Genomic DNA, 111,130 nt, shown 5'->3' on the forward strand with positions numbered 1-111,130 from the left:
ATATTCTTCAGACCTTGATTATAAGATATTTATCACCAGATGAGAAATATATGAGTTATTACTGGGTCACGGGACCTTATGGAGCGAACACATCAGACCCGACTTCTTCCCCTCATTTCCCTAGCATAGGGTAAGTAATCTGCCTGCTTGCCTTTACATGTTGCACAGCCACTGAATGGTGAGGAAAGGAAGGCTATCCATGCAAACCTGCTCAGTAGTTTGGTGGGAGCGTGATGCCTGTCCCTTTAATTCAAATGTCAGTTTCCATTTGAAGAAGGCCTAAAAAGGCTGGCATGGTGAGGCTCCTAGGCACCGTTTCTTTGGAAACTCTTGGCAGTATCCATGGATACCCAATCTGCCGGAAGCAAGGTGCGTGATCTCTTTAGGAGCAACACAAGCGTGTACACAGAGCTGATCTGCACTGAAAAGAGCAGTGCTGCTCTGCACTGAAATGCTGCTGCATCACAGCAACAGTATGTAAAAGGCAGTAAATAGTTGAAAGTCAGCGAAGTCTGGTTATTCATTGGAGATACGGTTTAGAAAAAAACAACTATATCTATCAGTGTTTTGGAGTTTTTTTCTCCTGGCATGAAAACGTGCACACAAAATAACCCTTGATAAAGTTCAAATATTTGTAACTGGAAGATTTTCTGTGGCCCTGGAGTTTTATTTGGGTCGTTTGCCTGTTGTAATTTTCATAAATCCACACAGAGACTCTCGAAGTCTTTACTGGGGTCAGACTTAATACTGGTCACAGTCATTATCTCAGTTTTCCATTTACCTACCAAATGAGGGTTCACACTTAGTCCTAAACCTTCCTTATTGGGCTAATATATTTAAAAACAGAAAATGTAATGGTGTTATAAATAAAATATCCTTTAATAAGGACAAAATGAAGATCAGTAAAAGAAGATAGCTATTGCATTCACCAGCCGATGTCTACAAATAGTTAAGCATTATCTAATGTTTTTTTCTTCTTAGGTACCTGTGCTACTTGTCTGGAATTGGTCTTCTGAATAACAAACCCTAGAACTATGTTGCCGAGTAAATAATTATTCTTGGGTTGAACTGTTGGTTGGCAGACCGGCTCCCCTACGCGGAGGGCAAGGAGAGACTGCAGAAGAGGCAGCCACTCCAGCTTAGTAGGTGGCCAGTTCATAAGCAAGGCAACTTACGTATGCAGCTTGTCTGGGGCGGCCTCAAGACAAGACCTCTGCACTCGCCTGTCAGAATCTTGAATTTATATAGAAGCTTTAACTGGCTTCAGTCAGTCATGTGTACCGTCCAGATGGTCTCAACCATTACCGTCACAAGGCAGCTTCCTGAAACAGCTCCTAGTGTGGGAATGGTAGGTGGAACACACATTACACGCACAGGGATGGGGGTGAGTAGCCTCCGATTGCCTGGGCCCAGCTCTCTGGTCAGCTGGTGGTCACATCCTCCTGATGACTTCCAACATGAACTCAACAAAAACAATTCCTTGTTACCTCTTGGTAATGAGGAAGAGACTACCCCGCACTCAAAAAGAGGAGCAGCTGGAAGGGTTGGTCTGCAGGGGGCACCTCAGGCTAGTTCTCCCTGCCTGGTCCCTGGGGCTGATCCGGGTCGGGTGGAGGTGGGGGTGGTTCTATCTCCAAAACAGTTCCTTGTTTTCCCATTGTCTGTGGGCTACCATTTCCCAAATTACAACAGACACGAGCAGCTCCTGAGTAAGTAAGCAGTGAGAAGATGAGACCTACCAACCAAAAACTGATTTAATTATTCTACTCACACATCTCATGTCAAAATGAAAAAAGAGATGTCATGGCCATTATATCGCTCCCAGATGAGAGGGAATAATTTTAATTAAAAACAAACTTTTCAATTAATAGAGGTGATGGGAATATAGTTTTTAAAAAACTGATGAAATTAGAATTTTTGAAGAATGGTTTAAAATAAACAGCTAGGGACTTTCCTGGTGGTCTAGTGGTTAAGACTCCATGCTCCCAATGCAGGGGACCTGGGTTCGATCCCTGGTCAGGGAACTAGATTCTGCATGCTGCAACTAAGACCTGGTGCAGCCAAAAAAATTAAAATAAATAAAATAAACAGATAAAATATATTTTATTTTATTTTAGCTTTGAGGCATTAACACTAATTTTCTTGATTATTTTTCTACCTAATTTTAATACTGTGTTTTCAGATTGTAGGGTTGAGACTACTGTGTGCAGAAATGGGTTGGTGAATGAAAATACGTTTATAGCAACATAACTGCATTTTCTAATACAATGCAGGGTGCTGAATGCAATCAAAACAACGGCAGTGAGTTTACAAAAGGTGACCAGGCAACTGCAGATTGGTCACAGAGAGACCGAGGACACGCTGTAGCAGGGGGTGAGCAACACAGTCACAAGCCAGTTTGGCTTCAACCAGCAGGCTGGAAGGATAAATTAGGGAGAATGCCAACGCTCCTACTGGCAGGGCTCCTTTGTCCACTCTGCTTCAAGTTTATAGCCCCACACCTATTGCTCCTGAGATTTCAGGCCTCAGAGATTATGTGGCCCTGAACCAGTTCGATTTTCAGTTAGGTGTATGGATTGTCCTGCTGCATTAACTTCAATGGAAGTTTTTAGGTTGGTCTTACTTCACTATTTACATATATCCACTTCTGTTTAATAATAAGTTAAAAAATGAACAATGGGGCTTCCCTGCTGGTGCAGTGGTTGAGAGTCCGCCTGCCGATGCAGGGGACGCGGGTTCGTGCCCCGGTCCGGGAAGATCCCACATGCAGCGGAGCGGCTGGGCCCGTGAGCCACGGCCGCTGAGCCTGCGCGTCCGGAGCCTGTGCTCCACAACGGGAGAGGCCACAGCAGTGAGAGGCCCGCACAACGCAAAAAAAACCAAACCAAACCAAAACACAATGAACATACTATCTCTCTATATTATGTATATTATATGTATTATATATTATTTATATATAATATAGTTATATATATTGCTATCTATATTATGTATATTATATGTATTATATATCATTTATATATAATATATAGTTATATATATTGCTTATTTAAATTGTGAATTTTTAGTTGGTAGGTCTATTCTACACTCTACAGTGTACATTTAAAAAACGTAGCTATAGGATGCTACTAACAACAAATGCTACCTTCTACCTAATAACAAATGTATGTTCCCATTTAGAAGAAAAAAGAAGCATATGATGTGGAAGGTAAACAGTACTGCAGAAATCTGATTGTACTGATTGATGCTTTTTTCATTCTTGTGAGCAATTTGCAAACTGGAAACCGTTGCAGAGCCCTGCTTCTCCCATTTTCTAGCAATTCCCTTTTCAGCTATCTCTTGCCTACTTAACTCAGTAGTTACCAAGTTAACTACTACTCTAGGTAGATTAGAGAGAATTTTATAATTGTAGATTGTTTCAGCATCCTAAGATAGTTGAGGTTATAATTACTTACATATCCTCTCTCATATTTTCCAAATTAGCAGAAGTTGATTTAAAATAGCATCTGCAGAATTATACCTACCACCTTTCAAGGTCATCAGCAGAACTGAAACGTACAGAAATTAAGAATTCAAAGTCGTCATTAAAATCAATTATTTTAATTGCTTAAATAAACATAAAGAATTAAAGTAGGCGAGGGAGATTGGAAGCAGTTTGATGAAATTCTCAGCGTCATCCCAATCACTGCTAGAGACGGTCAGAAAGAGCCCCATCCTGTGGACAGAACTGAAAGGCGGCACTGAGCCTTCAAAGACATGCACTTTGTACAGGAGTCCAAGCAAAAATCAAAGCAAATAATTAATAGCTACATGTTTGAAAAATATGTTGAATTACACAAAAAACAAGGGTCGTGACCAACTGTGTACCTGCTGCAGCCGACATTTTAAAAGATGACAATCTATGAATACTAAAGTGTGATGGTCACGTGGTCCATCATCAACACAAATTCAAGTGGAAATCATTTAATTAAACTTTCAGGAGAAGCCATTTGAAGAACAAGGTCAAGGCCTGGGTCTTCCAGTGGGATTCTGGTCTTCATATCCGGTTGCGCGCGGGCAGGGCAGGGTCCCTGGAGGCGGCTGCGGGCGCGGGCGGGGCCCTAGCACTGCAGCTCCTCCTCCTCGGCCCGCCGGGGGCCGCCGGCCGAGCTCTGCGCGCTGGCTTGGGCCGTGGAGCTCAGCACCTCCTCAAAGCTGCCTCCGCCGTGGTTCGTCCCGCCTACTTTCGTCTGAAACGGGTTGAGACGCGCACATGCAGTTATTTCGTTATTTCTGTAATTTTAAAAATAAGATCGATTGCTTTCAAGTTCATAAATATACTTGTCTTCTTGAAAGGGGATGCAAAGGATGTAGAGAAGTTAGTTTCCTTTAGCAGGGGGCTAGGGTATCATTCATATTTGGGTCCTGCGACTGGACTCGAAACTGTAATTTGTACAGATTTAGCGACTCTCTCTTTGTCTCTTCTACATCTAAAATTCTCAGTCCCTTCAGGGGCATATGCAGATCTGTGGATTTGCACCATCTACTCACTCACCCAGAGAACCGAGTTAATCAAATGGAATGGGATATTAGATAAATTCCCCCAATTTCACAAATGTGTGAATGCCTTTTAGTGACTCCAGCTTGAGTTTTCCATTTGGGATTTAGCAAGGCAATCTGGATTTCCGAAAAATGTCTCTTGAAAAGCAGAGTGGCTCAATGGAACATGATTTCTGGTTTCTAATACTTTGAGAGTTGGAGATGAATCATGGCTTAAGCACTGCTCCTCTCATATCTTTCCAGGCAGTTGTCTTTATAGGAGGAATATACCTTAAAATGCAAAGTTATGATGCTTTACGAAGCTCTCTTTTTGTGTACTTGTTATTGGCTAATAAGAATATAGTCAGGGGCTTCCCTGGTGGCGCAGTGGTTGAGAATCTGCCTGCCAATGCAGGGAACACGGGTTCGAGCCCTGGTCTGGGAAGATCCCACATACCGCAGAGCAACTGGGCCTGTGAGCCGCAATTACTGAGCCTGAGGTCTGGAGCCTGTGCTCCGCAGAGAACAAGAGAGGCAGCGATAGTGAGAGGCCCGCGCACCGCGATGAAGAGTGGCCCCTGCTTGCCACAACTAGAGAAAGCCCTCGCACAGAAATGAAGACCCAACACAGCCATAAATAAATAAATAAATATTTTTAAAAATTAAAAAAAAAAAAAGAATATAGTCAGGAAGAAATCAATTTATAATAAAGAAATATGGTTAAGTATTTTGAAAAATTCCTTATTATAAGGTCTCTCAAAAGAATATTTAATGGTCCAAAATGCTTAATGCAAGTCTTGTTAATGGCCACATTGGCCTTCCTTTAACCATTAACAATATGGAAAAATACTTTAAGGAAAAGAAAGGTATAGAAGATGCTGCTCTTCCCAAAATGCTGTCTACACCTCACTGTCACGTATGATCACTCACAAGGACATAAACCACACTGGGAAATGTACCTGCCAATTGCCTGGCCTGCCCTTTTAAAACCTTAACCAGGATTTAAAAGCAGTTCAGTCATCGCAAATCACACACGAACTTTTCTCCCATTGTCACTAAAATCCCTCTGCCTCTGTAAATTCAGTTACTAAGTTGAATTTTTCCACTCTGCTTGGGATTGGAAAACTCATTCTGGAAAGTGACAGATTGTAAATATTTTAGGCTTAGGAACCACATCGTCTCTGTCACAAATACTCAAATCAGCCATTGTAGAAAGCAGCCAAGATAATACATAAGTGAATGAGCATGGCTGTGTTCCATACAGGCTGTATGAATGGACACTGAAATGAGAATTCCGTGTAATTTAATTTTCAAATCACAAAATATTGTTCTTCCTTTGATTTTTTTTAACCATTAAAAAAAAAGTGAAAACCATTCTTAGCATACAGACGGCTCAAAAATAGGCAACCAGCTGAATCTGGCCCATAAACCTTAGTTTGCAGACCTCAGGGACAGAGCACTGATTCCTCCTCCACTCTGTGTTACCTTAGCACTGGAAAGAAGCAGGGGGTTGGTTTCAACTATCTGATTGTTCACTATGGTTATTTCTTTTCCGAGAGAGGCAAGGTTAATTCAATGTAATTAACTCTACTAATAGTTCCCGTCTTCCGTCTTCCTCTTTAGTCGCATTCTCTTTAGCAAGAGAAGTCACACACAGTGTTGAAATCAGGTGAATACCAATTACTGATGTTTTCTTCTGGGCTTTGTTTTGTTCTTCCCTTCTAGTTCTTGATTTCTCAAATCAAAATAGAAAAATAAAGAGGGAGGAAACCACTTGGAAATAAAGCACTTTGGCCAAGAAAGGAGTGGACTAAAGGGGTTTCCTAACCATGCGGGTTTTAACTACACACTACAATACTTGAGCCAAGGACCTCCTTAAGCAGAGATGTGAACAATAAGCTTCTCCCGGACCCTTCCCTTCAAAATGTTTTTTCATCCAAGAAGTTGTCACTGTGTCCCCAACACTATAACTGCTCTTTGCAAAAAAATTTTATTTGAATTACTGAACTGGGCTTCCTGATCTTTCTTAATAAAAGTATCCGGTTGAAAGGACACAAAGAAACAGTAAGTATATCTTACCTTTTTTTATGGTTTTAATTCAGGCCATACAATGTGCTCACCAAAAAGTAGGGGCACTAAAAATATGTTCTGCTTGACATGGGTGCAGAACGGTCAGAGGGGATGTAGTTGCCCATGATTCACTGGAACATAGTAGAACATTCCAAATATGGTTTCATAGGAGCTGATTCTGGGTCTGTTTTCTGTTTGCTTGTTTTAGGTGAAATAGAAATTGTGCTTATTGAGTGTACAGGTGACACCAGCCAAGATGTCAAGTAATACATTGATGTATTACAAGGATGTAGGCAGAAAGGACTAAATTTTATATGATTTTGATGAACTGGCAAGTTTTTCATGGGAAATCAAACTATCTACACAATTGGGTATAAAATAAGAACGATCCATTGCGTGCAAATGCCAGATGGTGTGACAGATTGTGTGCAAAGATGGCAGGAACGGACGTCGCTTCACAGCAGAACATTACTCCTAATAGAACACAAATATGAACACGATTCCCTCTAAGTGGTGTTTGAAAAATCAGGCTTAAAGCAGGATGTGTGAGTGGAAATACAGCATATAGACCTGCAAGGAATTTCACTCATCTGTACTGATTCATGAGTCATTCCCTCAGCAGGAAATAACCTCAGGATTGAAAAGTTACAGAAGTTTTGGAGAAGATTCAGAACACAAAAGAAAACTATGCAGAAAATAAACTATACACAGAAGGGTTAAATATCTATTGTTTAGTCTGGAGGGAAAAAAAGGAATGAGAAGTTTGTAATTATTGAGGAAGTGGGAGGTCTGACACACAGCATGACTATTAGCTATTCTCTTGTTGCCTGTGTGGGCAGAGAAAGAGAAACTAGGTGGTGGGTGGGCCGTGAGTCTTGTTAGACCCATGGACAATCATGCAGACATAGAATCTGCTTTCAGGAGGTCTTGACACAGGCTAGTATCCAGTTGGCTGAGTTAGTTTTGTGCATGTCTGAGGAAGGCGGCAGGCTCTGTACCTTCCATCCAGATGCGGTGAGAAAAGTGAGAGGCTGACAGTGTGGATCAGACACTTATCTCATATATGAACTGTGAGCTAACCAGAGTTTCCTGAAAGCAAATGAAAACAGGTTGTTCTTTATTCTTCTTTTGCTTCTTCATACCTCCTTCTTCTAAAGAAAACCTAAAAAGCACAACTTCTCCTATGTCAGAACCTGACAACAGAATCCATCCTTCTTGGATTGTCTTAAGGCTGAGAACCAAATGTTGAGAAATTAACTCCTGGGGTTTTTGGAATCTTTTGTTTTGAAACTAGATATTCTGGCATGAGAAACGTCTGTGACACTGCAGGTCTCTACCCATAAAAAGTTTTTCCTACAAACAGCGGCAATTTAATGGCTCCCCTGGGTCCCTAAATAAATGATAATGTTGACAGGCAGAGCAGTAAAACTGCACAACTAGAGACTGCTGGTAAATGAAATCAATGAAAGCATGGTAAATGTTGAGTAATAATTTCATTCTTGAGCCTTAAACACCTAATCACAGATCTGGAAAAGAGAAGACTATGTGAAAGCCTCTTCTAAGGGGAAAGACCCTCCAGGTCAAAATCAATAAGAGCATCTAAGACCTCGACTAAGGAATAACTTACACCCTCACAGACTCTCATCTGGCAGCACATGTGAGCGTCGTATGATTCAGAAGCAGCTGGGTAATCAGCACGAGCCTATATGTGCTTTTGATCTGATTAAAGATCACACGTATTCTTAATTTTCCTAGTAATAGGGAAATATAGAAATGGATTGTATGTAAAATAGTGATAATGGTATCAAGATGTAATTAAGTTTAGGTGGTATCTTTAAAAAATCTTAGTAGTATCAATGACTTTTCGTGTTTTAAACGTTCTATACAGTTAGGACTAGACTGATTTTACTTTTGCTCTTTTATCCTCTGTACGTTAACTTATCTATGCTCAAACAATAAATTCAATGATTTTTTTTTTTAGCACCTACTATAGAACAGGTATACTTTCAGTTTATACCCAGGGAACAAATGCACTATTACAAAATAATGCATTTTGTGATTCAGCTTTATTTTCCCTCCATGATAACCACACTGTGCTGTGCTCAGTACGTGAGTGGAGCAGGCAAGTGGTGTTGAGGGGCGGTGGATGGCAGGATAGCGCAAGGAACCAAGTTCATTTCTACTGGTCCGTGTCCAAACCAGAGGAGCTCTGAGCTGTTACTGAACTTTCACTTACACTCTAATTTCAGAGTTCACAGATCCTTTGTCCTATCCACAGTCATCTATCACATATCTGCTTCCTGGGGGATAGCATTAAGAGTTCTAACCAGTGAACAGATCAACACAAATCCCAGTTCGCTTTCATGAACAGTTCACTTCTGAATGATTTATTTATATAAACAACTTGGTATGGCTACAGTAACACTATTCAATATTGGTTTTCTTTATAGATTTATATGTGAAGAAAAGTGACTCTGTGCACTGCTGCCTTCAAATGCTGGTAGCCCCGCCTTTGGAGCCAATGGCAGCAATGCCTAAGCTGTCCTGATTCAACGAACCCAGCGACACAAAATTCACTTCATCTGTACCTTAAGGCTTGTGACAGTTGTCTCAACCCTCTCCTCAAATGATTTGAAAGTAGGAGAATTCCTAAAATAACAAAAAAAGAGAGGTCAGCTCCGAAGACCTAGCTGTCTTAGCAATCGTGCTGCGCTGCCTGTTTTCTGCTCTTACTTGCAAACATCACCTCTGCACCAGAGTCAGTTGCTGATTTGCCACCTACACCAACCATGTTTTCAAATTTATTTCACTTCTGCTAGGTTAGATCCAGAAACCATAACCCGACATGGAATTTTTCTAAGTAAAATAGATAACTATAGAATAAATAATATAGCATTTGGCAAGGATACAACTGTAATAATTCCATGGTGCACCGTACATCATTTCCAACGAGTCAAAGGAGTGATAGCTTAATTTTTCATTTACTAATTAATTGTTTCTATCGTAACACTCCTTTTCCCAGCTCAGTTATTTTATAACCAATAGAAAGTCTATCTGAAGAACGTCACATTCGAGTTTTCCCACTTGGAATTTTAAAAGTCATTTATTTTAGTGAATGTGACACAAGACAGAAATAGCTAAAGGGAAAAAAAGGTTCAGATGTTTTCAAACTTTAAAGTTTTAAAACTAAGCATTTTCTCAACATCCAGGAAGCAGTGTTTCTGAAAGTCAGTGCGCCCATTATTTTAGGCTGAAATATACTCACTACTTGTTTAATGCTTGATCAAAATGGTGCTATTGGCACGTGTTATATTTCCTCCCAAAGAAGATACACTTACTTGTTCTTACCAGACAGAACCTTTGCTGTCTATCGACAATTTATTTGTGACTCATTCACTGTGTTAAATTATCTACATACCATCTTGTAACTTTAAGATTTAGATCTTTATTTGGTGCTTTTTGGTTTCCTATACTGGATTTGGCCACATGACATTATGACTTAATGACATCATTACCATTAAAAATGATATCACCAAGTCCAACTAAGGAAACAGGAACTGAATTAAAAATGTGTCTTAAATCTTGTGTTCATGTTGGCTTTCAGCAACAACAACTGCCATCATTTTCAGGTAAAAAATTCAACTGAACGTTACTATACTTGATAAGCCACTTGCCATTCTCTCTTGAGTGCAGAAGAAATAAAATAAGAGGAATGGCCTAAAGAAACTTCATAAGGGCGGATGGTTATAAAATACGGGCTTCATTGTATGGTGTGGGCTGCAGCATGGCTCTAATACTATCAAGAGGAAACTAATGTAGAGGATATGTTTTCGAATGAATTTGGCTTCATTAGGGATTGTCTCCCAAGACTCTGATGCTCTGGATGGTCACAAATGCATTTGCATCCAGGCTGTATGAAGTAACAGTGGTGAGTTCAGAGGACCCAAGCATGGCATCACACCTTGTATATGACTCAAACATGAGTTGAATTCCTGTGAGGAATCCTCCACCGTACCTGTCTCACGATGAAATATTAGTGAAATTACATAAGAAGGATTCAGAAGTGTACACTTATTAGCACTTTACTTCCAATGCATGTTTTATTTGGCCAAGCTGGTCACATGACTAACTACCTGTCATCCATCAGTCGCACAGGACCACAGTGGGCAGACAGTTCAGCCTAATGGTTCATGGTTTATGTTAGTTGAGCAAAACCTTTTTTTTTTTTTTTTTTTAAGTTAATTTCAGGCAAGCTCACAAGGAATACATTTGACCCATAAGTCACTAGATGGATTCCTGGTTTCATATTTTTATGAATTCCTGATTCATATTTTTTTTTCAAGGCTTTTTTGGACACCCAGACTTAAAATTTAACAAGTAAAGAAGCTCAGAGCTGCAGGCTGCACTGCTCAATTCTGGTGCTCTTATTCTACGGGCAGCAAGTCATTCAAATATGAACTAAGCCATCTTGAATCTATGCTCTCTACTTACCACCAAATTAGGGAAATCAAATGCTGTGGTTAAACTTCCAAAGTAACCACATAACCCCAGTGTAGAAGAGACATCATCAGATATATAAAACAGACATTCCTCTAATCAAATTACACTAGAGTGCATGCTGGGGAATACGGAGAAACTATTTATTCAGATTTAATCATGTCATATACAACTACAAACTTGTAGCACTGCAAATGACCCTGGAAAGAATTTGGCTTCAGTGGGCTCAAACTATTTAGAGTAACTGAACTCCCTCTAGAATGTATTCACACCACAGTATATAATATAAAGCAGGAAGAAGAGGCACAGTTCTGACTGAAGTGAGCGAGGGTCCCAGAGACTAGATCCCCTCCCATGGAGCCCCAACCAGGGCAGCGCAAGGAAGCACTAGGGCTCCTGGAAGCACCAAGGGAAGAGCAGTAAAGCTGGTTCTAGCCTCTTATTTTTAAACATGATGAAAATGCTGTCACTGAGGTGACCTTCCCAAGGCTGCCAAGTTCACCCCTCAGGTCACACAAATCAAGAGTGTCTGGACTTAACCCAGTGTGTCTGGTCAATAGCCCAAGCCCATGACACCTACAATACTTGTACAGGATTGTCAGCCTTTTTTCCTGAGGACTCTCAGAAAAGAGCATAAGATAGGTCATGGCATTTCCCTTTATATAAAGAAGGAAAAAACCCACAATGTATCAATAAAGTTAACACTTCATGCACATTATACACTGATATTATGTAAAATAATTTACACAGATTACCTCATAGCAGGCATACTTATGGAATGGCGAATGGAGTAGCTTCAGGGCAAAAGCAGATTAAAGGGAAAAAAAAAAGAAAGAAAAAAAGATAGCACAATATAAGTACATGAGAAACTCCCTATTCACAGTTTCAAAACAGCAATTTCAACTATCTGAAGTGTTCCCTGCACACCCCACCAAGATGAGATTTGTTTTTGTTGGGTAGGATGGGCCACAGTCACTTCCAAAGGAATAAGGAGACCAGGTGGTCCATGGCTGTATATTATTTCACTTCCTGTAGGTTCCCTGTAGGCCAGGGAGGAGAGGAGGAGACTGTCTGGTTTGCCCTAGGTCAGCCCAACAGCTGGTGGACATGCTCACCTGGTCCAGCTCCCTTCTCCTGTTCAGGAAGACAGTAAGGGGCAAGGGGCAGTGCCTACCTAGCACATAGAGCCAGGCAGCTAAAAGCTAATCATTCCATTGTAGAGAAGCACTCCAGAGGACTGTGTGTAGTTAACATGAGTCAATCAAGGAAGCACATGCCAGGTAAACGCAATTCACACAGTCCAACATGGTGGCAGGGCTTCTGCATCCATCCCAGGACATCTGGTACAAAGATCAACTTTTCTGAGAACTCTTAAGATCATCAACCTTCTCACCCTGTTGATCCTACAGCGGCTAACTCGTCTTCCCTCTGATCGACTGCCTGTTATTTCTATGTGAGTTCCACTCGGAAATCAGGCTGCAGGAAGGGAGCAAGCAAAATGGGGTCCATTTTCCTAGGCTAGCATGCCCTCATCCAATTTCCACCACAGTCCCGGCCTTCTCTTCTCCCAGGAAGCTAACAGGTAGGGGATCAGACTCATCACCTTCCCCAACAATATCCACTGAGGTCATCAGTAGGGGCGGCACTTTACTAGAACTCAGAAAGAAAAGGACAAAGAAGTGCAGGGGATACTTACAGTCTTACCCTAGACCCTCCATTTAGAAATCATAGGCAAATATTTCCTCATAAGTTACATTAAAAAAAGAATTACTAAAAGAACTTCATCAGCGTTATAAATTATTCATCTCTTTAAATACAGGTAGTTTTCTTAATAAAAAAAATTTTTTTAAGGCATGTAATAAGATTCTACCTAAAAGGAGGCTTAATTCAGAGACGTGGGACTGACAGTTGCACACTTGCTAACATTTGAGCTCTTCCGGTGGCCTTTCTCCTCTTCACCTTCAGAAGGTACAGAGAGTTGAAGGTAAATCATCTGCCTAAGTAACAGTTACTAGGAATTCAGAAAAAGACAACAATCTAGAGGAAAAAACTCCTGTTTCTCGACCTCACTTTCTGAAAGTTTCGTAAACATACGCAACTCGCAATTGCCACTTTCCTCTTCTTTGAATCTAAGGACCTCTGCCAGTGTAAGAAGGCATGATGCAGAAGGAGATTCCTGAGGGATGTCTCAGCAAGTGAAAGTCGTGTAAATGATTCAGAAGTGAGATACACAGGGGCTGAAATAGATTCAAATGCATTAGGCGCCCTATACTCTGTAACTCTCCCTGGTTGTGAACACTCTCAGCAACAGAGACCTGGTCTTTGGCTGAAGCGCACCCACAGTGGGGCTCCGGGGAGGAAGGGAACTGCTAGGGAGCCGGCAGGGCCCTGGGGGCAGCGCTTACCCGATGGAGTGAGACCTGCAGCCGGAGCAGCACAGGAGAGAAGAGCGGGAGCAGGGTTAGCACATCAGAATGCAAGGAGCCGGCCTCACTGCCCACTGTCCCCTCTTTGAAGAGCCCCAAGGAAAAGACGAGGGGACCCCATTTGTTACTCTTTTAGAGTACACTGACTTTTTAATGTCTTCACAATTACTTTACCAACCTACCGTATGTGTGCTTCTCACTATTTTTCTCATGGACATATAGAGGTGGCTGGATTCTCTAATAAAGTCACACGCCTCCTCCAAAGATTTCCACTCCACTAGATCACACGCAGTTTGAACAAATTCACCAAGAAGTCCCAAGAAGATGGCAACATTATTAATATAAAAGTGATTCTAATAGCTTGCATTTCTTCAGAGTACTTTCATAAATGTGACCTTATTTTAACTTCAGAGAAAACAGTCTAGTTAGGTAGCTATTAACCACGTTACCTGACAGGTGGAGAAGAAGCCAGAGCAATTCCGTGACCAGGCTCAGGGGCCTTCACTTAGTGGCCGTCAGGAGAAAATGAGAACCTTAGCTCAGGAAATCTTATTTATTTTTATAAAACATCTAAATTAAATCCTAACATAGCGCTTTTCATCCAGTTATTAAAAGGCCCAAATTCTAGGTTTTCAAAACCTGTAAGCATTAACTTTTAATTATTTTAAAGAAAAACTGAGAGGGGATTCCCTGGAGGTCCAGTGGTTAGGACTCTGAGCTCTTACTGCCAAGGGCCCGAGTTCGACCCCTGTTCGGGGAACTAGGATCCCGTAAGCCTCGCGGTGCAGCCAACAACAACAACAACAACCAAAAAAACCCCACAAAACTGAGAGGTACTGTTTTTCTTCTCAGGTATCTGAATTTTTCTGTCAATCTTTTTGAAGAAGTTCAGAAATTTGTTCCCAGAATTCACAAAAGAATTTTATGGTATAACCAACAAAATATAAAATAATATGATACTTTCAAACTGAAAAGGGGTTCAAAGTAAAATGCCTGTGATAAAATTTTAAAATTTCCCCACTATCATTTTATAAATTGGCAAATTAATTTGAACGAAAAATTTAAAACTTACTAATTGTTCTCTTTTGAGAATCGTTATATTAAACTTAAATACTTTTCAAATATGACTTTTACATATATTACTTGTTCTAGTATAAAAGTAACAATTCTTTGTAAAACTTTTTGCTTTCACAGAGAGTTATCCTCATTTATTTCAAATGTTAGATATTATAGTTTGAGAAAAATATAGGCCTGAAAATATAGGTCTACAAAATATTACAGGCCCATATCTGAATGTGGACTACATTTCCCAATATTTTTAGCCACAGTTTGTAATGGAAGTTTTGTATCCTCTACACAGAGCAATAATTAATGAAAAGTTTGGAACTCCTGGGAAACAGGTTATCCATTATGCTAAAACAAAGCCACATTGAAACAGGAGGAAAGGCAGTCAACACAACCTTGATATTATGCCCAGTTCTTGTAGGAACATGAGTATGTCAACATGCTGCACGTGTGAAACACAGTCCTCGTTCTCTACAACTTATGAAACACACTGCACTCCTGTTCATGGACTCTCCCAATTTCAATCCTGTGGGGTCACCTTGTAACTGAGAGAGTCACTTAGTAAAGGTAAAAACTGGCATTTATTGAGTGCTTAATACATGGCAGGCTCTCTTTTGCTACTTGTATAATAAACTGAAGATGTTGTTACTTATATCCCCATTTATAACTGGGAACAGCCACAGATTCCTAGACGCCACCCAAGACCTACTGAGGTGCAACCTTGGAGAGAGAGGTGGAATCTGGGAATATGCATTTGTCAAGCTTCAGAGGTGTCCCTAAGGTCTGCTACCGTTAGAGAAACACTATTCTAGTCGGCAGTATTATGCCACTGAATCCCAGTGTTCAAGTGAAAGGTTTCAACTAAGTATGTGGAGAACAAACTTTATAAACATGACAAAATATATTTTCTTGGATATAACTGGTGATAAGGTCTTTCCTGTTTTAAGGAGTTATTTAATTAGTTTAGATAAATGTTTTAATGCCACTGAAATGACTGCAAATTTTTATATAATAAAGTTAGGGTTAATTCATAATCCAGAGTATTTACCGTTCATCACACACTGCCTCTGAAGAATTTTAACTGCTTTTTGTTATTGCTTTATTAGCAAAAATGAAGATAAAGCAATGTACTCAGATTCATGCACATGTACTTACTTAACTCTAGCCTCAGAATGCCAAGTTGTTAAGATGATGCATGAATTTTGGGCACAATCCAGTAATTTTTGACGTCAAAAAATAACTTAAACACAAAGATATAAATATTTGCCTCTAGGTATCAAAGCTGCAGGGTAACAAAGAAAGCAATAGTTTAAGAATCCAGTAAAATAATACACACATATTTTTTAAAAAGAAGAAATATAAAATGTACTTGAGAAGTTTTTAAAAAGTGAATTTGATTTCTAGAGAGAAAAGTGACATTGATTTATACAGAAAAATCTCCTAAGCATATCAGCCAAATTCAAAATAAACTATGATAGGTATTTAAACAAGCAAAAAAAAATGAGAGTAACAACTCTGTGTAAGATAACTTCCTAGTACATAGTATGAAAAATAAAAATGGTCAATACTACATTGTTTTCCTGGTGCCTATAGTGAGGTCACTTGGTTCTCGGTTCAAAATCTCGATATTCACCCTAATTTTATATAACAAATACTGAAAATAACCAAAATGAGCAAAGGGACTGGTTTAAAAATTTTGCTACAGCTATGCACTGGAAGATAATACAGCCATTAAAAATGAAGATGTAAGGACTTCCCTGGCGGTGCACTGGTTTGGAGTCCACCTGCCAATGCAGGAGACATGGGTTTGATCCCTGCTCCGGGAGGATCCCATGTGCCGTGGAGCAACTGGGCCCATGAGCCACAACTACTGAGCCTTTGAGCCTCGGGCCCGTGCTCTGCAGCGGGAGAGGCCACCGCAATGAGAAGCCTGCACACCGCAACGAGAAGTGGCCCTTGCTCTCCGCAACTAGAGAATGCCTGTGTGCAGTAACAAAGACCCGATGCAGACAAAAATAAATAAATAATTTTTTAAAAAATGAAGATGCAATAAACATTTATTAACATATTCACAATATATTGCTAAAGTAAAGAAAGAATACTACCAGGAGCATACACTATATGGTACCTTTTTAGAATAAAAGAATAAATATCTATGCATTTAGCATAGAAAAAATACATGTACTAGTTGGATATATACAAAAATGTAACCAAGAATAGTTTATCAGAGAATATTCCACTGAAGGCATATTTTAACTTATTGTTTAAATTACAGTGATTAAAATTCAGTGTGTGCTGCATTCTTTTGAAATCTCTCCTTATTACTGGTGATTAAAGGCACCCCCCTCTATCTTCTATTTCTACTAGGTCGGGTCCTAGTGGAAAGGGCATCTCTGGGACCAGGCCCACTAACCTGACCTTCAGGCAGAAAATGTCCCAATATAAAAATGTATCTCAGTCACCAATACTATCAGCCACATAAAATTTTAATCCAACTTAAAAAAAAAGAATGTGTTAGGAAGACCAGTTGATATATATATATATATATATATATATATATATATATATATATATATATATATATATATATATAATGCTCCCCTTCTCTCAGAAAGCCAAAGGCTTAGCCCCATTCCCGTGGTTCTTTCCCACAGTACCTCATGTCTCCAAACTTCTTGCTGATGGCCGTCCCAACGTTGCTGAAAGCTGCAGTTGCCTTCTGCCCTGCGTGACTCAGAGTTTCATGTGTTTTCTTGTAGCTAGAAATAAAACAGAGAAAGATAATATCATGATTTCCCATAAAACATTCATCATACTTCTCTCTCCTGACTTTGAAAATTCTCTTTCCAAGCCAGATTTAGGAAGATGATCCACAGAAGTAATTGTTTCTATTCATTGTTTGGGGAGGATGGGTTGGTGGCCGCTCATCAGAGGGAAACTCAGACCATTAAATCTGAATTCAGGAAAAATATACATATATAAGTCCAGATCTGAATGTGCAGATCTTTAATCACAAATAGTGGAACTGCTCTGAGAGTAGAGAATTATTCTTAAAGAGATGTATTAACTCTATGAAGTGACAATGAAAGCTCTAGCCATCAATGGTAACATGAATTAGAAAATGTATATTTCAAAGGGAAATTTAAGCTTTTACTGCTTATGTGGGTAAAAGTAACCATAAAATGGCAAAATAGAACTAGTTACTTAATTTTCAAATACTCAGAGCTGGGAATAAGAAGGGTGCATAATCTTAATATAGTTACTTTTTTTAAAACAGTTTTAGGACTATAGTACTGCAATTATCTGTTCACAAACCTATGTCCCCACAAGGCTGACTCCCTGAGGGCAAGGAAGCCATTCATCTTTGTGTCCCCAGTATGTGGCAGAGGGATACAGGGGAAACTTAATAAATATTAGAGGAATGAATCAATGATCAAAGAGGAAGCTCCTCTGTAGCTCTGAACTAGGAGTCACGACAGTAAGAACAATGCAGTGTGATGGATTATAGAGAGAGAATGGACGGACCTGACAGGAGGTTATAAGTGACAAATGGAACAAGACGAATAAATTGGTTTAAGGTTTTGAGCATGGTGACAGGAAAGGCGGTGGTGTATCCACTGGGCTAGGAAATTTCTAAGTGTTAACTAATAAAGTAGAAAACAAAAGGCACCTAACCTGAGGGAATAAAAAGAAATCAGCCGAAAGTTTTGTACACCATTTCACAGTATATGTAAGTCAAGTCATTATGCTATACAGCTTAAACTTATACAGTGTTGTATGTATTATATTTAATTTAATATATCTCAATAAAACTGAAACAAACCAAACCAAAAAGTGTTCAACTGACTTTTAAAAAATAAACAAGTTCTTTTTTTTTTAACATCTTTATTGGAGTATAATTGCTTTACAATGGTGTGTTAGTTTCTGCTTTATAACAAAGAGAATCAGCTCTACATATACATATATCCCCATATCTCCTCCCTCTTGTGTCTCCTTCCCACCCTCCCTATCCCACCCCTCTAGGTGGTCACAAAGCACCGAGCTGATCTCCCTGTGCTATGCGGCTGCTATGTGGCTGCTTCCCACTAAACTATAAACTAATTCTTATAATGCACATACCATCTTCTTCCCATATATATTGCTCCCAGGTAAGTTCCCCCAAAGCTCCTTGCTTAGCCTAGAACACTTGCATGCATATGGTACATCTAAGAAGACTATGTCCTGTGACATTCATTGTGTAGGAACTTCCGTTATCCCTCCCACCCTTCCACTTCCCACAAATCATCCGGCCCTAAATATACTATCAGACTCTACACAAATGCTTTAAAACATGCTCCTTGGTCTTCCTTGGGACTGAAATCACTTTATTAACATGGTATTCTATTATTCTTTTTTTGTTAGCAGGAAGGAATGAGTCTGATATTATCAGCACCGTATGTTATTTATTTACACAATGCCTGCTTTTCAGGAAGTGTAAAAATCAAGTATTATCTAGATGATATAACCAAACCAAATATTCATTTACTAAACAGACATTTTCTAGGGAATAGGGAAAGACTGACAGGAAAAAGGGTCAAAGCAGAATTTGGTGAACGGGAGGTAATTTGTCTCTGGGGAGAGGTATGTGATTAGGGGAGGTGGACCCCAGACGGCTCTGGGTCAAGCAGCAAATGAGAAGTGGGAAAATGAAAGAAAGGAACAGCTTTTAGAACGTTTGCTTAATTTTGTTCGCTGCCAAGTTACAAAAATATCAGTTATTCAAATTACAACTTTCTTTTTACATTTTACTATAGGATGTTAGGTTTTAATTATGGCGGGAGAATATTTTTGATCATGTGAAATCATGGAATTGCAGGCAGATTACACATAAAATAAAATATTAATCTCTAACTTCTTATTAGTGATAAGGCAGTTAATATAGCACTAAATGTGGACCAGAAATAAAAACCTCAATCATTATTACAAGAATTCAGGAGATGTGATCTTGAAATGGCACATGCTGAGAATTCTTCAGAAGAAACATGCTACTAAACAGGTTCCCAAAGCAGTGTCCTGATGGTTGGATTAACTAGGCGTAGAGATAGACTTTAAAACAAAGATTTAAAGGTAGTAGTTTTAGCCTTAAAAACAAAAGGATTTATTTACAAATAAACAAAGAAAAATGTGGAATTGCTATTCCAGTTATATTTTTAGGATGCTGACAAAGTTTTCACAAAGTAGTAACCCGGCCATGAAATCAGATCTGTAGAGGGAACTCCCTGACGGTCCAGTGGCTACGATTCTGTGCTTTCACTGCCGAGGGCGTGGGTTCGATCCCTGGTTGGGGAACTAAGATCCCACAAGCTGCACAGCATGGCCCAAAAAACCCCCAAAAATCAGATCTATGGAAAATGGGCTGTAAAACATGAAATCCATACATGATGGAAGTGAGGAAGACACTATATTATACACAGATGAAACACGGTCTTGCACCATGGACTGGAATTTAGAATTAGGCTCAGTTCTAATTAGCAAGGAAAATGTTTCCCTATGCAAAAGTTTCTCAGGCATATTGGTGAGGAAATAATCCATTAAATAACCCAAAGAGGAGACTTTGTATCTTCTCTTCCCTTCTATTCCTTTCACACTCCATAGTCAACCCATCAAGAGGCCCTGCTAGTTCAGCCCTCCAAATAGATCTCGAATCTGTCTACTGTCTCACCACCTCTACTCGTCTCTGCCTTAGTTCAATTCACCATCATCACTCACCTAGGGTCTTGGCCAAGTGAGTGTCAGAGGAACAGAGTTGGGTTCTGGGGGGAAATGGGCACAGAAGAGGGAATCAAGGAAGGCCAAGGGAAGACAGTCAATCAGGTATCCACTCAGTACTGCATCTGTAAGGCCTGAAAGGTGACTCAAGGGAAAAGTAAAAAAGTACTCTGTCACACTGTGGTCTTTGCATGAGGTTGGGACTGGGTACCAGTTAGAGAATTCCTTCTTGTGTTGGTCCTGCATTTCTTTCAGGAATTTCTTGCAATTAAAGCAAATATTTAATTTACTTGTAAACTTTCCACGTAGTTTAACTTTTATATATTTGAGAATGCTTTGAATTTTGAGGTAAGAAGTGACTTTTGAACACTTTGTGTGTGTGTGTGTGTGAGACATTCTAAATTTAATGGCTTCATTTAAAAATAGCTGGTCAGGGAGAAGTACAGTTAGCCCGCCGTGTCTGTGGGTTCTGCATCTGCGCCTTCAACCAACCACAGACGGAAAACGTTCAGGAAAAAAATTCCAGGAAGTTCTAAAAAGCAAAACTTGAATTTGCCATCAGTAGGTAACTATTTCCATAGCATTTACACTGTATTTACAACTATTTACACTGCATTAGGTAGCATAAGTAATCTAGAGATGATTTCATGTGTATGGGAGGATGCATATAGGTCATGCAAATACTACACCATTTTATATAAGGGACTCGAGCATGCATGGATTTTGGTATCTTCATGGGTCCTGGGACAAAACCCCCGCAGATACCTAGGGGTGACTCTACATATAGTAAGCAATAAGTGTTAGCACATTATGTTTTAAAAACGCTTCTGTATCAAAATGTGAGAGGTGTTTACAGGCATCTGACTACTTTAGTGAGGTATTAGGGGCATTTAAGTCCTCACCATGAAAAATGCATCTCTATATCTATGTGAAATTTCAAAGTTAAAATTCAAACATATGGATAGCTCAATGGAGTGTTAAAAGATTTTAGGGACTGTTAACTCTATTTCTGGGAATTATAAAATGTTAAATCTGAAAGGCACTAGAGCCCGATCCCTTAAGACTACTTGATGAAACTAGATGAAGACTAGATGATGAAACTGAGGCCCAGAAGAACTGAGTGACTCTTTAATGACAGAGGTAGGGTTAGAGTAGGCAGTGTGCCTGCCTTCCATCAGAGTGTCTTGTTGCCTAGGAGATGACAAGGGTGAATTAGATCAACTCCAGTGTTTGTGGAGAGAAATAATAATACTATATTTCGAGAAATTTTAAAATGCACATTTTCTACCCACACTTTTAGGCCTCTTCCCCTAGGCTAACCACTACATTTCTTGAAAACAATTAGTAGTCCTTATATACATTACTTAGAGACCAATAATTGAGGACAAGAGATTTCTAGGGGTTAGGCAATGAGAGAGGGTTATACATGGGGAAGTGAGCTCCAGGAACAAAATAACTAGGGAATCCATGAGAAATAGGTCAGCAGGCTCAGAGCATTTAAAAGCTCCAAGGAGTACCACACACATTACAGCCTAAGTGAAGGGTCCCTCTGGAGTTGTGCACTGCACAGACCCTGTACCTTATGGTGCATCCCAACTGGGCTTGATCTTAAAACTGAATAAGTAATATACATCCTCATCCACAGGCTAGGAGCCTGTGTCTTGAAACAATGCTCTTCTGTCAGGCCACAGATAACCCCCAAGGAAGTCGGTGTATTTGCATTTTACTCCCTTTACTGTGCCATGAAATTCTGTACATAGTTTGTACTACTAATACTGAAAACTGTTTTTTCAACTCTATCACATAAAATTATGTTCAACAGTATTCAAATAATGAAAAACAATTTAAATACTAACATTCTGATTGACTTGACAACCTTATAATTTAAATGGAAGTGGTATTTAGCAGTTTACATTACTAGCATCTCTTATTTTAAGCTAAAGATAAATTATACCATTGCTGAGTTCCATAATTGATAGAGCGGACAACTAACACATTTTCCTTAAATAAAAATCAAGTGTTAAGATATCCTCAGGGACTTCCCTGGTGGCACAGTGGTTAAGAATCCGCCTGACAATGCAGGGGACACGGGCTCGAGCCCTGGTCTGGGAAGATCCCACATGCCACAGAGCAACTAAGCACATGTGCCACAACTACTGGGCCTGCGCCCTAGAGCCTGCAAGCCACAACTACTGAGCCTGTGTGCCACAACTACTGAAGCCCGTGCTCCTAGAGCCCGTGCTCCGCAGCAAGAGAAGTCACTGCAATGAGAAGCCCGTGCACCGCAACGAAGAGTAGACCCCACTCGCCACAACTATAGAAAGCCTGCGCGCAACGACGGAGACCCAACGCAGCCATAAATAAACAAACAAACAAATAAATAAATAAATAAATTTACTGAAAAGAAAAAAGATATCCTCAGGTTGCTGTCAATTGTGCACTGGGAGGCAAGAAAATTGGGAGTATTTGCTTCAAGAAGTCTGTGTTGGGTGCCTCTCCTCAGGGTTCCCATAATCCCCTCTGCACAGCTCTTTGCAAACATCCTCCCAATGTGCTGCAGTCACGGTTTTTAAACCTCTCTCTGGGACTCGCCTGAACTTCCTGAGGGCAGAACCACGTCTTTTTCATCATCACTGTATCCCCAGTGCCTGAATCAAGTACAGCAAGAGTCACGTGAGTCTCCTCTGGATTCTGGAGGCTGGGATGCCCCAGCCTCAGCTACAGGTGCAGAGTCAGGACTTGGCAGTGCGAAGTTTCTAACTCTGGAGAAGAGCCACAGCGACCTTAAGGTGAGTGAGGGCAATTCTGCCTTGCGTGCTCTAAAGCAATCCAGCTAACAGTAGCTTTGGAGGAACCTGCACTTCCCAACAAGGCTCGAATATGGTCCAGTGTTGAACCTTTCTTTGGCACAAGTTTAACTGTGATACGCAAATGGCAGCTCACATTTATTAAGCACTTTGTATGCGTTAACCTATTGAAGATGCATTTTGTTTGCTTGTTTGGAGTACAAGTAATCTTCCTCTTTTCTAATGAAAGTCAACAGAAAAATAGGCTTTACTTTTCAGAGATTCAGTTTGGCTGGAATGGATAGCTTCCCCCTTCCCAGCTTTACTGAGGTATAACTGACGAAACAAAATTGTGAGATATTGGATTTGATATACATATACACTGTGAAAGGACTCTTTTCCTTCTAGTAAATTAACATACCCATCACCTCACATACGTGTGTGTGTGTGTGTGTGTGTGTGTGTGTGTGTGTGTAGATGAGAACATTTAAGTTCTACTGTCTTAGCAATTTCAATTATACAATACAGTGTTACCAACTATAGTCATGATATTATACATTAGATCCTCAGACCTTATTCATCTTATAACTGAAAGTATGTATTCTTACCAACCTCTCCCTATTTCACCCATACGCCCACCTCTAGCAACCATCCTTGAACTCTGTTTCCAAGAGTTTGACGTTTATTTAGATTCCACATATAAGTAATACCATGCAGTATCTGTCCTTCTCTGACTTACTTCACTTAGGATAATGCCCTCAAGGTCCATCCATGTTGTTGCAAACAGCAGGATTTCTTTCTTTCTCATGGCTGAATAATATTCCATTGCATTCGTGTGTGTGTGTGAGTGTGTGTGTGTGTGTGTGTGTGAGTGTGTGTGTGTGCGCACGCACGCACACCTTTAAGGAATGGGTAGCATTTAACTGCTAGAACAGGTGAGCTGTTTGGCCAGCACACCAACAAGGGGCTCTTCAGTAGTGTGGGGTAAGGTTCTCTGCAAGCCAAATAAAAGGCATTCTGTTGACTTTCCACGCAGATTCCTCTTCATGTCTTACAGATTTGAAAGTCAGTGTTAATAATCAAAAGGAGAAAGCGTGTCATCTTCTAACATGTTCTGACTTAAAGCATTTTTCTACACACGGATCGAAGAAAAAAATTTTAATTCAATAGTCTTCTTACAAGAAGATATCTTATAGCCCAAATCTGTTTTCTATTATGGAATTTAAAAGAGAGCATTACTTGAACAGTTGCATATGCGGCATTTCACCAAAGACACAAAAACTAGGCTTCGTTTCTTCCAAAGCTTCCCTAAACACACTATCAAAACATAGATTTGCCACTTGAATCTAGAAAAGCAGAACCTACTTCCTGCCTTGTGTGATACGATGAAAGCCAAAAGGTAAGAAGAATGAACGACCATGTGAGAGATGCGCTACGTGGTCTTTTAAAATTAGGTCTTTAATCTTCACTGGCGCTTCTGAACCCAATGGTGCCACAACAGGCTCCTCATAAAAAGAGATGATAATCTTTACTGACCATAATAAGCTGGAAGTCTTAGAAGCACAAAGCAAAGAGTAAATAAATCATAAATTGAGCTTCAATTTTCAAGCACTGTGCTTTTTTTTTTTTTTAATGCTGAATGTTAGTTTTACTCCTCTGTATATAGGATGAAGTTATTAAGTTTTCTGAAAAGATGGAATGGTTTAAATTCCATTCCACAACCTTATCCCCTTTGTAGACCTGCCATTTGTTCTATGATACAACTCAGTGTTTATTGGTGGGCAATTTCACAGGTTAGCAAAGGCTGAACACTCACTAAAATGCAGCATATCAGTTTTAACAGCCCACCACGACATCAAGCTTACAAATTCCTTTTCCTTCTGTTTCCAGAAGAGATTCAATTTCTCCTCCAGTGGTCTCCCCACCTCTTCACCCCAAAGCCGCCCACCTCCCCCATGCTTCCTTGAAGCCTAAAAACATTAAAAAGCTTCAAAGGATGAGGGTGGGGGGAATTTTTTGTGAGTGTTCTTAGATTCTCCAAAATCAGGGCAAATAAAAAACTATGACAAAAACAGCAGCAAAGACAAACCCAGGGACACAGATAGCCTCTTGACCTACTACTGTATGGTTATCTTTCTATAAAGGAGATAATTTCAGTCTGCGGTGTAGTTATTCCTACTCATCTGGTCCTATTCTAATTTGAATCCTACCACAGACTAAAATATGCCAAGATCTTTCATTAACATATCACAGATTTTCTTTTCATTATAAATCAAACTAAATAGGTCATGATTGCTTAATCAGTATGCAAAGTATTGCCTCTGGGATACCTGCAATACTCTGACAGCTGAGATTCTTTTTGGTGCTTTGAAATCTAATTCTATCCAATCTAACCTTACCCCAGTTCATCATTCCCCCACATCAAAATTTCATTGTATGAGGTACAGATATTGTTCTAGAATGGGTATCATGGACACTAATAGCAGGGATTTAAATATTCAAGGGAAAAATAGATTCTGCTTTTCTGTCTGCCCCCCCTCCCCCCAACATATGATTAAGACTTTTCCCTTTCCCTCAGCAGCCAAGATGCTCTCCTGAAATTATGCTGCTGATAGACTCATGCCTCCCTCTTAAGAAAGAGATTTATTCTTCTTTACAAAGGAAAGTTCACATCATTCCTAAAGGTTAGTGAGTCCACGATCATCTGTATTTATTAACTAATCTCTGAGGAAATCTCATCTAGGTCTGCAGCTTTCAATGCATCAATATGTAGATGACTCTCAAATGTCCATTTCCATCCCTGACTTTTCCTCCGAGTTGCCCTCTCAATATATCAACTTATTTATCTACTGGACATCTCAGACTGCGCACAGCCAAAGCAGAATTCTTGGGTGTCCTCACCAGACCTGTTTCCTAGAAGAGCAAACAGGCCTACAAAGTATCAGACACTGTTCTGCGCTCATTGAATCCTCACTACCTATGATAGGTACTAATACGATCTCATTTCGTGGAGGCAGGGGACCTAGATTTCAAACCAGGCAATTGGTTGGAGTCCGCAGCCCACCAGCTTAACCACAATGCTAAATCCCCACTGTTGTAACCAGTCTCGGTATTCACCCAGTAGCCCAAGTCAGAGACCTAATGTCACATTTGATCCCTCTATTTCCCTCAACCCCCCACATCCAAACCACTGGGAAGTCCCATTGGGTCGACCTCCAGATCCTGTCCCCTCTCTGCTCATGACTCTCCATCACGACAACCTGGGCCACTGCAACAGACTTATAAATGATTTTCTGGTTTCCATTCCTGCCTCTTCACAATCAATATTACACAAACCAACCAGAACGTTCTTTTTAAAAGGTGAATTAGAACAAGTCACTTCCTGCTGCAAATTCTCCAACGGCATCCAAAGCTCTTGGAATAAAATCCTCACTCCTCGCCTTGGCCTGGGAGGCCCCAGAGGCTCTGACCTCAAGCTCCTCTCACTACACTCCAGACACAGCCCTTTCCTCTGCTTCCTGAAACCTGTAAAGCTAGGTCTTGCCTCAGTGTCCTTGTGGCAATTTTTTCCTCAGCCTAAAAGCTCTTCCCCAGATCCTCACAAGGTCATATCTTTCTGTCATTCAGGTCTCAGCTCAAAGAAACCTCCCAGGACAGGATTTCCCTGTCAGGGACCCATCAAAGCAGCTTCCACCCTCTCCGGCAAGTCACTCTCTAGTACCTCAACCTATGCTGTCTTCATCATAGCGTCCCGACAGATCCTCATTTGTTTGCTGCTTGTTTCATGCCCTTTTCCCTTTCAACATTCATAGATTAGGAACTTTGTCCATCTTGTTGAATCCTGTATCCTGAGGGCTTAGATTAGCCCCTGGGTAATAATGCCTAATAGCAGACACTCACTAACACTTGTTGGGTAAACAAACTGTCAGGACCCCCCTAACAGCTTTCTATTGCCTGTGGATAAAGAATAACTCTGTTATAAACAGATGCCACAAGCCCCGGCCCCTTCTCCCCACCATCTCAACAAGCCTAAGTAATTGGATGGATTTTCCTTAGGAGAAGGAGTCTTCTCTGCCAGCCTCAACCAGGCTGTGCCTGTGCGTCCCCCAGGACGTCCCTCCTGCCCGCCATGGCCGGATTAAACTCCAAATCATCCTCCAGAGTTCTGCTTAGACATCTTACTCAAAAAAGCTTCCCTGAGACCCCAGGCAAGGTTCCATCCCCTGCTTTACGTCCCCTACAATACCCTGGATTTGCCGTTACAACCCTGTCACACTTAGCTTTTAACCGGTTACTTGTAAAAACTTGTAAAATAAACAAAAACAAAACTGTTTTCCTGACCACGACTTTAAACTCGATAACCCCAGGGAATAACTCTGTTCTACTCATTCAACAAAAAGCTTGATACTAAGTGTACTGCCTGACTATAAAACCAATTGGTTTTTTCAAACGTGGGAAAACAAGAAACTATACATTCTCCAGTGTGCAAAGAGGCTACGAGCCTTCCTTGAACTTGCCTGCTCTAATTCCATGTCTCAGGAAACCATGACCCATTCCCCTCACTCCCCCCGCCGCCTGCCCTGGCAGACCCAGAACAAACTGGCCACATCCTCTGCTCAGATATTCGCTGCTCCCTCCCTCCTCTCAGCAACAGAAGAGCCAGAATTGCCCTCCCTCCATTGGGTTCTCTTATCCTTGCAGTATGGTCAGGGAGCCCAAGCAGAAAGATCCTGCCTGGTTCTGACACCCCAGAAGGAAGTTCAGATCAAGTGACAAGAAAGCCCAGACCTGGATTAAATACAGAGGCCACCAGACCCAGGGAATTAGAGATGGCTCGGCCTCACCCTATCAGGGCCATTAATTGGTATAGGCCACCAAAGTGCAAAGACAAAAAGCAAAACTACTGACAGATAAGCTCATTTAGTTTAGTGCCTAAAATCCAGCTATCCTGAATTTTCAAGAGATTGTTCATATGGTGTTGGCGAGATATATATATATATATATTTTTTTTTCTTTTGTGGTACGCGGGCCTCTCACTTCTGTGGTCTCTCCCGTTGCGGAGCACAGGCTCCGGACGCGCAGGCCCAGCGGCCACGGCTCACGGGCCCAGCCGCTCCGCGGCATGTGGGATCTTCCCAGACCGGGGCACGAACCCGTGTCCCCTGCATCGGCAGGCGGACTCTCAACCACTGCGCCACCAGGGAAGCCCGATATATATTTTTTAAATTGATAAACATCAGTGTGTAGTTTCTTATCTTCTTCCAAATCATCAGGTTGGGGAAGGTTGGTTAACCTCTGGAGAGACACTGATGGGCTCCCTGGCTCCATCCTGCCCTACTCTGGACTGTGTCCTTACCCTTTCTGGATGAGCCCACGGGGTGCACATGCACAGATGCAGATAGAATTGCTAGGCTTTTAGAGCTGGAGAGAACATTCCCCTTTACATGGACACTAAGGGAACCACAGTGTGGAGACGTCAGGCTCCTCTTAGATCTAACTCCTCATGCAAAGGGTATCTTCGCTAAGGTCTTAGATCTTAGTTCTCAGTAACCAGCAGGCAAAGTTGGCCCCCAGCCAAACTGAAATAATTGCTCTCTATCATGGCTACCTTTTCTTACTACCAGGCCCCTCTACACCTGGGAGAAAAGTACCAGCAAAGAGAAAAATTGTTTCCCACTTAGATACTAGCAATGTAATATCTTTACCTTCCAAGGAGGAATACTAGGGAAGAAAATGCATAACACAAAGACAAAAATTTCTTGATGGTGGAATCTGGGGTCAAGGGATAGGAAGCTTCTGTGGTTTCTCCATCGGCCCCCAGCTCCCAACACACAAAAGGAAGCACAATCGCATTATGATGCGGGCACCTTCTTCGCTTTGGCACAAGACCCCCTGGCAAGCAAAATATTTTAAATCATTAGAGAAGTACCACAATAGTTAAATATTTCACATAGTTTAAAAAGTAACGCCATGAAAGCATGATTGTAGAATACCCAAACCTATTCTGTACCTTGCCTAACATCAGACAGGAAGATAACGGCAAAGCTGAAAAACATTTCTGTTGGTCTAAGTAAGAAAAACTTGCTTCTCCTGTGTTTCTCCTTTACTCTCACATTACTATCAGACTCACAATACTTCTGACATCAGCTATGGGGGCGTTTTCACACACAAAGCAATTCTGTGACACCAGCTGGGCGTCCTACAATTTAACTCAATTCTGACACTATCTACCTGGAGATCGAGTCAGATCCCACAGGTTAAGGGCTCAGCCCCACAAGACTGCCCCCCACTCACCTCACTCCAGATGCCAATCGCAAGTCCAGATTATCACCAGTGCTTCTGACCAGTGGGCTATAAATCAGAGGTTCCCACAACCTCCTCCTTGAGTTCAATTAATTTGCTAGAGTGCCTCACAGAACTCAGGAAAACAGGTTTCTTACTGGGTTACCGATTTATTGTAAAAATGATATGATAAAAGATACAGATGTACAACCAGATGGAAGAGGCATGTGGGGATGGGTACCGAGCTTCCATTCTCTCTCCTGGCACGCCACCCTCCCGGCACCTCCATGTGTTCAGCAACCCTAAAGCTCTCCAAACCCCATATTTTTGAGATTTCTATGGAAGTTTCATCATGTAGGCATGATAGATCACTTCCAGCTCCTTTTCCCTCTCTAGAGAACGGGGGTGTGGGACTGACAGTTCCAAGCTTCTAATAATGGCTTGGTCTTTCTGGTGACCAGCCCTCATCCAGGAGTCCACCAAAAGTCACCTCATTAGAACCAAGGATACTGCTATCACCCAGGAAATTCCAAGGGATCTAGGAACTCTGTGTCAGGAACAAGGGTCAAAATGCAAATGTTAGAACAAAAGATGCTCCTGGTGTAGGAAATTATAAGGGTTTTGGGAGCTCTGTGCCAGAAACCAGGGGCAGAAACCAATATATTCTATCATTTCATGAGGCCTTAACCCAGTTCTAACATTCCCTAGAGTAGTGGGGATAAAAGCACACCCCCAAACATGAGAGGTACAAACTTTTCTTTTCATGTAAATGGACCAAAAGTCTGTACAGTTTTTAAAGCTGTCAACCATTTTTGATAGTAACTCAAAATATGCACTGAATGCCAAGTATTCTGAGGATTTAGAATTTTATGAAAAAACATAAGGAAAAAGTATATATTTAACAAATGTTAAAAAATATATATATATATAATGAAGAGAAAGAACTTTAAACTGTACAACTCCATAAAAGTAGTCTAAGTGAAAACAGAGTGTTGGTGAACAAAGTTTTATTTCATGAAGCTACTTTATAGAGTCTGCATCATGCAACATATTAATGATTGTTCATATTTCCTTATTTTACTTCTGGAGGAAATATTTTTCCCTAGCCACCAGTATGAAATCAGCCTCATGGGGAAAAAAACTGAAGAGGCAAGAGAGCAGGCTGAGTGAATTTTTTTTAAGAAAAACATATACTTACGCCGTAGTGGTCTGCACGTCATGCCAGCTTCTGCTGAAGTTCTGTTTTAATTCATTCATCAAGTTCAGGCCGAGTTTTTGTTTTATCTCAACCAGACGCCTTTCTTTCGCTGATAAAACTTGTCGTAATGTTGTAATTTCGTCTTCTAGCTACAGGTAGGAGGGGAAATGGTGGGGAAAGAGGTCAGACCAGCTGAAACACACACGGGTGCCCTCGGTGCTCCAAAGCAGCCTCTGCGCCCTCTTGTTTACATAGCCCGGTGCGTGGCCTTAGCAAACACGTCCTGTAGAGAAGACCGTCTAATATTTAAAAATGAAAGTAGATTTTTTTAGCTTTAATAATTCTAAAAGAAATCACTACTCCTTGTAAAAAATTCACTCATACAGGGGCTTCCCTGGTGGCGCAGTGGACACGGGTTCGTGCCCTGGTCCGGGAAGATCCCACGTGCCACAGAGCGCCTGGGCCCGTGAGCCGTGGCCACTGGGCCTGCGCGTCCAGAGCCTGTGCTCCGCAACGGGAGAGGCCACAACAGTGAGAAGCCCACGTACTGCAAAAAAAAAAAAAAAAAAATTCACTCATACAGCAAAATGTAAAGAAAATAAAAATCATGTGTAATCTACTAGGAAACAGCCACTGCTTAATTTTTTTGGTTTCTCATCATCCAAACGTTTTTCTAAAATTATACATAGATATAATTTTTGAAAAGACTGTTTTTGTAGTCTATGCCTAACAAGTTCTTTTAAAGTGTTATTAGTCAGTGTTGTTTATTTTTTGCCAACCATACCTAGCATATGTTGTGGTTTGCCAAGGTGGTGCCTCAGGAGAGAATGAACAAGGGAGGAGAGGATGTATGCAAGGGAGTGATTTGTATTGATTTTTCTTTTTAACAATCTTAATTGACATGTAGTTAACATACAATAAACTGTACACACATAAAGCGTCCAATCTGTAAGTTTTGATATATGTATACTCCTTTGAAGTCATCGCCTTAATCAACATAGTAAAGAAATCATCACCTCCAAAAGTTTTCTGGTTCTTCTTTGTTAATTCCTCCCTCCCTTTTCTCTTCCCTCACCCAGGCAGTCACTGATCTTTCACTGGAGTTTAGTTTGTATTTTCTGGAATTTAATATAAATTGAACTATACAGTATGAACTCATTCTTGCCTGACTTTGTTCACTCAATATAATAATTTGAAATCATTTGATTCATCCATGTTGCTGCATCATCAATGGCTTTTCCTTTTTTTCTGCAGAGTAGTACTCCATTGTATGGATCTACCACAGTTTGTTTTCTATTCAACTACTGAAGGATATTTGGGTTTGGCTAATGCAACTAAAGCTACTATTAACATTCATGTAGAAGTCTTTGTACTGATGTATCTCCTGTTTCCCCTGTGTTAGCAGAACAGTAAATCTCTCCAGCATCATAAAACTGCTCTTGGACACTATGGAAAAGAGTATGGAGATTCTTTTAAAAATTACAAATAGAACTCTCATATGATCCAGGAATTCCACTTCTGAGGATTTATCCAAAGAAAATAAAAACACTAGCTCAGAAAAGATACATGTACCCCCCACATGTTCATTGCAGCATTATTAACAATAGCTAAGATATGGAAATAACCTAAATGTCCATTGATAGATAAATGGATAAAGAAGATATTTTACATACACACACATACACACACACACACACATACAGAAATATTATTCAGCCATTTTAAAACGAAGGAAATCTTGCCATTTAAAACATGAATGGACCTTGAAGGCAATATGCTAAGTAAAAGAAGTCAGACAGAGAAAGACAAATACCATATGACTGTATGATCTCATTTATATGTGGAATCTTAAAAAAACCACCAACCCCACAGATAAAGAGAATAGACTGGTGGTTGCCAGAGGCAAGGGAGGGGGGTGGGTGAAATGGGTGAAGGGGATCAAAAGGTATAAACTTCCTGTTATAAAATAAATAAGTCATGAAAAACTTGCTCTTGCAAATCTAATTTCTAACAAAGGAGTTCTGTAAAATACCCAGATTTTAGAGAGCATTGCTATATTTTGTGAAAATAATTTTGAACCTCCTCAAAGTCTTTGATTCCAGTTATCATACTTTATTCTATTGTCACACTCTGTAACATATTGCCCTGGTAATATTGCTTAAATTTACATCTTGGTTTTCTGAAAAGTATAAATATTTGTGACTTTCTTTGTGAAGCCAGAAGAGAATCAATAGTACTCCCTTAGTATCCCACATGCACAGAGGTAAAAAAAAAAAAAAAGTGCCTGACACTTTACGAGATTATTATTTTTTTTAATGGAGATCTGTGTCTCATTTACATTCTAAGTGTCACTCTACTTCTGACCACAAGGAGCATCACTAACCCTGTCAGTCATCTTGCAAATGTGTTCCTTGGGTCACCAGAGACGTAGCTGCTAAAAAACACATCTCAACAATGACAGTTACCTTTGCAAAAATTAGTCCTTTTTATTAGAGCAAGGAAGATTTTACCGCAATGGTGAACAGACAAAAATAGCATTGTAAACCTTCATATTCACAAAAAATCACTTAAGCAAAACAGGTAGAAATACTGAATCAAGCATCTTAAATAATCTAGTAGAAAAGAACAATATCTTGGAGCTTTTAATATCAGCAAAATGTCCTAGTAATCTAACATTATCCATTTTTTTTATGGTTATGGAACATTTCTTGTATGTTCATGGAAATCTTTCTGAAATGAATTTCACCTTCCATAAACATGTTATAATCAATAGCACCCTGTCTTTTCTTGATGAGCAAGAGTCTTCAGTATGCAGACATATACTCATTACTGCAAAAGGAGTGTACGTAGGGACCACCAAAGGGGATTATGTTTTTAGTCTTTCCATTAAATGAGAACATACTGTCATTTATTTATTTTTTTTTTTTGGCGGTACGCAGGGCTCTCACTGTTGTGGCCTCTCCCGTTGCGGAGCACAGGCTCCGGACGCGCAGGTCCAGCGGCCATGGCTCATGGGCCCAGCCGCTCCGTGGCATGTGGGATCTTCCCAGACCGGGGCACGAACCCGTGTCCCCTGCATCGGCAGGCGGACTCTGAACCACTGCGCCACCAGGGAAGCCCAGACACTGTCATTTTAAAGTCAAACCCTTCTATCGTTTTGTTCTCATGTTATATTCCACTTTTTCATCTTTGTCAATGTGTTCTTCTGCATTTAGTTTGCTGCCTAAGATTTCTCAAGGTTGTATCTCTATCTCTTTTACCATAGAAAATATGTGGGCTTCATTTCAGCCTTTTATTCTGTATTAGAAAGACCTTTTTGGCTTTCTTTCAGTTTGGGTGACTGAAATGACTAGGAATCTGGTTTTGTACATATATCAGGTATTACTGTAGTTTCCAACTTGTAACAAAATTAATGGGAAGTTTTTTAACTTGCAAAAAGAAATTAAAGATGTAGAGAAGAAGAAAGAGGTTTAAACAACTTGGTATTCTCAATCTTATATCTATGGAACCCCAGAAATTTATTCAAAACTATGGGGGACAGTAAGATATTTTTAGTTATTTGGGGGTGGGAGGAGTGGGTAAAGTATTCACAATTTCCTAATGAAATCCACAATCCCAAAAAGTGATAGAAACATTGAAGTGACCAATTTACCAAACAACATCCTAAAGAAAGATAAAATTCCACACCTAATAATTTAAAAATCGAAGCATACATTAAAAGGCATTTGTAGAGAAAAAACTTCTAATGATGGAAACATGAACTCAGTTACTCTGTTGGGTCTATTATCAGGTTCTGTAATGAAAGTCTCACCATTTCAATAAAATGTAAGGCTCACACTTCTTAAAGCTTTCATTTATTTATCAGTGATCTAAATATATGCCAAAATATCTATGAAGCAAAACCCAGAGGGTGAAAAAACAGATAATCTTAAATTACATTAACATGCCAGACTGAAAATGGCCAATCTCATCTCTCTCAGCAGAGCAGAGAGTCCTGACACAGCAGAAAGGCCTTTAATCACAAATGGTTTAAATGACAATCCTGGTGAGATTCATTCACTTATTTGACTAATGAGAATTTTTGGCCTAGTTACACCAGTGGTTCTCAATTTCAGTTTATATAAAAGTCACTCAGAGAGCACATTTAAAATACAGATTCCAGAAGTAGGCCACTTTTAATGCCCTAAGATTCTGATATCTCAAATTTGGTGAGGCCAGCCTACATATATTTTTTAACAAGCACCCCCAGTTATTCTGATGCAGGTAGTATGCAAATTCTACATTGTAAGTACCTCTGTAGCCATATCAAATTCGTTTTGGAATGAGCTGGAGTGCAGGTAAACCATCAATTAAAGTATTTAAGATATCCTTTCCCCTTTAATTTTAAATTAATCATATCTTCACTAGAAACTGATAGTCTGGTTCTTTGGTTTCTTGACCCCTTAGAAGATATATTTTTTTTTTTTTTTGTGGTACGCGGGCCTCTCACCGTTGTGGCCTCTCCCATTGCGGAGCACAGGCTCTGGACCCGCAGGCTCAGCGGCCATGGCTCACGGGCCCAGCCACTCCGCAGCATGTGGGATCTTCCCGGACCGGGGCACGAACCCGCGTCCCCTGCATCGGCAGGCGGACTCCCAACCACTGCGCCACCAGGGAAGCCCAGAAGATCTTCTTATAGGATAAATATTTATGCACAAGATTAGATATTTCAACTTGATTACTCAGATATGAATGAATAGGAATGAAAGTGTTGGTGAGGATGTGGAGAAATTGAAACCCTTGTTCATTGCTGGTGGGAATGAAAAATGGTTCAGCCACTGCGGAAAACAGTCTCTCAGTTTCTCAAAAAGTTAAACATGGAATTACCATATGACACAGCACTCCTGCTCCTAGGCATATTCTCCAAAGAATTGAGAACAGGTACTCAAATAAATACATGTATATGCATGCTCAAAACAGCACTACTCACAATAGCCAAAAGGTGAAAACAACCCAAATATTCATCAAAGGACGAATGGATAAACAAATTGCCGTATATACATAAAATGGAATATTATTCAGTGGTAAAAATGAATGAAGTACTGATATAAGCTACAACACAGGTGAACCTCAAAAACACTAGGCTAAGTGAAATAAAGCCAGCCACTAAAGGTCACATACTGTATGATTCCATTTACATGAAATATCTAATCCATAGAGACAGAATGCAGGCTGATGGCTGCAGAGAAGAAAGAGAAATGGGAAGCAACTGCTTAGCGGGTATGGGGTTCCCTTTTGGGACAATTAAAATGTTTTGGGGCTGGACAGAGGTGGTAGTTACACAACACTGTAAATTTCTAAATGCCATTGAATGGTTCAATTTAAAATAATTTCATGTTATGCCAATTTATTTCAATAAAAAAATGAAAAAAATTATAAATTAAGTAATGAGTTAGCTTCAATATGAAATTTATACTAGAAGATTGAAAACTTACTTTTCTATTTAATCTGCTATATTACATAAAATATCTAACTTAAATCCAGAAAAAGAAATACTTTTATAAACTATTAAGTATCAGTATGATGTTTAGGAGTAAGAGCATTTGGTCTCTTGTACACACTGCTTCAAGTCCTGCCACTTCTCCTGGTTTACTCCTGCCTTGGCTAAGAATATGGAAGAATTCAAATTCAAATTCAAATAATATCTGGGAGGGTGTGACAGGCCATCGGGTGCCCAGACATTTGGTCAAACATTATTCTGGGTGTGTCTGTGAGGGTTAGTCTGCATGAGATTAACATTTGAATTGGCAGACTGAGTAAAGCAGGTTGCTCTCCCCAAGTGGGTGGGCCTCATCTAATCAGTTGAAGACCTATATAGAACAAAAAGGCTGACCCTCCCTTGAGTAAAAGGGAACTCTATCTGCCTGTCTGCTTTTGAGATGGGCCACTGTTTTGTCTTGTTGTTGTTTGTTTTTTTGTTTTTTCCTGCCTTCAGATTCAAACTGTAACATTGGCTCTTCCTAGGCCTTCAGACTGGAGCTACACAATCAGCTAAGTCCTTATAATAAATCTCTTTCTATATACATATATATATATCCTATTGGTTCTGCTTCTCTGCAGAACCCTGATTAACACAGAGGGGTGTTACAATAAGACAGTATTGGTTGTGAAGACTTTAGTTGTTCACTAGCTCAGTCCAGAAAAAATGAAAGTCTTGAAGGAAAAAAAACTGAGAGAGGAAGGAAGAGCTTAGGGCACTTCTTTGGAAAGGCTAAGAGACGGGTGGCTTGAGGGCACTGTGTGCTTTTCTTGGGGAACGACACACTGAGCAACAGCCACTGTCTATTTGATGATGCTGTCTGGTATTTTTCCTACTCCTATTAATGCCCATTTTTCTTGAGTCATTTTATCTAGGGGACATTGGCAGTACCTGATTGTTATATAATCATAAATTTATGGTTCTAATGCTAACACTTCATCCTTTTCAAAAGGCAAGCCACATTACAGAATACTGAGCATCAAATGCAGCTTAGCGAAATGAAAGTGGGAGTGGGGGGGGGACCTTGAAGATGGCGGAAGAGTAAGACGCGGAGATCGCCTTCCTCCCCACGGATACACCAGAAATACATCCACACGTGGAACAACTCCTACAGAACTCCTACTGAAGGCTGGCAGAAGACCTCAGACCTCCCAAAAGGCAAGAAACTCCCCACGTAACTGGGTAGGGCAAAAGAAAAAACAGAGACAAAAGAATAAGGACGGCACCTGCACCAGTGGGAGGGAGCTGTGAAGGAGGAAAAGTTTCCACACACTAGGAAGCCCCTCCGCGGGCGGAGACTGCGGGAGGCAGAGGGGGGAGTATCGGGACCGCGGAGTAGTGCACAGCGACGGGTGCGGAGGGCAAAGCGGGGAGATTCCTGCACAGACGATCGGTGCTGACCGGCACTCACCAGCCCGAGTGGCTTGTCTGCTCACCCGCCGGGGCAGGCGGGGCTGCGAGCTGAGGCTCGGGTTTTGGTTTTGGACGGAGCTCAGGGAGAGGACTGGGGTTGGCGGCTTGAACATAGCCTGAAGGGGTTAGTGCACCACGACTAGCCGGGAGGGAGTTCGGGGAAAAGCCTGCACCGGCCGAAGAGGCAAGAGACTTTTTCTTCCCTCTTTGTTTCCTGGTGCGCGAGGAGAGGGGTTTAAGAGCGCTGCTTAAAGGAACTCCAGAGACGGGCGCGAGCCGCGGCTAAAAGCGCGAACCCCAGAGACGGGCGCGAGCCGCGGCTGAGGGCGCGAGCCCCCCGAGACGGGCGCGAGCCGCGGCTGAAAGCGCAAACCCCAGAGACGGGCGCGAGCCGCGGCTAAAACCGCGGACCCCAGAGACGGGCGGGAGACGCTAAGGCTGCTGCTGCCGCCACTAAGGGGCCTGTGTGCGAGCACAGGTCACTCTCCACACCCCTCTTCCGCGGAGCCTGTGCAGCCCGCCACTGCCAGGTTCCCGGGATCCAGGGACAACTTCCCCGGGAGTACGCACGACGGGTCTCGGGCTGGTGCAACATCACGCCGGCCTCTGCCGCAACGTCACGCTGCCTCTGCAGCCGCAGGCCCGCCCCGCACGTAGTGCCCCTCCTACCCCCATCCCCCAACCCCCGGCCTGAGTGAGCCGGAGGCCCCGAATCAGCGGCTCCTTTAACCCCGTCCTGTCTGAGCGAAAAAACAGACGCCCTCCAGCGACCTACACGCAGAGGCAGGGCCAAATCCAAAGCTGAGCTCCTGTGAGCTGTGAGAACAAAGAAGAGAAAGGGAAATCTCTCCCAGCAGCCACAGAAGCAGCGGATTAAAGCTCCACAATCAACTTGATATACCCTGCATCTGTGGAATACCTGAATAGACAAGGAATGATCCCAAATTGAAGAGGTGGAATTTAGGAGCGAGATCTATGATTTTTTTCCCTTTTCCTCTTTTTGTGAATGTGTACGTGTATGCTTCTGTGTGAGATCCTGTCTGTATACTCTTGCTTCCACCATTTGTCCTAGGGCTCTATCCGTCCATGACTTTTTTTTAAAAATTCTTTTTCTTAATAATTAAGTTTAATTGTAATAACTTTATTATACTTTACCTTCGTTCTTTCTTTCTTTCCTTCCTTCCTTCCCTCCTTTAGACAACGAATCACCCCAAATTGAGGAGGTGGTCTCAGGGAGCAGGATTTATGATTTTTCCCCCTTTACCTCTTTTTGTGAAGGTGTATGTGTATGCTTCTGTGTAAGATTTTTTCTGTATAGCTTTGCTTCCAACATTTGTCCTAAGGTTCTATCCGTCCCTTTTTTTTTTTTTTTTCTAAATATTTTTTAATTCAATAACTATATTATACTTTATTTTATTTTTACTGTATCATCTTTCTTTCTGTCTTTTTTCCTTCTTTCCCTCCTTCCTTCCTTCCTCCCTCCCTCCCTCCCTCCCTCCTTTCTTTCCTTCTTTGCTTCTTTCTTCCTTCCTTCCTTTCCTCCTTTCCTTCTTTCTTTACTCATACTTCTACTAATTCTCCCTACTTTTTCTCCCTTTTATTCTGAGCTGTGTGGATGAAAGGCTCTTGGTGCTCCAGCCAGGAGTCAGGGCTCTGCCTCTGAGGTAGGAGAGCCAACTTCAGGACACTGGTCAACAAGAGACCTCCCAGCTCCACATAATATTAAACGGTGGAAATATCCCAGAGACCTCCATCTTAACACCAGCACCCAGCTTCACTCAACGACCAGCAAGCCACAGTGCTGGACAACCTATGCCAAACAACTAGCAAAACAGGAACACAACCCCACCCATTAGCAGAGAGGCTGCCTAAAATCATAATAAGGCCACAGACACCCCAAAACACACCACCAGACGTGAACCTGCCCACTAGAGAGACAAGATCCAGCCTCATCCAGCACAACACAGGCACTAGTCCCCTCCACCAGGAAGCCTACACAACCCACTGAAACAACCTTAGCCACTGGAGACAGACATCAAAAACAACGGGAACTACGAACCTGCAGCCTGCAAAAAGGAGACCCCAAACACAGTAAGATAAGCAAAATGAGAAGACAGAAAAACACACAGCAGATGAAGGAGCAAGATAAAAACCCACCAGACCTAACAAATGAAGAGGAAATAGGCAATCTACCTGAAAAAGAATTCAGAATAATGATAGTAAGGATGATCCGAAATCTTGGAAGTAGAATGGACAAAATGCAAGAAACAGTTAACAAGGACCTACAAGAACTAAAGATGAAACAAGCAACGATGAACAATGCAATAAATGAAATTAAAATCACTCTAGATAGGATCAATAGCAGAATAACTGAGGCAGAAGAACGGATAAGTGACCTGGAAGATAAAGTAGTGGAAATAACTACTGCAGAGCAGAATAAAGAAAACAGAATGAAAAGAACTGAGGACAGTCTCAGAGACCTCTGGGACAACATGAAACGCACCAACATTCGAATTATAGGGGTTCCAGAAGAAGAAGAAAGAAAGAAAGGGACTGAGAAAATATTTGAAGAGATTATAGTTGAAAACTTCCCTAATACGGGAAAGGAAATAGTTAATCAAGTCCAGGAAGCACAGAGGGTCCCATACAGGATAAATACAAGGAGAAACACGCCAAGACACATATTAATCAAACTGTCAAAAATTAAATACAAAGAAAGCATATTAAAAGCAGCAAGGGAAAAACAACAAATAACACACAAGGGAATCCCCATAAGGTTAACAGCTGATCTCTCAGCAGAAACCCTACAAGCCAGAAGGGAGTGGCAGGACATACTGAAAGTGATGAAGGAGAATAGCCTGCAACCAAGACTACTCTACCCAGCAAGGATCTCATTCACATTTGATGGAGAAATTAAAACCTTTACAGACAAGCAAAAGCTGAGAGAGTTCAGCACCACCAAACCAGCTTTACAACAAATGCTAAAGGAACTTCTCTAGACACGAAACACAAGAGAAGGAAATGACCTATAGTAGCGAACCCAAAACAATATATAAAATGGAAATAGGAACATACATATCGATAATTACCTTAAATGTAAATGGACTAAATGCTCCCACCAAAAGACACAGATTGGCTGAATGGATACAAAAACAAGACCCTTATATATGCTGTCTACAAGAGACCCACTTCAGAACTAGAGACACATACAGACTGAAAGTAAGGGGATGGAAAAAGATATTCCATGCAAATGGAAACCAAAAGAAAGCTGGAGTAGCAATTCTCATATCAGACAAAATAGACTTTAAAATAAGGACTATTAAAAGGGACAAAGAAGGACACTACATAATGATCAAGGGATCGATCCAAGAAGAAGATATAACAATTGTAAATATTTATGCACCCAACATAGGAGCACCTCAATACATAAGGCAAATACTAACAACCATAAAAGGGGAGATCAACAGTAACACATTCATAGTAGGGGACTTTAACACCCCACTTTCACCCATGGACAGATCATCCAAAATGAAAATAAATAAGGAAACACAAGCTTTAAATGATACATTAAACAAGATGGACTTAATTGATATTTATAGGACACTCCATCCAAAAACAACAGAATACACATTTTTCTCAAGTGCTCATGGAACATTCTCCAGGATAGATCATATCTTGGGTCACAAATCAAGCCTTGGTAAATTTAAGAAAACTGAAATTGTATCAAGTATCTTTTCCGACCACAACGCCATGAGACTAGATATCAATTACAGGAAAAGATCTTTAAAAAATACAAACACATGGAGGCTAAACAATACACTACTTAATAATGAAGTGATCACTGAAGAAATCAAAGAGGAAATAAAAAAATACCTAGAAACAAATGACAATGGAGACACAACGACCCAAAACCTATGGGATGCAGCAAAAGCAGTTCTAAGGGGGAAGTTTATAGCAATACAAGCCCACCTTAAGAAGCAGGAAACATCTCGAATAAACAACCTAACCTTGCACCTCAAGCAATTAGAGAAAGAAGAACAAAAAAACCCCAAAGCTAGCAGAAGGAAAGAAATCATAAAAATCAGATCAGAAATAAATGAAAAAGAAATGAAGGAAACAATAGCAAAGATCAATAAAACTAAAAGCTGGTTCTTTGAGAAGATAAACAAAATAGATAAACCACTAGCCAGACTCATCAAGAAAAAAAGGGAGAAGACTCAAATCAATAGAATTAGAAATGAAAAAGGAGAAGTAACAACTGACACTGCAGAAATAAAAAAAAATCATGAGAGATTACTACAAGCAACTCTATGCCAATAAAATGGACAATCTGGAAGAAATGGACAAATTCTTAGAAATGCACAACCTGCCAAGACTGAATCAGGAAGAAATAGAAAATATGAACAGACCAATCACAAGCACTGAAATTGAAACTGTGATTAAAAACCTTCCAACAAACAAAAGCCCAGGACCAGATGGCTTCACAGGTGAATTCTATCAAACGTTTAGAGAAGAGCTAACACCTATCCTTCTCAAACTCTTCCAAAATATAGCAGAGGGAGGAACACTCCCAAATTCCTTCTACGAAGCCACCATCACCTTGATACCAAAACCAGACAAGGATGTCACAAAGAAAGAAAACTACAGGCCAATATCACTGATGAACATAGATGCAAAAATCCTCAACAAAATACTAGCAAACAGAATCCAACAGCACATTAAAAGGATCATACACCATGATCAAGTGGGGTTTATTCCAGGAATGCAAGGATTCTTCAATATACGCAAATCTATCAATGTGATAAACCATATTAACAAATTGAAGGAGAAAAACCATATGATCATCTCAATAGATGCAGAGAAAGCTTTCGACAAAATTCAACACCCATTTATGATAAAAACCCTCCAGAAAGTAGGCATAGAGGGAACTTTCCTAAACATAATAAAAGCCATATATGACAAGCCCACAGCAAACATCATCCTCAATGGTGAAAAACTGAAAGCATTTCCACTAAGATCAGGAACAAGACAAGGTTGCCCACTCTCACCACTCTTATTCAACATAGTTTTGGAAGTTTTAGCCACAGCAATCAGAGAAGAAAAGGAAATAAAAGGAATCCAAATCGGAAAAGAAGAAGTAAAGCTGTCACTGTTTGCAGATGACATGATACTATACATAGAGAATCCTAAAGATGCTACCAGAAAACTACTAGAGCTAATCAATGAATTTGGTAAAGTAGCAGGATACAAAATTAATGCACAGAAATCTCTGGCATTCCTATATACTAATGATGAAAAATCTGAAAGTGAAATCAAGAAAACACTCCCATTTACCATTGCAACAAAAAGAATAAAATATCTAGGAATAAACCTACCTAAGGATACGAAAGACCTGTATGCAGAAAATTATAAGACACTGATGAAAGAAATTAAAGATGATACAAATAGATGGAGAGATATACCATGTTCTTGGATGGGAAGAATCAACATTGTGAAAATGACTCTACTACCCAAAGCAATCTACAGATTCAATGCAATCCCTATCAAACTACCACTGGCATTTTTCACAGAACTAGAACAAAAAATTTCGCAATTTGTATGGAAACACAAAAGACCCCGAATAGCCAAAGCAATCTTGAGAACGAAAAAAGGAGCTGGAGGAATAAGGCTCCCTGACTTCAGACTATATTACAAAGCAGCAGTAATCAAGACAGTATGGTACTGGCACAAAAACAGAAAGATAGATCAGTGGAACAGGATAGAAAGCCCAGAGATAAACCCACGCACATATGGACACCTTATCTTTGATAAAGGAGGCAGGAATGTACAGTGGAGAAAGGACAGCCTCTTCAATAAATGGTGCTGGGAAAACTGGACAGGTACATGTAAAAGTATGAGATTAGATCACTCCCTAACACCATACACAAAAATAAGCTCAAAATGGATTAAAGACCTAAATGTAAGGCCAGAAACTATCAAACTCTTAGAAGAAAACATAGGAAGAACACTCTATGACATAAATCACAGCAAGATCCTTTCTGACCCACCTCCTAGAGTAATGGAAATAAAAACAAAAATAAACAAATGGGACCTAATGAAACTTCAAAGCTTTTGCACAGCAAAGGAAACCATAACCAAGACCAAAAGCCAACCCTCAGAATGGGAGAAAACATTTGCAAATGAAGCAACTGACAAAGGATCAATCTCCAAAATTTACAAGCAGCTCATGCAGCTCAATAACAAAAAAACAAACAACCCCATCCAAAAATGGGCAGAAGACCTAAATAGACATTTCTCCAAAGAAGATATACAGAATGCCAACAAACACATGAAAGAATGCTCAACATCATTAATCATTAGAGAAATGCAAATCAAAACTACAATGAGATATCATCTCACACCAGTCAGAATGGCCATCATCAAAAAATCTAGAAACAATAAATGCTGGAGAGGGTGTGGAGAAAAGGGGACACTCTTGCACTGCTGGTGGGAATGTGAATTGGTTCAGCCACTGTGGAGAACAGTATGGAGGTTCCTTAAAAAACTACAAATAGAATTACCATATGACCCAGCAATCCCACTACTTGGCATATACCCTGAGAAAACCAAAATTCAAAAAGAGTCATGTACCAAAATGTTCATTGCAGCTCTATTTACAATAGCCAGGACATGGAAACAACCTAAGCGCCCATCATCGGATGAATGGATAAAGAAGATGTGGCACATATACACAATGGAATATTACTCAGCCTTAAAAAGAAATGAAATTGAGCTATTTGTAATGAGATGGATAGACCTAGAGTCTGTCATACAGAGTGAAGTAAGTCAGAAAGAAAAAGACAAATACCGTATGCTAACACATATATATGGAATTTAAGGGAAAAAAATGTCATGAAGAACCTAGGGGTAAGATAGGAATAAAGACGCAGACCTACTGGAGAACGGACTTGAGGGTATGGGGAGGGGGAGGGGTGAGTTTTGACAGGGCGAGAGAGAGTCATGGACATATACACACTAACAAACGTAGTAAGGTAGATAGCTGGGGGGAAGCAGCCGCAAGGCACAGGGATATTAGCTCGGTGCTTTGTGACAGCCTGGAAGGGTGGGATGGGGAGAGTGGGAGGGAGGGAGACGCAAGAGGGAAGACATATGGGAACATATGTATATGTATAGCTGATTCACTTTGTTATAAAGCAGAAACTAACACACCATTGTAAAGCAATTATACCCCAATAAAGATGTTTAAAAAAAAAATAAAAAAAAAATAAAAAAAAAAAAAAGAAAGTGGGAGTGGGATGTTAGTAGCACAGAAATATTGAGCAAGTTTATCTAAAAAGGGAGAATGGAAAAAACAACCCACAGAATAGATGCATAAAAACCTCAGAAAAGATGTTAGGAGCAGCTGGTAATAAGACTAATGAGAACAAATATCTGAAACAAAATAATATTTCTTTATATATTGACAAGATTTGTAAAAAAAAAAAAATATTCTCCTTCCAGTATTGACAAATATAAATGTTTGCTGGTGCTATGATTCAAGTTAATTATAAATCTTAATTGTGCACCTTCTGTGCACAAACTACTGCACCAGATCAGAAGTGATATTGGCCCCGCATTGAAGGAACTTTTAAAAACACACTTATTGCGTGAACATAATAATAAACTCGAGACTGAACTGTGTTAACGACAGATTCCTCTTTTAAGATGCAGACCTCGGCTAAGATGTAGCCCCTTGGACAATACTGGCTTATTTTATGTCTCTCCCCACAAGGACAGGTCTTCTGCCAGCACTTGGTCAGCACAACAGTGCGCTGGCTGTGCGGCTGAGTGGGGTTACAGGCTCGCCTGAAGTCTAAGGGCGCCCTCATGAGAATACAGACCACAAAACAGTGCAGGGTAAAGCCCTGGGGCGGGGATCCAGCACAGTCAGCAAACAGAAGGAGAATCTGAGGAAACGAGGGAGAGGAGTGTACAGAAGAGGAGAGCGGGTGCCTGGAACACCCCAAGACCCCTCTAAGCAAAGCAATCAGACATAAGAAGTCCTCCTACACGAAGCTCTTGCTTTGGATCACGGCCACAACTGACTGCCTGATGCAAAAGCAGTCTAACAGGCTGACGTGTGAGGTGTCCTGTTACCCAAGTGCCTAACAGACCCAGTAGGATCTTCCCTCAAACAGAGAGGGGTTGCTTATGACCAGGGGCCCCAGAGGAATATCTGTGGAGAATTGAGGCAGAGAAGCTGAGCTGTCTGCACGACGTCTCAGTTCTTCATAGGGCCAGCCGTGGGACTGCTGAGATGTCCTTGATGCAATTAAACCCTAGCATTTACGGTAATCTGAATGCATGTGTGATATGAAAGAACCTAATTTGTGGTGCGTGTGTGTGCGCACATACGCTGTGAAAGGGCAGAGAAAGTGGATTTAAGAGAATAATGAGCAGAAAGCAGAGGTGACATAGATGGAGGGAGAAGAAATGGAAATGTGAAGAGGAAAAATAGGAAAGATCCCCTCCTTTGCTTTTTGCTGGGCCTGAGGCAAACAGCTGTGCCCAGTGCCCCTGGAGGTTACACTGCTACCTTTGGCAAGACATGGTGCTTCTCCACCCCTGAGGAATCCAGAAATAAGAGACAGGAAGCATGGAGGCTAATGCATCCTAAAGGATGAAAACATGAATCCTGGTAACGTGAAAAAGTAATAAGGAGTCTGGTGTTATTTTCAGAAGTCAGGCTCAAAAAGTCTTAGGAATGAGACACACTGGAGGGTCATTAATGTGGCCAAATGAGACAAGAATGTGTGAAAACACTGGTTTTTTATATTCATGGGGGCATCCATTGAGAACCAAGGCTTACTGTTTCTTGATTATAAACATAATACTTGCTCATTGTTGAAAGTTTAGAAAATACAGCATGCAGGCACACAAAAAACACAGATGTATGTACGTATGTACGTGTGTGTGTGTGTGTGTGTGTGTGTGTGTGTGTGTATATATATATATCCCAGTAATCCCAGAACTGAGAAAAATCAAGTCATTTTATAAAAGTTGGTCTGGTACAGAGGTTGTGTATGAACTTAAACTTGGATGATAACAGCGAAGGAGTTAAATTTCAGTTTAGAATCAGTTAGCTGATGACAGTCTGCAGAATATAACTTTTGTCAACACAATTGACAGGAACAAGTCATAATCCAGGATTCCAGGCCCTAAGAAAACGTGGAGCTCAGATATTCTCTGTTTAGGTTGACTTTGGTCCCTGCACTCTGGCAGGTGTAGCCAATCTGAAATAAACGAGGTGGCTCTGGATCAGTGGCCACAGACAGGTCCAGCTAAAGAACCAGGCTATTTGATCTGAGGCACTGTCCTTACTAACATAATTTCTGCTGTACTAGAAGAACAAGCTGCTCCTTCATTTTATCATGAGGTTATTCTAGGGTGTGTCTTACGAAAGCACCTGAAATGTCTTTAGTATTATTATGAGCTGTCATAAACACACACTATCAGAAGCTTAGAGCTTGGAGAGTCTGGGGTGGACACAGCGGGGTGAAGCTTAATTTAAAGCTGTGTCTCCAGCCTGTAGAAGAGGCCAGAGGAAGAAGACAAGCCTTGATTCCAGCTGGACCAGGAGCTTCCTACTCTCTGGGCCAGGGATTCAAATGGGGAGGAATGCTGGCCTCTTCCCCTCTTGCCTTATTGCTTCTTCTACTTGAGAAGCTCCCTTCTCCTGCCCTTTCCTCCTACGATGTAAACGCTCCCTAGCAAAGTATTTAAGAGGTAGCAAAGTGTATGTAGTGGGTGCTACGAACAAATGGCTTGAACAAAGAGTTGTCTTCACGACAAGCCAGGCACCCTCCTTATCTCTAGGTCCAGATGCCCATGGCAACTACACAAGCTCTAATGAAGCCTAAAGTCATCATAGCTTCCCTCTCTACCACCGGAGCTTTATTCTTCTGAAAAAGAGCACATCAACTTAACAAATTCAGTTGTTTCTATGAATGAAGTTTTCATTATAAACATAAATCCTTTCACAGTATTTGTTGAGCTAAGCTGCTGACCTCAAACAACAACTGCTCTTCAAAGGCAGCTTGCGCCTGTACCAAGGTCTTGAAGGAATTCCATAAGGTTTGTAAGTGATTCATTGTCCCCATAGCATTGTGAGACTAAAAAGAGTAAGAGGTGCATATTTACAACTAATTATCGTTGCTCAAGCAGCATAACCGTTTGTTTTCCCATGGCCACCAATGGATAATGGACAATTAGCATCACAAAAATACCTCAGAAAAATGAATCATCTTACAATATATCACTTATTAAATCTTATTAAATGGAAGACAACATAATTGTAATATGCAACTTATATCAACTAACAATAATTCTCAGGATTTGGAGATAGACGTAGCAACAATAAGAAGATTACTAAACATACCTGAACTAGTTCTGCCTTTAATTCTTCTTTTTCTTCCTCAGAGAGCATGCTAGGGAAGTCAGCACTGGCTACTGTGTCTTCATCTCTTCCTTGCAGTGGTTCAGTCTCCAACAAACCTTTAGGCAAGATTGGCAAAACATAATGCAAGTTAAAAAATGAATTTAGGGCTTCCCTGGTGGCGCAGTGGTTGAGAGTCCGCCTGCCGATGCAGGAGACACGGGTTCGTGCCCCGGTCTGGGAAGATCCCACATGCCGCGGAGCGGCTGGGCCCGTGAGCCATGGCCGCTGAGCCTGTGCGTCCGGAGCCTGTGCTCCGCAATGGGAGAGGCCACAACAGTGAGAGGCCCGCGTACCGCAAAAAAAAAAAAAAAAGAATTTAGCCAAATTCTACTTCCATGGTCTGAAGAACTAGATACTCTGACTGACCCTCCCACTGAAAAATAACTAAAAATTCCAGAAGAAAATAATCCTTCTAAATGTGTCATGAGCTGCCAAGAAAGTAAAGAATACTAAGAATCCCAAAAACTAAGTGAAAGTGGGAAGTTGAGATGTAAACAAAACAAGTCGTCATTAATTCTACATTTACCACCCAGATGAATCCCAGCCTCAGTTTTTACTGTCCCATGGGATGCAGGGGGCAGAGGACAAAGCCCAGGGCCACGGAGGGAGAGAAGGTTATGGTGAGACCCTCCTGCCCACAGGGCTACACCCCGAGAGTAAGGTGACCGGGAAGTAAATACCTTCACTCCCCACAGGCATCTGCAAGGCAAATTGCCTGCCTTGACACTCAGCATGAAATGGACAGGACAAAAGGGCTTCCCCTGAGAATTCACAACCTCCCAGGTGGTCCAAAAGAACCTCGAGATAAGAGTATTAAAACTTTTTTCCACTTTGATGTGGAAATATGCAGATATGGAACCTGGAGCAGCTGCAGCCGTGAGGAAGTATTGTGGCCACACTGACTGTCAGAGGGAGGTGGGAAGTGCCTGGACAACGCAAATGCATGTGTCCTCTGTAAACAGGCGCACATATATATGGAAGTTTTATTTATGACATGAATTATGACAGAGCTGGCATTTATACAACTCTGGAAAAAGGGAGGTCTTTTAATAAATTGTCCTGGAACAAACAGTTTTCCGTATTGTAAAAATAAAATCGGACACCTTCACACCATTAACAGAGATTAAATTATAAACATTTTAGAAGACAATATGGGACTTTATATTTATGAACCTCTGGGTAGGAAGGGATTTCTTGAGACACAAAAAATGGGCAAATCATGAAAGAAAGGATGGATAAGATTAAGAATGAGCTATCACTTCACACCTGTCGGAATGGCTATTGTCAAAAAGACCACAAATAACACATGCTGGTGAGGAGAAAAGGGAACACCTGTGCACTCTTGGTGGGAATGCAAATTGGTGCAGCCGTTATGGAAATAGTAAGGAGGTCCCTCAGAAAACCAAAAATAGAACTACTATATGATCCATCAATTTCACTTCTGGGTGTTTATCCAAAGAAAACAAAAACACTGACTTGAAAGATATATACACCCCAATGTTCATAGAAGCATAATTTACAATAACAAAGATCTGGAAGCAACCTAAGTGTCCATCAACAGATGAATGGATAAAGAAGACACGGCATATATATATATATATATATATATACACACACACACACGCAATGGAACATTAGTCATATAAAAGAATGAAATTCTGCTACTTGCAAAAATGTGGAGGGACCTAGAGGGTATTATGTTTAGTGAAATAAGTCAGACAGAGAAAGACAAATACTGTTTGTTATAACTTATATGTGGAACATAAAAAAATAAAACAAATAAAGCAGAAACAGCTCACAGATATAGAAAACAAACTAGTCATTACCAGTGGGAAGAAGGATGGAGGAGGGAGAAGGTAGGGGTAGAGGATTAAAAGAGACAAACTACTATATAAAATAAATGAGATACAAGGATATACTGTACAGCACAGGGAATATAGGCAATATTTTTAGAATAACTTTAAATGCAGTATAATCTATCAAAATACTGAATCACTATATTGTACATCTGAAACTAATATAATATTGTAAATCAATTCTTAATCAAAAAATAAGAATGGGTATTCCCTGGTGGTGCAGTGGTTGAGAGTCCGCCTGCCGATGCAGGGGACGCGGGTTCGTGTCCCGGTCCGGGAAGATCCCACATGCCGCGGAGCGGCTGGGCCCGTGAGCCATGGCCGCTGAGCCTGCGCATCCGGAGCCTGTGCTCCGCAACGGGAGAGGCCACAACAGTGAGAGGCCCATGTACCGAAAAAAAAAAAAAAAAAAAAAAAAAGAATGTTTCTTCATCAAAAACACTAACTGTATGGAAAATAAAAAGACAAGCCACTAATGGAAGAAGATATCTCCCAGATGTAGAACTAGCAAAATTAGTTCCCAGAATAAACAGAATTCCTACCAACCCACATAAACAATGGAAACAACCCAATAGAAACATGGGCCAAAAAACCCAAACAGATTCATTACAGGGAGAAATCACAAGTGGTTAATAAATCCCGAATAACATGCTCAACTTCATTGATATTCCGGGAAATACAAATTAAAACATTTCATACCCACTGGATTAGCAAAAAGTTAAAAGTTTGATGATATTAATAAAAGTTGATGACTATGTAGAGGATGGAAACTCTGATACACTGCTTGCAAAAATATAAACAGATACAAATAACTTGAAAAAAATGTATCATCTAGTAAAGTTGAACATTCACACACCCTACAATCCAGCATTCCACACCTATGGATATACCCAAGACACTCATACATGAGTACCTGAGGTCATTAATAAGAACTTTCATGGTAGCAGAAAACTGTAAATCAGCAAATGTCTATCAACAGGAGAACATGAAAGCACACCGTGGTCATTTACACCAAGACAACTCGACCCTAGTGAAATGAGTCAACTACAGCCATGCACGCCACATGGGTGAAACTCAGAAACAAGATGCTGAGTGAAAAACACAAGTTGCAGAAGAATAATAAAGTATAATTGCACTTATATGAAGTCCCCAAACACACAAACTAAATAAAATACTGTTTAGGAATAAAAGTAAAAAGACAAGCAAGGCTATGGTAAAAAATTCAGGACCATGGCTTTCTCTGAGGAGTGGGAGAGACCAGTTTCAATGCTAAGTATTTCTTTTTCATAAGTAATACCTGTTCGTTGTAAAAGATAATAAAATAAAATGACCCATTAGTCATTAAAATTACTATTAATCACACTACCCAGAAATAATGATCATTTTGCCCATCCTTTCTGGTATTTCTTCTATGCATTTGTTTACATTTTCTTGTATATATTTATATGCATTTACTGTTGTGAATTTAATTTACTTTTTCAATAGGATAACATGATATCCTTCATGTCTAAAACCACATATCTACCTTGATTTATTTTTATGGTTGTACAGTATTTTGTCTCACGTATGACTGATAAATTATCCTGTTTATTGGGGAGCTGCAGTGAACATCTCCTTGCCAAGTCATTAGGCAAAATCTTGATGATTTCCTACACACTGGGTTACAGAGGCAAAGGCCATGGACATTTTTAAACCTTCTGCCTAGTTATCCCCCAGAAAGGTGGTGCCAGTTTTATGCAAACATCAGCTACCTAGGAGAGTATCTCTAGATTCTTGGTACAAGAATGTTAAGTAGGTCATTTAAAAGGTTTTAAACACTGTCATTTATTTTTGCTGGTAAATATTTATGTTTACATGTGGCCAATACATTTTTAGTCAGTGTTCTAGGATAACTGTCTAAATCAGGAATCAGCAGTAATTCCAAGCACAGTTTTAAGAGATGCGCCCAGAAGGTAAGCTGCCCGCCTGCACTGGGGGCTGGGGAAGAGCCATAGGAGGAACCTGTAAGACACTCTGGTCTTCTCCCCAACTCAGCCTGGCCCAGGAACTTAGCAGATACTGCTCAAACTTAGCCAGAACCTAAATTCTCCATCTTCTCCTTTCTTGACAGTATGAGAGGACATGTACCAGGGAACAGACAACAGTTCCAGGCACTTTGATGACTTTTCAAGACATCAAACGTCTTTAGTATCTTCCTATATTCTAGGAAGATTCGAAATCCATTTTAATTGCTAATATGTGAATTGGGAAACCTCTAGCAAGTTTAGGGAAGGACAGACCTCCCCTTATCCAGCAGGTAGCTTCTACTCTTCAGGGGGAAGGTATATAAATCTTATAAAGTGAGATATTTCCTGCACTGGCTTCAGCTCTGATCTGTCACACATGCCTCTCCTCAGAGACATCATGAATCTCAAAGTTTCTCTCCCAGAAAGCAGCCATTCAGGAAATCTGCCTAGAGCCCAGAAGCTGCTAGTTAGGTCAGGTCTAATTAGACCAGCTACCTTCCTTACTCTTGTCTTTGAAATAAATGTCAGTTCCCCATCATTTTTTTGACTCACTGCGTTAGGGAAGCAGCAATCACTCATGAGGTCAAAGGATAATTCCAGAATCAAGGAGTAGGGGGAAAAAGGAGTTCGATTTTAAAAAGTGATTAAACAGTGAAAGAGTCAAAATCAGAAAGAAAAAAAAAGCAAATAGGAAGAGATACCAAGTGACAGATGATAATGTGAGAAGGGCAGTAAAATGAGTATAAAATAACCTAGTTACTATGGAAGAAGATATTAGAGAAGATTAAAAACATATTTTTAATAAAAGCAATAATTAGTGGGCAAAACTGTTCAAGAAGCAGAGTTTTTAGCAGGTACCAATACATTATGAATTTTGTTCTCTTTTCCAAATGTGCAGAACTACGCCGCCTTTATCTGGCATAGAAGAAAGAGCATTACAACAGGAGGTGGGACACTTGGAATTCTGCCTACCTGTGGGCTTGCCACTAACCAGCAGAGGACACTTGACCTCAATTATCTCATCTGTAAAATGAGTACCTTACAGGATTGTTGTTAAGATTAAATGATGTTAAATCAGATAAGATATGTGAAAATGTTTAAATTTCCATACAGACCTCAGCAACATATTGGTGAAATTTGGGGGTGACAGTTTTTAAAAGTATTAATGTGCTATGTTCTCTTTTGTGTTTTAGCCTCCCCAAGATATAGTATTTTCCTAGCTGGTCTAAGGCATCCATCTGTCTGAGGTAGAGAAAGGAGCAAAAGAAACACAAAGATTAATATTTAGATTTTTGGCATCTGAAATTGGATTTGCCAGGAAGACAACAGTTTTGCAAAATAGGCAATATTCTCAGGAGGGGATGTTCTCCACATCTTTATTTCCCTCTTTGTACATCAGAAGCCAAGGCCAGGACATCCAGGCCAGGAAGTTCCCCTTAGGTACACAGTGCATGAGGATTTACCAAGGATGTACGTACCTCCTGCTCTGTGCCCCGGAGCAGGCGGGAAGAGGGAAGGGAGAAAGAAGGAGAGGAGCTGTGAGGTGTGTATGTCCAATCTTTCCCTTTGGGCTTTGGCCCAGAAAGATTTATAGATGAACCTGCTGGAGGTTCTGTTTGCTTCTCCAGACCCACCCTCTATCCTCTTCCACTCTGCTCTGTGCCTGGGAGACTGGCCTAAGGATTACATCAACATGGTTCCGTCACCCTTCTGCTTCCTTTCTGCATTGGCCATCAGAGCTCCAGCGGGACCCTGCAGGACAGAAAGGGGCAGGGACTGCCTCTCTCCCTGCCAGGCTGCACTGTGCAGTTTTATTTTTCCACCACCAAAGACCACAGCTTCTATTCAGTAGTTTTCTTCTACAGCTCAGCTCTCGTCAAGTTCCTAGAACCCCGCCCTGTCCTCCAGCCTAGGGATTGTAATGACTTCCTGCTGCTATCGCTCTGAGGAGCTTCAACATCCCCTGTTGGTTTCCCTTAATTCTTCCTATCTTTCTAATAGTCCCTTCATTAAACTCTTGAGTCAGACACCCCTTTGAGCACGTCATCCATTTACTTCTTTCCTGGTCCCTGACTGATATAGGAAGCCTGCCCCACTCTGATTTGGAGGGCAGTGGTCGCTCCAGAGAAAAATATCTTTCAGGCTGTCTTGCACCAACATGGACCACGTCCCTATCAAAAGGTGCTGGGCAGTTGGGCATCTTGGCCCTTGGCGTTTAGTTCCCCAATTCACTCTTCTGCAGTCAGTTAACCACGCATGGGATCCAGAACTCCCCTTAGCACTTAGAGAAAACTTGCTGCCTTGGCAAAGGGTTGGTGCCCCTGCAGCAGGAGCGGAGGTTACTGGCCCTGACCAGAGGTCTGGGTGGAGGGGGTGGAGAAATCAGCCATCAAGAGCCAAAGTGAAGCTGAATCAGCTTGGAAAGGTTACTGGGCCCAGACGCAGGTAAGGAAGACAGGATCATAAGTGATATCTGCAGAAAACGTCAGCACTGGAAGACTTCATGGTCCCAGTGGCCCAAAGAGCCAGAGAAGAAGCCAAGGCACTACATGGGCCCTTCCTGCTTACCTATATCAGACATCCCCTTAGCTGGGACAAGGAAAAGGGGAGCTGAAAAAGGAGAATTCTGAGCTAGAGGGTAATTTTACTAAGGAATTAAGTACTATTTAAAGGGGCTTTAAAAATGATTGTATTGGAATGGACTAAAGCAATTTTTTCTTCCCCACTATCCAAAGCACAAGGGTAGTAGAGGTACAGGTATAGGTCAGGTATGGAGCGCAAGTATGTGCACCAAGGTGTGGTGTGAATAAATCTTGCAAACCTGCTGTGGGGTATTTTGCACTTCAAGATGCCCATTTTACTTTCATTAGTACATGCAACAAAATATACAGACCTGTCTTAATAAAAGTAACAAATATTCACAGGAATGACTCTACCGCAGGAATTGTGCTTCTGCATTGGCCAGGTGACATCCTGGTCTTTAAATACTCGTCAAATGCTACCATCCGCCTGCTTTCACTATACCTACAATGACCCAGTGATGACTCATTTAAGTCCCACATATGGGACTGAATGACACAACAAACTGAACCAGATCCAACTGAGAAGTCACTGTGGGCCAGTCTCAGCCTTTGCTAATGGGGACCTTCACTCATGGGACCTGGGTTCAGAGTCTGGCTCAGCTACAAGTTGCTGTGTTCTAACTTAGGTTAGTCTGAGTCCTAAGCCTATGCCTTTACCTGGCTTACAACCATCTGAAGAATAGTAAACAAAATGCTGCTGAGTACAAGTCAAGAATGAACTTTGGATGAAAGTGCCTCCCCTCCAACCTTGAAATGAAATCACCTGTTGGCATCAGCATACTTGAATGCATCCGGTCAAGCGCTCCCCTGGGTTAGGCTGTGGCTTCACGCACATGACTGAAACAGTACAGATAGCTATGAGGTAAAATGATTATGAACTGTGATTTCAGATGAGTGACCATACCCTGAATTGTTGGCAAATATATAAAAGTTCCAGAATTTCTTTTAAATAACAAAAGAATCTTGCATGTTTGTGTGCGTGCACCATATTCAGGAATTAAGAAATAAATCCAGCGAAGGAAGTGCATATTTTCAAAAAGAATACAAAGTTATCCTAGGACTTAATAAAAAAAAAGATAGACCTGGATAGACCTAGAGTCTGTCATACAGAGTGAAGTAAGTCAGAAAGAGAAAGACAAATACCGTATGCTAACACATATATATGGAATTTAAGAAAAAAAAATGTCATGAAGAACCTAGGGGTAAGACAGGAATAAAGACACAGAACTACTAGAGAATGGACTTGAGGATATGGGGAGGGGGAAGGGTAAGCTGTGACAAAGCAAGAGAGAGGCATGGACATACATACACTACCAAACGTAAGGTAGATAGCTAGTGGGAAGCAGCCGCATAGCACAGGGAGATCAGCTCCGTGCTTTGTGACTGCCTGGAGGGGTGGGATAGGGAGGGTAGGAGGAAGGGAGACGCAAGAGGGAAGAGATATGGGAACATATGTATATATATAACTGATTCATTTTGTTGTAAAGCAGAAGCTAACACACCATTGTAAAGCAATTATACTCTAATAAAGATGTTAAAAAAATTTTAAAAAGAATTCAATAAAATAGCTTAAATGAAAATTCACCATGCTTTAAACAATAAATTTACAACTGTAATATTTATTACTTAATTATATTTTCTTCATGATGTTTGGTAAAAATAGCTTCAGGCATTCTTTTAACATAAAACTTCAAAATATCTCCATTTATTCCCTAGGGAAAGGCTATTGAGCTAATCTCATTATTGTTGGATTTATGATTATCTCTGAGTATACACACAAAAAGCAAATACATGTTAATCTGAGTAGAAATTAAAGCTATAAAACAAATTAGTTTATTAGAATCCCTTCTGCACATTTACTAAATCTTCCACACAAAAAAACAAAATATTATTTCTTATGCACCTCCCTTCCGGAACTGCTGTTCACTCATTTACCAGAAACTCGTATCTAGCCTATTGTTGAATATGTAGAGCAGATAGGGCTTTGAATGCTTTTCCTTGTTTTGCCCTGTAGTTTTGGCAGAGGGCTCAAATGCTAAGAACAATATAATGAAAGCTTTAAACTCCCACATCCTAAAAGCAAGGCTGGAACCCTAATGTAGGACACGCCAGTGGGATAACCTATCACCAGCCTTTGAGAGAGGGGGTGACACATAAACCCCAGCTGCCACCTATGGCAGTCTGTAGCTTTAATATATGCAGGGTCTCCCACTGTTGAGCACCGGGAAGAGTCCACCGTGGGCTTTCATCTCCCAAACCCTCTCATATAGGAGTTGCTCAACTAATATTTGCTGAGTTAATCCCCTAGAATAGAAAATCAAGCTATCAACTCTTCTTTTTTTTTTTTTTTTTTTTTTTTTTGCGGTACGCGGGCCTCTCACTGTTGTGGCCTCTCCCGCTGCGGAGCACAGGCTCCGGACGCGCAGGCTCAGCGGCCATGGCTCACGGGCCCAGCCGCTCCGCGGCATGTGGGATCTTCCCGGACCGGGGCACGAACCCCTGTCCCCTGCATCGGCAGGTGGACTCTCAACCACTGCGCCACCAGGGAAGCCCCAACTCTTCTTTTTTTAAAAACACTGAAGTATTGTTGATTTACAATGTTGTGTAAAGTGATTCAATTATACACATATATGTCTATATATTCTTTTCCATTATGGCTTATTATAGGGTATTGAATATAGTTCCCTGTGCAATACAGTAGGATCTTGCGGTTTATCTATTTTATATATAGTAGTTTGTATCTGCTAATCTCAAACTCCTAATTTATCCCTCCCCCAATCCCTTTCCCCTTTGGTAACCACAGGCTTGTTTTCTATGTCTTACCAAGTCTTCCTGATGCCCTTTGCATATCTTTTCATCATCTATCATATCTGTCTATCCTTCTGAATTTTCATTGCTATGACACAGTACTGCTTGCTGTGCATACTGCTTGCTGTGATTTAGGGCTTTTGTCACTACACACTCAAAATTATTTAAATCTCAGCTAAATTTTACCTCCTTGCTTGTAGTCTCTTTCTCCACCACCCAATCTACACAACACTCAAATTAATATTCTGAACACATAACCTTCATCATGTTAAAACCCAGCTGCAAAAACATTACATGGATGGAATGGAATTGCTTCTAGCCTGAATTTGAAAATTCTTACACTAGCATTCAAAACCTTCCACGGCTGGCTACAAGTGGTGATTCCAACTAGCCTGCCTATGATTCTCCCGCCAAGGCCTCAAAACCCACCAGGCTGTCATATGCAGTGTTCCTCACTCGTGTTCTATTCATTCTTATGTTTTTGTGCCACTCCATCTCTCTCGAAAGCCTCTCTCCCCTTCCTCTTCAGTTTTTCTTCTAAGAATCCTACCAAGTTGCCAACAACACTAGAATAACAAGTTAACATGTCGTGTGTCTTAAATTGATCTAAAATGGCTCTTTTGCTTTCTCTATGTATTACGATGTACATTACTCTATATATTAGGATATACATTATTCTATATATTACTACTAAATATTATATAGAGTAAAAGCTACACTACGACTTGCATTTTATAAATTGCATTAATACACATAATACTATATATTACTATAATTATAGTTAAACAAGTTTATGAAGAAAATATTTCAGGCACTGTCCTGTAAAATTTTATTATCCTTCTTAAAATATGAAGAACACATGAGTCACCACTACTAATAGCATTATTTTCTAAAGCTTTGGTGTCATTTAATAATGTAGCTATAAAAGACCATCTCTGTAATGCTCAGCCTGAGAGTGTACTTATCAGTTGAATAAGGACTTTATGCTTTTTACTAAGTATTTTATCTAAAGATGCTTCTGAGGTTGTAGACGACTAAATTAAATTCTTATACTCCATCTTTCCCCTTTTTTTAAAATATGCTGTTTAGGTAATAATCCACATAGTCAGATGCTGGTTAAAATAGACTCTACTCTCTAAAGAAAAATTTGTGACTGACCAAAGCCTAACGTTGGCTGAAGAGGGAAGTGACATGCTATCACAGATAGAGATAAACAAATATATGGAAATATTTCCTTCCATTTCTCATTTACCCATATGTACAAGGTAACTGTCTTCTGACTGTAAGAGGAAACATACCTTTGATATAAAATTTTTAGGTGCATTGTGTATTGATGAGGTTACCAAAATTCAATAGGATACTAAAGTTAGCAGAAAGTATATGGCACACAAGAGTTAAATAAGTACTGCACAGCCCTGAAGGGCAGGCCATCTTCAAGGAGCTCAAATCAATCAGGGATGCACATAAACCTAAATTATCATTTCTGTGACTAAGGTCTGATCAGGACTCTTACCTACCATCAGGGATAAGAATCCCAGACAGTCTGAACTGGCCCCATTTACCCAAGGCTTCCCTGGGCTCATGCCCAACCCACGCCTTTAGGGTGCTTCTGAAGGTACTGAGAGCTGTGGAAATTTGAGGGATGGAGAGGTCCTGCTCCCCTATGGCTACAGTGGTGCTGCCCAGGCCCATGGGAGTGGCTTGCTTTGTGGCATCATTTTACTGGGCTAACTACAGAAAATGTCCTTGCATTAAGACACGGCTTCAATTATTGTGAAAGATCAGCTGGCCATTCAGGCTGGGATCCCCAGGTTGGCTGCATCTTTGAGAGATGTCATATTCTGTAGTCTGTTAAGTCCAGATATTTTATTTCACATTGTGGTAATCAGCCTCTTAGATGATAGTTTCCACTAACAAATCTTCTGGGAGATTGATTTGCCAAGAAGACCAAATTTCTTTCGGGAAATTCTGTGCTCTCTACTTTCTCAGAACAAAATCTACTAGAGAAACCAAATGAACAGCAAAAGATTATCTGGTAAGCATTGGGAAGAATAAAGAGAGTTTGATGACTTCAAGATATTTATCACTTATGCTATATTTTAACCACACAATTCATTGTCTTTCTCCTCCTTCAGATTATGAGGTACTTTATACACTCTTAATACAAGGTTCTCCATAAATATCAATATTTGTGGACTAATTTAATTAGCTCTCATGACCTTACATATGTACTATTCAAATGTCTATAAATTAAACCTGATATTCAGTCAGGGGAGACTCTGTCTTTTTGCAGTGTTGAAGACAAAATGATCAAGACTTACAACCATTAAACTCTTAGAGGAAAACATAGGCAGAACACTCTATGACATAAATTACAGCAAGATCCGTTTTGACCCACCTCCTAGAGAAATGGAAATAAAAACAAAAATAAACAAATGGGACCTAATGAAACTTCAAAGCTTTTGCACAGCAAAGGAAACCATAAACAAGACCAAAAGACAACCCTCAGAATAGGAGAAAATATTTGCAAATGAAGCAACTGACAAAGGATTAATCTCCAAAATTTATAAGCAGCTCATGCAGCTCAATAACAAAAAAACAAATAACCCAATCCAAAACTTGGCAGAAGACCTAAATAGACATTTCTCTAAAGAAGATATACAGACTGCCAACAAACACATGAAAGAATGCTCAACTTCATTAATCATTAGAGAAATTCAAATCAAAACTACAATGAGATATCATCTCACACCAGTCAGAATGGCCATCATCAAAAAATCTAGAAACAATGAATACTGGAGAGGGTGTGGAGAAAAGGGAACCCTCTTGCACTATTGGTGGGAATGTAAATTGATACAGCCAATGTGGAGAACAGTATGGAGGTTCCTTAAAAAACTACAAATAGAACTACCATATGACCCAGCAATCCCACTACTGGGCATATACCCTGAGAAAACCATAATTCAAAAAGAGTCATGTACCACAATGTTCATTGCAGCTCTATTTAAAATAGCCCAGAGATGGAAACAACCTAAGTGTCCATCATCAGATGAATGGATAAAGAAGATGTGGCACATATATACAATGGAATATTACTCAGCCATAAAAAGAAATGAAATTGAGCTATTTGTAATGAGGTGGATAGACCTAGAGTCTGTCATACAGAGTGAAGTAAGCCAGAAAGAGAAAGACAAATACCGTATGCTAACACATATGTATGGAATTTAAGGAAAAAAAATGTCATGAAGAACCTAGGGGTAAGACAGGAATAAAGACACAGACCTACTAGAGAATGGACTTGAGGATATGGGGAGGGGGAAGGGTAAGCTGTGACAAAGCGAGAGAGAGGCATGGACATATATACACTACCAAACGTAAGCTAGTGGGAAGCAGCCGCATAGCACAAGGAGATCAGCTCGGTGCTTTGTGACCGCCTGGAGGGGTGGGATAGGGAGGGTGGGAGAGAGGGAGACGCAAGAGGGAAGAGGTATGGGAACATATGTATATGTATAACTGATTCACTTTGTTATAAAGCAGTAACTAACACACCATTGTAAAGCAATTATACTCCAATAAAGATGTAAGAAAAAAAAAAGACTTACAACCAACGCAGTGGCCATTGACAGAAGTATTAAATAACGCAGCAGAGAAGTAACAATCAGTACACATCAATGTATCAGCTGTCCTGGCACCATCACTACATTTTTGTTACTGCATCTAGTCCCTTCAAGAACTACATTAAGCCAGAGGCTAGCTTTCATTCTATCAATGTTCTGCCTGAGTTTATACCTTTATATTCCCCAATAAAACAATTCTGTTTCTACTTCCTTGAAAGAGATACAAGTAATTAAAGGGAGAAAGTTTAAGAGGAACTAGGATCCTCAAGACATGATGGTGTCCCTAGAATATTAACTCCATTTGGTAACAGAAAACACCTACAGCAGGATCTTACCCAACATCCTGACAAGTTGAAAATTGACATATACCTGGGACTATCTGTGGTAGAAAGGTGTCCCTTCATGTCACCCAGGACATGGTTGTGTTACACTGTCCAACTTCTGTGTTAATTTAGGTTGTTTAGAAAATATCAATAAAAGAAAACTTTAGTTAACTGTGAATACTGTAGAAAAAAATTTCTTTAAATGTTTAAAAGCGGGTCAAGGGAACAAGTGTAGAAAACACTGGGTTTTCTTTAATGAAAGTCAGAAACAGAGAAGCTTAAGTTCCTTACAGTTGATGTGGTAGATGTGTTCCTCCGGGGGCTGCTTCTGAAATTCACTCATGTGAGGCCAATGTGAATCACAACCAAAGAGTGAGCCACTCAGACCTGAGTTTTTATTCCTCACCTGAGGTCACATGGCCTTATCCACACCAATGGCTTCTGTTGGTTACAAGCATTTCAAGTGACCACACTCAAAGCCATGGGAAAAAACCACGAAGTCAACTTTCAATTAAAAGATGTGACACGAGGCAGGCCTGGATGGGGAGGCTGCAGGATGGGGAGAGGGGACAGAGCCTGGAGCCGTGCCCCACGCTCCCGGCTGGGACATCAAGGCTGTCCACGGGGCCCGGTCCGCCGTGCAGGCTGTGCAGCGGGGCCGCAGTAGGCTGCCCAGGGAGGTGCGAGGGGCAGGAAAGCATCCCTGGCAGGTTTGTAGCAGCCCACCCGGACGGACCCCTTTTGAGGACGGCAGCTTAGCTTGCACTGAGGACTGTGAAAGCATTTCACTGAGTGCTTGCTATGTGCCGAGCCTGGTTCTTGGCACCAAACGGACTGTGCCAGCCATGCAGCAAGGGGAGCGGGGGAGCAAATGGACGGTTTCCTGAGCGACAGGGGCCTTGATGACGGCCACTACCTGCCCAGGCCCAGGCCGTCCGCAGGTGGAGATGGCTATCCCTTGTACAGCAACCCACAAGGCAACAGGATAGCAAAAATCCTGTCTCCTATCGTGTGCGGGGTGGTGGTGACCCTGGTGGGGGCAACGGCCAGCTATTTCCAGTACAACAGGAAGAGGAATTGTTTCAGGACAAATGAACCAGAAAACATCTGAGGCCTTGAAGATCCACCCATTGCTTTGAGAAAAGCTCCACCCAGACAAGATCCACCTTCATCGATCCGTGCAAAGTTCATTTCCTTCTTGGCTTAAGCAGCTGCCCTGAAGGGTTTTCTCTTCTGTCTGCAATAGACATGCTACCTAACCAAGAATTCCTAATTCCTCAGACACCTCAATCATGATAAGGTAGACAGCTGGACCTTGGGTTGTAAAAAGATTGCTTGATCTGTTAGTTCCATCGTGAATCCGGACAGAGATTCCAGCTCTGGAATGAGCTCCGAAACTACCTCCGGGTGTGACCTCAGGCCATGGTCATGGTCACAAAGCACAGGGGCAGCAGAATGACACCGGGGTCTTGGGCGGGAATGCCATCGGCTTCTAAAAGATGGAGATAGACTGCTGTTTGGGTTTCCAAGAAGCTGGTAAGAAGCTCAACTGATGCTGCAAGTTCCCTACGTCAGGAATCCAGACCCGCTCATCACCGCCCGTGAATCGGGAATGAGTGATTTCTGACACTAACAGCAGAATTTGAACATTATTTCAGCTCACAAAAGTATTGTCATCTGCAGAGGATGAGGCTGGATTTGGGAAATTTAAGTGCAAGATTGCTGATGTGGAAACCGTCTCGGGGAAGTGATCATGGGGTGCTTTTTCCTGTGACACAGTACAGTTTCTACATTTTTTTGTAGAACGTGGGGTAGAAATAGAGATTTGCAGATGTTGAGGCTTTTCGTATTATTTTTGGTCTTTGATCCTCTGTGGGTACCAGTTCTTAAGGCGACGGCAATGCTTTCCTTGGTTTATACTTTTCTTTTTACTGGACTAGATAATCTATCTTCAAACATCTAAAAAGTATACTACATTTTAGTAAAACTTTAGGGGAGAGGAAAAAGGATGGTTTGGGCAGATGAGTATAGTTTGATTCAACTGAGATTAATGCTGATAGAATTTGAGAGTTTAAATATTAGAACCAAAGAGGAAACCAGTCACTAGAATCTGGATCTCATAAAGAGGACACATTAAAATTCCAAATATGCATGCTTTGTGCTCACCCTTAAGGACTGAGAGCTAGGTCTCCAAAGAGAAGTTGAAAGCACAAAGCATTTGAAAGAGCTTCCCCAAAATGGAAAAGAACTTAAAACTAAAGATCCTGATTAGATGTGTCAGAATTGCATGACTTCTGTCCTGGATTTACAAAGATTTGAGCCATTTGAAGACAGCCTGCATTTCCTATTTTAATATGAATGTCCTAGGCCTCTTCCCAAATCTTGTTGAGCTTCCCCATAAGTGAGGATGCCCACTACACATTTCCCATATATGATTTTTAGTGGAGAGTTTAATTTAACTCTTGTTAAAAAGTGCATGTATGTACACACACAGATGTACATAAATGGAACTTAAGCATTTTTAAGGTAACTCCATCCATTTTCCGTAACTGTCATGGGCAACTTTTCGTCATTTAAAATACATGTAAGAGAATAAATAAATAAAATACGTGACATATTTATCATGAATCTTCTTGGCTTCTCCAATTGCCTACGTTTCAAGTATAAGATTAAGGCACTTGGAATATTCTTCCCATTCCAAACCATCATTTGCTATTCTAGAAAGGCACAGTTTGACACACACAAAATAGATGCACAGTGGATAAATCTGCAACTCAGACCAAAACAATCCAAAAGCAGAGTGATAAAAACACAGCAGCCGCGAAGTTGTGAATAAAAAACCAAATAAATAGTTATGGAAAAACAAAAAATAACTAATCTTCCTGATGGACAGACTCTAGGAACTTCCTTCTCTGAATAAACTCGTACATTGATGTGGAAAAATAAAACTATTGCAAGAATGTGTATAGACAAACCAAAAATAGGTAGATCATTTAACTTTTAAATAATCCTTTTTTTGTATCCCCATCCTCATTTCACACCCCCCAGCCCTATATATACATATTCAACTTTACCTCTCATGAAACTTGGAAAAGGAAACCAAACCTGACAAAAGATAAATCCGCGGAATTTAACACCCAGCCTTAGATTTTTGCCTTGAACAAGAAGGAAGACAGTCTCACTTATATTACAAGAAAAGCCCAAGGTAATAAACTATCCTGTATTCAAACTCATCAACAAAAATTAACACTCATTTAAAAAAAAGAAAGAATCCCTTCTCCTTTTCTCTCTACTTCTCCCCTCTTTCTTCTTACACCATCAGAAATAGACTCGAGAATTAGATTTTCCATTTATTTATTTGGTGAGTCATCTTGAGATAACTGAGCTACAGTCAAGGGACCTGGGACCAGTTTCTCATTTCCTCCAACCCCTGAGGGAGTGAGACAGACACAAGCTTACATATGGTCAGCTTCACTGGACAGGCTACACTCCCATCCTCGGTCATTCCTTGAATGCTCATGGGTCTTTGTAAAGGTCTGGGTCATTCTTCGGGGCAAGTTCAAGCAAAAAAAGTAAAACCATTCCCTTTACAATAGAAGACATCTTCTAGGGACTCAAGCAGAACAAAATATAACTCCCCCCCCCCCCGCCACCGCATATTTACAGAAAGGGGTAAATAGTAAGAAAGACCTCCATAGGACCAAGGTTTTTTTTTTTTTAATAAGCTTTTAAGAGTTCTTTAGTCCTTATACAACATTATGGCTATGGTGAGAGCTAAAGAATAATGCCAGGATGCAGCCTATTGGTACCACAGCCAGACTTGAAGGCCTGATCATTTAAAAAGCATTGGCCAGAGTTATAGGCAGCCTTCCCTTTACTGTTAACAACCAGTTCAGTAGCATTCACATTTCCCCAGTTTTGCTTATCAAATCTTTAGCATTTCAAATTGCTGCTACTGACAATGTCCAGGAGAAAATCTTCTTCTCCTGAAATCTCAGTAGGAAAATAAATGCTAAAAGAGATGGAAAGATGTGTTTCTGCATCATGAAATGTTTAGCAGAAATAAAGTATGCAAGAACTAGGAAAGTTTAAGGCAAGTCATACACAAGAAAATACAATGGCTAAATAATATATGAAAAGACAACCTTACTAGTAGAAGGAAAATGCAAATTAAAATTGCAAAGTGGTATGATTTTTCGTCTAAGAGATTAGCAAAAATTCGAACGCTGGAGGACAGCCTGTGTTGGCAAGGTTGTAGAGAAACCGGTCCTCCACCACATCACTGGCTTCCGGACTCTGACAGCTGATTGGGAGAGCCTCTGACCCTGCCATCCCACTCTTGAGAATCAATCTTACAGAAAAAAACGAGAAGATGTAAGAAAATAGGTATAAGTATTTACTGCAGCATTGTTGGTAGCGGCAGAAAACTAAAAAAACCTGGCTACCCATCAGTAGGGGAACACCTGAAAGAAGTACAGGATACCCATACTGCGTTATTAAAAATAATGAACCGGATTGACATTCATGGACCAGGAGGAATGTTCACTGTATGTTGTTAAATGTGTAAAGCAACCTGCTACATCGTGTTCACCCATGACCCATTTGGGGACAGCAATAAAAACTGTTGGGGAAGGCAGTCTCAGGCATGCAGTCTTTGGACCCCCATTTGGCTGAATGAGAAATGGGCCTTGTGCCTGGAACACTTCCTTACTAAGAGATAAAGAGCCCACATAGCCTGTGCTGGGCTTATCACCTCGTGAGGGAATCTCTTTCCCTATCTCAGGCTCAGTGGGTGCTCTTTTGCTCTGCTTAAGCATGTGCGTCCATGGCCTTCAAGTGCACCCCACCTTTCAGTATTTCAGACTCCACAGGGGTGCAGTTGGGATCATTCCTCTCTATTGCTGATGGTGGTAGAAAGGAGAGGGGTGAGTAATTTCAACTGCCCCAGCCAGCTGCTGGGTGAGGGAGGGGACCTGCTAGCCATGAAGGACCTAGGCACAATACTGAAGCTCACCTTGCTCTCTTTCCTATACAAGTAAAGCACTGCTCCATCTAGAGCCTGACCGCGTTGTTGTATTTTCCTTGGCAACTCCAATATCAAGATACAATGGACAGGAGTGTTTAGAGTCCTAGCATTGGTGCACAGTGTTCTGCTCCCGTGGGATTAATAACCAGCACACAGTACTCTGCCCAACAAAAGTACCTTTTACATGTGGACATGAATGTCTGTGTGTTTGGAAGAACACTGAGGAAGGTGAGAAAAGATACACACCAAATCATTAATGCTGTTCACTTCAAAAGGGTGAGATTGGATACGGAAAAGATTAACTCTGTTTTACATAGCTCTGTATTACCTGGCTGGTTACAGTAAGCGTGTGCAAGGGACTGAATGTTTGTGGTCCCCAAATTCACATGTTGAAATCATAATACCCAATGTTATGATATTAGGAGGTGGGGGGTCTTTGAGAAGTGATTAGGTCATGAGGGTTGAGCCCTCATGAATGGGATTAGTGCTCAGAGAGATCTCTCCCCACTTCCACCATGTGAGGACATAGCAAAAGATGGCCATCTATGAACCGGGAAGCGGGCTCCCACCAGACACAGGATCTGCTGGCACCTTGATCTTGGACTTCCTAGACTCCAGAACTGTGATAAATAAATTTCTATTGTTTAAGCCACCCAGTCTATGGTATTTTTGTTATGGCATCCCGAATGGACCAACATAGCATGTAATTGTTAAAATTTTTCAAAATTTGTAATTTCAAATTTATGTATAAGTAAAACTTAAAAGGATTACAAAAGTATAAATATAGATATAAGATACTACCTATCCTAGTCAATTCAGGTAAGAAAGATAATACTTAAATCTTGGCTACTAATTTTTAAAATATCCAGAAAATGGGTTCAGGAGTCCCATGGTTGCAAATATGTCTCACAATTGTTATAGTAAGGAAGTCCTTTCTAATGTCTAACTCAAATTATTCTCACTACCATCAAAGCAAATGCCTCATTTCCATTCAGGTCAACCAACATTCATTTATTTACTATTTATTATCTTTTGTCAGTGGAATTTGTGAAAAAATACACAATATCACTGACGTGGTATTTTTAACAATATTAACTGGTATGCTCAGCAAACTCTCTTAAAGACAAATATCGAAGACTAACAACAATAAAAAGGGTGAAATATGTTAAATGCCAAAAAATGGAGGACTATTTATACACTCTGGTAAATCCATAAAAAGGAACATTTTGCATCATAAAAAAATCATTTTCCAGAAAAACAATTAATAATAACATTAAAAGTTAAAAATACCATGTTAATTTTAAAACATATAAAACCATAGTTTTAAATTTTATATCAAATATTAAAGTGCATAGGGCTTCCCTGGTGGCGCAGTGGTTGAGAGTCCGCCTGCCGATGTAGGGGACACGGGTTCGTGCCCCGGTCCAGGAAGATCCCACATGCCGCGGAGTGGCTGGGCCCGTGAGCCGTGGCCGCTGAGCCTGTGCATCCAGAGCCTGTGCTCCGCAACGGGAGAGGCCACAACAGTGAGAGGCCCGTGTACCGCAAAAAAAAAAAAAAAAAAAAAAAAACTGCATATATTTTCTATGCATAGAAAAAGACTATATGAAGGAAATCCACAAAAATCTTAAAAATGAATATTACTGGGAAGTGGATTTACAGGTGATTTTTTTTCATTTACTTCCACTTTCCTGTATTCTTCAAATTTTCTAAAATAAATATATATTAAGAAGAAAGTACAGATCTTTCTAGTTGGGTTCCTCAGGGTCCCTACATCATTCCTATCCTGGTCTGTAACATCACAGTAGAGCCTTTGATGTCTCTTTACCGGATTCAGAATAAAATATAACCCTCGAAGCAGAGCATCGAGACTGAGTAGAGCCCCTCTATGCTGGGCCCTTCAGCCTTTCTCCATCAGGCAGCCTACTTTACAGCTGTACCAGCTCACCAGTCATTCTCAGAGCTCTGGGCAATCTCTGCTCCCATTCCTCTACTCACGCTACTCTTTGGCAAGTCATGCCCTTCCCTACCACCTTCATGTGTCCAACACTGCTTCGTCCTCTAAGCCCAGGTCAAATGGTGCCTACACTGTGAAAGCTTTTCTCTGAATTAACTGCTTCCTCATGTATGTGTCTTATCTGTTCTCACTGGTTCCATTCCGGCACTCATCACATTGAATTTAGGGCTTATTAGTCCTTACCCATGAACTCTTCAAGAATAGAGACACTGTCATAATCATGTCTGAATCTCCAGCACTTAGCATCGTTGTGGCATATAACAGGAGAATTATTGGAACCTCCAGCCAAAAATCACCAGGAAAACAGAAAAAACAAGAAGGATCACTGGATCAAGGAGACCTTTCTGAGCAAGAGAGTCACAGAGTCTTACAAATTGCAATCAAAAATCAAAATCAAGGACCATTTTTAAAAAGCCATACGTGGGAAGATAGATTTTTTACATATGTAAGAACAAATACGTAGAACGAATAGATGAGTCTTTTCAATTGTGTCAATGTTATCATCAAAGAACAGTATATATACAGTATATGTATAAACCATTAAATAACTCATTCACTTTACAGTCTTGGTATCAGTGGGAGACAATGCACACTTCTAAATCATGAATGGTGGTTTTTATTTCAAATACAGAGTGGGCGAAGGAACATGCATGAAGAAATCCTAACTTACACAAACTGAGCGAAATGGACCCAGGCAAAGGAGGTCTGGCTTTTCGAAGGTGGCTGAGGAGACAGTGCCTTTGGAGACAGCCAGGGAGGTACAGGGAGAGCATACAGTTCCAGAGCCTCCGCCCTCCCTGTCTCTCAGACAGTGCTAACATGCCCACCGCAATCAGAAGTCTTCAGAAGCCGGTCGACTGTCCCACACTCGCAGACACACAAGCCTTTGCTCACTCTGGGGATAAATGATTATTGAGGAACATTTAAAAATTAGGTCACACTGAATTATTGAGAAACTGTGTATATCATTTGTCTCTATTTTGTGAAAACATTTCTGATATTTTCAATGCACATTTTTTCAAAGAAAATACGTATTTAAATCTGTGGCTAGTACAATTCTGTACACATGTCATCAATTTTCAACACATTTTTAACAGATGACTAAATCTAGAACTATTTTTTTAAAAAAGATCAAAGAATTTATTAATGGAACTTATGGCATGCTAAACATAGAAGCAGGAAGAATCCTGGTCCTCTTTTAAAATCCTTCCCAGTCGGTGGCAAACAAAACTTAAAAACCAGTCTTCAAGTAAGATAACTGAAAGAAGGTTTTAAATAATAATCATGGCTTTAAAATGTATGTTCTTTTAGAAAGGTGCCACCGCAGAAGTTCAACACAGACTACGAAACATGGCAGTGACTGCAGGCTCACCTACGTATCCCAGGCAACCCAACCCAGGCAGGCAGGTGGTAATCACCCAATAAGGAGACATCATCTAATGATGCAACAACGTGGAAACACAAGGCAACTGGAGCTTTACATAGTGCCCTATGATTCTAAAGCATTCTTGTGCAGTAAGTCATTTAAAAATTTTCATCAACATCTGATATTTTGTGATACAAGTGCTCAATTCTAGCACATTTTCTTGTATATTAAGGCAAGCTGAACTTGATATCCTTTTCCTTTAGAGTTTCATTTGAATTGAAGTGTCTAAACACAGAATTTAACACTTGACCTTTTCTTGGTTTTCTGTGTCATGCAAACATCAGTAATTATTTAGTAAATCATACAAATCTAGCAAAACATTTTTTAGGCTGTATGATTGTTAAAAATTAAAATCAATAAAATCCAGCCTTAGATCCTTCAATCCACAATCAAGAAACCAGCTGAATAGATAGGACTGCTTATTTAAATTAAAACAAACAAACAAAATACCTTTACTTTTGTTTTCTTTCACCACAATCAGATTTAGTTTCATAGCATTGTCTAGATTTTATAGGCTGTTTCTTTAAGTGCCAGAAGAGGTCAGTATTGTTATGTTATCATGTATGTTCTTTTTCTTAAGGATGAAGGAAAATGAGCCAACCTTGCCCTTTTTTGCTATGACTTTTCAGTCAGATGGGTTTCTCTACCCCAGCACTATTTGACATTTGGGGCCAGAGGATTCTTTGTTGTGGAAGACCGTCCTGTGCATTGTAGGATGTTCAGTAATTTACAGGGTTCCTGCCAGACAGATACCAGTAGTACCCTTCCCCCAGCTGGGACTATCAAACTCTCTCCAGACATTGCCCCGTGTTTGCAGGGCAAAACCACACCCAGTTGAGAACCATTAAGGAAGCCCTCCTGGGGCACAGAGGCAGCCCCACATCCACAGTTATGGCTGCTGGGAAGGAGCTGACACTTGTGTTCTTCATGTGTCAGGCCCTGGGTCAAGGGGTTCGATGCTCATTAATTCATATGGTTAGGCATCCCTACCCCTAATTTATAGATGAGAAAATCGATGCTCACAGAGAGAAAACGGTCGAGCCAGGTTTCCCTGCTTTTTCTGTGTTCAGGCAACTTTTCATCTCAGCGTGTCCCTAGGCCTCCCAGCTCCGGAAGCTGCTCGCGTGTTTGCAAATAGATTTCCCTTACTCCATGCATCCAAACGTGTGTAGAGGGGTAGGATGGGGGCAGCCACTGCAAGTGAGTAGAAATGTAAAATAAAGAAGAATTTTGTGATTTTTTTTCCATCTCCAGTGAATAACTGAAAAATCGCTTGACCTGGCCACTACAGGTTTCAAACACTACACAAGATGCCTTCATGCCTTCAAAGACAACAGACACAGAAGACTCAAATTGCCTTAAAGGGTTTAAAGTACTTTAAGAGCCTCCCAGTGGCTGAGAGCCTTTGCGGCTGCCTCTGCTGTAATTGGGATCCACTGGAAACTAACCGCAGATATTCTGTCCCTAAAGGTGGACAGACCTTGAGCTCCTCCATTCAGGGAGCAAAGCAGAGTTCAAGATCAAATGAAGATGGGGCTGAGGGCCAGGGTCTCAGCTTGAAGCCCTGGGCACAGTCCTACTTCCTGGTAGTGCTCTGACAGTGCTGACCTTCCCAGATCCTGACCCTTACTTATTTAACTGGAGCCACGGGCTCACTCAGAGGGCCCTGGGCTACCTGATCCCTCAGCCAGCCTCACGCTGACCCAGAGCTGCAGAGGCGCTGGCCAGCCTCACCCATGTGGACACCAGCAGTGACTGTTACTAACCACACTTGGTTGTGACATCCCCTACCTCTCTCTTTTCTTTTTTTCTGGAGACACTAGTGCCTCTACTGTCTCAGGTAAATGACACCCAAATGCCTCTTTGAAAATTGGGTGGTGCAACCCCTCACCTCTGAGGTTTAGCGGGCTTCATTCAATTCCCTTTGGGTTCTTCCACGTCACCAATTACGTACACTTTCGTTTACTTAGTTTCTGCCACCCATCTGAATCCTGAGCACTAAGATGAAAGGAAAAGTAACTTGGCAAGTTTTTAATAATCTTTTGGGGTACAGCTTAGTTAAGAGTAATCACTGGAAAAGCAATCTTGTTTCTGAAGTGTGGTCTAACTTTAAGAAAGTGTTAAATTATATATTATTTTAGAAATAACTAGTTTGCACATCTGATTAGAACATCATATTTTACTTTGGGTAGAAAATAGCTTTTGCTTAAAAAAATTCATCCAACTATTCTGCCTCTTACAGGCCTGAATCGTACACTTGACCCTCAAAAAAGTCTTTACTTTAGGGTCTCGCAGGACAAAAGAGGGAAGTGCCTCCTGATTTGGGGGACAAACATTTCAGTAAAATACTCTACGGTAGAAAAGGAACTCAAAAGAGACATGAAAATGAGAATGCAGAAAAATAAGAAAAGTTACATTTGCTGCATTTCTGAGCACGTGAGCTTGATTCATACCGCTCAATACTGAACTGGATCAAGGGGCAGATATGTACTGTTTAGAACTATTTAATTAGAGATTATGAAGAGAACAGACCTACCAAGAAGGAAAAGTAAAATGGTTCAAGGATTTAGAAGGTCAAAGTGATAGCATATAAACAGAGATTGTAGTCTAGAAAAGTGACATCTCTAGAGACTGTTCAAAAGGAAAAGGACAGCAGCTCTTCTTTTCAGCAAGCAATAAGAAAGATGAAATAAAATTTCAGCAAGCAAGATTATGAGTCTATGTTTGGAATATTTTCAGATTATAAATTAAATGTAGTTCCTCATGATCTAGAAAAGGTTGGGAAAATCCTTTCTGGAGCTCCTTAGTGGGAGATTCACCACACGAATGTTCTGATTAAAAGCACAGACATGCCCAGATATCTCTGAGGAACAGTTTCAAGGTTGTTGTTTTTATTTCCCTGCCTAATGATTTAGGAATATGACTACACTTTTGCTACTAAGGGGGAGGAATCCTGATGCTGGGTCTGCCACTCACTGGGTAAGTGGCTCCGGGCAGGAACCTTCCTCACTCTCGCCTCTGTGCCCCATGTGTAAAATGAGGGGCACAGCATGTCACAGTCATAAATCTGTTTAGATACCATGGTGATGAGGGAGGTGGAGAGTCTAAGAATAAAGTCTGATATCAAATACACAAATATGAGGAAAAAGAAAAAGTTCTATTTCCACTGAAACTTGTTTTACAATTTTAATGGAATCTGATAAATACCAAAGTACATATTATGGATAAAATAAACATTTATTTCAAATACGTTACTCAGTGTCATGTATTTTATATAAGCTAATAAAAATAACCATTTAACATGTAGTGTATTTCTTAAAAATAATTTGGTGATTGTTGGTCTTGCATTGAGACAGAAGGCCGGATGATAATTATATTTCCTTTATTTGTAGGGCGACATACCCAAACTCGTTTCAACACTCAAACTATAATTAAGCTCTTAACATTACTGAAACGGTAATTAAAACTTTGGAACTGCCCCAGATGTTTCTTTGGCTAATATAAGTTCGTGTTTAATCTTCTTATTATCTCTCTGTGACAGTCACGAGGATTAAGGATATGAGATGAGGTCTTAAAATAAAATGTAGAAAGTCTTATAAACAACCACAACTTTTGTTGTGGAAAGCTGTGGAAAGCTTATCTTTCCTTGTTTTCCTGAGCTTTTGATGATTCATACATTTAGAGCTAAATTTAAGGGCGTCACTCCAGGTCAACTGAATTGGAATCTTTGCAGTCAACTTGGCACATCTGTGTTTTTTTAAGCCCCACAGGTGACACTGGTGTGCAGCCAGTGTTGAGAACCACTGATTTTAAATAATATAATATGATGTAAGTGGTGCCACTGTGAAACCGGCCCTGGTCTAGTTCTTAGATAAAGCCTCTGCTCTCATGAAGCTTAAGAGACGCTTGATGAGCAGATAAGCAACAACTCTCGTGGCTGTGGCAGTGCTCTGGTACAACAGGGCACCGTGACAGAGCAACTGGAAGCAGGGTTTCTGTCTCAACACATGACCGACAATGATTTGAGAAGTCAAAGGAAGCCTCGCTAAGATGGGTCAGGTGTGCTGACCCCAAGAATGGGCTGAAGTTTAAAACTCCCAAAAGGAAAGAGAGCTCCAGGGAGAGATAACAGCTAGTTCAAAAGCCCTAAGGTTAAAATCTCTGCTTGGAACATCAAAGAATCAAAATATGCAAGTGATGATTAGAACAACTGGAGATGACAATGCTGATTTGCCCAGTATTATCAGGGAATGTCACATCAGTTCCTTATCCACAGATCTAAAGTTTACTTAATGTTAAAGCATTTTAAACTACTCATTTTATATAAAATCTTTCTCTCATTAAAGGGTGATACAAAAAATGCATGACATGCTTCTTACGCTCAAAGAACAGAGTAGAGAGCCTTAGTGTACTCAGCTAACTATAAATTAAGAATGTATTAAACACTTTAGCCAAGGTCTAAACAATGTATTATTAGCATAAATAAGAAATGTTTAATGCAAAAACTAATCCTGAAGGTCTTCACAGAGATAATGTTGTTTGATTTTGGTCTTACAAAATAGGAGAATTTCGACAGGTAGAGATGGGGAGGGAGATCTTGTAGGAAGAGCACTGGCAAAGTATAAGAACCAAAAAAGTTCAGGCATAGTACAAGAATGAAGAGTTGCTTAACTATCTGAAGTTAGGCTTTTAGGGGAAGGAGTTAAGGAATGTACCAAAAAGCATGTCTGGTCTAGATCACAGAGGATCCTGAATTGGAAAAAAGATGGAAAGGAGACTGGAGGCAGGAGAGGAAAAGAGAAGCGCAGGTTGAGCAGAGGAGTGATAGGATGTGCTTAAGGAAGAAAACACGACTTTCCTGATGCTATCATGTGCTCATGGACGACCTCAGGGGCTGCTGAATTATGAATGGCCCTTTCATCCTTAAACAGAAAACCCAGAAATGCTGAGCTTCCAGATCTATCCCTGTTTCTTCCAGACTTTTCCCTGTTGTGAACTGCCACTTCTAATTGATTGCAAACTAGACGTTGCCAAGGGAAACAAAAAAGTCGCACTCAATATTAATCATTAATTGAGTAAATAAGCTTGAATTCCAAAGGTGGTCCTAGTCAGCTCTTAGGGACTAAAAGGCATGGAGCCTTAGTATTCGTTTTCTGGGTTTTTTGGGGCGGTTTTTTAGATTTTTTTTTTTTTCACGTGGACCATCTTTAAAGCCTTTATTGAATTTGTTACAACATTGCTTCTGTTTTATGTTTTGGTTCCTTGGCCGTAGGCATGTGGGATATTAGCTCCCCGACCAGGGATCAAACCCGCACCCCCTGCGTTGGAAGGTGAAGTCTTAACCACTGGACCGCCAGGAAAGTCTCTGTATTCATTTTTTCATTCTTTTACTTTTCAGAAGACTTTTCCACAGAATTCTCTGGCTGTCTAAATCTTGACGATCTAAAAGAATGGATCTATAAATAGAACCGTCAGTATTATCCTCAAGAAAAAAAGCCCTTTGGGTTGTGAGATCCTTGAAGGCCTGGGCATGGCCTTCAACCCCACCAACTCCCCAGCTCAGTCTTGCAAGTCTCCAAGGAGAACTGCCCCGCAATGAACATATCACAGCTTTGCACCCTTACTAAGGTTGATGCTGGAATTGGGAGAGGAGGAAGCGCAAACCTGGAGTCCAACACATACACATCAATATCTATACCTAGGTATATAGATTCATATATAAAATATATGTGCATATATATTTTCTCATATATGTATGTATTTTTCATGTATATGTTTTGCATATGTATGTTTTCCATGTGTATATGCACTTTATATACATGTTTCCTGCTTTTGATATACATACAATTCTCATATCCAGAGAGGCTGTTTTCCAGCCCGCCTTAGCACTCTGCTGCTGTGTGCACCCCTGAAGCTATGCCGTCACAGAGAGAATGCCTCACACTGAAAGTCACAGAAAAATTGCTTGCGGATTTGTCAGCCCACTGGTTCTCAGCTATTTTCCATCACGGTGCCCCTAAGGGCTGTAGCACAGCCCTCAGGAACAGTACTCAGTGTGGCACTGAGTGGCAATGGTGAGGACAGGCACTCCCCTATTCTGTCTACCCAGGAAAGTACATCAGAATAGGAAAAAGGAGGGGAGCAGAGAGGAGGGAGGAGGGACATGGGAAGGGAGAATATAAACACAAGCAGCTTGAAAACAAATTCACTAAGTCCTTCTGCCCTACCTCACTGGGGACAGGTCGTAGCCCCCGTCTCCACCCTCTATACTGAGAATCGCAATATAATTTAAGAATGTCTCTTTTGGAATAAGATGGGCCTGAATCTAGTCTTGGCAACACAATTATTAGCTGAGCAATCCTGGCTATCTCACTTAGCCTCTCTAAGCTTCACTTTCCTCATCTGTAAAATACAGAAAATAATAGTAACTACCTCAAAAAGTTGTCTGGAAGATTAAATGAGATTAAGTTATGTAAACTCTTGGGTACAATGTTTAACACATAAGGGTAATGAATAGATGTTAGCAATGATTATTATAAACAATCAGCCAGGGAGAGCTGAACTGCTCCGTCAGTGCCCTTATAATTAAATGCTTGCCAGGGAAGACATGGATGCTAATAAAATCTTTCAAGAAGTCAGGTGGGACACTTGTGACAGAACCAGCTCTCACTGGAGTGGCCACACATGGGCCTGACTTTATCAGTAAGGTATGTGTGCGGGTCCAGTGCAGAGCACGGGGGAGGCGAGCCCCACAGGGGTCAGTGCAGACTCGGGCCCACCACCAGAGCAGACCACTGTGGCAAAGCCCTTGGCTGGTGTTTGGAACCACGGCTAATATTCTCTTTTCTCTCCGAGTTCTTATTAACTCTAAGAAAAGTGGACTTAAACCTAGTTGGTAAGTTAACCAAGGGGAGAAAAATCAATGCTTACTTCCTTAGAACTGAAGATGGGCAGACAGCAGGAAGACTCCCTTATGAGGTGCTGCTGTACTAAAAAAACAAAACAAAACCAACCCAACCCCTTCTTCTTTCCCATGAGGTGCTAGCAGCACATCCCCTGGTGGCCAGGTGATGTCATAGCAGGTGTTTTTCCATTATGGGGATAAAGTCTGCATAAGTCACATCTGCATGTCTATTTCTCCTCCCCTTAGCAGATTACATTTCAAGTTACTAGCATGTACATTTTGGGATCCTGCTGAGGCACTTGCAGATAAGGAAAATAAGGATTTTCCTTTTTTCTCAAAATTTGTATTGCTATGGATTAACCCAAACGAACTTCATGATGCTGGTTCTGAAACCCTTGGCATTAAGGGCAGGTGTCAACATGGCCGGGTGATAGTCACATGCCTGGAGCTAAAATGTCTGGTGTCCTGAGTGCCACCCCAGTTCATCAGGAGAACACCAATTTCCACCTGGAGTCAAAGTCATCCTCAACCCCCCTACCCCCCACTATTCTGCAACAGAGGCCCTGAGGGAATAATGATGAGAGGACAGGTTTCTCCAACAACATGATCAGGAGAGCTTGATGGCTGTGTAGTAGCTATTTCAGGTCCTTCATTCATAATTCTGTTCAAATCTTTTATGATTCTAGTTTGTACCTTGAATAGCAAGTTCCATATGTTATTATACCGTGTGAATATTGGTTCTTTTTTATTTTTCTTGAACTTACCTTTTAAAAAATAGTAATAGTTCATAATGACAAGGTATGTAGGTGTCCAGTGAGCAGAAAGAGAGAGAAAAGTCAAGTAACAGAAGGCCAGTGAGGACTTCGATGTCCCACAGTTGTTCATTTCTTCCTTTGCTCTGAGCTCTCTCTCTCCTCAGATGTTAGGGAAAGAGACACACTCAGAGAATGTTTGGCTTTATACTTAGGATATCTGCACCCTGTTTTTCTATTTTGACAAACTACATGTAAGAATAGCCAGCCAAATGGGAAACACTGCTGTTCTTGGGCATCTACAATGCTGCACCATGATATTTGATAGTGGGTAGGTTCCTCTACACTGTTTCAGTAAGAAGAAAGAATATTATTCACCCAGTTTTGAACGCATCACTATCCCTTCACCATTTCCTTCTGAAATTAAAGAAAAATAATTAAGTCCATATTTTGATGGAACCTGGAAGAGGACATTCAGTCTCTCTCTTCTTCATTTAGGAATGCTTCATTTAGGAATGGTTTGGAAATTCTTTTCTTTCCATTTGAGCATATAATTTTAAAGCCTAAGTGGAAAAGATAATCTAAGAATGTTTAGGGCAGAGGTGAAATCAACTGAGATGCCTTCTATTTACACCAGGACAACCCACCTTCTTATGACAGACCCAACCGCTGGAGAAAAATCATTACCTAAGGCATCTACCACAGCAGGAAAAAAAGTATTTGCTCCCATTTTAAGCTAATTCTCTAAAAGTATCACAATGCTTTGCCTAAGACTGAAAACTATCTTAGGGAACCTGCTCCCTGAACGTCTTCTACATAAGCTGGCCTTACTGGCATATACTCAATAAAGCAAAGCAAGCCTAGGTCTGGATTTGACCTCACTGAGTCACTGCCTTGACAGCCCAGTGGAAATCTTCTGACCGTGGAATGCCATGCACGCAGCTTGATAGGAATCTTCTAATGCAGTATTTTTTTCAAACTGTAGGTCACTACCCCATTTAGTGGATCACTAAGTCAACTTAATGGGCTGTGACTAGCATTTTTTAAATGAAATAAAACAAAGTAGCCTAGTAATATGACAGATGTATTAGTTTTATTCCTTTTATCTGTTTGATGATTTCTGTTTAAAGTCCTTTGTTTTCTATATATTTCTATATTTTTCTTCTTTGTTTTTATAATTTGTTCTTTTTAAAAAATCTATTTTACTTAAATATAGTTGATTTACAATGTTGTATTAGTTTCTGCCATACAGCAAAGTGAATCAGCTATACATATACATATATCTCCTCGTTTATGGACTTCCTTCCCATTTAGGTCACCACAGAGCACTGAGTAGAGTTCCCTGTGCTATACAGTAGGTTCCCATTAGTTATCTATTTTATACATAGTATCAATAACGTATATATGTCAATCCCAATCTCCCAATTCATCCCACCCCTCCCCCCTTGGTACCCATAAGTTTTCTCTACATCTGTCTTTATTTCAGCTTTGCAAATAAGATCATTTATACCATTTTTTTAGATTCCACATATATGCATTAATATGTGATATTTGTTTTTCTCTTTCTCACTTACTTCCCTGTTTGACAGTCTCTAGGTTCAGTCACATCTCTACAAATGACCCAATTTTGTTCCTTTTTATGGCTGACTAATATTCCATTGTATATATGTACCACATCTTCTTTATCCATTCCCCTGTTATGGACATTTAGGTTGCTTCCGTGTCCTGGCTATTGTAAATAGTGCTGCAATGAACATTGGGGTGCATATGTCTTTTTGAATTATGGTTTTCTCTGCATATATGCCCACTAGTGGAATTGCTGGGTCATATGGTAGTTCGATTATTTTTTTTTTTGAGGAAACTCCATACTGTTCTCCATAGTGGTTGTATCAATTTACATTCTCACCAACAGTGCAAAAGGGTTCCCTTTTCTCCACACCCTCTCCAGCATTTATTGTTTGTAGATTTTGTGATGATGGCCATTCTGACTGGTGTGAGGTGACACCTCATTGTAGTTTTGATTTACATTTCTCTAATAATTAGTGATGTTGAGCATCTTTTCATGTGCCTCTTGGCCATCTGTTTGTCTTCATTGGAGAAAAGTCTATTTAGGTCTTCCACCCATTTTTTGATCGGTTTGGTTTTTTGATATTGAGCTGCATGAGCTGTTTGTATATTTTGGAGATTAATCCTTTGTCAGTTGCTTCATTTGCAAATATTTTCTCCTGTCTGTCATGTTAGTAAATAAAATGGGATAAATTTGCCTCAAGAGAAAAATTTCTCCAAAGAGATCATAAAGCACAACCCAACTACACCTGCTTAAAACTATCTGAAAACTATGTGAGTTGGAGGAGGTCAAAGATAAAAGTATGCGAAATGGTATACCAGATGGAGGTAAATAGTGAAAAGAAACAAAAACAAAATAAAAACAGACAGCTGAAAATAATAATAATAGAAGGCAAGATTATAGTCAAGGTAAAAACCAGTCATGAGATAAAGAGGAGCATTTCATAAAGAAAACCATCACAGGTGGATGCCTAACCAAATCACCCCAAGATCAAATACTAAACATGCACAGTAGAGGTAATACCAGCATTTGCAGGGGATGGATCCAGGCCATTTCCTGGGGCTACTGGTTGTGACATCATGGAGCGTATAGTCCCCCATTGTCCCCTTCCAGGAAATCTGTTGACACTCTATACCCAAGGCTCTTGTTGGAATATTTCAGTTGTCTTATATTTTCTGGCTGCTGTAGTGAAAGTGTGAGAAGAAATCACTTCACAGTGCCTTGGCTTCCAGGCTCTTGCTGTGAGGACCTGTGACATCTGAGATGGCCTAGAAATTACTGACAAACATCCATTGGCCTTCCTTGAGCAGAATATTTTGGACTTTCTTCCTTATGATTTTCCCATATTATTTCCTTTCTTTTTGAATGAATTGCTGTGTTTAATTCCGGTTTTTCCTCTATTACATTGAGAGCTATGTCCTCTAGTTTTGTTCTATTATTGATTACTAGAGGATTTTGACACTCATACTTAAAAATACATACTTAAAAGTCCAAAGTTTAACAATATTTCTACACTCTCCTTAAAAATTATAAAATGCTGAACATAATCCCTCTTCTTTTTACGTATTTATAAAAGCTCAAATTTTTAGTTGTCTTTTTAAACCTAAATGTTCCATTTTTCTAAACAATTTTCATTTGGATTTCCTTATCTATACTGATTTATTTTTCAGATTGATTTCTTATATCTTCTTCTCCTCCTTCTTCTTCCTCTTCTTCTTCTCCTTCTTATACTTCCTTTAGAAGTAACTTTAATGATGGCTTATTGGCACTAATATCATTTTTTTCCACTAAAATATTTGCTGTGGGTACATTTCTGGGTTTTCAATATTCTCTGCTGCATTCTGGCCTCCGTTGCTTATAAGATGCCCGCCATCCAGTGGTTAAGAATCTGCCTGCCAATGCAGGGGACACGGGTTTGAGCCCTGGTCCAGGAAGATCCCACATGACACAGAGCAACTAAGCCCGCGCGCCACAACTACTGAAGCTCATGCGCCTAGAGCCCGTGCTCTGCAACGAGAAGCCACCGCAATGAGAAGCAGGCGCACCGCAATGAAGAGTAGCCCCTGCTCGCCACAACTAGAGAAAGCCCGCACACAACAATTTAGACCCAATGCAGACCCAAAAACTAAATAAATTAAAAAAAAAAAAAAAAGATGCCCGCCATCAATTTTTTTCTTTGTAATTAATCTGTGTTCTCTTTATGGATACTTTTAAGATGTTTGCTTTACCTTTATTGTTCTCTGCGGTATACCTCGGAGAATTGTGGTTTAGTTCCAGACCACCTAAGTAAGGCGAGTGTCACAATAAAGTGAGTAATAAAAATTTTTTGGTTTCCCAGGGCATATAAAAGTTATGTTTATACTACAGTATAGTCTATTAAGTGTGCAATAATAGCATTATGTCTAAAAATATCACACTTACTACAGGAAGAAGATCCACTGAAGGATAAAAACCTGTCCTTCCACTTAGATAACAAGTTGACAGAGGAGAGAGTCACTGTAAAGTTTCCACTGGAGTCACTAGTGTTCTCTGCTATGGTAACTTGTCTGAAACCTACCCAGCTGTGAAGCCTTTGGCGGAATGTACAATACGCTTGGATAACTATGGGTATCTTATTCAGCAGGTGATGCCATAAAACCTGGCCACCTTCTCAACAGAAACTTCCCAAACAAGATCTCTATTAGTTATTCTTAAAGGTGAAATGCTCCCTTACTCCTCCTTCCGAATCCCAGCTAAAAACCTTTATGCCTTAACACTGTAAAAATCCTCAGTAGGGCTTCCCTGGTGGCGCAGAGGTTGAGAGTCCGCCTGCCGATGCAGGGGACATGGGTTCGTGCCCCGGTCCAGGAAGATCCCACATGCTGCGGAGCCATGGCCACTGGGCCTGCATGTCCGGAGCCTGTGCTCCACAACGGGAGAGTCCACAACAGTGAGAGGCCCGCATACCTCAAAAAAAAAAAAAAAAAAAAAAAAAAATCCTCGGTAAATGAGGAGGTATAAAAATAAAAGTTCATCTGACAGTTTCTGGATTTGAGATAACACAAGACTTTGTTTATTCTCTGGCAATGTGTGTATGCATGTGTGTGTGTACATGTACAAATATCTAATTACACATGCACATGCACTTTTTTTTGCCACTGTTTGAGAAAGACAGCATCATATTAATATACTCCTCTGTCTCTCGCTATTCTTATTTAACAATTCACAATGAATATACATGCTAAATGGTATAGCTATAGCTAATTGTTCTAAGGGACTGGTGACTATTCCATGATAAGCAAATACTATATGTATTCAAGCATTGCCCCTTTGATGGACACTTATTTACTTCACTTTTTTCTGGATGGGGAAGGGCCTACTATAATCAGTGCGGCAATGAGTATCAGTGCGTGTATTATTACACAAGGTAGTTTTAGTTCCAAAAAATTTCAAGAGAAGAATTTAAATTTTAATAGATGTTGCCTGATTGTTTTCCAAAAAGACTGAAGCAATTCACATTTCAACCAGCAGCATATGAAAGTATTCCTTTCCTCCATCCTTCTCAGTTACTGGAGTTATCACACTTTTAACTTTTTACCTATCCAAAGTATATAACACAATATCATATCATTACTCAAACCTGCATTTGTATATTTAAGCATCTTTTCATATGCTGTCAGCCAACTGCATTTGCTTTTTTGTAAACTGTCCATTCAAATAATTTGCCTATTTTCTACTGATATATCAAAGCATTAGATTTTTTTATACTTTATTGATATTAATCCATTAACTGCTATATGTGATGAAATTTTTTCTCCCACCTATTATTTGCTGATGGAATTTGATAATACTTTTTTGTGATGTAAATACTTTAAAATTTTATGTAGAATAAAATGTTTATTATTTTTCTTTTCTGTGTTTCCTTTCTTAGTAAAAACAGTCTCCCCAGTCATTACATGGTACATAGCCATGTCACTTTTCTTTGAATATTTGCATTTTTTTACAGTAAAGATTTTAATCTATGTACAATTAATTTTTTAAGGCATAGAATAAGAGTCTGACTTTATTTTTTTCAAATAGTCAATTGTACTAGGACTTTGTTATTAAATATTTTCCACTAAATTGCATATATTAAATTCCAGAATATTCTAAGATCCATTCTGGACTCCATTTTGTGGTACTTATCTATGTTGGCAATACCATGCTGTTCAGAGTGACTTTAGGGTATATATTAATAGTACATAAGGTGGGACTTCCCTGGTGGTGCAGTGGTTAAGAATCCACCTGCCAATGCAGGGGACATGGGTTCGATCCCTCGTCGGGGAAGATCCCACATGCCACGGAGCAACTAAGCCCATGCACCACAACTACTAAGCCTGCGCTCTAGATCCCGCAAGCCACAACTACTGAGCCCACACGCCACAACTACCGAAACCTTCACGCCTAGAGCCCGTGCTCCACAACAAGAGAAGCCACCGCAATGACAGTGTGCACCGTGACAGAGTAGCCCCCGCTCGCCGCGACGAGAGAAAGCCCGTGTGCAGCAACGACCCAACGCAGCCAAAAGAAAATAAATAAATAAATAAAAATAAAGTAGTAATGTTTTTTAAAAGTCCATAAGGCAACTCCCTCCCACACTTAGCTGTCATTATCATAATGCCTTGTCTAATCTCACATATTTTTTCTTTATAGCGACTCTTAAGAGCATTTGTCCAATTCCAAAATATCTTATCTATACTGGAACTTTAAATGGACTTATATGAAATACAGTTAGTAATTAATCTATTAAAGTTTTCAATTCTCCTTGGAGTAATTTTGGTAGTTCATATTTTGCTATACTTCCTCTGGTTCAGGGGTCAGCAAACTACGGCTTGCAGGACAAATCTGGCCCATTGTCCATTTTTGTAAATAAAGTTGTATTGGATCATAGCCATGCCCATTTGTTTTTATAATGTTTGTAGCTCCTTTTGTGCTACTATGACAGAATAGAGTAGTTGTGACAGAGACCATATGACCTACAAAACCTAAAATATTTACTATATGTCCCTTTATAGAAAAAGTTCACAGGCAAAACCCAAAATAAATGAACAAAGCAAAACAAACATGTAGATACAGAGTAGTGATTACCAGAAGGGAAGAGGGAGGGAGATGGTGAAATGGGTAAAGGGGGTCAACTGTATGGTGATGGATAGAAACTAAATTTTCGTGGTGAGCACACTGTAGTGTATACAGAAGTAGAAATACAATGTTGTACACGTGAAACTTATATAATGTTATAAACCAAGGTAACCTCAATAAAAGAAAAGGAAGTACAGTGGAGAAAAAGTTTTAGTTTCCAAAAAGTTATATGTGGTATTCTTCAGCTTCTAAAATTTCTTCAATATTTTAGTTTTGTTTCTTTTTTTACTTCTAACTTTGCTCTCTTTTTCTCTGGAAATAGGCTCTCAAGGGGTGTGTATCTTTCCAAATATTAACTTTTGATTTACCCTTTCTACTATTTTTGTTGTTGCTGTTTTCATTCATTTCTGTTTCCATCTTTTAAAATTCTCTCTTCTTTTAGTGTGTGTTTTCTAGTTTCTTAAGTATTAACTTTTATTTTTTGTGGTTACTTTGTATCTCATAGATTTTGGAGTGTTTTCCTCTTCATTGTTTTCTAGACAGTTCAGAATTCATTTTGATTTTTTCTCTGGCCAAGTATGTTTATTTCCAAATTTAGGGTTATATTTTAATATTTATTTCTAATTTTGTTGGACAATAAAAAATGTGGTCTGTTATACACTAACAACAGAATGTCAGAAAGAGAAATTAAGGAAACAATCCCATTTACCATTGCATAAAAAGATTAAAATACCTAGGAATAAACCTACCTAAAGAGGCAAAAGACCTGTACTCTGAAAACTGTAAGCTGCTGATGAAAGAAACTGAGTATGACACAAACTGATGGAAAGATATACCGTGTTCTTGGATTGGAAGAATCAATATTGGTAAAATGACTTACTACCCAAGGCAATCTGCAGATTCAACACAATCCCTAACAAATTACCAATGGCATTTTTTACAGAACTAAAACAAAAACACTTTAAATCTGTATGGAAACACAAAAGACCCTGAATAGTCAAAACAATCTTGAGAAAGAAGAATGGAGCTGGAGGGATCATACTCCCTGACTTCACACTATACTACAAAGCTGCAGTAATCAAAACAGTATGGTACTGGCACAAAAACAGACATATAGATCAATGGAACAGGATAGAAAGCCCCAAATAAACCAATGAACCTATGGTCAATTAATCTATGACAAAGGGGGCAAGAGTATTCAGTGGAGAAAACACTGTCTCTTCAATAAGAGGTGCTGGGAAAACTGAACAGCTACATGTAAAAGAATGAAATCAGAACATTCTCTAACACCATATACAAAAATAAACTCAAAATGGATTAGAGACCTAAATGTAAGACCATATACTATAAAACTCTTAGAGGAAAACATAGGCAGAACACCCTTTGACATAAGTCGCAGCAATGTTTTATTGGATCCACCTCCTAGAGTAATGAAAATAAAAACATAAATAAACAAATGGGACCTAATTAAACTTAAAAGCTTTTGCACAGCAAAGGAAACCATAAACAAAAAGACAACCTTTGGAAAGGGAGAAAATATCTGCAAATGATGCTACAGACAAGGGATTAAGTTCCAAAATAAACAAACAGCTCATACGGCTTAATATCAAAAGAAACACAAGCAACCCAATAAAAAATGGACAGAAGACCTAAACAGCCATTTCTCCAAAGAAGACATACAGATGACCAACAGGCACACTTTTCACGTGTGCCTGTTTCAATTATTAGAGAAATGCAAATCAAAACTAAAATGAGGTATCACCTCACACCTGTCAGAATGGCCATCATTAAAAAGTCTACAAATAATAAATTCTGGAGAGGGTGTGGAGAAAAAGGAACCCTCCTACACTGTTGTGGAAATGTAAATTGGTGCAGCCACTATGGAGAACAGTATGGAGTTCCTTAAAAACTAAAAATAGAGTTACCATATGATCCTGCAATCCCAGTTCCTGGGTGTGTATCCATAGAAAACTCTAATTCGAAAAGATATATGCACCCCAATGTCCACAGCATTATTTACAATAGCCAAGACATGGAAGCAACCTAAATGTCCATTGACATATGAATGGATAAAGAAGATGTAGTGTGTATATGTACAGTGGAATATTACTCAGCCATCAAAAAGAGTGAAATAATGCCATGTGCAGAAACATGGATGGACCTAGAAATTATCATAATAAGTGAAGTCAGACAAATATCATATGATATCACTTATATGTGGAATCTAAAAAAATGACATAAATGAACTTATTTACAAAACAGAAATAGACTCACAGACAGAAAATAAACTTATGGTTATGAAGGAGGATGGGGGGATAAATTAGGAGTTTGGGATTAACATATACACACAATGATATATAAAATAGATAAACAACAAGCACAGGGAACTATATTCAATATTTTATAATAATCTATAATGGAAAAAAATCTGAAATAGAATATATAACTGAATCACTTGGCTGTACACCTTAAACTAACACAACATTGTTAATTAACTAAACTTCAAAAAAGTAAAAAAAAAAAAATCCCATTCCACATAAGCTAAAAAGGTAACGTTACTGTCAGAGCATGTAATAAATTCCTCATTTTCAACATAAAAAAAGTATGTGGTCTGTAAAAGCTGTTCTGAAATTTTTAAGCTCTTTTTTGGGCCAAGTACTTCACTAACCTTCCCCATGTTTCATGGCACCAAGAGAGTTAGGGAAAGAACATGAAGTTCTATAGAAAGTTCCATAATATATCCTATTAAGTCAACTTAATTGAATCACCCAAGGCCCTTTTGTCTTTACCTATTATCTACTATCTCCTCATTAAAATACATCACTATAAAACTGAATTATTAAACAGTTATCCATGCAATTGTGATAGCTTTTGATTATGCATTTCTAGTTGCTATGCCATTATGAAGATTATGATATCACAAAGTGTGACTCTTTTTATTGTTTTGTGCTTTCCTTCCAATACAAATATTGTTCCTCATGCTTTTATTTTGTTTGCTCTTTGCCTTGTATATTTTTGCCTATCCCCTTCCTCCCTCAACCTTAAAAAATATTGCTTAAGTATATTTCTTGTAGCAACTTTTCTCCATGTTTTTATTTTTATTGCAACAGTCTCTTTATTTAGATCTTTTACACTGTAATGTAACAATGGTATACTAGATTTTTTTAATTTTATAGTTACGATTTAGTTTGTTTTCTCCTCTTTATTTCTTTGTTATTTTGCTGGCTTGGTAGACTTACTGTTCATTCCTTTTTCTCTTGTTAATTTGAAATTTCCACTACTCTTCTCAATTCTATAAGTTGTTGCCTTTCCTTCACAAACAGTGGTACTAAAATCTTCTGAAAACAAAGTGCCTAATACTAGTAATCAGACAAAATCGAATGTTGGCTATCTTATACAAAGCCAACTATTGCTTCCTTCCAGATCCATTAATCCTACATCACTTCCTCCTTTGTCCCTGTAAGGCGAGAGCTTGCATTCTTCTCTCTGTGGATATGCCCGCCTCTACTGCAAAGTCCCAGAAGCTGGCCTCCTTGGATGACGCCGGAGGGCCTCATGTGACTTTGGTTTGGTCAGCCAGAGGTTTTCCCAGGAGATCTGTGACAGCAGAGAGGTAGAAGACTCACTTCAGCCACTTCTGCTGTTCCTGCAGCCAAGCACAGTCTTGGAAGCATCGGCTTTCTGTGGCTGAGGTCCCAGTGTTTGCCCCCCACCAGCTTCATGACGTGAGCCATCCATTTTGCCGGTGCAGACAGGAGCAGGTGTAGCTCAGTTCTGGAGCCAATGGAAGGAACGGCAGCTTGGTGGCAGCAGGTCCCGATGGCAGTGGCTTCCTGATTCCAAATGCTTCTTAATAGTAGCTGTGGCAGCAGCAATATGGGGCCCCAGTTCTGGGAGTAGCTTTAAGAGTTGTTCCTGAAAGCTGAGTCTGGAGTCTACTCCTTTGGCCACTATGATTCTGTGGCCTTTTAACAGGGCTCTGTAACAAATTCCTTCCTGTTTAAAATGGATGGGTGCATTCTGTCCTCTGCCGTTGGACTCTAAATGACATGCCCCCTTCCTCCACAAAGGACTCCCAGATTTTACTGAGATAATAATTGAGTACATTTGGTTTAAGACGAAGTTTCCCTTTCAGTATGTCTCTTCTATGTCAAGACTCCTTATTTAGCTCATATTACACATTCCCAATCACTATCATGATTTATTTACATTTAATCAACATTTGAGTGTCAACCAAGTTGCCAGGGATTGGGCTCTGCAGGAAAAACAACAGCTAAAACTTGATCCCTGGCTCATATAGTCACCTTCACAAGTTTCACAGGTTTTATAAATATTTTCCAGTTTCATTCTCATACAATCCAGTGATGCTTTGTTCATTGTTTTCATTAAACGTCCTTCCCTTACGATCTTCCAGTAGAGTCATACAAAGAAATAACAACAACATCAACCCTTCTTCTGTTCAAGGCCCTTCAGTAGGCACTCTTCATCCATCTATGCTTCTTTCAAATACTTATATCCTATCACTCCTAAATACAAAACCTAGCTCCAAGCTCACCCCTCCAAGAAGTTCTCCTATATAGTTCTGACCCAGGCTGGCCACCTTGAACCTTCTGGATGCTTCAGTGTTGCATATGTATCTTCAATGCTGCTTTCATTCCCATTTTTCATTCCCATTTTCTTTTCATTTTTCTTTACTGTATAAGGATTGGCTCTATTGGAAATTCCTCAAAGAAGGGGAAGTTGTCTCTTTGGCTGTCCTCAGAGTTTATAACACAGTGACTGGCATGAAGTACTCAAAATAACATGCCTTGCATTCTTAATCCCCACCGCGTGTGTGTGTGTGTCTGTGTGTGTGTGTGTGTGTGTGTGTGTGTATTCCAATGTGGTATATAAACACACACACACACACACACACACACATACACACAGTAATTGTTTGAGTACTTGGTGTGCAAATTACTTAAACTCTCCAGGCCTCCATTTATTAATCTGCAAAATGAAGACGCTGTCACCTACTGCTTAGCTATATTTTGATGAACATGAAATGGGATCTTATATGGCAATGCTCTGAGCAGTGGTCCAGGGTCCAGAGGTGAGGAAATGGTAGGGATGATGATGTCTGACAGCCAAGCCAGTGCTCATAACATCCTGACTCCCTCAGCTGCTCTCAGCCAAGTTAATTTAATGTCTTCTTCTTTCCATGTACTCCAAAAGCAAAGGCTCCTTTAAGAAGCTGCACCCAGAGCCTGGAATGTCATCATCCATCCAAATGGCAGGTTCCCTCCCTTTCTACCTTCAACCACCTCTCAGAACCACCCCCTCGGCAGGCAATCCTCTCCTGACTGCCTATACAGAGGCAGCCACTGCTCTCCACCTCACAGATCTAAAAGCGTAACTCCTACACTTTGCTCACGACCTCAGTTCATGAATCCTGAAAAACAACTTGTGCTTAGATAGCTAATGGGAAGCAGCCACATAGCACAGGGAGATCAGCTCGGTGCTTTGTAACCACCTAGAGGGGTGGAATAGGGAGGGTGGGAGCGAGACACAAGAGGGAGGAGATATGGGGATATATGTATATGTATAGCTGATTCACTTTCCTATAAGGCAGAAACTAACACACCAGTATAAAGCAATTATACTCCAATAAAGATGTTAAAAAAAATAAAACTAGAAAAAAAAAATGACACAGCGCTGTGCGTTTGTTCAGGGTTTACACACTTCCCCCGTGCCTCTGTGTGCTTTGCACATCTGCCTTAGATGCTGTTTAAACTGCTTTGTACGAGGTCCAGCCAAGTAACACACATTTACAGCTATTGGCTTAATAAAGTCCTCCCAGCATTGACTCGGTACCTATGCCTATCTGCCTTCCTAGGGACTCTTGGTCATTATATGCTTAACTGGTTTCTAGAAAGTACAGCTGCAGAGGAGCATAGCAGTGCCTCCGTAAAGTCAGAAGTATCCTAGAGTTAGCCTTGCCCATAAGAACTGCCCCGAAGGGGTGATCTAGGCAAGAACCACCAGGAGAGCGGCAGTCCAAACTCAACATTCCGAATGAAAGCCAACTGCCCCAGAATCTCTGTAATGTCCTAGAGACTCCTCAGACCCTGAAATCAGTGCACCACCTAATAACAACTCACTCCAGCTCTCCTTTGACAAACTGAGAGAAGAGAGAAATTGTTCAGAGATCTATGGTTCATACCACATCAACGGAAACAGATCAAGCCTGGAGGCTCACAGTTATCTGTGCTGACACATTTTAGCATCCCTCCTAGTTCATCACTGTATCCCAGAATCTATACATTACTCAGCGCCCAGAAGATGCTCAGGAAATGCCTGTCAGTAAACAAATGTTATCATATGCCTCTATCTAGTTCTGTCCTCAGTGCTAGTGGAAAACACCCAAATCCTATAACTATTCTTAGTCTGATATTTAAATCCCATGATGTGGTTAAATCTCAGTTTGGTTTCCTCTCTCTTTTTTTTTCTCTAGAAAATAGCATGTACATAATCAGGTAAAATAGCTGGTCTGCCTCGACACTATCGCTGAAGTCCCCAATGGTTAACTCTTTTTGTACTGTGGCCAATATGTTTCTTGAGTCTCTTAGATAGGTCTATTATGTAGTTCTCTTGTTTATTCCTAAGTCCTCCTGAAGGTCTTATATTACAGCCTCTTAGTCTTCCTGAATTTTGGTCTTGGCATTGCTACTTATGCTAATCATTTAGATCACGTATTATCAGGTTTGTTACCTCACTGCTACAAATTAATCACTCCAGTATATAAATCAATCAATTAATTTGACATCATATTCACTGCTTAGTTCACTGCCATCAGATTCTTTACCCTTTCTAAATCTTAAAGAGAAAAACAAACAGTGGGCTTGAACCCAACTTCTAAGATTACTTTAAGCCATCATTGTTTCCCCTCTTCTGGTTCTACCTTTGTAATCTGCACAAGTGCAACACCAGGCAGCCTCCTTCGCACTACCAGAAAGTACTGTGAATAGTCACAATTAGATGTACTGAATAGCATTCAGCAAGCATAAAGGGCTATGGTAATAGCAAGTCATTTGGCTGCCATTCTGTGGGCCACCAGAGCTGGAAACTGGTGGGATTCTGTTTCTTTATTTAAAAGAACTCTGAGCAAGTAAATAGAAAACATTTTTGATACCTGAATGTATCATTAGAAAAAACAGGAAACAGTGTTTTATATAGATGTTAAACAGTCCCACTCATGTTTTCAATTATAAGTTGAATTCTACAGAATAGGGTAATTCACACTCTCCTTTATATTCTCTGATAAAGAAAAGTTGAATACATAACACATACATATGCTGAATTTATTTATTTACTTAAAAATTATGTATCACATTTAATTTGAAAATTCCAATTTGTCGGTAATGTCACGACCTTCAAAGTTAAAGTGAAATTTTGCTCAATTTAGAAAAGTTCTAAACCATGCTTGGCACTAACTGGCCGATTAACCATAGCAGATGGTAGGCGACTCTGGGAAAAGACTCACTTTCAAATGTCTGTCTTTGAAATCTTAATAATACAAGCCTGCTTTTCTTTTCCTTCCTTCCCTCCCTTTCACCTTCACTCCATAACAGAGTCGAATTGGCTTACGACATCATATATGATGAAATAATAATTACACAAAAATAAAACAGGACTTGTGCAGCAGTTATGAAAAGACAGAGAAGAAACTGAGACATCTGATGATTCACCAAGACTCTGAGCAGAATAATTATTCACACGATAGAGCGTCAAAACAGAAGAACAGTAATAACCAGAGCTATGGATTAGAGGTAATGAAAAGGTAGGATCAGGATGGTATCGGAGTTCTGCCTGGTGGTGGATTCAGGTGCATTCAGACACCAGGTAGAAAGTGACTTTCCTTGTTGAAATGGCTATCAAACACTCTCCCTTAACCAGATTGCCTCTAAGAAGCTGCTCCCCAGAGCAACACAGCCCTCTTAAAAACCATTTCCGAATTTTTCTTAGAATTCTCAAACAATGCTATCATGCACGAGAGCAGAAAAGACTCACTTCAAATAAGAGCTGCCTTCTCAGCATTTCTGTCCAAAAAAAGATCGCTGGCATTGAGTAAGTAAATTGAAGGACTAGAAAAAAGAAGTTAGGACCACTGAAAAGAAAGAAATGAAAGATCATTCTGCTACATTGAAGCTATCCTGTGGAAAAAAACTTGTGCCTTCGATATATACCAGACACAATAAAATTATCAGCATTGTGAAAACAAAACAATAGTACAACTTGCATTATCCTAAAGCCTAAATAGAAAGGGAAAAAGACAATCTGCTTGTGAAGTGCTTTGAGGGATTTACAGAATAAACATTCAACCACAAATACCACGGAAAATTAGCATTCCTGTAGTGGTTCTTAGTTAACAAAGGTCTTTGAGGCTTGTGGGGATTATTATAATTCTTATTCACACTTCAGGGAGTCCAGCCGCTGAGCAATTGCCTTCAACCCAGAGACTGAGTGGGACTACCCTGTCTTTCTTTGAGCAGCTCTATACTTACTGCCTTTAGCAACAGGGTCTACTTGGGTAATCCACTGTCTTCTAAGGGTCTACTTGGGTTCTACAGAACACAGTGATAAACGAGAAACGGAAGAGATCTAAGGCACAGCGTTTTTCCTCTTGAAGTTCACTGTTGCCTGGAGAGTTAAAGTTGATCAGGCAAGCGACTGGGGAAGTTATGTCCAAATTGCAGGAGAGAACCATGAAGGATGGCTGGAATGCAGTCAGGTACGTCTGTTAAGATTGAGCGGTCTGAAGATGAAGGATTTCAGAGGGACATCAAAGGTCTTTAAGGTTGGGCGAAAAGAATGTTTGTATTTTGTAAGAGACAAAGAAATAACGAAATCCAATCAAGGGATGTGGGGGCTACAGGTTGCCCTTTAGAAGTCACGGAGTTGTGGACACAGCAATTATAAGTTCAGAATATTCACCAGGGTCACCAGTGGGAATGCAGGCAGCGTCCCAACCCAAATCTCTTCTCCTTGTGCAACTTCAAGTGTACTCAGGAAGCCACGTCTCTCTTCTGGAAAGTAAGCTCAGTTAAAGGCTCTGTGCACAGTATCAATCCCAGAGAGAGGCAGAATCATCTACAACCATCACTCCACCCACCACCTTCAGCACTTTACTGTTTTCTTTAGCACTGACCAACAACTAGTGTACTACATCTTCAGTTAATTTATGTTGTTTACTATTTGCCTCTTCCCTAGAATATGAACTTCCTGAGGGCAGAAATTTTCATTTTGTTTGCTTGTGTTTTTCTGGAGTCTAGAACAATGTCTTGGCACATAGATTTTTTTTTTTATTTATTCACTTATTTTTTAGATTTCTTTTTTTATTGAGGTAAAATGGTTTATAACATTATATTAGTTTCAGGTGTTAATATTTTAGATAATTATTGCACAAAGAAATGAATGAATGAAAAAATGAATAAAACCAAAGCCACAGAACTGGGGTACTTGTGGGAAGACATCTGAGTATTTGGTATTTTATATTATGTTTGAGAGAATTTCATCTATTGAGAGACGAACAGGTTTATAATTACAATTTTAAGTGTTTAATTAGGAAATTGATTTAAATGTGATTTTTAAGTGGAAATCTTACTAAGTTTGTAAGTAATATTAGAACATTTAAGAGAATTTTAGATTTACTATATTTACATATTTAATTTTTAGATTTACAAGATTTAAGTAATTGGGAAGGATGTCAACTAGAAAACTGAAGTACTCAAATACGAAATTGACTATATGAGCTAAATTTGTATGTCATACTATTTGACTGTCATACTATTCAAAGTTCCTTTAAGAGTAATTATTAGCATTTGCTAATTTTATAAATAGAATAAGATTTGCAAGCTGAACTTAAGAGTGTAAGTTTTCTGAATCTGACTGTCATGAATAAAATGTTAATGTTTGAATGAAAAAAATAAACCTCCACATAGTCTTTTCAAAAAGACACAGGAACAAATCACCACAATGTGCTGCAGAAGGTGGAAGGCTGCACGTGACAGGATCACAGGGCTGCGAGGCAGGAAGGAAACCCGTGTTCTGTTCTAGTGTCTCCACTCATAAGAAACTAGCCTGGGTCAACGCCCCCATCCCCCCTCCAGATCTCTTGGAGTGTTTTCATCCACAAAACGAGGAGACTGTATGAGATCATTTATTAGTCCCTCCCAACTCTAAATTATGATGCTGTTCCTTAAGGACATAAAACAGATTCCAAATGCCATGGAAGTTGACAGAAGAGGGGGATTACCTCCAGGGAGAAGATCAGAAGTTCATTAGTAGCTGGATGGGATCTGACAAGTTGAAATGAGAGGAACCAGCATTCCAGGCGGACAAAACCACCTGAGCCAAGGGTCTAACATGGGGAAGTAGAAAGTGGGCTTGGAAAACGAAGGGACAGGAAAACGTCCAATGATGAGCAAGCCATCCAGTGCGGCCAAGAGAGCACTTCACCAGTGTGTTGATGAATACATCTCATAGCTCAAAAAGCTAATGTGTTAGTAGCAGCCTTTACTGTATCTGCTAGGACGCCAGAGATATTTTCATAGCACAATGATAGTATTTACACAGGACCTAAACAAACACTTGATTATCAAAATTATTACATCTATTTGTATTAAGATTAGATTTGGGAAGGAGGATATGCTTTTACATTACACAGTTATTTCTTGGGCGCTTGTTTTAAAATGACCGTATACTGTACTACTTTATTAGGATAAAAGGCTCATCGTGATTCCAGTATTCATTTTACAGACTTCATCTTGAGTTCTATGAAACGGTTCTATGATCTGATATTTCTGTAAGAGATTTCCTCTTTAAATTCTCAGCAAAGCTAAAAGTGAAAGGTCAGTGAAAATGGGAGAAAAATGGACTCATATTCATCAATATTTCAAACCCTCACAGGTTATCAGCAAAGACTTGGGGGAGGTGGCACATTCAGGGAAGGAAATGAGTGTTTTTCAAGTCCAGTAACTTCTTGCAACATGCAGAATAGTGGACATAAGGATATGGACATATTTTCTCATAAATCTCTACAAAATAGAAAGCAGAGCAGGTCACATGCACGTTACAGAAGAAAATGTTACCAAATTATTGTAGCTTTTATTTCTATAAATGAGACTTTCATTTGTCCAGTTAAAATAGTTTGAACAGGTTTGCTGATCCGAGGTTTTCAACTGCACTGAAAATCAGCTGCTCAGGTAAAGCATCCCCACGGGACTGGGCTGCAGTCTCTCCTTCTCGTCCCTCCTCTGCCCTGTTGGACCCTCCACCCCAGGACAGTCAGAAAAACCTGGGCACCGAAAGCACACGGTTCATTTGCACATCTCATACTGAAGACTATTAAGTATTTGCTCAATATTTGCTTAATGGAGATTGGGAGAAACTGAATATCTATTTCTTTGTTTGGAAAATATACATCAGGTGTCCAATGACCTCTTCTCTTTTGAGCTGTCTCACGAACAAAACTCTATGAAAAAAATGTGAAATTCTATATGGAATAAAGATATCACAGGGGAAACTAAGAGGTGATGATAGCATTTCCTGGGAAAGCACCATTAGACGCATCTCTTGTCCTAAGTTTCTCTCCTCAGCCTCCAGGCATCTCTTCTTCTCTCCTGCTCTATTTCTTTTTCTCCTGCTAAGGCTCACTCTTTGTGGGTCCTTCCCTCCCTGCTTCCCATATTTCTCCCTTACCCTCTCCACAGCCCTCTCACCCTCGTTTTCTTAAGAGGAGCAACTTAGTTCTGCCCCAGCTTCTATTTTTATGTCGACATTCCCCAACACCTAAGCTTAATATCTTCTTCAACATTTCAATCTTGGAAACATTCTGTGACAATGAAAGAATACTGAGAATTCTTACTATCACTCTAGCACTTCTTTAATTTGGAGAGCTTTTATGAGAAGTTATAATAAAAAATTTTAAAAACTATTCACTTCTTATAAAAGTTGAAATGTTCATCCCCTATTACACCCTGCCGGGGTTATATAAGACATTATCCACTCAGTTCTTTTCATTCATTCATTCACCGTTTCCTCCACAAATATTTACAGAGTGCTTTCCACGGGCCAGACATTGTTCTGGACACTGGGGATATGGTAATAAAGGAGACAAAGCCCCTGCCCTCAAGGAGTTTAAATGATAGTTGGGAGAAAATGAAGACAAATAGTTATGCATAATATAACATGCCATAGTGCTGTGAAGAAAAAGAAGGTAAAGGGGATAGATGGTGATGGGGCTTTACGTATTTATATTTATACATAAATAGTTTTCATTTGTGCATTATGTATTTTTTTGAAACATCTGAAATAGCAAGAGCAGAAATCTGCATTTGTCATTAGGAGCTTTACAGCATATTCAGAAATCTCAAGCATGCTGCTCAGCAACAGAAACCGGGATCTTCCAAGGCCCCGCCATCCAGAATACACACCTTGCTCCACAGGCTCCGCATTCCTTCAGCAAGGCTGCACTGTAGTAATCAACATCCAAGCCACGAGACCAGCAACAAGATCGGCTAACTGAAAAGACAAGCACTGCCAGCACTCCCCACCGCCCCGATGATCTATTAAATTATTAGGAGAGAAGCAATGGAAAGGAAGCAAGAAATTTAACCTGTTCGTCCTCAAAACACGTCCAAACGATGAACATTGCTTTGTTATGCCTGCATATCTCTAAGCTTTTACCCAAGTAAAGAAAGAAGGACCCAAAGAGCAATCATTTAAAATATCCTCTTGGGACTTCCCTGGGGGCGCAGTGGTTGACAGTCCGCCTGCCAATACGGGGGACACGAGTTCGAGCCCTGGTCCGGGAAGATCCCACAGGCTGCGGAGCAACTAAGCCCATGAGCCACAACTACTGAGCCCGTGAGCCACAACTGCTGAGCCCGTGTGCCACAACTACTGAAGCCCGCGCACCTAGAGCCCGTGCTCCACAAGAGAAGCCACCACGAGAAGCCCGCGCACCACAATGAAGAGTAGCCCCGGCTCACCGCAACTAGAGAAAGCCCGCACCAGCAACGAAGACCCAATGCAGCCAAAGATAAATAAATAAATTTATAAAAATAAAAATTAAATAAAACATCCTCTTGTTAGCAAAATTGCAGTGTGCTTTAGTAGGTAAAATTTATACTTCAGAAAAGAACTTTGCATGCTGGCCAGATGTCCAAATTCCATCAACTTATATACTTATTTCTATCTTCAACCTACTCATCTTTCCTTAGCTCCAGAGAGCTATATTTAATCGTGTGGTAGGTGGTGTACCACATCCAAAGAATTTTCTGATAAAAGAATGCATTAAACATAGTAACTTGACACCTAACTGCTTCAATAAAAATAGGGTGGTAAGCTCACAAAGAAATGACATTTATTTAATAAATAAATCTCACCTTTCCTTTAATTACCATAACAGTACCCAAGCACCATCCCAAGTGCTTCACGGGCATCATCTCCCTCAGTCATCACCAAACCCACTGGGTGGCCACAACTCTCACCGTTTTGCAGATGACCAAACTGAGACTTGCTTAAGTTAAAGGTCACACAACCAAAAAATGACTGAACTGGGACACGAATCCAAATCTCTGTGACAACATCTGTGCTCTCCACCACTAGGTTAGAGTTCCTTTATCTGACAGAACCTTTATCTTTCTTCTATTTCTTCCTCCTGACTTCTCCCCACATGACCGCACTCATCTTCTCAGCCTGGAGAAACAGCTTATGTGGGTGTACAGTCAATCTCTAAATGAGAAGTACCAGTATCCAGACTAAAATATTAGGAATTACATTAGGAAATGAAAATACCTAACTTGATTGCAAACTTTCCATATAGAAATGCAAGCAAGCATAGTTCCATTATGGTTGTTTTATATATATAGGAACAGCAGCTTTATATATATAAACATACACACACATTTATTCGTGTACATAGATACATAGATACATACACAACTTTTTTATTTTTAGAAAGCAACACGGATAAAAGAACTTGAATGACCCTTTCAAGAACGAGCTAGTCAGTACCTCAAAGGACATCCGATCCAACCCCTCAGGTAAGAGGTGAGCAAACAGACCTGAGAGGTGAGTCATAATGATCTCAAAGCCGAGACCAGACACAAGTCTCCGGGCTCCCAGGCCAGTGCCCTCTCTCTACATCAGATTGCCTCCCAAAAGGGTTTGATCAAGAGACAGATGACAGAAACAACAGAAAGCATCTACCCAGGGAAAAATGTAGATTTATATTGGGGAAAGCAGCCAGGGCTCTCTATAGATATCCTTTGGACCATGTGCCTGACTCAAAGTGGAGAGTCCTTTGGGGCAAATGACTGAGCTGGCACAGCCTGGTAATTAGGGGAAGGGAGAGAGGAAAATGGGGCACAGACCAGTGGGGAAGCTGGACTCTCTCTGCCTCCTGGATTCCTTCTGTGAGCACGTGATCACACCTACAAACTGACCGCACAGTCACCAGTCTGCCACAGAAAAAGAAGAGGCCTGCTGATAGAAAGTAAGGGTTACATTTCATGGTGATACTGGTAGATGGACTCTGGTCTTGCAAGAATGGCAAACCCTGGGTCAGTTTGTTCTTTTTATGGGGGAAGTCGCAGGGAATGGAACACATTTTTTCATTTATTTAACTACTATGCTTCAAACTATTTTCTTCACATTTATTTTTTACCATTCATGCAATTATCCAATACTGAACTGAGTCAGTAGAAAGAGCCAGTTGATTTCAGTGGAGCACTAACAAGGAACCAGTAGACTCCCAAAAAGATTGTAGCTTGCTTCATTCATTTAACAAATATTGATTGAACCCCTATTATGTGTAAGCTCCAGGTACTGGAGATTGAGCACTGACGAACACAGTAAAATATTTTGGCCTCAGTGAACTTACTTTTAGGAGGCGTAGGAAAAGCCAAGGGAAAAAAAATACATTAGGTAAAATAGACAGTATGTGAGAGGGGAATAGCGGCTAAAAAGAGAAATGGAAAGCAGGTTAGGGAAATATCAATAGTAAGTGTCTCTGTGCGCCTGAGTGGTGAGGGTGTAGGGTGAAGTGTCATGTAAAGAGGCCACGACGACATGATCATCACTAACCTTTGCGGGGCCCACAGCAAGAGCACAGAGGAGGCACACAGCCTGTCCTCTCTTCCCACAGATACCTTGCACCATGCTAGCTACCAACTGCCACATGGCATGTTACCATGAAGTTAGCTGCTTCAAATGACATACTTCTATTATCTCTGAGCTTCTGTGGGTCAGAAACCTGGGCACAGCTTGGCTGGGTCCTCTTTCAGGGTATCACAGGGCAGTAAGCTGTAACCCAGTGCACTCTCTTTTTTTCTTTTAATTAATTAATTTATTTATTTATTTTTGGTTGCTGCACGCGGGCTTTCTCTAGTTGCAGCGAGCGGGGGCTACTCTTCGTTGTGGTGCACGGGCTTCTCATTGCGGTGGCCTCTCTTGTTGTGGAGCAGAGGCCCTAGGTGTGCGGGCTTCAGTAGTTGTGGCGCGCGGGCTCAGTAGCTGTGCCTCGTGAGCTCTAGAGCACAGGCTCAGTAGTTGTGGCGCACGGGCCTAGTTGCTCCACGGCATGTGGGATCTTCCCGGATCAGGGCTCGAACCCGTGTCCCCTGCACTGGCAGGCGGATTCTTAACCACTGTGCCACCAGGGAAGCCCAGTGCTCTCATCTAGAGGTTTGACTGGGGAGAATCCACTTCAAGTCTCACTCAGGTTGTTGGCAGAATAATTTCCTGGCATCTACACAGCAGAAGGCCTTAGGTTTTTGCTGCCTTCCTCAGGTCCTAGAAAACACCCACAGTTTCTAGAAGCTGCCCAAAGTTCCTGGTCACGTGAGCTTGTCTAACACAGCTGCTTCCTTCATCAACCCACCAGGAGAGTCTCAACTCCAGTCTGCTAAGACAGAGTATTATTAAAGTAACATAATCAAAGGATAATATCCCATCATGTCTGTCACATGCTGTTAGAAGCGAGTCACAGGTCCTGCCCGAAATCTCGGTGGAAAGACCATACAGGGGTATGAAAACTGGAAATCATTCATCACCTGGGGTCACCTAGAGGTCTGTCCATCACAAGCACAAACAGGGGCACGTGCATGGGGAAACCTAGCTCAGTGAGTTTATATCGGAACTCTCAAACAATGTGCATCAGAATCATTGGGAGGGCATTTTAAAACACAGATGGCTCGCCTCCAAAGTCTCTGGTTCAGTAGGTCGAGAGCGAGAGCGGGGCTTAAGAATTTGCACTTCTAACAAGTTCCCAGGTGAAGTCCATGATGCTGGTCAAGGGATCACATTGACAACCAGCACCCTAGCCTGTATGTCCAAGCGACTCCCACTGCCAACTCCACATTGACAACCAGCACCCTAGCCTGTATGTCCAAGCGACTCCCACTGCCAACTCCAAGAGCAGCCTGCCCGTCATCTCTCAGGATGAAGAATGTTCACACTGGCAGCATGGTCTACTCTTGGAAGGCACAGGCAAGCCTGGTAACACACTGAGGGCTGTTTGGGCAGAGAATTCTGGAGTCCCAGGTACCCAGAGCTCGGTCTAGAAGAAGAGGCACAGGTTCTAGGCGGGTCTATAGACTACTCATTCCAGACAAGGCTCACACAGAAGGCTAAAATGGGGTCCTCTAAAGTTAATGGCTCAGGAAAGGTGTCAAGAATTGTGAAGTGTTGGATTTTGCCCCACTTGCAAGCAAACAAATTAGCCTGCCAGTTTCATAGATGTTGGCAGAAGATACAAGACTCCTGGGTCACAGAAGAAAGAAAATGTATTACTCACAACAATAGCAGTAGCCATAGCAACAACATTGCACCAGTTCCCCAAGCCCTAATTCCACAAGGGTGACGTGCTGAGGGCCAGTGGTGCCTGATTACACAGTGGGATGTGTTTCCGAGAGTAGCACCGAGATTAGGATGCTCCGATTTTATACAGGGGCTGCTAGCAAATCTGCACGACGTGGGGTCCAGAGGGAGTTCTGATCTTTATTATCTTGGACGGTAAATCTACCTGCCCCTAAGGGAGACAGTCTCTGTCTTCCAAGGCTGCCTGCTATGCAAAACATCCTTGAAAAGAGAGTCAAGGGAAAATTAGCTGTGAATGCCTTTGCTCACAAGACCAGTTGCGCAGAAACTTGAGAGACCGACAGAGAACTGTCTCCTGACAACAGGGGCCCAGTTGCCAGGACTAAGGGTAACACTGAAGGTACTGTGGGAGAGTTAGGGAAGGTAGCTGAGGGAGAGTTTCTGAGGCAGAAGGCTCAGAAGGCTCAGCTGAAAGGCTCTGAAGAGGCAGCAAAGGGAACTCCAAAGGAGAGCATTAGGAGATAAGGTCGGGGAAACAACGAGGAGGAAGGGGAATCACGCAGCACCCTTGTGGCCACAGTAAGGACCCTCCTCTTTATTCTTAGTGAAAGGAGGAGTTCCTGCAGAGTTCTGCAGGGAGGAATGGCATGATACTACCTGTCTTGAGACGATCACTCTCGTTACTATGCTGGGAATAGACTGAAGACAGGCCAGGGCCCAAGCAGGGAGACCAGCTAGGAAAATCCTGCAGGAACTCAGGTGAGAAATAGTGGTGGCCTGGACCAAGGTCAGCAGAGAGGGTGGGAAGCTGTTCCACTCTCAATACATTGTGAAAGTAGAGCTGGCATGACAGACTGGAAATGGGACATGGATATGATGGGGGGGAACCCCAAAACAAAAACCTTTCCTGGGATAGGTTTTGGGCTTCTATGTTTGAAATGGAGTTGCCATTAGCTGAGATGGCAATAACTTTGGGAGATACTGGGAGACTAGGGTTATTTCAGAGGAAGAAGATCAGAAATTCAATGTTAGACATGTTAAGTTCAAGATTTTAGACATTCATGCAGATGTAGTAAGTGAGTAGGCTGAAGGTGAGAGGCCAGGTCCAGGCTGGGAAAATAAATTTGGGAGTTGCTGGTTTGTTGGCGTATGGATTGAATTCAAAAGCACAAGTCACGAGGAGCTCACCAAGAGAGCGAGTGCAGATAGAAGGCAAAGGAAACTGAGGGGGGGGCTTGCGAAGAAGGAGGGGGGCAAAGTGCTTGGCATCCTGGAAACCAAGAGAACAAAGTGCTCCAGGGAGGAGGGAATGAGTAACTGCGCCAAGAGATGCTGGTAGGTCAGCTAAGATGGGGACGGTCGGAGGACTGACCACTGGATTTTTTTTTTTTAAAGAGAAAGAGCTAATTTTCTCTTTCCTCAAAGAGAACCCAAATTCAAAGCAATTACATGGGACCATTATAACTCCACCATATATAACAGGTCCCATTACATTAATCCAAAATATCTATTTTCCCTCAGCCTTGAGGAAGGAATAAGAAGAAAGGACAAAAATCTGAGGAAGGCAACTCTGCAGAGGCAGGCACAGGGCATCACGGGGAAGAGAGGGCCAAGCAAAACACTGGCATCAAGTTCTTTTTTTCCTGAGGTCAGATCTCCACAGGAGGTAGTTTTTGTACTTACATGTTGTGAATTCCTGGGTCATTGCAAACAAGCATATTTAACTGTAAGTACACAACATGTGGGATGACACTAAATATAAATGGGTTTTTTCTCTACAGTAGCAAAAGTCATAAAAAGTTATATTTGTATCTAATTGTAAGATTTGGGATAGTAGATTATAAAATGTTAGTGCTAATACCACTATTATTTGTCCAGTTCTCTTAATGAGGGAAGTCAGCAACCCCATAACATACCTAATCAAAGAACTTAAGTCAATGTGGTGTGGGCAATATTCTGATTCCAATTCTTTTCAAATGTATACCTGAATCTCTTTTCAGATGTGTGTTTTACCGCTGTTTTTTTACTGTTACTCAACCGACCTCCCTTTTTCTTCCAATACAAGATTTGCTTTTCAAATGTATTGGATTTTTTATTTGTAAGTACAAGGGCCTTTCTCCCTTGTGGAGGCCAAAACCCTTGCTCGAAAGGAGGGGCCTGGGTCTCAGGCCTTCTCCTGCATGCAAGAGAATCTGTAAAGCATATGCGTTGAGCACTGCCATGAAGTGACCACCTGCCTTCTGGCTGGTGGATACACTCCCCTTACGTCTTCACGTGCAGATTTTATCAAAATAGCAAGATCATATTTCAAAAAATTTCTGCATGTGTGTTCCTGTCTCTATACATTGTATCTATGCATCTTATCTCATCTGTATACATTCTCTGTCACAGGGAAAAAAACGCAAAGTCCTAATCCTCCTTCTTTCAGGGACAGTGTCATTGAGAGTGGACTATGGGAACCTGATGGAACATCTCATAATGACTGCAACCATGCCTGGCACACAGTAGGCCCACAATAGATATTTTCCTTGTCAGTAATGTCCTTCATGGAATGAGGAAAATAGAAATAGGTGAGTGCTTATAAGAACCTTCCAATCACTTGAAATAAATTTTGCAGGAAGAATGAAGATCTCGAAATTTCCAGATGGAGACCTGGGGTATCAAAAGAGGAATAACGAGGCCAAAGACTTCAATTTCCTCCTGGCCTAACTCTTGTCCTAACTCTTAAGTAAGGGAACCATCTTTCCATGATGTCTTCATGTAGAAATGAATCCATTTTGAAATCCCGAATGTTGGAAATACTTATAAACAATTTTCTTGTCTACTCTCATTATTGCTACTCTCAGCTCATTCATGTGCAGGGGGGAAAATCAGTGAAAAACAAACAAACAAATATCCAACAGCCAGAGACTCTGAAACTGAGAAATCTGAAGAGATCCCTTCTCTCCGCCCCCAATCCCTAGTTACCTTTTTCTTTTGAATGAATCAGTTCTGTTTCCAGGATACTTGACAAGGTGCTCTTGTTATTGATTGACAAAAGAGGTGTCTAATTATAAGAAAATTGCATTTTGCAATTTCCAAGGGCTTGGAGGATTCTATGTTTTAGATACACAGCAGGGAAAATGTAATTTGCGTAAGGTGCAAATAACCATGGATAAGTCTGGAGATGAGGTGTAACATATACACACATTTTCAGTGTGTGGTACATCATTTGGCTATAGCACAAATAGTCAAGTGTCAGATTTTTGTCTTTTGAGAAAGAAGCAATATGGTGGTGAAGAAGGGGTACTCTTGGAGATTTGTGGTTTTATTCTGGGAATTTCACACCCTCTGCATCAAAATGTAGCACTTATAAACGACTCACACTGTGAGAAACTATTTAAAATTCATCTTTCCTTGAGGACCCAAAGCTTTCATTTAGCCAATTCAAATTCATTAAAATGTCCTACTGCCTTCCCTGGTGCATTAATAGTGATTCTTAATTTAATGTATAGATTTTAAATAAATTACACTTCATTTCTAAAATATTCAATGAAAAGTAGAATGACAGGCTGGAAAATCCACAGATTGGGGTCATCTTAACTGCATCCTAACTCCATAAGTTTAAAAGGTGGCTTCAAAGTGTTGCTGGGGACCTTCCAAAACTGCAGTAATGAAGAACGTCCACATACATGGAGAGCAAGCCAGGCTGATGACTGGGACTGCCACCCTCTTTTCTTCAATTGCCATTTTTAAAAATTAATTTTTATTGGAGTATAGTTGATTTACAATGTTGTGTCAGTTTCTGCTGTACAGCAAAGTGAATCAGTTATACATATACATATATCCACTCTTTTTTAGATTCTTTTCCTATATAGGTCATTACAGAGTATTAAGAAGAGTTTCCTGTGCATATATTGTACAATAGGTCCTTATTAGTTATCTATCTTATATATAGCAGTGTGTATATGTCAATCCCAATCTCCCAGTTTATCCTTTCCCCCTCTTTCCCCCTCGGTAACCATAAGTTTGTTTCAATTGCCATCTTAGACCACAAAAATTTAACACAGAGATTGCTACAGTAGCTTAAGGACAAACCCTCTGACGATTCAATTTTTTCCACCAGGTACCTTCTTAAAGTAGGTATTGTGCTAACATGCTGGGAGACGGTTAAATTAAAACATATCGAGGTAAACAAGTAATTATAATACTCATGAGACTATAAAAATCTTTCTTTTTTGGGCATTCCTTGAGATGAGTCTTTTTAGCAGGCATCTAGAGTGTACAGACCCTACTTTGTGGAGACAAGCAGGTAGATCCTATGCCTTTTATTTATTTTAAAGTCCTGAGATTACGAGATATAGATGAACACGAAGTGGAATAACATATTTGAACCATTCCACCTTTGAAATGGCTTTTCCTTGCAGCTGCTGATAAAATTCCGTACTGGTTCTAAGAATCACATGGCCTGTGATTTTACAGAATTTCCCATCTTGAAAACAGAACTAAAACAGCAAGCTGTTGCTACATAAGCACCCCTACCCCAACTTGCCATAATACGGGGCTTATTCTTGCAGACCTCAGCTATTCTGGGTCATATGCCCAGACCTAGACGCTGCCCATATATGCAATGGACAGTATGGTTAAATTCTCCCCTTTTAAACCCCCCTTGACCATACTCTATTATTTTTAACTTTGCACACTGACCACTTATACACACCAACTTAAGGAGATGGTATAGAATATTAATAAAATCCCAAAGTGTGGAGTCAAACTCTCTGATTCCAACTCTGGGCTCCAACACATCCAAGATCTATGAATTAAAGGAAGTTGTGCAACTACTCTGTCATTTAGTTTCTTCATCTGTAAAACGAAAATAGCATTACCTTCCTCTTGACTTTGTTGTATTCAGTAATAACACGATTTTTTTAAGTGCATAATAGCATGGCATCTGGCACTTTAAAAAAATACAGTATTATTGTTTTTATCACCCTCATTGTGAATTAGTTCTAATTAGTACTTTAATACTCAAAAAGTCCCAATGAGATGGAAATATATCATGTAGTTAGTTCTATGTGCCATTACCCATAGGAATGACTCTTCTTGGTTGCCCTCCCTGGAAAGATGACCCATGTCAATCAAACACATCTTTGCTTCCCGTTGGCATATACTGCCCATCACATACTGAGAAATGGTGTAGTATAGTGGTGGAGCTCACACTCTGGACTCAGATGGACTTGCAATTGAATTCTGCCTGCCTCACTGAATTTTTCTGGCCTTCAGTTTTCCCTGTCTATAAAATGAATTAAAAGTAATAGTATCTATACCATGGTGTCATTAAAAGATTCAATAAGATAATGCAGGTAAAGTTCTTTGCTACTAAAAACATCAGCAAATGTTTATAGAGTACTTACAAAGTGTCAGGTACCGTTTTAAGCACTTTGCATATATTAACTCGTTAAATCCTCATTACAATCCTATGAGATAGCTGTTATTGTTTTCCTCACTTTATGTATGGGGAAACCAAGGCCCAGAGAGATCAAATACATTTTTCAGGGTCATGTTAATGATAAGTGACCATGGTAGGATCAAAATACAAGCAGTTTGACTTGATTCTGGAATCTTAACCACTATCCCCTGCTACCTCTCAATAGTTAAGTGCTTATTGAATATTTGCTATTACTATAGTAATCAATAAATATTTGTTGAAATATTTATTTGACAAATCATTATTTGTCAACGTATCAATACTTATTTATTATTTACTTAGCTCCCTAAGTACCAAATCTTATGACTGGCCAGAAAAATGGACTCCTTTGCTTATAAGTTTTTTGAAGCAACTTCTCAGATTCTGCCTACCAAGAGTATCAAGAAAACAAGGTGTATATTAGGGAATGCAATTCAAAATAGGTTCCAATATACTATAATATCTATGATTTGTGGTTCCAATATACTATAATATCTATGATTTATTATGACTCCATTTTATAAGAATTTTAATTGCAACAATAGTACATGATTTGTTGCAAATGATTGACTTTATCTTATATAAACATCATTAATTACTTTAAAACTTTTATTTAGAGGGAAAATAAAACAATAGAAGGTAGCTCTGAAGACACTAAGAATACTCTTCATAATATTTTCAAAAGTCATTAATCAAAATGTGTAATACCTAGCTTCCACAGTTTGAGGTTTATGATTATATGGCCTGAAATGTGGAAAACAGATTTTTTTTCCTTGGGTATCTGATCCCTACAATATAAGAGACTTGACCTGTTGCTATTTATGAGAGAAGGGATTATTTTACTGCTTTGTAAAAAAAAAAAAAAAAATGCCTTGTTTACAAAGCAAGAATTTGTTTTCATGGAATATTAATAAAAAGGTTATAACTGTATTCATTTTTCTAGAGCTCATTCCTTGCTTCATTTTCTTTTCTTATCCTGGCTTGTTTTCTTTCATCTGTTTCTAATTTACATTACCTTGCTGTAATGTAATTTACATTACCTTGTTTCATATATCTGTATAAACTGCCCTGAGCTCTTCCTGGAACAAAATGAGTGCAAATAAATGTCCTTTGAGCAAAGTAGAAAGTAAGGTAAATATGACCTTTTCACTTTAATGGAATCTGCAAACAGGATTAATCTGATGTTTATTACTTTATGTCATTCATGGACTTATGAGAATCCTGAGCAGAATGTCTGAATATAAAAAATAGTTACTGTAATTTGGCTGAATAATGGCACCCAAAGATACCAGGTCCCAATCACTGGAACCTCTGAATGTTACCTTATATGGGCAAAGGGTCTTTGCAGATGTGATGAAGTTAAGGATCTTGGGATGGGGAGATTATCTTGGATTACCCAGGGGAGCTCTATATGAAATCACAAGCATTCTTAAAAGAGAGACAGAGGGAGATCTGACAGACAGAAGAGAAGGCAATATGACCACAAAGGCAGAGACTGGAAAGATGCAGCCAAAGAATACCAACAGCCACCAGTAGCTGGAAGAGGTAAGGAAAACTTATTCCTTAGAGCATCCAGAGGGATCGAAGCCTTGCTGACATCTTAATTTTGGTCCAGTGATAGTGACTTTGGACTTCTAGCCTCCAAACTGTGAGAGAAAACATTTCTGTTGTTTTAAGCCACTAAGTTTGCAGTAATTTGTTACAGCAATTATAGGACACTAATACAATTATTAATCTGAATACATACAAGTGTGAAGTGAAATTTTGCCTTTTAACGTTAAAGACAATGGGAAAGACAGAAAGTTATTTCCTAGAGTAATAAAATATTGAAAGGTAGTTCAAAAAGATCAGGAACTTTAAAGGACTGCCATATGTTTCAGGAAAATGCTACATTCCTAAATAAATTCTCTAATATATCATTTTTATGAAAGCAAATTCTCTACTACCAGGAAAACAACTGGCAACATTGGCCTCCTGTGGGCCTCTCACTGCATACTGTTCTCCAGGCCCTCTTCGTGGAATGGCTCTGCTCCTAACCCCACTTCTGTGTTTTACCTTCTACCAAAGTCAAAGAACGTATCTGCAGCATTTCACTTAGGGAAACGTTTCTAGGACCCGCTGCTGCATTTATGGAGTGATGTGTGCAAATCATATCCATAGCATTTGTGGTGGGGGGCGTGGTCCCCTGCAAAGTACATGGGGATATCTTATCAGCAGCTGACCACTTAACCTCACTCAGTTTTGCTTTTCTCTAGACCAAGAGGCAGAAAGAGAAGCCATCCCCACTCTAGATAATTCTAAAATAAACGGTGTTGAAGATAGAAACTTGCATTTAGGAAATCACAGGACTCTCTTAGAATCTAAGAGGCAATTCACTTAGCCAGAGTAACGTGCAAAGGGGCAAGAAGATCTTGAACTTGATGTTACAAGAAATTTACATCTTTGACCTGTTTCCTTTCTGGAGAACGGGAAGGGCAACACTACCTAGCTCATGAGACTGCTGTGAAGAAGAAATGAGTCAACACATGTAAAGCACAAAGAGCAGAAACAGGGACACAGTGAACAAACTCTGCTGGTTTGATTATCACCTACTAGGCCAGGAGATTTTTCAGGCTCTTGCTACACTGTAGCCCTCTTCTTATCGTTAAGATGCTTGCAATTTTACATTTTACTTATCAAATAACTATCAAATTAATGTCCATCTCTTCCTCTACTGTAAATTTCATGAAGCAGAGATCAAGGCCATGTTTGTTCCTCCTAGCACAGTGCTTGGCCAAGGAAAGCACTGGAATATTTGTTAAGTATATTTCTCAAGTAAGGCAAACGAATTACACTAGTGGGTCCAATCTGTAGTCTCAGTAACCTGATGAATGTTTCCTATCTGCTGTGCCAGAGTAACAGATTCTGTTACTCACTCACTGAGAGTAACCTCACTGAGTAACAGATTCACCTGGGAAGATTTCAAATATATCCATGCCCAGGCCCCAGAGATTCCAATTTGATTGGTCTGGAATCTGCCAGGGCCTGTATTTAAGACTGCAAATAATTCTAATCTGCAAAGCAGGTTGGAAAGCTCCAGCCTTGTTTCCACCTGCTTCAGCTTAGGAGTGAAAGCCTCCATCCTGACCTCTGCTTTTGAATTTGACCAACAACCCTTGGTTGAATTCTCCTTTCCTATTTAGAGAGTGCGGGAAAAAATACTGGAATTGGCAGCTTTATGCACAGGATCTTGGCTGATGGTAAGAACGAGGATGGTTTGTACTGTTCAGACCATCGTAATCCTGGCAGCAAACCTGCTGGGTGGCTCCAGGCCCAAGTATCTGCCAAGTCGCTCACATGCAAGACGCTTAGGCCTCTAAAGGGCGAGCACATAGGGTCATGAACCTCTTCTTCCTTTTTTTTTTTTTTAAACGGGTTTTTAATTTATTTTAAAAAGCCTTCACAGAATTTCCCGCAGTGTGTTAGAAAGGTGGTGGTGATTGTTTTAAAGGCTGAACTCTGCCCCCCCCATCCCTTCTTGGCGTTGCTCCCAAGACAGACTCCAGAGTCAGTGTCCTTCCTACCAGTCTCCTGTTCCACCTCCGCCCACCTCTGTTTCTTTCCACCGACCATTTACTTCCACTCTTGTACGATTCCTTCAGGATTCCCTAACCCTCGTCCGCGTGTGACCCCAAGACACCAGGCTGCCCTTGGTGAAGCGGTCTCGGGCTCCTCGAGCGGGCGACCCCAGGAGCTGGGAGCGTGGCGGCCAGACCGTGGCCGGCGGCCCTGCGCGCCTGGGGAGGCAGAAGTCGCTCCCGACCGTGGGAAACAGGGACACCCGTGTCGAGCTGCTGAAGATCAGCGGGCGGTAACGCTCTCCCGGCCTTGGAAGGCAGGTCCAGGCCCTGCAAACCCCTCGCGTAGCCGGGAGAGCCGGGTCCCGCGGAACCACCGCCGCGGCGCGCGCCGCGGTCAGCCCGGGACTTGGGAGCTGCGGGACGCTAGCCCTCCGCTCAGGGCAGGAGGCGTAGCGCTCCCCGCTACACCCCGCGGGGAAAAGGGAACGAAACGCGGACTCCGGTCCCTGCCCAACAGGTTCTCTGGGCGCCCACGAGGCTCGGGAAGCGTGTGGGCGACGGGCTGGGAAAGGAGTAGGGCATTCCGCTGGCGCATTTCCTGCGGAGGGTCCTCTGCACTTAATGCGTCCTTCACTGGTCCCCAGCCCCACAGCAAGTCCTGAGTTTGGGGAGCAGGAATTGCCCCGCAAGCGCGGGTAGGAGCGGAGTTGCGGGCATGTGGTGCGGTCACCCACCAGCTCGGTCCGGGAGCAAAGTTAGGTGAGGCAGGGAAAGGGCCTTTACGTTCCCCAGGGCCTGACCCTCAGGTCGGCGACCACTCACCTCGTGCCTGCGCCTCCATGGTGGCCGGCTTCGGACTGAGCGCGGCGGGGGCGCCCGGCGCTTGGAGGAGAAGCAGCAGCGGTGCCCGAGCTCGGAACGCAGCTGGCACAGCCGTTCGCGTCCTCTTCCTGCAAGCTTGTAGCGAGCGCAGCGCTGAAAGGGCGGGGACCGCGGAGCGGCCTCAGCTGCCCGCTTCTGGTTACCTCCGCCCCTTCCAGTCCACCTGGCCCAGGCCTCGCGGGGAGGGAGCCTACCGCTGGGCGCCACCTGCCGGCCGCTCCGCGCATCGGGCGGACGGCGCCCGCTCCGGGCTCTGGGCGCGTGATCCGCCCTATGAAGGCTTGAGGTCGGCTGTGCCTTCACTGTTTTGTGTGTTTGGGGTTTTTTTAGTGAATACATTTATTGATACCCATTTTATATAGTTCAATGAAATAATCCACAAATTTAAAAGCATTTTTCT

At 40.6% G+C, this 111,130-nt stretch overlaps 1 protein-coding gene across 4 annotated transcripts; it reads right to left on the minus strand.

The window, feature by feature from the left end:
• Nucleotides 1-3,581: 3,581 nt before the first annotated feature.
• TPD52L1 (TPD52 like 1) lies at nucleotides 3,582-110,813 on the minus strand. Of its 4 annotated transcripts, XM_032651891.1 has the most exons (7): nucleotides 110,671-110,813; nucleotides 47,939-48,054; nucleotides 30,591-30,739; nucleotides 17,234-17,335; nucleotides 11,841-11,879; nucleotides 9,177-9,237; nucleotides 3,582-4,229 (listed from the first exon to the last, which is right to left on the minus strand). In XM_032651891.1, exons 1-7 carry the CDS (start codon nucleotides 110,687-110,689, stop codon nucleotides 4,101-4,103), a joined length of 615 nt encoding a protein of 204 aa, XP_032507782.1. In that variant the 5' UTR covers nucleotides 110,690-110,813; the 3' UTR covers nucleotides 3,582-4,100. The 4 variants fall into 4 exon arrangements, with proteins under 4 accessions (XP_032507782.1, XP_032507783.1, XP_032507784.1 ...); XM_032651892.1 differs by lacking the exon at nucleotides 11,841-11,879; XM_032651893.1 differs by lacking the exons at nucleotides 9,177-9,237; nucleotides 11,841-11,879 and having other exon boundaries at nucleotides 3,582-4,272.
• Between the last annotated feature and the right edge of the window lie 317 nt (nucleotides 110,814-111,130).

This window comes from Phocoena sinus, chromosome 12, assembly GCF_008692025.1.
Source record: "Phocoena sinus isolate mPhoSin1 chromosome 12, mPhoSin1.pri, whole genome shotgun sequence".
Taxonomy (NCBI): domain Eukaryota; kingdom Metazoa; phylum Chordata; class Mammalia; order Artiodactyla; family Phocoenidae; genus Phocoena; species Phocoena sinus.

Excerpts from the sequence above, each read along its gene's own strand:
- TPD52L1 (XM_032651891.1), bottom strand. Across the intron at positions 30,740-47,938 it reads TAAAGGCAGAACTAGTTCAG|CTAGAAGACGAAATTACAAC; the intron begins GTATGTTTAGTA and ends TCCTACCTGTAG. Across the intron at positions 11,880-17,233 it reads AAGAAGTTTGGAGACATGAG|CTACTCCATTCGCCATTCCA; the intron begins GTACTGTGGGAA and ends TTTGCCCTGAAG.